At 43.1% G+C, this 124,044-nt stretch overlaps 3 protein-coding genes across 3 annotated transcripts; all 3 read right to left on the minus strand.

Moving 5' to 3' along the window:
• Positions 1-286: 286 nt before the first annotated feature.
• LOC309406715 (regucalcin) lies at positions 287-13,791 on the minus strand. Its single transcript, XM_082002022.1, has 6 exons — positions 12,851-13,791; positions 9,671-9,853; positions 8,187-8,402; positions 6,053-6,184; positions 1,507-1,661; positions 287-761 (listed from the first exon to the last, which is right to left on the minus strand). Exons 1-6 carry the CDS (start codon positions 13,032-13,034, stop codon positions 711-713), a joined length of 921 nt encoding a protein of 306 aa, XP_081858148.1. The 5' UTR covers positions 13,035-13,791; the 3' UTR covers positions 287-710.
• A 12,507-nt stretch (positions 13,792-26,298) lies between these two features.
• On the minus strand, positions 26,299-60,354 carry JADE3 (jade family PHD finger 3; the record flags this gene model as incomplete). Its single annotated transcript, XM_081998343.1, has 10 exons — positions 60,124-60,354; positions 58,898-58,980; positions 48,696-48,853; positions 46,608-46,798; positions 44,116-44,327; positions 41,333-41,500; positions 33,831-33,947; positions 32,895-33,368; positions 28,709-28,826; positions 26,299-27,191 (listed from the first exon to the last, which is right to left on the minus strand). The coding sequence occupies exons 1-10, from the start codon at positions 60,170-60,172 to the stop codon at positions 26,299-26,301; spliced, it is 2,463 nt and encodes an 820-aa protein (XP_081854469.1). The 5' UTR covers positions 60,173-60,354.
• A 45,134-nt stretch (positions 60,355-105,488) lies between these two features.
• Positions 105,489-122,704, minus strand: RP2 (RP2 activator of ARL3 GTPase; the record flags this gene model as incomplete). The annotated part of the gene is made up of 5 exons (XM_082005354.1): positions 122,459-122,704; positions 111,808-112,473; positions 110,091-110,205; positions 108,830-108,915; positions 105,489-105,572 (listed from the first exon to the last, which is right to left on the minus strand). The coding sequence occupies exons 1-5, from the start codon at positions 122,612-122,614 to the stop codon at positions 105,489-105,491; spliced, it is 1,107 nt and encodes a 368-aa protein (XP_081861480.1). The 5' UTR covers positions 122,615-122,704.
• Between the last annotated feature and the right edge of the window lie 1,340 nt (positions 122,705-124,044).

The raw sequence follows: 124,044 nt of genomic DNA on the forward strand, positions 1-124,044 counted from the left end.
TGTCATCACAGATTTCCTCAAAACAGGTTGGGATCTTCGGAGGATGGATAAAGATATGGTTCTTGATCCCAAAAGTTTGGGTTTAAATTCAACAAAATGAGCAACACAATGACATGCACTGGGGAGAGATGATGATGATGATTGGCTCCAGCCGATCAGAACGCAACCACAGCTGAGGCCTTAAAAATGTAATGTAAAAAGGAACCCACAGAGCCACAGTAATCAGCATTAATATTTCAGTTGTTGAGAAAATCATGGGACAAATGAAGTTCCAGTTAAAGCAGCAGCAAGACCACAAATGGATATTTTTTGAAGAACTTTGAAAATACGCAAAAGAGACAGTAGTTTAATCAATAAATCAATATAGCATAAGTTGAAAATGAGACGGGAGAATAAAAAATAAAAAGATACTAAAATATTATTTGATCATAAAGGGAAGTTACAATATTTAGTAGTTTATTAAGATGAGAATCTTTTTAGCACAACAGAAAAAGCACCATCATATATTCAAAGTAATAGAGTTTAAAGGGGGAAAAAAGATCAGTTTTAAAATATTCCATCTATTTCAGCAGCTTTTTATCCTTTCCTGATGAGATACTACAATTGTATTATGGTTTCAATTCAGCAGAAGGTGCTGAACACCAGAATACGACCTTCTGACTTGTCTTGCTTATGTCAGTCCTCTCTAATCCATTCCGAAGAGTGTATATTTAACCTGCAAATGGATTCGGGGGGACTCCTTTCACCCCTAGCCCTGTTATCTATTAAAACAGAGAAAAAAAGAAAAAAAAAGATTAGTGCAATAATTCACCACCACCAGACACTTGCTTTTCTTTCACAACTAGACATGCTTTAATTTAGGAAAGGACTCTGTCTTCCAACCTGACATCCTACTATATTGTGCACACAGCAGCTCACCACAGCCAGGAACTTCAGCCTGGGCTCCTTCTCTGACGCTCAGTAATCGCAGGCCAGAGTCCATTCCCCAAAAGCCTCCTCTCAGATACTACTAAGCCTTAATTCTGCAGTTCACAATGTAACCTTTGGTATGCACAGATATGGAAGAGCAAGGCTTTAAAACGAATCCCAAGGTGATAAATTCTTAAAGAGATAATTTAGTTATAACTAACTAGGAAGTAAAGAAAAGCAGATGCTTTTATCTGCCCTTGATTAAGACACAAGTATTTACACATTCTTTCCGTAATAAATAGAAGACTCAAACTGTGTTGGGAGGGGGAGAAGTAGAAAGAGGTGATGGCATAGAAAAATGTGCAGTATCAACACTGTTACAAATTTTAAACCCGAAAGTATTTTAAAATCTCTAAATACATTTAACTTTCTCGTCCTGCAACAGGAACCAAAAATACAACAACAGCTTAACATATATGACTGATGTTCTAACAATCCCCCTCATCCTGCTTCCCACCATTCCAACTGGTTTGCCACCTGAAAAATGCAGGAGGGGAAAAATGGCCTTCTAAAGTAACAGGAAAAAGTATCATTCACCTTGAAAACCCCGCCAGCCTGCGGTTGCCGTGCAAGCCACTCTTTATCCATCCCATCGCTGGCAGAAGTCACATACATCTCTGAATAATCCTTTCCTCCGAAACAGCAGGAAGTTGTCTTGTCAACAGGAAGTTTCACAGTCTGGAGTCTTTTTCCTGGAGAAAAACCGTGCATGCCATTTCCTTTTTGTCTACTTACAACAAGAAATTTAAACAAATCATTGCGAATAACCGGCATAGAGCCAGGTGTTCCACAAAAGTGGGTTACCAGGGCAGGGGAGGTCTCACGCTGAGTTTCAGCATGCTGATGAGCACCGTAACAGGGAGAAACCAGACTTCTGTAAACCGCGTCATTGACGATGCATCATTTGACAAGTTTCAGTCTCAGTTATCACAAACAAATCCCACCCACCCCCAGTGCCAACCTGTCCTCTAATTAAATGCTAACATCCACAGCACAGACATCTGTATCTGAGCTCATCATCTAGGCTGCCCATGCAGCCAATGGAAATGGGCTGTAATTCCTCCCTAAAATAGGTCACATGAATCACGCCCTAGACCTGCTGACTTTTCTACTTTTAACTACAAAGGAAGCCTGGAGCAAGCAGACCTCGTGCAGCTCTACAGAGGCGTAACTCGTGCTACACCTCTACTGCCTGCAGTTAAGGAAGATTAATTCCTAGAAGTTTTTCCTGAAATTTCAATAGCCTTTCAAATCAAGCTTGCATAAAATAGGGATCATGGGACATGTCTGAAGTTTACAAGAAACTTGCGCTACCATAAATAATATTATGCATTTATTACACCAACAAATAGCTACCGTCCTGATGACAGTAGTACACAGATTGCCTCCAGCCTTAACCAGAAGGCTGTCAAGATGCCGTACAGCAGATATTTCTAAAATTCCTCCTAATTTTGGGCAATAAATGCTTATACCCATCATGCCTACTTTATTTACCTACAATTGAATTTCTTTTTCTAGAAAAACAGGTACAAAATATGTAATTTCCCTTGCCCCTCACTTGCGTGTGCAAAGGGCTTGGTCCCCTTACAGTAACTGTTTAGCCATGAAATAGCAGGAGAGTAACTTTGATGTTGAGACCCTTACAAGGAGAAAGAAAAAGTGCAAAGTTTGGCCCACTTAACACCTATGAGAAGTTTCAACTTCAGAGTGGGGCACCATTTCCCAGGAGGTGCATATCAAAGCAAGCACCAATCTTCCTTTTTACATGCTCTGAAACCTTTTCCCCCACCCAACAATCTGTGCCTTGGTCCCTTGCAGCACTGCAATGAGCCGACAACAGCACAGACCAAATGGCTCCACCTGTACCACAACACTAAGTGGGGCACAGGCACAAGCAGAGCCACATTGGTGCAGGCCTGGCACAATTTTGGCCCACCTAGTTGGGTATGCTGCTCCCCAGAGACAGTTTGGGCTCTGTTTCAGTGTAGGAAGACATCCTGGCTGTGTAAAAGAAGCTATGATATGCCATATGGTGCAGGACGAAAGGACATTTGCCGATCCATTTTACCTGCTAGTATGGCTAGTATTGTTTTATCAAGAACCCTGACATGAGGGCTGGATACTTTTAAACTGTCTTTTAATCTGAAAATAAGTAAATGAAAACAGCAAGTGAGCAGTGGTGAGAGAGGTGCTCGTATGCAATAGCCTGGGAAGTTTCAGCACTCATGCTGTATAATAAGCTGATTTGACACACACTTTGACCCACAATGGCCAAGGTAAAAATCAAAATCAAAGTAAAAAAAAAAAATCAAAATCAATGTAATGGTATTTAGATTGTCAGAGATTATTTGCATGTCTTGTTACCTTGTATTTCCCTGAGAAGAGTACATTTTTCAAAATATCTAGAGATTTGGGAGAGAAGAAGTCCTGTCTGTTGCCTCAGAGTGACAAGGACCAATATGAGTCCAAGACAACGCTCCTGCCAACTGGCTCTAGCAGCACTTTGTGGTTATCCAGTCAGCTAGAAGTGGAAGTATTACATGGCAGCTTATAAAACACTCCAGAGGCCACCCTAGAAATTGGCTGACACCACGTCTCGGAGAAAATGAGTGGGGAGGGCATTCAAAGGGAGAAAACATGCACTGCAGAAGAGGCACGAGCCCCAGAGACAAGGGAAGAGACCCTTACTGCATTTGCAAGAGTGGACTCGGCAGATAATGACCCAGAAGATGCTGTTCATAAAGCTCAAGGATGAGCAACGTCTTTCTGGAGATGCAAGAAAACCTGCACCTGGATGCTCTGAAATCCACCTGAAGTATTCATCTATGCTTGGTTTCTGTAGAAGAAGCTTAGCAAATCTTTTAGACCCCATGCAATCAAAGGATATAAAATACATTCATTAGGAAGAACTGGAAAATATTTAATTCCTAATTAAAAGACATGATTGCATAAAACTAGCAGGTCACTAAGTGACCAGAAGGCAAGACGAGACTTGGCAACATACAAGTTAGACATCCTTTTCGAGCCCTTTGCAAACCCGGTGGGATCAGTCATCGCAGTCCTTCCCTATAGCACAACCTGAATCTAAAGGCAGCAGCTACCTAAGCTAAAGGAGCCTAGACCTAAAAAGCCACTTCACCCTGAACCTCAAAATCTTCACTGAGAAAAGATGGCAAACAAACAAGTTTCCTTGTCCATTCCCCTAAAAACGCAGTCCAAGCGAAACCTGAAAATCCCTCACGTGCTTTAGATGAGCTCTTTATCAATGGATGTATCTGCAACCGGCTGACAGTTGTTCAAGCCACACTTATGCATTAAAAGAGAAGCTTTCATGGAGTTCTCCTCCAACCTGCCTGGGTTATCTCCCTAAATAGTTACAATTCACTCAGAATTCAGCAAATTGCAGGTTTTAGATATTACTTTAAAATGATAGCGCAGAGCGGGCAGATAAGCACGCGATACTCATAAAGAAGGTGGCTCTATTTGACATGGACATTTAACCTGTGAAAATTCCTGCTACTGTTCGCTGCGGGTGCTGGGAGTTTTACATGGGTGAGGGGAGACAGAACAAGTTCACAGAAACTTGAAAATCCACTGGCAGTTACCAATACATCAAAATCACATCTAGCTCTGAAAGACTCTGAGCCAAGCGTAGTTGAAAGCTGGGAATGCATTAGGGCTACGTACTCCGCTTTCTCTACTCTTACGGTCTCCCTGTGCACCTGCTTATGGACACTATTCCCATTAGCCTTCCCTTAAGAAAACATCTCCAAAAGGGAGGAGGAAAGGGAAAACAAGTGAAAAAAGGAAGAAGGTGAAGGCCAGGGAGGAAAAAGGTAGAAACTGAACCAGAAAGGAAAAATGGCAGAGTCCACTGCTCCAGGAGAGTATTCAAAGGGCCGACGGAGGTCACCAAGGAGTGCTCTGCCCACCAAAGGGGCAGGATTTGGAACCAGAAACAGGTCCCAGAACTGCTGGGATCTCCTGGCTGCAGCTTCTTCCTCCTAGCGCTGGGGTGCAGACTCCGCAGGACAGGAGGAAGTCCCACAGGTTGACAAGACCTTGGATGGATACAAATCAAGAGGTGGGGGGAAAAGCACAGCCTGAGCCTCAAGTAAGAGGTTTCAGTGCCATCGGAAGAGAGGCTGCAGCCTGACCCGCGTGGTGCACCGTGTGCCAGGGTCGGCTGCACGCTGCAGAGGCGGCATATGTCAAGGGACACTGACATCCCTGACTCTGCAGCCCCACAAAACCCCAAGACTTCTGTTAGGGCTGGACCTGGGTTCAAGAGATCGCAGATGCCGCCCAGGGCAGTTGCTCCTATCCTACATTATGCAAACCTGTGCTGTCTGGGATGTGTCAAAATCACACTCCCATTCTCACCCACGAGCCCCTGGCAGACAGTGTGGTTCAGTCTCTCTGAAGTGCTTCACAAATGTTTTTTGCCCAGACTAAACCATGCCTGGCAGACCACCAAAGTCCAAATGAATGACAGGCTCAGACAATGGGCACACCCATGATGTTACTGTGGGAATGATAAAATGCTGTGAAATTCATTTTTCTTTTAATTATTGCAATTTCAAAATTTATTATGTAAATAAATTTCAACAATTAAAAAAAGTTGCTGGCATCAGTGTCATGTGGGACTTGTATTAACCTCAGCAGCCTGCCCAAAATAACACACTATGCTGAAGAAACAAGACAAAAAAATGGCTTAAGTAATCTCTGCCATTTCATGGCTTATTCATTTTCTTCCACATCATTTACCAGTAAGGTAAACGCTGATCTTAAGTTTGGAGGATGTAAGAGGATGACAACTCAAACACTTTGCAAGTATAACGATAACCCCCTCTGCAACTTTACCTTTTCCAACACAACAGAGGCTGGGAACAAAGGAGACTTATTTACAAAGCTAACTTTTGAGAGCAGGGACATCTAATTGCTTTAAAAAAAAAAAAGTGATGTTTTAAAAAGAGCAGACATACCATTTCTGTGAGGGGGCAAAAAAGCACCTCTCATTCTTTGCTTTTGCTGTTTTTTTTTTTAAACACAGAATTCCAGTCCACTCTGTGCAAGGACTTACCTGTCTCAGGGTCAAGACGAATCACTCTCCCACCATCATAACAAGCTACCCAGAGTTTGCCTTCTGTATCAATGCACATCCCATCAGGAATGCTTTCCTCTTTTTCCAGTCTGTATATGCTCCTACGGTTGCCTGCAGGGTAGAAAAACACACCAAAACTAAGTGAGATAGTTGTTAAAAGTTTTATCATCAGTCACAGCCCAGCAGAGTTATTCGTACTATTATTTCCAAAAGCTGTGCTGAAGTCTAGCACAGTTCTTTGGTATGAAAGAAAGAGATCGCATCTGCTGCCCTGCTTGTTCCCCGACACAGTTGTTTCTCAGCATGGAAGCCTGCAGATCAGTTTCTATCCATTGCAAGTATAATCCTTTTTTCTGGCGTTCTTTTCTAGTGCACGACTCATGCTCCTTACTTACAATATTAAATCAATAACTGAATAAATTAATATTCTATATATATTCAGAATATTAATTACTTGTTCTAAAGGCAGTTTGGATCATTTCACGTACGGGTTGCTTCCAGTCAGACAACTGGAGACTTTTCAAACAAATTGCTGGAACTTGCCAATAATCACTGTTCCAACACAAAACTGACCTTCAGATATATAAACTGAGAGTTTAGATAAACACAGAGTTAGGAAAAGCATCAACTTCAAAGGCATACTGTCAACCTAAAAACAAACAACTCTATCTGAACTTTTATCCACTGTTATTAAAGAAAATTAAAACCAACTTTCCAACATTGTTTATTTTATGATCTGACAACTTCAATGTTTCTCATATGTAGCAATATTTTTAATGTCTTTCCTTTGTGCTCCTGGGGATTGTCAGATTGCCCACAGAAAGAGAGAGCGAGCGAGCATGGGTGAGAGAGGGAGAAGAGCCACCCTATTTCCTAAAGAAAAAGTAAATCGTAAGCCATAGCAGAGAGACATTGGGCCAAGATACTACACCTAAAAAGACTTTTAAATTCACAGTTTTAAAACTAAATATCAAATCAACTGGGTTCTTTTAAAGCAAAATACTGCAGTCCATGTACTCAAAAGCAAATTATTAGTCCAAGTCACTGGAATTTTTCTTTTGCCCAAGCTTGTAGAAGCCCTTAAGGGGTTGTTTTGTTTTAAATAAATGAAGGAAGAAGAGTTTTGAGTTACTGCTTTCCAGTTGTTGCAGAATCTTCATCTAAGAGCTTATATTTTAAAAAACAAAACAAGGTGAAGAAAAACCTAGAGGAGCTAGCAGAGGTTTTACACAAGACTACAAGCTTTTCTGTTACTTTGCCTGTGCTGGCAGGAATAAGAAACACACAGCCACAGAAATCTAGCCATACAAGAAACATTTAAGCCTTTTTTACACAGGAAGATCAAATATGCCTTGTGTTTAGTAAGAGTAATCCAGATTACCACTCAAACTCCACCACGCGTTTTAAATACTTCATGGTATTACCAGCAGCCTTTGACTAGTTTGAGCTAGAAGCCTGCCAGGTGCAGAAGAATCTTAATATGGCTTCTGTTGTTTTGTTCTAAAGAGGTTTCTGAAGAAGCACTCTGCCCTGGTTTCAGTTGGGATACAGTTAATTTTCTTCGCAGAAGCGAGCATGAGGCTGTGTTTTGGATGCAGGATGAAAAAAATGCTGATAGCACACTGATGTTTTGAGTTGTTGCTGAGCAGTCAAGGATGGTCCAGCTTCCCACACTCTGCCCTGCCAGCAAGGAGGTGCACGGGGAGCTGGGAGGGGACATAGCCAGGACAGCTGATCCAGGCTGGCCAAAGGGATGTTCCAAACCATATGTCATGCTCAGCATATAAACTGGAGGAGTTGGCCGGGAAAGGGCCACGGCTCGGAAACAAACTGGGCATCGGTCAGCAGGTAGTGAGCAATTGTGCTGTGCCTCACTTGTTTTGTAGATTCTTTTATCATTAGTATTATCATTATTATTATTCTTTTATTTTCCCTGTCTTATTAAACTGTCTTTATCTCAACCCACAAGTTCTATCCTTTTTCTTTTCTGATTCTCTCCCCCATCCCACTGGGGGATGTGGCAGATCATCTCCACATAATAACCATCAACATTGGAAACAAACATCACAATCTTTAGGCACAAACGATTACTTTACAACACAACAATTCATACCAATTTTTCCAGTTTGGAGGTCATAATCAAAGGCATCCACTGAGTAGGACAGGCTGTCAATGTAAAAGAAGGTTTTGTGATCCAGCGACCAGTCCAGCCCATTAGAAATGTCCACCTGATCAAAGTGCTTCACCACTGAGAGGTCGGAGAAGAGCGTGTACAGAGAGCCCTGGTGTCTTTCCAGCACAGCAGGTCGAATCTCCTCAGCCATTGTACCTGTGCAGAGCCAAAGAGGAGAAAGCAGGTTCAGAGCGAGCGGGCTCTCCTCCAGGTTTGGTGACAGCCCCTCGCTATGATGATGACTACACTGCCAAAACAGAAGGGAGCAGTGCAGGGGCTTCAGAAATCTGGGGAAGAAACTGAGTTAGAAGCAAAAGATTTCGAAAGTGTTTGCTTTTAGCAGAAGATGACAAAACATAGCCTTTGTTTTTTTGTTGAACTGTGGCAGAAATGGTGTGCAGTGTGATTTCTGCAGAACGTTTTATTCAGCCATTCAAATATTAAGAAAGGTGTGGTCAGCATTTAACTTCCCACAAATCTTAACATCTTATATAGCAGCGAGACTGGAAAAAAATTTCCTCATCCCTCAGAACAAGTCTTACTAAAGCCTCTTGAAAGGAAATCTCATCTTTGCAGCTCAAAGTTGGCAGCTGAGACTGGCTCCCGAGAGGCTGGGTAAAAGCAAGGCAAGGTAAGCCTGGGCACCCAACTATAGGGCAGATGCACAGAACAGTGTTTTAAAAAACAGGTCGGCTGAGGCTGTAGGACATTTCTGAAGATCATCTGGGCCACCCCCTGCTCAAAGCAACTGCAGGTTGCTCAGGGCAGTGTTGTGTCTTGAAGATCTCCACAGATGGAGACTCCACAGCCTCTCCAGACAACCTGTTCCACTGTTTCATCATCCTCAGTGAGTGAGTTTTCTTACATTTGCACAGAATTTCCTGAATTTCAGTTTATGCCCATTGCCTCTGGTCCTGTCACTGGGCACCACTGAGCAGAGCCTGGCTCCCTCTTCTTTACTCCTGCCCCCTCAGGTACTTATACACATGGAAAAGAGACCTCCTAAGCCATCTCTTCTCCAGGCTAAACAGTCACATAGTTTTTAGAAATACCATCTATAAATTCTGATTTATGATGAACAAACCCCACAATATCATATATTTCTCACTGGAAGAGTGCCAATAAGCACTCTGCCAGCATTCAAAATAAGCATGCCAACAGGGAAGAGGCAAGGCCAGTGTCTTAAATCAGGCAGGCTCAGAATAGTGGGCCTCTTTTTTAAAAAATAGTCCTGATGATGAGATGGTGTCCAGGTGGTACGAACAGATTTGTAAAAGGGATTAAACTCTGCTTGAAGACAACAAAAAGAAAAATAACCACACCATTTAACTATGAATGAACACTTGTTGCATTACAACTGATCACTGCATGTTGTCACCAAAACTTAACGGAGCAGCAGAAGGAAGGAACCGCCTGCAGCATACCTGCGAAATACCTCCCTGCAGGATCCACTTTCCCATCATTGAATCGGTTGTTTGGTTTATTCTTGTCCACGTGAGTAATGGTGGTTACCAGCTGCTCTTTCCATTTCAAAGCAGCAAACCTGGTTCCCAGGGTGATGACGTAATCTCCAGATTTCCGGAGAGCCACAGAGCTCACGGGAGCATCTAAAAACAGGGTGAAATGGAAAAGAGGTATGTGCTATGAAGACATGTTTCTTTTCTGCCCACTTCAGACACAGAAGCAGTCATGCCAAACTCAGTGAGACCACAAGCAGCAGAAACAACTTTATTTCCTATTAAAAAGATGTTTAAATACATAGAAATAGATCTTTTCAGGCGAAGAGAGCATACTTAATGCATACAGAAAGTGGCTACAAAGAGAATCACCGGCTTGGGAACTTGAGTATCGCCACCATTCCCAGGAGTGATAATCATTACCAGCACCTGGTTCTGCTAGAGGCTTTAAAAAACATAAAAAGGAGGACAGATACAGGCACGTGTATTTTTTACAACAGGTTACTGTGTGGATTCCCCCCTCCCCAGGGGAAAACCTGATTGCCACACGAGCTCTGGAGCAACTGTGTTTGTTTAGCCCAACTCCTGGGTAAATCAGCCCAGCACGGCCGTTTAGTCATAACTCGTGGAGACAGAGAGTATCTCTGCACTGGGACAGGTCACGCTGAGCAGGAGAGTCAGCCCTCTGCACCACACTCTGCCCTGCAGTTCTGACATGCCTCCAGCAGCACCAAACACATGCCAAAGAGTGGCAGAGCTTTCCAAGAGTTAAAGCAAAACATAAAATTAGTAAATACTACCTGGTTGGTTTACACTCATTCGAGCTGTTACGCAGTAAAACCTCAATTGCAGGTTATTACAAAGGAATTAGTAAAAAAAAAAAAAACCAGAGAAATGAGTGTGAAGATTACATCTGAGTAAAAGCCTACAATGAGACGCGATGTAAGGAACTAAACAGGGCAATAAAGTCCAGGATAATATTTAATATGCATGGGACTAATCACCAACTTTCTAATTTAAAAATAAAACATTTCTTGTATTTATAGCTTTGCATAGGTAACAGTTTCACGCACGCTTATAACTGCCACCAGCCGCCACTGTTGCCCGAGAGGAGCTGCTCCTTTTTGGCTGCTTGCTCTTGGCTCAGGACGCCCTTTCCCTTTGCAGCCCCGGCAGCGGTACCACCATTCCAGAAACCCGAATGCCATTAGCCCCCAGCACCTGAGCTGCACACCTTAGTGCAAGCTCAATTCTAGCAACCCCTTCACCCGGAGGCGTGCGACTGCACTGCTGAGGCTTGCTGGTGGTCTGGGATCGTATATGCCGGGCCAGTGGGTGCCACTTCTCCCTCCTGTGCCAGCAGAGAGGTCGGCAAAGTCCCCTCAGCCCCGCGTGGCACCTGCCAAAGGAAGCCATCATTTTGCTGCTCTTCCGACTGCCAGTAGCCACGCCAAGAAAAGCGCTGTCCTGCCTGTGCCACGGGCAGGGGCTTTGCCCGCAGCGTGGGAACGCAACTCTCCCCGCAAAACTCCTGGGGTCATGGCCAACAGGAGCCCTTCCACCCAGGCAGCCCCCAGGGCCTCCCTCCCACCCTGGGTGGGGAGCAGCCCCCAGGCACAGCAGCCTGTGTACCCCTGCCTGCCTGTCCCTGGAGGCATCGGCCCCCCGGGTGCCCCTACAGCCACAAGAACGGCCCATACCTTCCCCACGAAGCGCCTCGGGAGAAAGGGGTGTACCAGGCTAGCCAGACGGACACTGTTCACTGTACAAATACAGCACAGGCTGCATTAGCCCTTGCACCCACCCGGCTCAGCCCGTGGCTGCCTCAGGGGGCTCTGTTAAGCAGCACCCAACAGGACTTGGATTTATTTGCAACAGAAAACTGACCATGAAGTCTCCCAGGCCCCAGGCATGGTTATGCATGTAGTGGTGTTTTCTCTGTGGAGTTGAAAAGGGCATCTGAAGTTGTCGCTAAGTGTGGGGTTGTTGTAATTCTCTATAAAGTTCAGTAATTGAGAGAATTCTCTCTCAATTTCCACTTTGGACATCAATGCGCTATTTTAATCACATGTCACTCTTTGGCTCTTTGGGGGTTTTTTGGTCTTTTAATCATGGTATTCCCAAAGGCAGAGCTATGAATTGCAACTATTATATTACTATGCAGAGGAAACAGAAGGAAGTAAAAAAAAAAAAAAAGTCGCTACTTCAGCTACTGTCCCATCTACATGTCCTCCAGAGAGGCCGTATGTAAAGGATTACACCTTTGAGAGTAGATCCAAGTTGGGGAGGGTGGAGGCTGGGAGAAGCACACTCCTTCAGCTAAGATAAGAGGAAGTAAGTTTGAGAAGCAATGTTTTCAAAATTAGTATCAGGCCTTCCCTCATCTTAAAACTGGTAACCACGGTAATTTGAAAGGCAGACAAGTCCAGATCAATTTATTGTGAATAATGTGAACAGCTTATGGGTGGGCAAAAGCAAGTGATTTTCACGAAGTGTTACTGAACGTGAGAAAGTAATAAATCTGAGTACTTAGACCATTCAATGAGTTGTCTTCAGAAAAAATAAATATTTATGTTAGCACATCCAAGAGTAAATCTACAACTCTTTATGAGAGTTACCACACCTCTTTCTTCCTGAAATAAATACTTAAACTATTGAGACCCTGGCAACACTGTTACCTTAAAAATATCATCTTCTTAAATCGTTACGGGAAATTCTCTTCTAATAAAGAAAATGCTACGGGCACTGCTCATTCAAATCAGTAACAAAACTCCCACAGACATCAGCACCAGAGAAGGAGAGTCTTGGTGACCCTTACCTCTGGGACAAAGGGGGAGCAGAAGAGAGCAGGCTGTGAACAATTTATAGGAAAGAGAAGTGGATCAAATGTAATCCAAAAATCATAAGAAAAGTCCTTAGGACTAAGTCTGGCCAGTCACTGTATTTAGTTTCTGCACACAGCACAAGCCCCAGCATCCTCTTTGGCCTAGCAAGGTCAGGTTTTAGGGGAGGGTCTCCTTGCACCAGAAGACGAGCACCATCCAGCATCACCCACAGGAGTCCTGCCCGTGTTCGGCAGGGAGGCAGTGCCAAGTCAGAACGCACAACTCCGACGTTCGGCAGAAGGTTTTTCGAGCCGTTCCTTACCCACAGAGATGGCCTGCACTCGCTGGGTGACCGAGCTCCAGCGGCACACCTTTCTACCCGTGATGTCCACGCAGAGCAGCGCGCTTTCCTTCTCGTCCCAGACCGGCGACTCCCCAATCCTGTAGCCCTCGTTGGCCACGCACTCGATCTTAACCGATGACATGCCTGCGGGGAAAAACAGCATTCCTGGTTTACGTCCGTCTGTCAAGAGCGAGCGCGCACACCACCAGCCGCCGGGGCCGAGCGCCGCCGGCCCGCCTTGTGCCTGCGGTGGCCGCCGGCAGCCGCAGCTGCCCCCGGAGGGGTTTACCTGTGCGCGGCGCGCAGCAGCGGAGCTTATTTGGGCTGCTTGCCCCGATCGCCCGCTTCGTGCTGGTTAACGACGCTCTCACACGTCCAACAACGCCTCTGTCTGTGTGTGTGTGTGTGTCCGTGCCCCCCACGCCGCCGGCGGGGAGCGCGGCCCGGCCCGGCGCGGAGGCGGGAGAGCGCCCGGGCGCCTCGCCGAGCACCACCCCGCGGGTCGGTGCGCAGCCCGGCCTGCCCTCCGGCAGAGGGGGGCATTTAAGAAAAAAAAACAAAAACAAAAAAAAGGGGGAAGGGGAATAATAAAAGGGAAAAAAAAATAAAATCTGGGAGTGCGGACGGGCGCCGGGAGGGAAAGGCCCGTCCGCCGGCGGGCCCGCCCCCGCACGCCCGGCTGCTCCGGCGCACCTCCGGCGGCGGCGGCGGCATTGCTGCCGTGCGTGGGACGGTATAGTTTAAACACGCATATCTACATATACATGTATATGAAAGAAAAGAGTAGTAATAAAGCACAGCCCCCGCCAGCCCTACCTGTTTCCAGCAGCGTAGCCAGAGGGGCCGGCCTGCCGCCGCCGCCCCTCTTATACCGGGGAGGGGAGAGGGGAGGCGGCCACGCTCCGCCGGGCTGAGGGGCTGGCGGCAGACGGGCCTCCGGTGCCCCGCCCGAGGCCCGCTGCTGGGCCCGAGCCCGGCCTGCGCGGCGGCGGGGGGCCGCCATCTCGCCCTGCCGGCCGCGGCCGGGCCGCCGGGGATCTGCCCCGCGTAGGGCTGTAGGCGAGAGTGGCGCGGCTCTCCCCTCCGAGAGCTGCGGAGAGGAAGATGAGGGAGAAGACATTTCTCCCGGCGGTGGCCAAGTTTCTCCTCTCCCCGGAGAGGTCTGTCTCTGAAAGGCCTGGTTTCTGCGTGCCTTCTCCTCGCTGTGGTCCAGGCGTCCGCCGGGCCTTGGCCCCCGCTCCCAGCGCCTGGCATCCTTCTCCACAGCTCCTGCAACATCTCCCCGGTTACCCAGAAACCCAGGGCCTTCAGCGTGCCATGCCCGCCGCTGCTGTGAAGCCTCGAAAACTCCCGCCGCCGCAAAGCGAACAGGTAACATCGCAATTCCCACGTGCGTGTCTCCATCGCGCCTGCCTGCCCCCGTGCTACGGCCGCTGCTGCTCCCGGGACTCAAGTCGTAACGCAAAAGGCACTTTGTCAATGCGAGCTCTCCTCTTTGGCATCCCATGACAAATCGCCTTTGGACTTGGATTCGGTCTGCCTGGTAGAGAGCTGCGATACAAAAATTACTTTGGTCTCTGTGTCTTCTCCTGGCAACTGGGGGTGCCGAAGGCAGGCGCAGTCCTCATCCACCAGCATTAACTGGGCTGCTCCAAATCCCACCTCTCTCCCCAGCAAGGCTCTTGTTTCCAGCTGGCGCTTTTTAGCAGCCCCTTTATTCAAGGGGCACAGCCCAGCGCTGCACACCGGTGATGGCACAGCACCCACCAGGGTCTTTCCGGTGATGGCACAGCACCCACCAGGGTCTTTTACCGGGCAGCCCCCTCACAATTCCTGTTACAGATTTTATCTGTTCCTTATTGTACACCTCCCTATTGGCAATTAGCTCCTGTCAAGCATTTTTACTGGGTTACCTTTACTCACACAGCAGGCGCTCATACCCCACACTTTGTTTGGTCATTTTTTTTGCTTTTACTGGTATATTTGGAAAGTTCATGGGCTACATGTCCTTACCAACACTTGTTTCATGCAGGCTTCCCTTGATGGACGACTAATGTGATATTTATTAATTTAACGTCACCTTACCCGAGCAGTTTAGGCTTTTATTTTACAGGCTACATAGCATTACTTCAGCGTTTAGCATTGAATTTTCTCTTTCTGCCCCCACTGTGGTGTCATACCATAAACAGCAGGATTTCACCTCAGACCTGAGGCAAGCAAATTATTAGTGACTGCCAACACAGAAAACAAACATCCAGGAAAAAAAAAGTACCACAGTAGCTCTGTTTCTTTCTTTCATACATTTTACAACAAAGAAAGAAGATCCAGAGGTTTAAAATTTGAAAGTATTTAAAGAAATCATTGAGACTTTGTAAGTACAGTGAAACGTAATTGTTGCTTTTTACAAAGTTCAGCCACAACTGCTGCTCTCCCACTGCCCTCACACACTGCAGGCTCATTTGGGATACACGGCCAGCACAACAGCTTATTGAATTCAGCAGCAGGAGATATTCACACGCTCAACCCACCTGGCCAGTCTCTCTGCTCCTTGCTGACTTAGGCATTTGCCAGCATGGTTTGGAGGCATCAAAACAAGCTGCGTGCTGGCACACACCTTGGGAGAAAATTAACAGCTGCTGCGAGCGCCAGGTTACAACACAAACTCTGGTCGACTTCTGATGTGCCAAGTATTTTGAACTTGGATCTCTAGTTACATGGGACAGTACCCCTGCTTTGTCTTTGCTGTAATGGCTAATCCAAGCTTGCTGAAAGGTAGAGCAGGGAGGAATTCCTGGGGGGGTGCTTTCACAGGGAGGATCAGCTGAGGTCTTCTGCCAGTACGAGTTCACCAGGGGATGAGAAGAGTGCAGGGGAGGCGGCTGCCAAAGGTGGTGCTGCCATGTGGCTTCCCTGCCGGGAACTTCCCGCTGACGCGTCGCAGCCACGACGTCTGCTCCACAGCCTCCAAATCCCAGTGACAGACAGCACACGCAGCACCTCCGTGGCTTCCAAAGGAAGTGGCTGGTGGCTCAGTGTTTATTCCACATGGTAGGGCACATTGCACACTTACTCCTCCTGCTTTGCAGGGAGCGGGGGATTATCACAACCACCAAGAGCAGAAGGAGTAGATCTGTGATGCAGGCGGTCCTGTGAAGTGAAGCTGCAGCCCTGGCCCAGCCTGTGGGTTCCCTGAGCCGCCACAATGCCCAGCCGTTCTGGAGAATGGTCCAGTACGCCACAGAGCTGGAAAAATCCCCCCACTCGTAAGGACTGCAGGCAGGAAGGGGTGCCGGATGATTTCGGGGCTTATAAATAGAAATCGGTTTTTGCTTATGCTTGTTGCTGGAAGGTTGCAGTTGTTGATCTCTCCGTTGTATGAACCTGATCCTGTTATTTCTTCATCTTTACAGCCATCTTCTTTTTTTTTTTTTTTTTTCACCTCTAGTCTTCTTGGTTTACTTCTATGTTAGTCCTCCTCCCTGCTTGAGGGTGGGAGGGTTGTAGGCCTTATCGATGGCTGGTACAAAGCGCAAATGCCATATATCCAATGTCCGTACCTTACAGCTGTCCACACCTTCGAGCACCGCACGAAGAGGGTCTGTCAGGCCTCCTCCGCAGCTGGGCAAGGTGCGGCCGAGAGCAGGGACTGCGCCAAGGGCACTGCAGCCCGAAAAGCCACTACCTCAGTGTAAGGCTGCCCTGTTGTTACACCCATGAGGGTGACCATAGCGAGCATGTGGGAATTTACCACTACCAGATCATACTGGGGGCAGAGGGAATAAACCAAAACAAAAAAGCCAACACCAAGCAAGAGCAGAGGTGAAAATATAAGATCAGTCACTGCCATCAGTTGGCCAGAAAGCCAGAGGTGGCACTGCCATGCGCTTGTTTTCAGCCAAGTATAGCTCTTGGAATTGACCTGTGTGTCTGGATCAAACTTCTATTTGTTAGTAAGTAACAAATAGGTCCTGGAGAGATTGAACTGCTGAGAAGTCTCAACTGTTTACTAGTCTGGGTGATCACAGTCGTGTATTTAAATACTCGTAAGTTCAAACATTTGCCAAAGTACACCATTTTCCTGCTCTGCAAACATCTCCTTCAGAGAAGGTGGCACAAGGGTGTTAAGCAGCAGACCCGTGCACATTGATTAATTTATATGTTACCTGAAGTCTAACATTGCTGTCACATTCTCACCAAACTTAATGCAGAATGGATTAAGAATCTCAAACAGGGAATCTTTTCTAAAAAGGATTGCACCAAATTACCATGAAGTCATATTGAAGCATTTAGCCTTAAAAATCCAGTTTCTTTCACAGAACTGGTGATGGTACCCGCTACTTATTACAGTTTATTACGTAGACATCTTTCAGCACTATTTCTTATATACTGGCCACAGTCTCATGACAAAGCATCACACGCCTAAGAACGCAACACTATAAGCAAACGTGTGACCCTTCCAGTGCAGCCAGCTTCTCAAGCACTTCAAGAACACCTCTCACTCCATCACAAGTGGGCCTCCAACTTCTTTGTTACGGGAGCACCTGCAAGTCCTAGTTCCTGCCACCTTAAGCTGCCACACAAAGCTGGCGTGTGCAGCCTGTGCCTTTCCAGCCCTCTGCTCTGCCCTCGGAGCAGCCGGACAACAGGGCGCTTCAGAAAGGGCAAGCATTCTTCAGTGGAGCACTGCCAAGACATTTTTCATTAATGCTTTACTTTTCTGCTCTTTGTACTCCACGTGACCCGAATTTGCATTTTGCTTGCCTCAGGATAATAATAATAATAAAATTTTAAAAAATGAGCATTGATAGGTGCTACGGGGCCTGTGCAAGGGAGCCAGGACTTCAGGGAAAGGCAGCATCTTTCATTCAAGTAACTGATTTAGCAACAGTGCTTTCAGGCACATAAGCCCTTCTTCGGGCCCAAACTTCAAATTAACTGCAGGTTTGGGGTGACTGCTCTGAGCTTAATTTAGCATGTTCAACAAGACAATTTGAGAGAAGTCTGTTTTCTGTATTAGCCATTTGTAACGAGGGTAAAAAATGACTTGCTTATGAATATTCTGCATCACCTGGCTCATCCAGCTTTTGGCCTCTGAGCTTCCTTAAGCCAGGAGAGACAGCTGGCTTGTAGTAGGAGGAATCATCAGAATGGTGATGGTAAGGCGATGTCCCTACTCCATTTTAGAGATAACAGAACAACGGTTGATTCATCAGTTTTGAAAGAGAGGTAACTACTTTGGTCTGGCTCCATTCAACCAGATGCAAATGGAGACTAAAATGCCAGTGATGCCAGGGCAGGGATTCCCAAACTACTCAGCACCACCTTTCCGAGATAAGAGCAATAAATTACAGAGGAATGCAGCCAGACATCCTGGTTTCAGGTGAAGCGCATAGGCCAGTTTAGGGATTTCCCCCTCAGATGCCTCATTCTCTCACTAGGGCCTGCACTTCCAAAGGTATAGCCAGAGCCATTTTCCCAAATGGCATGCAACGCATTTTCTTTTTATAGGTACTACACCAGTGGACTCCTTGTTGTTGCTGAGGCCACAAAAAATAAGGAGAGTGGCATATCTCAATGCCTGTGACAAGCTCCAGGGCTCTCAGATAGAATAGTTTGGGTTGGAAAGGACTTTAAAGATCATTCCACCCCTCTGCCATGGGCAGGGACACCTTCCACTAGACCAGGTTGCTTAGAGCCCCATTCTACCTGGCCTTGAACACTTCCAGGGATGGGGCATGCAGAACTTTTCTGGGCAACTTGTTCCAGTGCCTCACCACCCTCATTGTGAAGAATTTCTTCCGTGTATCTAGTCTAAATCTACCCTCTTTTAGTTTCAAACTGTTACCTGTTGTTCTATCACTACAGGCCCTGCTAAAAGGTCTGTCCCCATTTTTTGTATAAGCTCCCTTTAAGTACTGCAAGGCTGCAATAAGGTCTCCCTGGAGCCTTCTCTTCTCCAGGCTGAACAACCCCAACTCTCTCAGGCTGCCTTCATAGCAGAGGTGCTCCAGCCCTCTCAGCATCTTTGTGGCCCTCCTCTGGAGATGACCAGGAAGTTTCTTGAAGGCATCTTCTTTTATCTGTGACTGTTGTGTTAGGTTTGAAATTCTTCCTCAGGACACTGGCCCACCAATTTGGCCAGCAGAACACCTCCAGAGCTCTTACAGCATCCTGTCAAAATATCACAGAATCACTAAAGTTGGAAAGGACCTTCAAGATCATCAAGTCCAACCATTAATCCAGCGCCACCATGTCCCCTAAACCATGTCCTGAAGTGCCACATCCACACGTTTTTTGAACACTTCCAGAGATGGTGACTCCACCACCTCCCTGGGCAGCCTGTTCCAATGCTTGACCACCCTCTCGGTGAAGAAATTTTTCCTAATATCCAATCTAAACCTCCCCTGGCGCAACTTGAGGCCATTTCCTCTCGTCCTATCGCTGGTTACTTGGGAGAAGAGACCAACACCCACGTTGCCACCACACCCTTTCAGGTAGTTGTAGAGAGACACGCTCCAGCACCTCAGCATCCTTCTTGCAGTGAGGGGCCCAAAACTGAACACAGGATTCAAGGTGCAGCCTCACCAGGGCTGAGTACAGGGGCACAATCACTTCCCTACTCCTGCTGGCCACACTATTTCTAATACAGGCCAGGACACTGTTGGCCTTCTTGGCCACCTGGGCACACTGCTGGCTCATGTTCAGCCGGCTGTCAACCAGCACCCCCAGGTCCTTTTCCGCCAGGCAGCTCTCCAGCCACTCTTCCCCAAGCCTGTAGCGTTGCATGGGGTTGTTGTGGCCAAAGTGCAGGACCCTGCACTTGGCCTTATTAAACCTCACACAGTTGGCCTCTGCCCATCGATCCAGCCTGTCCAGATCCCTCTGCAGAGCCCTCCTACCCTCCAGCAGATCAACACTCCCACCCAACTTGGTGTCATCTGCAAACTTCCTGAGGGAACACTCAATCCCCTCATCCAGATCACCAATGAAGATATTGAACAAGACCGGCCCCAGAACCAAGCCCTGGGGAACACCACTTGTGACCAGCTGCCAGCCGGATTTAATGCCATTCACCACAACTCTCTGGGTTCGGCCATCCAGACAGCTCTTTATCCAGCAAGAGTAAACCCGTCCAAGCCACGAGCCGCCAGTTTCTCCAGGAGAATGCTGTGGGAGATGCTGTCAAAGGCTTTACTAAAGTCCAGGTAGACAACGTCCACAGCCTTTCCCTCATCCACTAGGCGGGTCACCTGGTCATAGAAGGAGATCAAGTTGGTCAAGCAGGACCTGCCTTTCATGAACCCATGCTGGCTGGGCCTGATCCCTTGGTTGTCCTGCAAGTGCCCTGTGAGCACTCTCAAGACGAACCGCTCCATGATCTTCCCCGGTACGGAGGTCAGGCTGACAGGCCTGTAGTTCCCAGGATCCTCCTTGGGGCCTTTCTTGTAGATGGGTGTCACACTGGCAAGCCTCCAGCCTTCTGGGACCTCCCCTGTTAACCAGGACTGCTGATAAACGATGGAGAGTGGCTTGGCAAGCTCCTCCGCCAGCTCTCTCAGTACTCTCGGGTGGATCCCATCACGCCCCATAGACTTGTGGGTGTCCAGGTGGTTTAACAGGTCCTTAACTGCTCCCTCCTGGATTACGAGCAGGTTATTGTGCCCTCCATCCCCATCTTCCATCTCAGGGGGCTGAATACCCTGCAGATACCTGGACTGGCTATTAAAGACTGAGGCAAAGAAGGCATTAAGTACCTCAGCCTTGTCCTCGTCCTTGGAGACAATGATCCCCACCATATCCAGTAAGGGATGGAGATTCTCCTTGCCTCTCTTTTTCCTGTTAATATATTTGTAGGACCATTTTTTATTATCCTTTACAACTGTGGCCAGACTGAGCTCCAGCTGGGCTTTTGCCTTTCTAATTTTGTCCCTGCATGACCTAATGAGATCCTTGTACTCTTTGTGAGTTGCCTTCCCATTCTTCCAGAGGTGATAAACTCTCCTCCTTTCCCTGAGTCGCAGCAAAATCTCCCTGTTCAGCCAGGCCAGTAGCCTTCCCCGCCAGCTCTTCTTACGGCACATGGGGACCGTCTGCTCCTGCGCCTTTAAGATTTCCTTCTTGAAGAATGTCCAGCCTTCCTGGACCCCTTTGTCCTTCAGGACTGTCTCCCAAGGGACTCTCTCAACCAGTGACGTGAACAGGCCAAAGTTGTCCTTGCCTTGCCCAGTGCTCTTCCCTGGGGTGGGGCAGCATCTGGGGAAAACCAACAGAAACCAGAAAAAATGTCTTGAGGAGGGTTAAGTCAAAAGAAACCATAAAGGTGTCATTACAGAGCCTAACTGGAGATCTAAAACAATGTCTCAGATAAGGCAGCCTAGGCGAGGCAGGCATCCAGCTTCAGGGCTGCTGAGGAAGCAATGGGAAGGCAGGGAGGGTCTGCCTAGCCTGAAACAAAAGACAGAGTCCCAGAGAAAGGGCAGGGCAAGGTGGATCCAGGAGGTTGTCCCAGCCAAAAGAAGCCTACTTGAGAAAGAGAAAGATTACCTGGAAGCTGTACTCAGAGAGGCAGAGAAACCAATGGGCCAATATCCGAGGCTGCTGCTTCTTACACAACCAAGTAGCGACGCAAACTTAGCCAAGCTATCTGCGGAGGGGTTATTGGGGAACTGAAATAGGTACGCACATCTGCTGCTTTCAAACAACTGATCCAACTGCCGTTTCAGAAAGCTGTACTTGCAGTCACCTTAATCCACTTTTGTCGCATTGCTCCAGAAGATTCCAGTGGTTGTCAGATGCGCTGACTGGGTAAGGAGTGGAACCCAGGAGCGGTTATCCCAGGACAGTCTCTGCAAGAGGGGCGTGTTGCACAATTCCACCCCAGGAAGAGCAAAAGCCTGTTCAGCCATGAAGCTGGCAAAAAGGAAGATTCAGAAGCAGCAGCAGACAGGCATCTCTCTTGGAACCAGAACCCAGCAGTTTGCGAGTCTTCGCTTCTTCCTAAAGCAGCAGCATGGAGGCACACCATTGTTTTCTATCCCTGCCCTTCCCCAGTATTTTTCCCTTGCGTGCCAAGCTCCCAGGTTGTGCAAGCAGCTTCCTCTCGCTCATTAATTCACATCAAAAGCGTGTTTTCCCAATAGATGTGTCAATTCCCTGCAGTGCTAAACCTTCGCAAGTACTGGGATCATCAAAATTCACAAAGATCAAAATGACTGGTTTTGCTGGATTACCTTTGCAGCTCACAGAGGCAGGCTTTGAACACTTGCTAACGCTCAGTCCCTCCCAGGAATCAGACACACATCATGTGTCTGCCGTACAGGCTGTATATGCCTAGGCCTAGTCATCAGTGAGGTACCACATGCAAATCAAGGGAATGTTTCAGGCTTATTTTTAATAGTTAAACATTTGTAATTCCTCTTTCTGTGGTTTGGGATTCGTGGTGCAAAGAAAACAGCCTGTAAATGACATACGCAAGTTATAACTGAGAAACGTTTCTCTTCGAACAAAGGCATAACTGCAGAAATGATGGTGCTGAGAATCACCGCATAGACCCTATTTAGTGCTTGTGAGGTCTTGGCCCCAGCTACCATCAACAAGTAATCACGCTTACTTATTTGTAAAGATGCTACAAACCAATAGCAGCTGTTTCCAAAATAACGGGGATACCGATTTCCTTCCTTGGCCCCATCTTTCCCACACCCCAGCCACAAGCAGACTATTTGCAAAGGGAATGGGAGGCTGCCAGCCAGAAAGTCACAAAAAGGAAGTCTGTTGCTGGAATTTGTTGCAAGAACATCTTTAGGGAAGGAGAAGACCTGCTCCTGAAAAACAGCTGACAATCCAACACTTACTGCTTCTTCCTAGTTATGATTTTTCCTCTCTTCTGTATGCACCTTTACTGCCCCCCCCCCCCCTTTTTTACTTCCCCCCTTCCATTTTCTGTTCAGCCGATGGACTCGTTGCTCCATCTCACCCAAGCCACCTCCAGCTCTGCCACCTGCTCAGCCTGGGGCCACCTGCTCAGCCGCTCCTGCCCGCACGCGGGCCGCAGGCAGGTTGGCCGCTCAGCACACGGCTCGCGCTGCCGCAGGCGGGAGGGTCACTGCTGCCTCCAACCTGCGGATTGCAAATCCCCAGTCCCTCTTGAACACTGCCAGCTACCGGGCCGACGGGAGCGGGAGGGATGCTGTCGGATCGGAGCGGGAGTGGATCGGCTGTGTGCAGCTACACCTGGTCCTTTCTTTCCATCTTCCTCCTCTTTTTTTTGCCTTCTCCCTGGCTCTGGCACAGGGAGCAGCTCCGCTCTGCCAGCAAGATATATCACAGCACCGGCCTGTGGGAGCAGGGGGAACTACAGCAACAGGTCACGCAAAACCGACATAAAACATCGACCCGGGAAACTTGCTTGCACCGATTCGTCCTTTGCGCGCACACAGCGAGAGCTGGCTGGGAAGTGTTCCTCTGTGGGTGTGCGCGAGCGTAGGAGAAGAGGGACGACACAGAAGGCCCGGCTACGGCTCTTCCTCTATAACTTCATTTGTCCAACCAGGGAAGAACAGTCACACTAAGGCATAAGCAAATGTTTTAAAAAGTGAGACCAGGGCAGCAAATGGCCTGTCACATTTGCTCAGCTAGGCAGAAACAAAAGCCAGGCTTGGACTATTTGCTATACACAGCAAATTAGTGTTCACTGACTCTTTTTTGGGAGTCCGAAGGGGAAAGGTTTTCCTTGACGCTTCAACGTGTTAAGGTATTGCCAACTCTGCAGAAATAATTTACTCCTGATGGACAGAGTACTGCTGTTAAGACTGATGAGTTTAATAACTTGCCAGACATGGAGGGTAAAGCCCTGAATAAATCACAACAACTGAAAATACTGTTAGCAGTTTCATAATTTAATGAAAAAGTACTTGTAAAAAGGGGACATCTGAAAAAGACTGAGTCCATCTTGGAAAATTGAATATATATATTTATATATATAAAACAAAATGCAAAACAAAAAAAAAATTACAAATAAGGTTAAGAGGTAATACTTCAAACAGTTAGCCACCGAACACACAATAAAAACTAGCAAATGCACTTTGGGGACAATACTTGAGAACTACATAACCAAGGGCTCCTTCATATATCTATTAAAATCATGTAAAAATTAGCAAAACTGTTGCCCAGACTGGAAACAACTGAATTAATAACCCCAGAAGAGCAGAAACACTGAGTTTTGCTGAAGCACCATTTTCCCTCCCTTCTGTCACAGGCTTCCGGCCACAAAATAAAACGAGCGCTTTGCTGGCCTCCCAGGTAAGTGTTCCCAATACAAGCTTCATAAAATTTCATGACCAGCGAGAGAGGATTACTAATAAATATTGAAGGAGAACCAAGAGAATCAGATCTGGAATACAAATGAACAGACATTTGTTTACTTATTCTGAATGACCCATGGCTTAGAACACAAAGCATTTCCCGTTAAAATAAAATATGTGGAAACCTAAAATGCTACTGCATATTTACACCAAAAGAAATAATTCTGAAGATACAGCTCTAGAAAGATCAATTACACAAATATACATAAAATTAAGAAGTAAAAAAAATAAAAATTAAGATGCATGAAGGAAACAGAGCAGAATTGCCAAGTATACTTTTTTTTATTTCATTACTGAGAAGTCCTCCAGCCCCTGACCTGCTAGTCCTATTGCAACTAGGGAGATTTCAAAGCTTAAAACCAATCTTAAAATGTCGTTGCCATTTCCCAAGCTAAAAGCAATAAATTAAGATTATGAAGAAAAACAGGTGGTTGTTTGGATTCTGCATAGTCATCTTCACGCTGGGTGGGGAACACCTTTTATTTCTAGACAAAATGAACCCTCACCAGAAAGGAGCCATATGACGTGCCCTATACAACCTATGGCCCATTTCAGCCAGTGATGTGCGGACAGAGAATGTTGCATATTTACGAAATGTACAGCATTTCAGAGAAAAACAGTGCAGTTACTTTGTTGATCAACACAACACCATCTGGAAAACAAGAAGTTTGCATTCAAACAGAAATCCCCTGTCACTGAAGTGAACAGAAGAAGATTCCCTTTCCCTTCTCGCTTCCACAGCACTGGCTGAAATTTAATCACTACTTAACAATTGCTAATTTTAAAGGACATACAAAGAAGTGTTAGCTTGGGAAACAGCAACTGATCCAGAGGTTGAGAAGCAGCTTAATAAAATAACAGATTTTCAGCAATTAAAAAAAAAAAACATACTCCAAATGATGACTGGCTAAAATTTTACAGACCTAGATGCCAGAAGTAAGGCTCCTATGCCTCTATTCAGGCAACTAGGGTTGAAAATTTGTGCCTGCATAGAAATAATTTTGTCTGAACTTTTACATTCAGCTTATTTTAAAAATACCAGGTACAAACACCTCTGGACATGAAATCTCAATTTCAAGAGGAGCCTGGCATCACCGGTGATTGCCTAAATTTAAGTGTCAAATAGCATTTTTCTTTGAAGTAGTACATCTACTTTTGTAAACACTATCCACAAAATTAGCCATCTGTACTTGTTAGCTGGGCAAAATATTTACAAGTGCATCCCACAACAAGCAACTATGTACAGAGATTAAAAAAACTGAAGTACTAGAAGTTGTATATTTACAAAATAAGCGAATTATTGTGAAGAGAAACACAACCTTCAGCAAGAGCAGGGAAGGGGGGGGGGGGGGGGGCACGTCTAGAGGTCAGCGAGTTTGGCAGCGCCAGCGACGCCTGCTTCCACCCTCCGCAAGGAGCCTGCAAATGCCACTGCAGTTCAAAGACTCCTGCAGGAGAGGACCGTCACTTAGTAGTCACTTTGGGCCTGATCCAGCAGAGCACACCAGCATGTGCTTGGAGATCAGAGCGCAAGCCTTCCGGGGGGGGAAACCATCAGGACTTTTCACATGCTTAACTTCCTAACACAGCCGCAAGTGCGTTGCTGGATCAAAGCCATACTGCAGGTGCCCTAAGAATGCAGCTGCAGTGCCTCCGTTTGCAGTCTCTTGCAACACGTTAGAGCAATGCAAGGACTTCTTTAACACCTGTCCACCATGACAAGATTGACATAACATGAACACGCTGGCTCGCACATAAGCTGGCAAAGGGGAAGCAGTTTCCTGAATTTACGCAAAGATTAACCGCTTCGTGATCTCCCAGATGTTGCCCTCTAATAAAACGCATTGACTTCCACATGACTTTGCAACAACGCAGGTAACCTTGCGAAGACTGCAAGCCTATTCACAGTTGAACAAAACTACTCTGATTTCTCTCCCCTCTCCCCATCCCCTACTGCAACTCTTCCTAATGGAGGTCCTGGACTATTTGCTGGAACCTTTTGATGCTGAGCTTTGCACTGGTACACTGGAATACATAAAGGCTGAGTTACCCCGTGGGGGCTTCTAATCACCTTTGTACCGAACTGTGAGAAATCATATTCTTTTTGTTTCTATTGTGACAATCTCTTCCAAAGTCCTTACTTGGGCTTTCTCTCTCTGAGCTACTTCGTCTTAACCTCACTTGCTCTTTGTTTTCATCACTTTCTGCTTCGGAGTCACTCAGCTCTAAGTCAGGACAGTACCCGTCATTGTCCTGGTACGGAGCACCTTCAAGTGCCTGCTTGCTCCACAAGCGGTCTTTTGTTGCAAGTCTTCTCATTGGCTTTTCACAGCACCGGAGATCTTCCGTGGTCCTCACCAGACTGTTGGTAGCCTCTTTAAAGGACCGGCTAAAATGCTCTATGGTAGATTTTCTGAAACCACTCTGGCTGGCCAAGTGAGCCGTGAGCACGGACTCTTGTTCATAGGGCGTCTGGCTGGAGCTGTCTCTCTGGCTCACGTCTCCAGCCCTGCCCATCAGACCGTTGGACTTGGCTGCCAGCCTCAAGTTCTCCTGCTGCACCCGCCCATTGCCAATGGAAGACTGTCCGTGCAAAGCAGCCTGGAGCGCCAAGGGCTTCCCAGAGGGCTGGCCCCGGTGAAACTCCGGCATCTGCATGGGGCCAGAATCCTTGCCTTCGCTCCGAGGCTTACCAATCCCTGCCAGCAACCCGTTACTTCTGCTGTCATGCTGGTACCTGGAGTAAGATTTTGCTTTCATTTCAAATGACTCCTTTGACATCGGCACGCTCCGTTTGCTGTAAACAGTGCTGCTGTTGTCAGGAGAAAGCGGTCTGTTGCCAGGCTTCAGCGAGTTATTTTTGCAATCTCCCAGTGCTGATTTGGGCATTTTTAACTTCAGGGTGATCCTGGGAGGTGGGTAGAACAGTGTGTTCTCTAGTGCACTTGTCAGGGTATGGCCTATGGGAGAAAGAGACAAGGGGTAGAAGAAAAAAAAGCTTTTTAAAAAGCAGGTAATCATTTTGTTATCTGTAAGAAGTTTTATAGTCCATTAGAAGGTCATTCAACAGTAAGAAGCATCTGCAAACAATTAGCGTGAAATTATTTTAGGACATTAAAGAGAAGTTGGGATAAAGAACACTGTTCCAAATTATCCACCGTTTCAGAATTTAGGTAAGCATTTTAGCATTTCCATTAAAAACAACAACGTTGTTGCCCTTTTTATAGAGCTTTAAGCCAGTGAATTGAACCAGTTTTGAGATATGACTGAAGTAGTTCCAAAGCAGCTATAAAAAAAGTTCATATTCAGTTTTGGATGGAGAAAAAACAATGCTTCAAATTGAGTTTCAATGTGGACTTAGTTCAACTCTCTGCTTTGTATTATAAAATTCTCTGTGCTTTAGAAGTCTTTTCACCCAAATATATTGGTCTTTATGATACCTACCCATACAGCACCATTGCAAAGTAGCTATCAAGCTATTCTAATAAGCATTAAAAAAGCACTTGTATTTGTAAAGACATAAATTTAGTGGATGTTTCTAACAAAATGCATTTACACAAAACCAAAGTGCTTTAGAGTACTGCTGCTTCCACAAAGCACTAGTCTGATCTAAAGCAGTTTAAAAAAAACAGCTTGTCAGTACTAACGAAACCTATTCATGTTTCAAGGGTAGAGAAAAAAAAACACAAAGACTTCACTCTAAATTCATCATGAAAAACATAGTATGCATCTTGAAAGAACAGAGATATCTTAATTTCACATTGAAGAAATAGCTGCCTTCCGTATTAAAAAAAAAGTAATTACACTGTAATATATACTCTTCCTCTTTCCAAACGCTGTGTTCCTTATTTCAAGATGGTTGCTATAAAAATGAAGGGCAGAGTGGGTTTTGGTACGTCAGCATTCCTAAGCAGTTACTATTCACTATTAAAAACCAGAGTACTCAAAGTCTTCTTGAAGGAAGGAGAGTAACTGCAGATGGTAGGCTAAGAAATGCCTCTTTGCGCTGTTCGTCAAGCATGCAAGGCAACATGAGAACAACAGCAATTCCTATCCGTCGCTCTTCCCTTTTGCCTGAAGGGACCAACTACTGACAGCAAGCAAAAAATCTGCTCAGCTGGAGAACCAAGCAGTGGCGCAGAGCTTGCTGTGGGGAAACAGCACCATAAAACCGCAGCCAAGGAAGCGAAAACCTAGAGATCACCATCTGCTCATTTCTGCTATCTGGATGCCATAGCGATTGATAAGTAATAAGCATATTCCAGAAACGGCCATAAAATAAAGAAATATCCAAGTAAATATTTTAAGAGATTAAAGCATTTTGTGTATGTTGCTACTTTCGTTGACTGTGTACTTGGGGAAAATTTTTAAAGGCATATTTACAACGTTAAAAAGACTAAGCAGGAACATAAAGAGAACACATTTTTCTGTCTAAATACACACAGAATTTGTAAATATTTTACATTCATATGATTACCTGCCGCAATTTCCTGATTAATGAGCTGGACTTGCAAATTGAAGACCTGTTCATGTACTTTACTGTGAGACAACTTCAGTTTCTCCCTCCTGCTTACCATGTAGCAGAGATTTCTTACCTACAGAGGAATAACAGGAGACTTAATAGGCAATAAGAAAATAAATCCTGACATCATTTTAATAAGTGCATCAACAACAGAATTAAAACAACATTATGTGCCAAATCCCTTGGCAAAGTTCCTGTGAATATTACTGAAAATACACAATTATGAATTAAAAAAACAACCCTGGAATTTCTTTAATTGGCAATTTAATGAATGCATTGAATATGTACAGCAAGACAGCAGAGTATCTTTTCATCTATAGGAGTAGTAAGCAAACACAAAATTCCAGTCAAAAGAAAAGTAAGTAATTTCTAAGACTTGCTTGTCTGTAAGCCTGCTTCCACTATGAACGATGCCGAGGATGTTACTGCAGGCAATACTGGATTCTCCCAGAATTTCCCTGCAAAAGGTTTCATAGGGTGATTTTTAACAGCTGAACTATAATGTTGCAGTAATTTTAGGGGAAACAAAAAGTAATACTTTTTACAAAGGTACCCAAGAGAGCCGGCCTGTTTGGACCAAAACTAACATGTAGATCACCTGTAAAAGAACACTAGCTTCTTGTGCAATGTACACATTTTGGCTGACCCATTTAGCAGTTTATTTTTCAACTCCAGTACATTGACTCATGAAGTTGAACAAGGCCAAGTGTAGGGTCCTGCACCCGGGTCAGGGCAATCCCCAGGATGGATACAGACTTGGGGGTGAATAGACTGAGAGCAGCCCTGCCAAGAAGGACTTGGGGGTACTGGTGGATGAAAAGCTGGACAGGATCTGGCAATGTGCACTCACAGCCCAGAAGGCCAACTGCATCCTGGGCGGCATCCAAAGCAGCGTGGCTAGCAGGTCGAGGGAGGGGATTCTGCCCCTCTACTCCGCTCTGGTGAGACCCCACCTGGAGACCTGCGTCCAGCTCCAGAGCCCTCAGCACAGGAAAGACATGGATCTGTTGGAGCGGGTCCAGAGGAGGCCACCAAAATGATCAGAGGGATGGAACATCTCTCCTGGGAGGACAGGCTGAGAGAGTTGGGGTTGTTCAGCCTGGAGAAGAGAAGGCTCCAGGGAGACCTTACTGCAGCCTTTCATTTTATGAAAGGTGCTTATAAGAAAGACAGAGAGACAGACCAGGGCCTGTAGTCACAGGACAAGGGGCAACGGTTTTAAACTGAAAGAGGGTAGGTTTAGATCTCTTCCTTGGTGGTCTCTTCCTTGGGCATAAGGAAGACATTTTTTACAATAAGGGTTGTGAAACACTGGAACAGGCTGCCCAGAAAAGTCTCCAGATGCCCCATGCCTGGAAGTGTTCAAGGTCAGGTTGGACAGGGCTCTGAGCAACCTGATCAAATGAAGTATGTCCCTGCCCAAGGCACGGGGGTTGGACTAGATGTTCTCTGAAGGTCCCTTCCAACCCAAACCATTCTGTGACTCTATGGTTCTATGATTCAGTTCCACATAATTCTGTTTTCACTATTCGAGTTAACAGTTTCCACCTAATCTAACAAGAACAGGAAGAAGCATTGAAAGTTCTTGATAAACACTTAAAAGAGCTTTCAGAACACAGAAGCAGCATAGGGGCTGGTTGAAAGATATTTGACATACTACCCCCAGCATGCAACTCCATTTGTTCAGAACTGGAATCTCTCTCCCCAAAACAGAAATTCCAAGATTCCCAAATTTATTTTCATCCCGTGACATAACTGACCAGAAAAATCTTGTGGCACAGGAAGTTCAGAAACTTTGAGGCAGCTGTTTCAAAGTACAAAGTATGGAACATAGAAGGAATCATAGAATCGTTTGGGTTGGAAAACACCATCAAGTCCAACCGCTAACCTAGCACTGTCAAGTCCACACCACATCTACACATCTCTTAAATACCTCCAGGGATGGTGACTCCACCACTTCCATGGGCAGCCTGTTCCAGTGCTTGACAACCCCTTCGGTGAAGACATTTTTCCTAATATCCAATCTAAAACTGCCCTGGTACAACTTGAATCCATTTCCTCTCATCCCATCACTAGTTACTTGGGAGAAGAGACCAACACCCACCTCACTACAACCTCCTTTCAGGTAGTTGTAGAGAGCCATAAGGTTCCCCCTGAGCCTCCTTTTCTCCAGGATGAACAAGCCCAGTTCCCTCAGCTGCTACTCATAAGACTTGTGCTCTAAACCCTTCACCAGCTTCATTGCCCTTCTCTGGACACACTCCAGTACCTCAATGTCCTTCTTGTAGTGAGGGGCTCAAAACCTTATATCTAATCTAAATTGCAACAGGCTGCCCAGGGAGGTGGTGGAGTCACCATCACTGGAAATGTTCAAAAAACATGTGGACATGCCACTTCAGGACATGGTTTAGTGGGCATGGTGGTGTTGGGTTGACGGTTGGACTTGATGATCTTAAAAGGTCTTTTCCAACCCTAATGATTCAGTGATTCATTAAGCAAAATGTCTTGAAATGGTTTCTTGAAAAAAAACCCAAACAAAACAAGAAACCCCACACCAAACCAAAAAACCAGCCACCAAAATCTCAACCCTCCATTCAAGCAGTGTTATGGATTTTTTTTTTTAAATAAGGACTCATATCCAAGTAGTCCTGGAAAAAGAGATCTGAGCTCGATTATGATAGATTCAAGACAACAGTTAGACTGACAAATGCAAATCTCAGCTCTGACACTCATTTCCTTGCACATTCAGGCTCTTCCCTCTCCAATATTGTTTCCCCTTTTCTTATAACACTATTTTCTCTCTTCTGCTTTTCCTTCCCCTCTTCTCCAATGTCTTGTCTCCATATCACATTTAGCACACCTACTTTGCTTTGTTACCTTTTTTTACATTCACTACCTACCTCTAAGCATTTGAAAACTGCAGGTGATCACTAGCTAACAGGCCAACCTAATGTGCAGCCTCCAAATGGAAACAAGCCTGGCTTCCTCCCCCATCAGCTCCTGGAAAAAGGTACTACATATGCCTTCCTAATAAATTCCTGCTCTGAATTTTGCTTAAGGACTCCATCTTTTCAAACTACCAGCTAGCTGACAATCTGATAAGAGCCCAGCTAGCTACTGATAAAAAGATAATTTCCTTTTCCTGCTTCTCAGTAAAGCCACAAGCAGCGGTAGACTCTGTGGATTATTTTCAGACCGCTAACCAGCCGTGGCACCTAAGGCAGCTACGTGCAGTGAAAGCATCTAGGTCAAGAGAGCGATGAGTGATTCAGCCTACCTGCTACCTGGGACTAGCTGCCACCAGTGTGCTGGCAAGGAAAAGAGGCGAGTAAGACTCTGAATTGGAAGTCAAGGGAAGTGGCATGAGTACAGGCCAGCATTATTCTTCTGTGTGCACAGAGCCAAAAACTCACCACGGAAGTTAACCATCTAGGACTTCACCTATTTGCCTTCAAATAATGCAGGTGGGAAGCTCTGCTTTAATATATTTTTAGGATTCTCCAAAAGTTTAATGCAGACTCACCAAAGAACACATAACCACCTTACCTATGCAAATTGATTTTTCCAAACCCAGGATTAGCTACTATTTACAATTCTATTATAACCATTACAAAACACCTTTTTAAGTACAAACCAAGAATCCTCCATCCCAAAACAGAAGGTGGAAGATCAGAATTTTTTAAGCCTGCCCCATTCCTTTGCTGTTTGCCCTTACTTTCATTTAATAAAAGTAACATTTTTTGTTATTGAATCTGTATCACTAGCAACTACTACTACAGCTGGGTCAAAGAAATCTACTCTTTTTTTTTAAAAACATTTTACTCAATTGAAGCTGAAATCAAAGAATCAATTAGCAAGTATGTCCACTGTGCATAGAAATGCATCTTAACACATATAAAGGAATAACCTCTAAGCAAGTCAGAAAGCACTCCTTTCACACTGCATCCCTCACTGAAAGTTCCTGGAAGGCTCTACAGCAGGCAATGCAGCATACCAGAAGATTAGAGTTGAAGGTCTTACTTTTTTTTAAATTATTATTTTAAAAGTCACCTCTCTGTGCTTCCCCCATTCCCACTTTTGTCCACAAAGACCTTGCTCATCTGCACATAGTTTTTCAAAACTTTACCAGTTAAACTCTTACCCTCTCTAGGTCCTGCCTCAAATGCATGAACATCCTCATGCGAGTATGAATGCTATCTTCTTTTGGCTGCACCAAGCCATTTTCTTCATCCTCCTTGGGAGGAAACAATGGTTTGTTAAAGTTACTTTTTCGCTTTAATTTCCAGTAATTGTAGATGAAGTCTACAGCAAGTTTAGGAAGGCCTAGCTCTGCTGCAACATCCTCCACTTTAACTAGTGAGTAAAACTCTTCTTCCAGCTCTCGGAGTTTCTGGGCTCGCAAACTGGTTTTCTCGCTCTCCGTTTGCTTCTGGTCTGACACGCTCTTGGGGTGTTCATCAACATCAGGCAGTGAATTCTGTTTGTTCTTGCTGTGCTTTAGACAATATGACTTGAACTTGACCTCATCCCCATCATCCAAGATAGTCTTCATCTCTAAGCTATGCTCAAAGGCACAGGTGACATGAAAGGCAGTGATACAGCTTTTCACAGAGCACTACAGACAAAATAAAACAAAATACCTCAATCACTAACAGAAGCAACAAACTAGAAAAAAAGACAGAAATTATCTTAATTACATGGAAGTGCATCCCTGCAAAAACATATTTCTAAAGCACTCTTAAAAATATCTGTTGATCTCTCTGAAGTTGGTATCACCCGACTTATTATCTTCTCATTTGTGAACAGTGTTCAACAAAAGGACCTTTCTATCCATCTCTGACCCACACAGTACCAGTCCTGACACATCTCAGCCTTATTCAAAAGAACAGAACTCAGACTAACTCCTAAATCTCTGTGCTGCTCAACTAATTTTATAGCAAACAAGTACGAAGAAACAGGCATCTATCCAATGGCCATCTGCATTGTAAAGCATCTCTGAACACAGGAAGAACAAAATGCAAAACTGAAATTGCCCTTCTCATGTAGACTCAAGAGGTACCACAGGACAAGCACATACCTGAATGCAAGCACCAGTTTTCAGTTTGCATAAACTACACACTAGAGCCCATCGACTTGGTGGAATATGAGACACCTTTGTGATTGGCTCCATCCTTTCTGGGCAAGCAATACTAACCTGTAAACAAAAAAACCAGCATGGAAAGCAGTTATCAAGGCAATAAAAACAAGCTCTCCGTTACTACCAGAAGAAATACCATCACACATTTATCTCACTGCGAGATCTCAATGTTCTCATGCTTCTTCGCAAGGGACCCTAAAAGATCCCACATGAAAACAACGTTGTGGAATACTTCTAGTTTAACCTGGTGGATAGAAGTTGCAATTCTTCAAAACATTTGAAGCATCTACAGCATGCCTTGTTATGAACCAGTTAAGAGACTGTAGTAAGCGATGCTTAAGTTTATTTCCTTTCCACTCTGGTTTTTTGTTCTGTGCTGCTTCAACAGGTCTAACTTAAAAAGTATCAAAATACAAGCTACTCGGAACAAAACAGGAACACTTACTCATACTTACCTGAAAAGTTCCTTCTGTAAGATCCACAGATCTGTTACAATAGTTACTTCTGCCAGCTTACAAGTTTGGGCAGAACCAGATCTATCAGTCAGCAGCCAGGGAAAGCCTCACCTCCCAGCTCTGCCTCTCCACTGAGTGCTCCCAACGCCAAGAGGTAATTCTATTACACTCTCCTAACTACAAGTTGTTATGAAGCATAATTTGAGAAAGAATACAACAAATTTCTCTTACTGCAAAGCACGTCATATTCTCTTGTGCCAGTTTTCACATATTTAGTCTGGATGATCCATTTGTCTCTGATAGACCAGATTATGGATATTAATACTAAAAGAAAGAAAAAAATTCAGATAAACACAGGATACCTTTTCCTATTCTTTGATATACTGATGTCCACATATCCATTGTGATAGAGATTTCTCAGCTGCCTGTTGTCCATTCTGGTAAACAAGGACTGTCCTCCATAATTTGGACACCAAAATAGACATAAGTTATCTCCATAGGCACCCCTGAACCACTCCTGACAGACAGGATTTATCCAAGTGCAGAAACAAAAAGTTGGCCAGATCTGAATGACCAACATGCAGAACTGGGCCACTGTGAGAATGGCACATGGCAAAAGATTTCAGTGAGATAACTGTTCTGGCCCAAGAATGCCAATCTCCAAAAGCTTGGATTTTGATGCTTACGCAGCACTCTGAATTTAACAGTTGAGTGCTCTGGAGGGCTACCTTCCTGAAGCAGAAATACAATGCTGATTCTAGCTAGGAAGATCTCCACACTTTCTATGAACAATTCACCTGAACAGAGCAGACCTGTCTTTCCAGCGGCGGGATAGGGGCCTCTTCTCAAAGGGGTCAGATCTAAGAATTGAAAGAAAGGAGGTTCCTAGGTCATGCTCTGTGGCACTGTGAGGCCAGAATAAAGCTGGTTCCTTAAGAAATCAGTTAAGGCTGAGATTGAACAGCATTTTTTTTTCTCTAGAAAACTTAAAGACCATTATGCTACAGTAGTTTTCATAGATTACCTCCGTAATAAGATTCTCCTAGGGAAATCCAGGTTACATGAATTAGTTTAACACATTATAATTAAACCATTGACTTTACAAGAGCTAGTAGCCTAAGCTGAATTTCCTAGCTTCCCTTTTGGGGTACATCAACCATCACTCGATGCATATATTAATTCTAAAGTCTGCTTAGTCTGTGAGGAGGAAGGGCTTTGCTTCAGCAGACCTCCTCAATGAGGTAGACTTATCCAAAGATAGCAGTGCTAGGCTGATCAAGTCTGAGAGTCATACTCGCTGTGCTTAAACCAAGTATTTTTGCTACTCTGTCCTTATCATTGCATTGCTCTAAGTAGGTGGAAAAGACAGATTTGCAAGAGATTACTTAGTTCATCATTTGCACATGTAAAAAAAGTTGATCAGCAGTTCATGAATTAATGACATAAATTGACTCTAATAAGATTGATATTTGTTACAGTAAGTACTTGTCCTGGTTTCAGCTCAGATACAGTTAATTTTCTTCATAGAAGCTACTGTGAGGCTGTGTTTTGGATTTGGGGTGAAAAAATGTTGATAACATGCTGATGTTTTCAGTTGTTGCTAAGCGGTCAAGGACTGTTCAGCTTTTCATGCTGGTCTGCCAGCAAGAGGGCTGGGGGTGCACACGGAGCTGTGAGGGGACACAGCCAGGACCAAGGCTGGCCAAAGGGCTATTCCATACCATATGATGTCATACTCGGTATATAAAGCTGGGAGGAAGAAAAAGGAAGGACTGGGGGGATGTTCAGAGTTATGGCATCTGTCTTCCCAAATAACCACTACATGTGACAGAGCCCTGCTTCCCTGGAGATGGCTGAACACCTGCCTGCCCATGGGAAGTGGTGAATGAATTCCTTGTTTTGCTTGACTGATTAAACTGTCTTTATCTCAACCCATGAGTTTTCTCACTTTAACTCTCATGATTCTCTCCCCCATCCCACCATGGGGGAGTGAGCAAGCAGCTGCGTGGTGCTTCGTTGCTGTTGGGGGTTAAACCACAACCTTCACCCTCTGGTCCCTCAACTGCAAGCCACATCATCTGGAATATACTAAGGTCAACATGCTGCATGGCATTTCCTGAACTCTTTGTTAGGAAGTTAGTGAGATACTTCAGAGAGGGTCCAGGTTTTACCAGACGAGAGGGAGAACAAGCAGGCAGTATGTGATGCCCTCATCAGGTAGCGATGACAAACAATTTAATCTGTTGTGGCCTTCCTATAAATTGATGGGAAAGTGACAAAGCTGTCCCTGAAATGCTTGAATGGTTCCACAAAATCATGTCCAGCACTCTCAAACGTAATCAAATCTATCTTTTTTGCTTCCAAAATGAAAGAGCTTTTCATCAACCTAACTCGACCTTGCTCAAAACAGAGCTGGTTACAAATTGCACAGCTGTTTCTGAAACAATATTGTACAAGGATTGACGGCGATTCTCATCCCAGTTACCACTACACTAAGAGGGAAGACTTGCTTTGGTAATTAAGGGATTATATCAATTTGTCAGGTTGTCTATATTCCTTTCCAAAAGAAACCAGAATCTTCAGTGAATTTTTCCTGGCGACTGAGTAATACCAGCTTTCCACTGTGCTTCCCAGCGGGCATTGACACAGACCTTCTCCCTATCCCACTCTGCCCCTTTTAATGCTCTCCCTGCTCCTTCCCCAGAGGGGACTCAAAGTCAGGAAACATTTATGTTGGAAATACTGTCCATTCAAGCTGGTAACACTGCCTGTTTATATTACCCCACTTTGTACAAGCACAAAGAGGCACTTACAGAGTCAGGTGCAATTTATTTGTACTGGCTTTATGCCACCTGCATGTTTCTGATATTCAAGGAGAGGAGTCAAGGCTAAGTCTGTTTGAACTGCTCATGAGGGATCCAGAGAGCAGAGGCCAACCTTTTCATTCCCCAAAACCTCCCATCCTAAGTCAGAAATGATCCATCTGCCATAACATGTAGCTGTTTTCTCTGTTATTCCTTCACCTTGTATCAGGTTACATTTTGACTGCTGTACTCTGAAAAGTTTTAAGCATGAGAGAGCGAAGACAGTGGGACATTGAAGCCTCCTCTCTGCGACTGTTACACACATGAGCTGCCACTTCAATCATCACCCTGCTGTCCTCTGCTCCTCTGCTCACCTGCCACCAGCAGCTGTGGGAGTGCACAATGGTACACCGCATTGGTGGCTGTGAAGGGCAGGAGCACGGCCACTCACAACAGCAGCTGAGGATAGTCAATTTGACACCCTTCCAGTTGTAGCAAGAAAAAAATAACTTTCTGCTTCAGCTAACACCACACTGATTGAGGGAGGATGTAACTGTAATAAGTTATCTAAGGCAGAGAAGGATATTGAATTTCAAAACATTTGGTATAAGCCTTCTGGTCTCAGTGTTTCTTTTTTTTCTTTTTTAAAAGAATGCCTTTTAAGAAAACATGAAACAGACTACCTATTTACAGTAAAAGATAAAGGCAGAAGAATAAAAGGATATAAACCAACAATGAGTACACTTTGGAAATTAAAAACCTTCAAACACCCAATCAAGTGGGGGTCAAGAAAGCCTTTCAACAGTGTTAGCTCACATAGAAGGGAGGGAAGAAAAAACATTTTAAGACAGTGCTGAATGAGTTAATGAAGGAAAATATCTGGTGCAATTGCCTGCAACAATGATAGCCTATACTTGGTGACTCATGAAGTCCGTCTTTGAACCTTTTACCACAAGGCACAGGCATGTTTATGGCCCATTTCTCTCTGCATTCTGCCTTGCTCCATTTTATTAGGGCCACAAGAGGAAATGGCAGTGACTTTATAATTCACCTGTTTCTTTTGGGGGAGTTCCACTGTGCTACTATCTTAGAGAGACGAAAAATAGGTGTATGAGAATAGAATCACAGAATGTTTGGGTTGGAAAGGACCTTAAAGGTCATCTAGTCCAACCCCCCTGCCATGAGCAGGGACATCTGCAACTAGATCAGGTTGCTCAGAGCCCCGTCCAACCTGACCTTGAGTGTTGCCAGGGATGGGGCATCTACCACCTCTGTGGGCAACCTGGGCCAGGGTTTCACCAACCCCATTGTGAAAAACTTCTCCCTTAGATCTAGTTGAAATCTACCCTCTTTTAGTTTAAAACAATTACCCCTTGTCCTATCGCTACAGGCCCTGCTAAGATGTCTGTCTCCATCTTTCTTAGAAGCCCCCTTGAAGTACTGAAAGGTTGCAATAAGGTCTCCCCAGAGCCTTCTCTTCTCCATGATGAACACCATCAACTTTCTCAGCCTGTCTTTATCAGAGAGGTGTTCCATCCCTCTGATCATTTTGGTGGCCCTCCTCTGGACACACTCAAACAGGTCCGTGTCTTTCCTGTGCTGAGGGCTCCAGAGCTGGATGCAGGACTCCAGGTGGGGTCTCACAGAGCGGAGGAGAAGAGCAGAATCACCTCCCTCGACCTGCTGGACACACTCCTTTGGATGCAGCCCAGGATACAGCTGCCCTTCTGGGCTGTGAGTGCACATTGCTGACTCACGTCCAGCTTTTCATCCACCAGTATCCCCAAGTCCTTCTTGGCATGGCTGCTCTCGATCCCTCCATCCCCCCGCCTGCACTGATACCGGGGGTTGCCCTGACCCAGGTGCAGGACCCTGCACTTGGCCTTGTTGAACCTCATGAGTTTCACATGGGTCCATTCCTCGAGCTTGTCCAGGTCCCTCTGGATGGCACCCCACCCCTCAGGCATGTCAACTGCACCACTCAGCTTGGTGTTGTCTGCAGACTTGCTACGGGTGCACTCGATCCCACTGTCTATGTCATTGATGAAGATATTAAAGAATACTGGTCCCAATACGCACCCCTGAGGGACACTGCTCATCACCAGTCTCCATCTGGACATTGAGCCATTGACCACTACCCTCTGGATGTGACTATCCTACCAATTCCTCATCCACTCAACAATCCCTGTCTCTCCAACTGAGAGAGAAGAATGTTGTGGGGGACCGTGTCAAAGGCCTTACAGAAGTCCAGAGACATGACATGGGTAGCTCTTCCCTTGCCCACTGATGTGGCCACTCCATCCTAGAAGGCCACTAGGTTGGTCAGGCAGGATTTGCCCTTGGTGAAGCCATGCTGGCTGTCTAAAATCACCTCCCTGGCCTCCATGTGCCTTAGCATAGCTTCTAGGAGGATCTGCTCCATGACCTTCCCAGGCACAGAGGTGAGGCTGACGGGTCGGTAGTTCCCAGGGTCCTTCTTCCTACCCTTTTGATAAATGGGTGCAATGTTTCCCTTTTTCCAGCCTCTAGGGACTTCACCTGATGACATATTCTCCTCTAAAGTATCTGTTCCCAGGTCTTCAAACTCTGGGTCTTTCTTGTCCCTTGCAGCAGGTTAAGGCCACAGTGACTCTCCTGACCGGAACTGACCTGCCATTTTAGCAGAGATTCTCAAAGGTTTCTCTGGCTTCTCCAGTCACTGAATTGTTTTACAAGTGACAACGCAGGAGACAGAGAGAGAATAGATCCAAAAGGCATTTCTGCCCCTACTGGTAGGTGTCACCTCCTTGCTATGCCTGACACACTTAGGTGTTGGTGTGGAGGGGAGGAGATGCCTGGAGCTGCCAAACGGGCTGTGGGAGCAGTCGGGTTCAAGCTCTCCCACCTGGGTGCTCCCCTCAGCCAGAGGGAGTTGGGCAGGCGGGAAGGCAGCATGTGCTCCCTGCCCAGCCATCACCTGCTTCCCAAACCTGCCGGTTCCTCTTCTGCTGGCGAAAGCATCAAGGCAACCACATGCAGAAAGGATCTCTTAGGAAAACCAGACTGCTCAGAGCGAGGAGAGCTTCCAGCCAAGACGCTTCGTAAGTACAGGAGGAAAAGTCTGGATATGTTTGGGTTTTTTAATGTTAAAATAAATCTTTTGCCTTTTTTTTCCCCTCATCGACTCCTCTCTTCTTAAAAGTGGAAGAGATGCCAGGAACTACAAATGGGCCTGAAAAGAAAGTGCAACTGCAAAGATAACCTCTTTGAAAAGCAGATATATGCCTGAGATAGAGCTAGGAATTACATGTTGCATCCAGCTTCTATGTTAAAAAAATATCTAGAATCTTAACATCTTCCTAGAAGTTTAGCAAATGTGAGCCCTGGCTGCACTTGGGAGCAGAAGGTTCAGAAAATAAGGCATCCATCCCCCTGATGTCATGGTCCCAACAGATCCGGCTACTGCCTCGCATTAAACCACCCACCATAATGGATCTGTGGATCTTACCAGAAAGAAAACAGAAATATTCCAAGTACGAAATTAAACACAAACCCCACCTGTACACGAGTGAACATTCTGATTTATAGAATCAGAACAGGGTGATGCTAAGCTTGATTCAAAATTGAGGAAGAAGTGTAAAGCTTCATTATTAAACTCTCCACATATGCATGCATAGATACAAGCCTTCACTTGTAAAATATAACATAGACGATAAAAAGCCTAATCTCCCCACCATTCAGAAAAAAAATCAGTTCAAAAATAACCTTAACTACAAATCTTAAGAGTCCATCCTACAGAAATAATAAAAAAATAAAAGGGAGGGGGTGTCTTTAAAAAAAAAAAAAGAGAGGATGTATGCATGCAAATTATACACCTAACTGAGCACACAAATTCATCAGAAAGTAAGACAGTCAATGAAGTACAGTGAACACTAGCTTACATCAATAACTCTTTCTAGCAGGTAACTCAGATACCATAATGACACCAAGAAGTGACTGCTTAGTAAATGGAGGGGACAAAGTGATTAATTAATGGAACTTAAGCTGGACTCTTTCCCAGTCCTCACAGACTGTGCAGACTCATCACACGTAAGTCCAATATTAGGCCAGACAGATACCTTAAGTCATGAGAACACAAAAAGGCAGAGGGAGGACAGAGAGGAGTCTACGATACAAAAGTAAGAGGTAGAAATCCCAGCTTTACCTCTGGAATCCAGAGAGCACAGCTCACATGTGCCCACTTGGTCCCCGTCCTGGTAGCCTTCATGGCTCCTCCTCTTTTGGGACACAGGAGGCACTGAGGATGTATTCCCAGGACACAGGTGCGACACAGCCAGCTCCCTTCGGGTACTTTTAAGATTCCATAGCATGCCTTGAGGGAAAACAGGTATTGAGATCATTGCACTGATATGATTTCACACACAAGTATTAATACTCACATGGACCAAAGCTTTCAAATTCTAAAGGCACAGTTTGGCCTTTGTTTAATCCTTGCCTAATTTCTCTACCTTAAAATAAATCAAGTATCAAAGAAATAAACAGCTTCTAAAGCAAAGTCTTTTTATGTGGTTTCTTTTTAAAATGTGTGCTGGTATTATTTGTTTATAGTGTAAAACATACCCATTGTGACTGCACAACACCACTGGTGTTAGGAACTTTCATCTTTCCTTTTAGTAACTTCTAAATTTCTAAAGCAAAACATGCAGACATTTCTTTAAATTACCTTCTGCATCTAATCCTTTTTAAAAATCACAATTTTCTACCACTAATAACTTTACCCTCTAATATAATTCTATTTAGATGCGAAGGGATATGAGCTGTTTGACTGAAGACCATTTCCTGCAACATTAAATTACCTTTGTGGTTACAGTTCTGTGAATCGTTTGTTACTTTAAATATTTATATGACATTGCAACAAAAATTATGACATATACTGAAATTATAAGGTGCTGGGTTTTATGCCTGTTTCTTGAGTATTGCACTTAACCCCTCAGAAAATGAGAAATTTCTTATGTTTTGCTAGGTTTGAGAATTAAAAAGAAAAAAGAAAAGAAGTAATTAGTCTGCTTTCTGATTCAAATTCCTAGCAGTTCTTAATGGCTAACTATACGTGTATCTAGATATAACCTGCTGTACATACATACACGCATATTAAAGCTGAGCATATATGAAATCTTTGGCTGCCACCAAGGTCTTATTCCATCAATTGCTCCAAATAAAAGCTTTTTCAAAAGGGTGGCTTTCAGAGGAAATCCCACCATTCCTAACACTGTCTCTGGGAACCATAACATTGAAAGCCTTAACAGAACAGGATCACTAGCTGTAATTCAAACCTAGTATAAAATTCCCACACTTGCCTTCCCACTCTTCTTATTATAAGATCTCAGTATTTAATATGAAATGATATCATAAAACATTGCACATGTCAGGCCTTTCTTTCAGGGACTTTCTGAATTAAATCCTGCATTATGGAACCAACAAGACTAACCTAAATGCTACTTTGATGTGACAACTGTTGTAAAAACCCAACAGGGGGAGCTGTAATCTAAATTTTACAAGTGATTTTTTTTTTTTTCTCTCTTATGTGGCACATTCCCACCAGCATTCTTTCTATTATTACTAATGCAGAAGAGACATTACACTTAAGATTACCTTTAGGTGGCTGGACATGGACTAAAACTATTGTCTAATTTAATCCAACTAATGAGCGGAGGAGTCCTATACTACTAAACCAGTAATTTCACTATGTGTTTGAGCTGGCACGAGAGGGCACTGTGAAAGAGGAAATCTCTCCCACTCCTCATCTCTGCCACCTCCAAACTGTGTGATGACAACTAGCCCTGAGGCTACATGGTGAACCAGTGCTGATTCAGGTTTAAAACAGGATGATTTTGTTGTTGTTGTTGTTAGGATTAGCTCTAGCCCAGACACGCTCCTCAGTTTGTTTCAGGCAGGTCCAGCATGGTGAAGGGTCAGGAGGAAAGAGGCAGCAGGCCATCAGCTCAACCTCAGCTGTCAGCAGGCAACCGCGAGCCTCTGACTGCAATTTCATCATTAACTTTCGAACAGGTACAAAGCAGGGGCTGAAGCAGGCAGCCCAGCTGCCGGCCGTATTCCTGTCACTGGCTGTGTTACTGGCACTCAGGCTTACACGGCTGCTTCACACGGTGAATCAGATCAGGAAAGCGGCTGGACGCCAGCCCACTGTGAGCAGGGAGATGACATGCCCTTTTTCAGCCAGATACGTCTTCTGAGTATTACTTGCAGTCGGTACAAAAATACATTTAAAAAAAAAAAATCCTCTTAGTGTGTCTTCAACTTATAGCAAAAACCCCCTTCCAGAGCAGGCCTCACAGAAACCACAGGATTCATATTCCCTTTTTTGATTACAAGGATACCTCTGCCTGACTACGCTGAGCTCAGTCGGTGTAAAGTCTTGGCTACATCTGAAATGCTATAAATGTGAGCAGCATTCAGACTGAGAGCATGGTTATTGCAGGTGCTTATGCCTTCTAAAAAAGATCAGTCTGTTAAAGTGCCTACATGTGGTTTCAGATGGCTAAACTTGGACAGCCTGCATCTGGCCAATTAGCTAGTCAGTAAAGGAGAAAAAACCCCAGCTCTGAAACAAATGGTCTTTAGATTCTTCACATATAGGGCAAGCCAGCACTTCCTGCCCTGTTTGTCTTCAAAAGCAGGTTTAATAATAGGGGAAAAATTGTTTACAGTCACAGAGGAAGTACTGGTAAGTCCCAAGAACACACTTTGTGTTCCTATTAGACTGTAGATGTCCACATATTTACCATGCCAGGCCACTTAATCTACTCTAACTGTCAGGGTACAAAGATTCAACTTAGTATTGTACCACCCTTCCTACCTAGCAAACCACAAAGCCCTCCAATTAACATTTAATATTATTTCAAATTCCACACCAGTCAAGGTAAACGAAGACCACAGGACAGTGTCAGCATTTCTGCAGGCACTAACCTGATGGACACAGATATTACACTTGTCACAAAACACCATGTCATTGCCATCTTCACTGTCAGGGGATCGGCACACATCACAGATGACGTCTTCATCATATTCAATACCCAATCCTTCTTCAGTCTCAATAGCATGATTCATGTTCTCATGACAGTGCCGTTCCAGCACTTCAATTGTCTTTTCCATTGTGTTTTCATCCAGGGGTCCACATCCTGCAATAAAGAATAGGGAAGGGGAATTAGAGGACAGTCAGGTGCCTCTGACTGAGTCCAAGACGCAGGATGAGAGAAGGACAACTTCTAGCAACTAAAGCAATAGATGTAGCGTCTTCTCTCTCATCATGCATACTAAAAAAAAGAAATAAAAACAGTAAACCTTTTTCACTCACTGGCTACCTGTAGCATTATCTTATAAATACAAGTAGAACTACTTCTGGAGTAAAAGTTTAAGTTGTACACAGAACACAAGACTGCACCTTGAAGAAAACACTACAGCATGAAAGACAGCAGTTTCTGAAACTGCCAGCTGCTCCCATACAACCCTCCCTCCACCTCCATCACTTTAAGAAACACTAGTGACATCCAAAAATCACACACAATGTTCTTTCAAAATTACACACAATGTTCTTCTGAAGACTAACTCCCTAGGAAATAAAACTTATCAAGAACACTTCAGATCTTATAAAGATACAGAAGTTGCCACCATCCAGTACACTACTTGAGTGATCAGCCTGATGGATATGAAGAGTACTTTTATTGTTTTGTTGGGTTTTTTTAAAATGAAACAGTTGATAAATATACTGTTGGCTATCCATACTGTCTGTTCACTTGAACACTACACATGCTATATACACTTACCACTAATCAAACTTAGCGCAAGTAGAACTACTCAAAAAAGGATTTGCTATGACACTGGTGCTCTGCTTCCAGCTTCAGGACATACATTGCATAAGAAACCCTACAATGTTCACTGCTACAGGAAATCTCCAAACTGCATCCTCTGAAAATCCTCAGTCAAAATGATGCTGCTGCCCATAGTTCACTAATTTACTCAGATCTTCAAAGGGTGAGGTATTCATGTAACATTAATATCAGAGGCTAACATTTTAACTGCTGGACTATGCACAAGAATATGGCTACTAATTTTGATTCCTTGTTGCAACTGATAAACAAGGAGATGGAAAATATAAATGACTGCTGATACAAAGTGTCTTCTGCTATTAAATTGTTATCTCCAATGCTTGGATATTTTCTCACTCCCTGAATTAAAAGAACTACAGAATCATTCCGGTGGAAAGGTACCTTCAGAGGGTTCCAGCCTAATCGCTGGCTCCAAGCAGAGTCAACAGTGAATCCAGACAAGGTTGTTGCTCAAGAGATATGTCTAGTCAGATCTTGAAAAAGTCCATGGATGGAGATCTGCGCCCCAGAAACACTTCTGTTTTGCTAACAACATCCCTGTATCCCTGGGAAGCTTGTCCTTGCTTCTACCTCTTACATACACATCCTTTGTCACTGGAGCTCAGTCATGAGTTCCCTCCTTCATCAAAAGCCACTCTCCTGACACATTCACTTGTTTTCCCGAATGTCTAGATGGATCTTTCTTGTGCTTGGAGGGGACTGTTCTTAAAGTCCCGCTAGCTCTCTTCAGCGGTTCCACTCTTCAGACCTGCCTCTGAGATCCCACCTACCAGTTACCCAAATAAGTGGAAACCTGCTCTCCTGAAATCCAGGACCACAAGGCTACCTCCTTTCCTCACTCCTCTCAGGATCCCAGACACCACTATTTCATAGCTAGTACAGACAATACCGCCATCCATTATCACACCCCTACAGGTTCTTCCTTGTTTGTGAACAGCAAATCCAGGAGATGCCAAATATCTCCCTCTTTTGCCCACCTGTCCTTCCTAAAGGACCTGCAATCATCCATGGAAGAATGCCAGCCACACAGGCTATCCCAAGACAACTTAAGTTATTTCAGTGATAATTCCAAGATTATTTTCCATAGCTCACTCCCCCTCATAGCCCTCTATACCCACAACTTGCATGGAAAAAAGAAAGTTTACTTAGCTGATTTTAAATGGGCTAACATGTGCAAAGCTTAATTACTCTGTTAAGAACCCAGCATGCAAGCTCCTCAGAACTCTGAATTTGTAGCAATAATATGTTCAAGTTTAAGAAATGGAAACATCTGTTTTTCCTACACAAAATTTTTAACTTTTTAAGTCTTAAAATTAATTCCCCCCGGTGTGGGCTCTTCCTCTCCTGCCACAGTGTGCAGAAATTGCACATGATTTTGGATATGAAGAACATTTTAGGCATAATAGGTAAAACATAAAACATTAACAGATCGAGCAGGTCATTATTTTTAAGCATTTTTACCTCCTGTTTTTCTTAGCATTTCCATTCAATTCTCATTCAGTGATCTTTAAGAGATCTCACACAGCCGACATTAACTGCTGCTTTTAAGTTTAGAACATGTTGTGAAATTACCCATTTCTGTAAGCTCTTCATTTAGCTCCTGAAGCCAAAAGATGTCCATGTCATCCAAGTCATAGCGACACATAGATTCTGCCAGTTCCAGAATGTTGATGTAACCTGGTTCTGTGGGTTCTTGGCTGGAACAGTGGATGTATTTCCTGGGTCGTGTATACAGTACTTCTTTCACCTTTTCTGCTACAACCCTAAGGTAAAAGTAAAAAAAAAGAAATAGAGTATTACAGCTTTTTAAGACACATCCTTGACAGACATGAAATATTTTCCGTAAGTGCAAAGAAACCTAGTGTTTCACAGACTTTAAACTAGCCAATAAGAGTAGCCAGGCTAGGGAAACAGGATTCTGTAAATGTCATTTCTTCACAAAAAATGTGCTAAGGTTTGCTACGTATACAGAATCTTTTTTAAAATGTAAGCCTGTGCATATATGATTTTCAATTTAACAAATGCTACTAGTGTAATAATGCAAGTGTTTCTGAAACCCACAGAAAGTATTATGCACAAAACCCACTACAATCTTTGTTCTATATTCTTCTTAAATGATAGAAGGAAATCTTGACAACCGATTTCTTGAAAGTACCAGCTTTTTCACGGAAGCTTAATTTATTCTACTGCAGTGTGTGTGTGCGCGCATGTGTGTGTGAGAGAGAGAGAAATGCTTGCTCTTCATTTGGGATAAACAGTCTACCCTTATTTTGTAAATGACACTTTATCCACGTTACAAATGTATTATTTTTGTTATATAAGAACCATTCTGATGCCAAGCAAAAATGTACAGGTTAAAAAACAGCTAAAAATCATCCAGGAAGCAAGGGAGAAAAATATTGGTGTTTTCAATGTTTCAGTTATTTTAAGAGCTAAAACCCAGCATTTGATTAGTAAACTAGCCTATGGGAATGGAAAGACTGACCTTAGCTAGATAAAGTCAGTCTTTCTCTGAATTCAAGGCAAGAGGCCCTACATGTGAAAGGAAGACAGGGAGATACTGAATGGAACGGTGCCATGCGTGAGCAGCTCTGCATACTTTCTGGGGCTAACCCTCCACAGAACAAGGAGAAAAGAAAAGCTGTGGGAAATAAGGCAAGACGGGTAAAGAAGGAGCAGGCAGCAGGCAAGCACCACCCTACATAATTCTAACTGGACAATGTGGGTTGTCAATGTTAGCACAATGTTCTTCTGCCATTCTTCCTCCCCCTTCACCTTGCTCATGTTTTCCTCTCATTCTCTTGTGAGCTTTTCTTTTCTCTGGTCCAGCCAAATCTATAGCAATGTTTTCCTCTAATGTAATACTGCTGGTATGAGATGCAATATATTTATTTTTAATAACATGGTACTGACAATAGCCCCAGTGGAAATTAAATTATGCTGGCATCAGCGCTTTCACTGGACAATTCATTTATCTTCATCTCGAAGACCACGTTGGCAATAACATTTCTATGTTGAAACACACTCTGTTTCCACCAGAAAGGGTTGCAGGCCTATAGTGTTGTGTTTTCCTAGCCTAAGCACAGTGTAAGAAAACAAAAGGTTATTTATCTATCTCCTGAAACTGAGATCACTGAACTTCTATAATGTTAAGCAGTTATTTGTGGTGAGAGAAGGCAGAAAGTTTTAAAGCTTTAGCAACAATAACCAAAATTAAATTACATGAATGAATAGCTTTATCGGACATTGGTAACTACGGCATGCTTACTGCTCTGTATCATCATGCTTTACAGGAATACCTTTCAAGTAACATGTGTAAGATTTGGGTTTATTCCTAATTTATTAACTCACCATACTCAAATGAGAAAACGGGTTTTAATCCACAGCACCGTGTGACTCAAGAAAAAAGTTCCCCTTTTTAAACTCACAATGTAGATACTGTAACAGTGCACAGACAGAACCAGATCTGGACTGAAGTGCCACAGAAATGTTTTCCAAATTGATACTTGTTTGGTTTAAGAACACGCCTGAAGGCTCTTGCATTGGAGATTTAAATATAATAACACAGAAAAGCTGACTGCATTTAGACAACCTATTTTTGTGAGACCACCATCTTTAAGTTGAAGTTTTGTGCATGTGATCTGGTCTGATCACCATTACCTGAGAGAAGGCTGTGGAATAGTTTCTGGACTGGCTGGAACTTGAACCCCTTTCTCCCATTCTTGTTTCCATGTGTCCGCAAAGATATAATATTCATCAGGGTTGACATGGTGAGAATCTGGTAGTTTCATGGCACTAATGAGATCCTTGCGGAACACCTGCAAGAAACACCAGAGAAAAGAGTAGCTTGAGAAAAAGCATTGTGCTAAAGGAAGTGGTAGGTATTTTTCTTACTCTACACTGAAACAATGCATATACCTTGATAATGCTTTTTTTAAAGAGTACCAACACACAAATAAGTCAATTTGAAATGTTATTAACCCTCAGTGTATCAGGCACAGTATAACAAGAAGTTTATGCTAACTCAAAACCATGCTGTTGCCCAAAGGCTAATCAGAAGATAACTGTTACAGGTGACCAGGGAGAGGGGAAAGGAGGCCTCCATCTGATTTAATATCACTTTCAAACAGCTTATTTTGCTTGCCAGTCCATAGGCTTTACCCCAAAGTAGATACAAGGTAGCATATCCTCTTCTTTCACTCAGTTTAGCTACTTCAAACTGTCATATTCATCATGGGCTATGAACAGTTGCCATGGCAAAACTGATATATAGGCACTTGTTCATTTATAAAAACCACTTGAAGTTTTACTGGTCAGGGTCTCTGGATCAAAGACAAACAGCTGCCTTTGCTGAAACGCGAGACCTGTGTTGCTCTGTGCCTGAACCTCAGCGATGCAGGCAGTGACACAATCTAGCCTCAGCATTCTTTAGCAAACCTAGACCATTTTGAAACAAAGCAAACACATCAGTGACAAACCTCCAGCCATAACATTCAACTCTTGGCTCAAGAGGATTAAGTTTTTATGAGCATATAAACATGATTATCAGTCATCTCAAGGCTTACTTAAGGTCAGTGTCTGTCAAATACAGATGCATATAATTTAAATAAAGGGCATACACATCGTTTGTGGGTTTTTTTCTCCACTGCTACACTGCACCAGTTTAACATTCATAAAAGCAAAACAGTGACTGAGGCTTGGTGTTAGGGAGACATCACAACTAATTAACTGTATTATCATAACGAGAAATCAAATCCTCAAAGGGCAATAAAATGAAACGGAAAATATCCCTGCAATAAGCTGTGGCAGGTTGAACTCTCTTCTTACTAATTCAGTTTTATAGCCAGAAGAGTAATAAAATATCTCAGAGCCAAGTATCTTCATGTACCCTTTTCAATTTGACAGCACCAGACCGGTTATGCCTACTGCAAAAATTCTCAGCTGTTCTTGGAAATCATCAAGTAAACATTATTTAAAAAGGCTTTATGCTAAAACCAGGTATTTGCTGGTGACCTGGAACATCAGTGTTACTTCACTGTGTCCTACAACCACATCTCACATGGGCTGCCAGGAGAGCAAGCTGACTGAGGGAACTCAAAACCACAGACTCAAGGCTCTCTTATTTGCTACTGATGTGTTATCTGCTTTGGTTCAAACCAGACTGTTCACTGTTGTCTTCTGTATAAAACTCTTCAGATACCTAACAGGCCTGTATTAAAATCTGAATGCCAAGAGTGAAAGCATTAAGACTGTAAGCATCCATTTTTTCCAAGCACTATGTGTACACACCAAAAGTAAAATATAAAATTATTTATGCCACTTAAAAGGCATTTTCATTTTCTGTGTTACAGGTACAGAACCAGGATTATGAGAAACACTAACATGGCACAATTCCAAAGAACTCCAGAAGGAAAAAATAATCCAGTAAATGAGAAGTGCAATGACTGGTTTAATTATCAGAAAAGATATTCCTCAGACCGTATCTGAGGTAAGTGCTTTACAAACTACCTTTTGAGCCACTGACAGAATATAGAAATAGAGTGCTTCATATCAAGCCTGCTATTTTTTAAACACTAGATGAAAAATGTTGTTAAAGGCATCAGTATTCTAACGACATTGCTTAGCAGCAAATTAATCTTCTGATCATCCATTATGTACGTGAACTATATATCTATTTTTAGAGCACAAATCCCCTGGAGCATGGACTTTTTTGTTGTTTTTTTGACTGTTGTACAGTACTGACCACACTATCTCCACGCCACAACATTAAGTTCTCTACTTCAGATTTCTAAAACTGACCACTGAAGGTCAAAGATTTAACAGATATAAATGTAACTGTTGAAACCTTAAGAAACCCCAAACCTGACCAAGACTTCCTAAGAATTGCCTATTCATACTTGTAATAACAGTGCAATTGAGTATTTCCTGCAGACGTTTGGAATCATTACAATCTCTAGCTCTCATCATTCTTCATTCCGTCACGTGTGGCCAAGCAGGATCTTCCAACAGTAAGATACTCTCAGAGGACAACGTATGAGAACACTCACTCAATATTCCTTTGTTGTGGAAGTAAACCAAAACACCCAGGGGACTCACAGAGTTTTCTGACAAATCGAGTAAATTTTACTTCAGCAGTCAGCCTTAAGGCTATGAACTAAGCCAACTCAATGAACAGCAGATACATGCTTTCAGGATGTAGATAGCCAGCTTTTCTTCACGATTGTTTCTGTTTGGACACTTGCTTCAAACACAATGCATCTCCTTTACTAACTGTATCCATAAAGCAACAGCTAGTTCACTCCACAGCACATACCCTCCCCTTGGCAAGGACCATCTTCATGTCCATGGTTAGCCCATGAAGTGCAGTGGTCATCTTTCAGTCACCCAAAAGCAGTTCTATTTCTTACCATACATAAATCACAGCCCTTCAACGCTATTTTAATATCATCTGTAACATCATACATATTGAGAAGATCTGAAAAATGAGCATACCAGGTCAAGGCTAATAAGGCATTCCATCTGGACACATCACTCCTCAAAAGTGGACTCAGCAAGGGCTGCATGTCTTTCCCACAATAGAGAAGGGCTTTGCAGAGCTGAGCTACAAATGACCACAGCTAGCAGAGCCAGGTCTGCACACACAGAAATGGGAAACTCCCCACTGCTGTAAGCATTCACAGAAGTTACTGTGTGACAGTGGGATTTTTAAAGAAGTATTTTTAGCAATTGAAAGCATGAAAGAAGAGATGAGCTTTAGCCCTGCTTACCGACAAGACAGCTTGGTCTGAACTTGCCCTTTCATTTTGCTGCCAGGAATTTTTAGTTTCAGCTGAAAACAGTGCAGCACTTTGAGTGAATGACGTCAGTGAAAATGTGTTTGTTTATGTAATAATAATAATAAAAAAATAATTACTATAATCTTAAACATTTCATTGAGAAACTCTAATAATTATTTCATGCTTTAGAGCTGGGTCTTAAATCTAGGAGAGGAGACCTTGTTCTTTGGTCAAGATCAGCTTTTTGCTCTGCAGTACGTCTGCCTGGATTTGCTGAGGCAATGAAAACTTCCTAGTCACCTCTGCAGACATGCGCTGCCGTCTCTAAAGTCTTTAAAAGCAAAATTCTACAAAAACTCTCCAGAAATAAGGATGCTCTGCTCCCCCATGGCACTAACACACCAAGCAATAATGATATCATGGAGCTGTGGAAGGAAAAATACAGTTTATATGTTTTGTTTTTCAGACTTCTGAGTCCTATTTGGAAATTATGTTAGAAGAGTATGTCCAAGGAAATTAACTTCTTAAAATCCATTTATAATGCTTCACCAAAAGCTGTCTATGACTTTAACCCAAACTCCTTCTGGAAGCAGTCTATGAAAATTCTATATATAATCTTCCTCACAAGACCCTCCTGTGCTTACTCTGTGAATAAATCAAGCCTGTGAAACAAAGAACACTATTTTGTGTGAAGTATCCTTATCCACTAAAGACGTCAGGAAGGATACAAGTAATGCTATAGAGAATTACAGTAAAATATTATCAAAGACAGAGAGTGGGTCTTGACAATACAACAGCCTTCTACAAATCCCATCTTCGTTGAACAACTCAAACATCAGATCTGCACAGACTGTCAGGCACCTTTTGTTCATGACCATTGCAAACCTAAAACCACATTAAAAAAAAGTCACATACATTTTCCAATACCCCTCTGCAAGCTAATAAAGTTGACTGATGCCATTGCTCATTCACTCACCTTGTCTTGCCCAAATGCATGTGTGAAGGAAAACAAATGGACTGTGCCATCTCTTAAAAATGGAAAGAAAACCGGTATTTCTTCTTGTGACACCCTCTGAGCTTTCAGGTACTTTGACCACCTGCTTACAAACCCCCAAGAAGAGTAAGCCACTTGTCACAGGCACCTAGGCAGCGACTGGGAACCACACCTCAAAGGTTTAAGGAAATTGTGGGTTAACTGCTCTATTGTTACAATCAAAGCAGGATTTCTGCTGGATTGCATCTTCAGTGCTAAGGGCTCCCCAGCCCCCAGCAGAGCCCCAAGCGAGTCAGCAACACACGTTTGTGTTCCTGGTGCCCAGTGCTTCGGGAGTCAGAAGACCCGCTGCTCCAGAAACACAGAGCCATGATTTTTAAAAGGCAGGAACTACTATGTCCAGTCCCGTCCCTCCACAAGAGTATACTCTCAAACATCTTTTATGGAAAACAGTGTGGAATGAGGGCCAATATCCTCTCTAACCAGAGAGAGATCAAACAGCTAGTATTTTCCTGACTTTTTGGTCTCCTTCACAACCCACCTCAAAGGCCAACTTTGAAATTACAACGGCCAAACATTCAAACTACAGTGGGCACTTTCTGTAAAGTGTAAAGTAAATAACACAAGAATTTTTCATCATGTTTGCAGTCAAATGATCTTTTTTTATTCACCTTTGAAAGGGTCTAGTAACTTTTTTAGTTCCACAAGCACTTAAAGCTTACTCTACTATTGTAGCTCTCAAGGAAAACACCCTCAGCAAAATTTAAACACACTGATAAAGCAGTAGTTTACACCTAAAATAACCTCATAAATAATATAACAAAAGCCAAATTGTAATATCACAGAATCATAGAATAGTTTGGGTTAGAATGGATCTTTCATGGTCATCTAGTCCAATCCCCAATATGACATATTACAAGTGTAATATAGCTATATAGTATCTAAGCATAGTTTAATCTTTGTATAGATGTTTCACAGTATGTGCAAAAGACTGCCCATTTACGAAGGAGAAAGCTCTAGGGACAAAACTTGGTGGGCTCATCCTGGAGAGGTAGAATTTTTCTTGTTAATACATTGCAATCTGGGCATGAAGTTTCTGAATTAAGGCACCTTATTATAGAGGAATCTGGAGACTCAAGACAGGGTGTTTTTTTTGTTTGGTTAGGGTTTTTTGGTAGCAAAGTAAATAAAAGGCAACATAATTTTAAAATGGAAATGAAGCTACAGTTCCAGGCATGTATGCTGACTGGACTGAAAAACTTAAGATGTTAAAAAAGCTGGGGCAGACAGGAATAAGTGTAGCATTAAATTTGTAGTTCTCAAATCTCCACACAATTTGGACATGCATTGCAGTAAATCTTAATGTTCAAAATCCTACTCCCTAAAACGATTTTTATGGATTATTCAGGACTCAAGCAAATGAAATACTGTACTTTTCTTTTTAGTAGCCATGAATCTTCCTAGCCTCCTTTACAAGCATGTATAGGAAAAGCCAGGAAATCCAATACTAAATCAAACCTACCTAACATCATGTCTCTGACAGTATCTCATGAGCCAGAAGAATGTGCAAGAACACGTCAAGTTTCCTTCTGGTTGCTAATCAGACATAAGCTTCGGATTTTGGGATTAATCCTAACAATCATTTTTTTAAATGGTATTAATTTATACAGATATTTAGAAAAATCTGTACTCATTATCATCTGTCCAACTTCTTTTTTAATCTTGTTTAATTCTCAGTCTCAACAACTTCCTGTAGCAGATGAGCTTCACAGTCTAATTACATGATGCATGGAAAGGATATCCTTTTAATTGCTACAGATTTCCTAACTTTTGGCCTCATTCATCAGCCCCCCGCCTTTCCTCCACAATTCTTCCATCACAAGGACAGGCAGGACAGAAGCTTAGCTCTGTCGTTTCCAGACCATTTATACTTTACTGTTACACCTGCTTATTCAATTCCAAAGGTAAAACAGCTCAGCCTTTTCAGAAGCATGTTTTTCCATGCATTTGGGTCACCTCTTGCTAAAGAGTTCAAATAGCCTGAGACTGTATCTCAAAGCAAAACAAGATCATAAAAACAACCAGTGAGGCTGCACATCTAAGTTACATAAAAGTGTTGTAATTCTTTTCTTTTAAATCAACTAACCCAAGCAGGCTAAAAAGCAGCTCATTGAAACACGTAAGGCCCGTTCGCCAGAAACCTGTACAGAGATCCAAGTTAATTCAGACTTTTCTATGGTAAGCATGCGCATACAGGTAAGGGTTTCCTACTCTATTATGCATGGTACATGAAAAGCAATATGATTTAACCATGTTCCCCATTCATTCACAGAACAAAATCAACTATTTTCAAACTGAAAAAAAAAGTAATTTTCTGCCAAGAGTCTAGTCTTACAGGGTGCTCCTCAGGATCAAGACCTACGATTTATGTGGCAGTTAAATGCCATTAAAAAAAGTTTCACATACCCAAGGAATGAAAGCAGACCATTTACTTGTAGAAGACGAGCTACATTTCACATAACACAACTGTCACTATCAGCAATGATACTATTGCTGCGAGATTCAAAACCCTATTTGCAAAGAGAGGTAAAACACTGCCATCTTTATATGGGAAGGGTTAAAAAAAGGCACAATGCTAACTTAACTCCCTTACAGTTTCAAGAGGGAGCGAGGACTGAAAAAACAATATATATACAATATATATAATATAATATAGGCTCTTTTGTGACCCCACTAGCTTAAGGGAAAAGGAACAGTCACTCAGGACAGTGCAGCTGGTTGGTTTTCCCTACAAAAATGATTCCAACTACCCTGCCACCATTTTGTGCTGCAGCTTCCACAGAGACACGGAACTGCAAAGTACAGGCTTCGTGCTGAGACAGATATCCAAATGCCTCCTACCTCGCTACTCCCACACAGCCTACTGCTTAGGCCTGCGAGCCCCTCCTGTCTACATTTAAATCCATGAGGAGCAACACCACAAATGGCATGTGGCCAACATCATCATAAAGGTCTGGAAAACTGTTATGACTTATACTACTGGTGTGCCTGTAACCTTGACACAATTTATTTATTCAAAGTAAATGCTAAAGCTAATCAGATAGCAGAATTTTTGTCTCCATTTCAGTAGTTTGTGATAGATTGTATCCAGAAGAGGAGGACCAAGAGAGCGCCACAGTCTTGCTTTTGCAATTACGTAGAGAAACACCATAGTCTGGACAAGTTACAGGCTTGCCTTCTTCTCACCTTCTTCTCCAAGGAGGATACCTGGTAACAACCCTTCTGCACCAATGTAAACCCCTGGCGTAAGTCAGGCCTTGGGAATGGGCTTTGACATTTGCACTCTGACACTGAACCCCTCTGTCCCGCAGTAAAAACAGACGACCCCGCCCCACTGAGGCCAACCCCAAACCCGCCTCGATTCTGAAGCACCTGGGAGGCACTTCAAGAGCAGTCCTCAACTGCAGCCACTCATCATTTTTTATAAGTAGCCACAGAGGACCATGGTGCATACAGACAAGTCCTGTGAAGCAACCAACAGATACACTAACTTGCTTGTTAGTCACAGCACCAAAATCGAGCTTTTATTTGGAGAGAGAACCGAGGTACTTGGGTTGGGCTGGAGATGGTTGGGGAAGTGGAAAAAAGCGTATGTATTCACATACAACTTAATTGAGAAAGCCAGGCTTACTGGCATGAAAGAAAAATTAATGTATGAAGACCATGAGCAAAAATATTCCCAAACAGCTATTTATAGCTTTGACCTTTTAGATTTTCTGCATCACTAACTCAAGAAACAGCCTGCTGCCTGGCAAGCAGAGGTGAATGAAAGGAGAGCAATGCCAACTTGTTAAAGAGAGCCCTTGTGAAAGGCATGCTGTCAGCCTGAAATTTTAAATTTCTATCTAATAGATATTAGACAACATTACTACAAAAAACTTGTGGAATTACATGATTTTTGGAAGGGTGTGTGGTGGAGTCCCTTTTCAGTCTTTGCTTTACACCCTTGTCACCACTTGGTACATAAATAATCAATTTCAATGCTCTGCTGACAACAGCATTTCATGTAATACACTCTCCAGCATATGCTTTTCAAGGGGTTGGAAGGAGTGCTCGCTTCTAGCAGAAGGAAAGGAAAAACTGGAAGGATAGCCAAGAGTCTTCTGTACAAGTGGTAGAAATTATTACTGCCATCCTCCCTTCCATTCCCTTTACCAGAGGGCTTTATTTTTTTTTTTTCCAGGGTTCTTTTAAATATTGTACTTGGGATACTCCTCCAGGAGAGGACATATTCTAAGGTTTGAAATTTCCTTCTTTCTTTTTTTTTCCCCCCCTCCTTTTTTTCCAGGAGGCAGATCTTAAATGAAAGATGACAAAAAGGTGTTAGTACTAACTGAAAGGATGATGTTATGAAATAACTTTTTAAATTCCAAGTGTAGATTCCAGATTTTGTTCTTCAAAGTTTCCTATCTTCAATCATTAAAAGGCTCAAGATTTTGTCTTGGAACAGGTAGAAAGCAACAAAGAAGATCTCAAGAGGAGGAACTGAAAACACTGCTCGTTTTAATTCCTAGAATTTACATAAACAGAACACTTGTATGCTATATACATGGAACCGCACCTTCATAATTATTTTTTATAATGTACATATGCACATAAAGACAGCATGCAGCAAAGGCAAAGAAAACAGTAACAGGACAATCCCTAAGAAGAAGAGATACAAGAAGAAAGCTGGATGGCTGGGCAGAAAGAAGGGATTGGTAAGGGACTAACACTGAATGTGTATTTGAAACAGCAACAAGTCTGGCAGTGTATGTGTTTCAGCTTCTGCCTAGGCAAACTCGAGCCACAATTACAAGACCCCAGTAGCCACAAGCTGTTTTAAGATTACAATTCATACAGAACCATAACCCTCCGACCAATATTTTAAAGGTAAAAAGCAGGCTTTTCTTAACCTTCTTGGTGGCTGTAAATAAAACACTATGTAGCCAGTTCTGGCAATTTTGCTTTTACCAAAACATTCATAGAAGATGAGTTTTCTTCAATTAACTTGTGATAAATAAGCTTCCAAAGAAAGGACGTGTTCTGTAACATTTACCTTGTTCTTACCAAACCAAATTCATTTAGTTAGCAGCATTTAGAAAAGAAGCATGAAGTATATTTGCTGAATAGCTTTTGCTGTATAAGCACAATCTATATAGTTTATGCAACATTTGACAGTGTCTAAGCAGGTAAAAAGCTGCTGGTATAGTATACAAAATTACTTCTGGGACATAACTCTCAGCTTTAAATTCTAGAGAAGCAAAGTGAGTTTTGACAGTCTTTTCTTCAATAACCTCAGACATCAACAGGCATACTAGCATGCTAAGGACTCATTTGGGGGGAATGTGATAACAAGTAAGGGGAATTAGCTAAAAGGAACATTTCTCCCATTTGCGTTCATGATCTGACTTTGGCCCTTAAGAAAGCAAGCATCAGATCTGGAGAAAGCAGCCAACAAATCCTCCCCAAAAAGGGCTACCAGCGTAACGGCTGATAGGATGGATTTGAGCACTGGATTGTACATAAATGCCAATTTAATCAACTGGCGAATACAGAGCCAGTGACAGTGGTGATAGGTGTAGAGGTCCTAACAGGTGGGGATGGCAGAGTAAAAAAGCCAAGAGTGAGAAAGTGGCAGAAGATGAGTAAGCACTGTTCATACATATCCTGCCCACTTAAGTGTCCCACTGTTTATACTAAAGTAGAAGGAAAGTATCCTTCCATACACATACACATGAACCACTTCTTTCTTTGGCATGCCCTCAAATTATAAGACCATCCCAGCTTTTTCAATTTCAAAATGAGACTAAATTTCAGGGGAAGAAAGAACTACATGTTACTGTCTGCAAATGCCTTAAGTCACTTTGGGACGTCAAACACTAGAGCTCTTATAATACTCGCACAGTGGGGAAAACAGTTTCACAGAGAATTTGACAGGTGACAAAAGGACTCACTGGCACTGGTTCAAAGCTCACAATTTCAAGGCTTAGAAACATGAAAACTACGTTACAAAAAACTACCAGCAACCAATCTTTAACCCTGGTTCTTACCTCAGCAGGTTTCTTTTGTTCATTTGATGGTGTTTTTGACTTGCTTCTGTATTTAGAACAAGAAGAAAAGGAAGTGGAAGGACCTGTCAAAGGAAGAAAAAAAAAAAATAAATAAGAAGGACCATTATAGCTTGTTTCAATTCATTTAATTTCAGTCAAACACAAGGCACTCCAATCTCCTGAATTATCATAACTTTGACAAGACGTGGGCAAAAAAGCTCTTAGGCAGTCTGTAGGCTTGATTACAGCTCCTCCTGTTCCACTCACTCTTCGTAAAACCACAGCACATTGAGTTTATGGGTACATTCTGCTCTACCCAATACAAGCATGAGTAAACAGAAACAAGCAAGCAGACCACTTTCCTTCACTTCCTTTCTAACAAAGTGGAAGGAAGGGCAAAACCGAGGACAGAGTTTGCAAGTGCTAAAAAATCCAAAACAGCGATAATACTAAAGCATGCTGATGAAAGATGCAAAAAATCATAGTGCAATGTCTAGATATTTCTGGGCAAAAGGTTATTTCGGCACAGGATACATCAATGACTCTCAACAAATATGACAATGAACCATCATTATGTATAGAGTTATTAGATAGTCATAGGTTTATAAGCAACAAAGACAACCCTGCCATACAGGGATTTTTTTGCAGATAAAACTGGAAGATGCAACCTCAAGCAGATGTGTGCCAAGGAACATTTAAAATACGATTTTACTAAACTGTATAACAGACCAAGGTGGAATAGATCAAGAACCAGTATAATAAGGTATAACAATCAATATAGTGGTTATAACTCTATCTTAGAGATAACTCAAACATAGCAATGCTCAAGTAGCTTTCCACCCCCAGTAATTTTAAAGTTGATGCTCTGCACAACAAAAGACAACAGGACTCCTTTAAAAAAAAAAAAAATTACAGAATAGGACCCTGAACAGTAAAATTTCTCTTGAATTACATGTTTCTTTTTCCCAACTCTGAAAGGGAAAGACATACAAGTTTCTCTTCAAACTCTAAGTAGACTCAAAAGTCCCCCCAGGTTTACAGGATCCTTCACCTCATTTTCCTCCTGTAACAGGATTCAGAACACCAAAGACCACAAAACACAAAAAGAAATCAAGCAAGAAACATTTTTTTTTTAATTATGAGAGGTGAAACGGTTTGCCCTCAAACCGCAGAAGGAAACCACAAGGGGGTGATAGACCAAAGAAAAACTCGTAGGTATTACTTACTCTCATTGTCTGAACTGTCACTGGTGCTTAGATGCCTGTGGCGTTTCATCCTGACGCATCCTAAAGAGAAAAAAAAAGTTGATGGCAACCATTCTACCAGAAAAGCACCGGCTGCTGGCTGACGCCAAGCTCTTCACGCTAAAGGCAAAGCTCCTCTGAAGAGCTTTCAGGCACAGAAATAATCCCAGTTCAGTCACTATGTTTTATTTCTGCAAGCAGCTATTAGACCACACTATCATTTGTGAAACTGAGCACCCTCAAAACCAGCATGCCTCTGCTGGGCAGAGCTTGCTCTAAATTTTGCAGAAAGGAGTGCAACCCGCCAGCTGATTCCTGGCAGGGCGTGAACGGTGCTCTGCTCTCGGAGGAGACTCAATGTCCCATCTGTTCAGCCAGAGGAAGAGTTGCCATGGTGGCAGTCGCTCACTGAGACACGGGTGGAGGCCAGGAAATAAGGTGGATGCACAGCAAGGCAAGGATTTAGAAATATAACTCCCCTTAAAAAAAAAAAAGGAGGGGGGGGGAACCCAAAGGTATCCATGCAAAAAAGGGGGCAGATTTTAAATACGGACAATCACAGAAAATGTTGACTGATGCCATTTAATTTAAATCATCTGATCACTGCTTAGTTCACAAGAAATGTGGTTTTCAGAAGTTTAAGAAGAGATCAAGGCTATCACTGAGAAATACTTCTGTGGCGCTACACCAGTTCCATTACAAAAAGGTACTGAGCTTTTTGAAAAATGTAACACATATAGAGAACCGGGAAGAAGAATATTCTGCAATTCTGCACTGCTACTTAATAAAAAAAAGATCCTAATATTGGTCAGCTGTATACTCTAAACAAGTGCCAACAGAAATACACATACGTTCTTACAAGTCCTGCCATTCTATAATATTCAATGTTACATTTATTAACAAAGAACCAACAACAGTTTCCAGTTAATAACAGTAAATGAAAATCACCTCTATCTTTTTAATGGAATGAATGAACAAATCATTAGAGAAAAGAAGTAAAAAATGTTTCTGCAAGACTAGATGACAATTTTTTTTTTTTTTTTTTAAAGCAGAAGATAGGCACAAGCAAGTTACAGACAGCTGAAATGCCTGTGGTATTAGAAGTGCCAGTCTGGTCACACCTGAAATGTGAGCAGCTTCATTTCTTAAACAAAACCACATACCATTCAAAAAAAGCAACACAGCTAAATATCCCATTTGATAAACCCTCCACATTAGTTACTGTACAATGGATCTTGAGATTATCCAAAGACCATGGAATAAACAAAATTTCCATATAAGAGAAGCCTGTTCAAAGGCTTTGAAGAGATTGCAATTGAATTTTTTGCAGCACATGTGTTTATCTTAGTGGAAATTTTCAGCAGCTTTATATTTAAGAGACTGAGTTTACTGAATCTAAATGCAATGATCACTCAAAGTTCAAACAACCCTTTTGACCTATCTGTTATAAAAACACATCACCCACACTCCTGGAAGCTGAAAAAGGAAGCGATGTGTGCAGTTTTCCGGCAGGTAGATACTGAACTTCTCAGTCAGGTATTTAACCTGGGGGGAGGACAGATGGACACAGTGGTCAACAGCATGGGACGTCAAAAGGTGTCAAACAGCATGGACATCAAAAGGTGTCATTTGTGTCACTTAAGCAAGCTGTAAGCTCCCATTACCTAACCCATTTCACATTAATTCACTTTCTCACAGCTCAAGCAACCTTTGGGTATACGGAGACCAGTCTCCAACAGAAGAGTGACATCAGAAACAATACCCAAAACACCGCAGGACTTCACTTCTGGCTAGCAATGTAAGTTACTGGTCAGATGAAGAAAATTCCTTGAATCTCTTAGGCAAAAGCTGTTTGACAGGTAGAAGGCACTTGGGCCAGAAGGGCTTGTCTTTGTGCACGTTTTGGGGGCAACAGACTTGAAGTTAACTGCTGGGTGGCAAGGGGAGGACTACAAGACTACTTTCACCTTGCCAACTCATTAGTTTAAAGGCATGGACTTTAAATCAAGACCAAATAGGCAATACTATTTTAGTGTATTTTATGTGAGAGCTTGTACTCCAGCAGCCAAACCCAGTACCCAAGAGCATACAACCCTCCCTAAAAAAGCGCAGGTGCTGCCCATGGCAACACCTCCTCTGCTGGCAATCTTCAGTTCCAAACAGCCCTGGCTTACAGACCATCAGGCATGTTACAAGACCTTGGGAGATGATGAAAAGATCCATCTAGGTGTGCCGAGCAGTACTCCTTCCTTCCATTTCTTCGCAAGTAATGCGAGTGCTTGCTGCTTGTTTTTTTTTTTATGTTCAGATGAATTTTTGAGCAGTTGTTAAAAGGTGCTGAAAGCTTATGGCAGGCGATTCTCATCTCTTACAGTCTATATAAACATGCAGCAATAAAACCTTTTCACTCCATACAAAAGAGAGCTATCTGCAGAGCCAACGCGAACATTCAATTAAAGTAGGGTCAAACACGAGGTTGAGAGAAGCAACTGCAGGAGAGAATGCCCAGGAAACCTGGACTTCTGCCTGAACAACTGGGAAAGCAAGAGGAGATGGCTACTTCAAAGACAGCTTACACAGAAATGGCAAGTGCAACAAAAACTTCAGAACAGAAAGCACACCTCTGCCAACAACTCCATAGGAGAAAAAAAACCCAACCAAACCAAAACTAAAAAAAAAAAAAAAAAAAAAAATTAGAAAGTTGTATTTGAGAAGTGGATTTGCAGCAGCACAGCCAAGAGATTTATACCTCCATCACAGCAGACACAAACAGAAAAAGCAGTCACTCGGTGTAAAAGCCCCAAATAGTAGTAACACTGGATTCCTGCCTGATTTTTGGCAGCAGTGTTAACCACAACAGTGAATAGGATCCCACAGAGCTACAACAAATCACAGGTGTGTTGGGTTCAGTAAGACAGGTTATTGAAGTTACCCTGTTATTACAAGTTCACCATATGTCCCCACGTGATGCAGTGTCATTCAACAGGACCCCCTCCGCAGGAGGCTTCAGTTCTGTTTTTAATAGGAGACTCCTTTGCTGTACCCTGCGTGCACTGGGACTGCCGCACAAGTTCCAGCTCACTTCCACCCCGAAGCGTGAGGGCGCATCAGAAAGGATCACTAATGATGTTTCCACTCCCTAGCCATTACAGACGGATCCCAAAGTAACACCCATTTTGTGGTAGAGCTCAGATCTCACCCTTTCACCTGCCTTTGCAGAATGCAGAAGAATCAGCAGCCACTCAGTTCAGAAAGACCGGAGATGCAAAGCCAGAACCACAACATGATGTCAACCCTTCCCAGCTCCAGTCCAATTCCCCCAAAGCAGTCCAGCACCCTCCAGTTTGTCCCTCAGCTTCAGACGATACTATTAGCCAGGCGATATGGTCCAGAGGAAGGCTGCAAGCAACCCTGTGCCTCGGTTCTTGCTTCTTCCATCACATTCATGCTTTACTGCTTGCAAAGCACTGTGAAGAAGTTAAAATAAAAAATAGATATACACATGCATATAATATCCCTAAAAGGGCTAAATGTAGAACACATCAAAAACCCAAACCAAACAAGCAGAATTAAAAATCCCACAGAAGTGGGTACAATCAGTCATATACCCTAGCTTTGCCTCTTTTCTGACTTTACTGTCACCATAGTTTTCAGGGGTAAAGCCTTGAATAAACGAGCAAAATTTATTCTCTTTAAACATGTGCATAAAAACTTAATGAAAAGCTGAGAAATAACTTAATGAGATTGCCGGTGCTCTTTTCCTATCTCAGAGTTATCACTTATAATGAATGGCATGTGGCAACACCAAGAGAATCAAGTACATAGTATTATTTTCACAAACAACATGAAAAATTTAGTAAATATTTGTAACAGGTAAGAAATACTTTTTTCCACAGAATAGTTCAAAAAGAAATTTAGAAAACATCCTCAAATAGATACTATTTATAAAGAAAAAAAAAGATATTAAGAAAAGATGAGCCATCATTAGGAGCATGATGGCAACGCCATACACCGAGAAGCTAAAACCATCAGTCTCCTTCCACCTCCTTTATCTTCATCCAGACATTTTGCGAATGTGCACATTGAACTTTTTGTTTGAATTTTGAGAACTTAGTTTTAGCAGTTTAGAAAGGTTAAACTTTCTAGCAGTTCCAATGTACAAGCTAAGAAAAACAAGGAGTGTAAAGTAACTCAACACTGAAATGTTGCAGATCAAAAGAGGTAAGTGCCTCCACCCACCCCAAAAAGCCCTACGGAAACTCTTATTTGCCAGCCACTGAGAAATGATTCTCACTAGCTTGAAAGGTAAGTAGGAGCACCTTGGCTGTGGATTCAAAATGTGCTCAAGGCTTACGGTCAAGCACAAATGACCTTAAAAATAAGAACATAACATGCCTTGATCTAAAGCTTTTTTTGCCCCCCCCTTTTTTTTTGTTAAATCCACAGGACTAACATCTGATCGATCACTTGTATGACAACATATACAAATTCCAAAGATGCTCACCTTCAGGGATCTTTCAAATGATTTCAGAGAAATCACCATGTTGCAAGCAAAAACATACTCAACTCTCCAGGCAATTATTGCAATGGAACATTTTCTGACATAATTTTTAATATCAATTATCAGAGCAGTTCCTAAGCTTGAACCATACCCCACACCTGTCACATTTCCAACTTGTCATGCCACAGCTGTGTGTGTATCCCTGATTTGCTTCACAACAGCTTAAGACAAGAACTGCAACTTAAAGAGAAATCTGCCTTATTCCCTGCCATCACCTAAACACCTGAACACAGGTCAAGATGCCCCAAATCCTTTGGGTGTTCAACCAAAAATAACCCCAGGAAATGCACTCTCCTCAGCCACTGGCAGCAATATCAGGCTGCCAGCATTTCCCCTGGCTTCCTGAATGCTGCAGCCCATATTGGGAATTTTGCCCTGGAGCCAAAGCCGATGCGGGATCCAGCACATCACTGCACTTTCAAGGAAGGTCAGGAAAAAGCCACTCTGCACTCACCTGGCTGAGATTAAACATGGATCCAAGCTAAGAGTAATTAACACATCAGCCAGTATGTGCAAGAATCTGACTAAAAGCATAACACTATTTCCAAAAATCTAGGGGAGATGTTTTATAGTTAATGATTTCTAAATTATGTTTGCTCCTTTTTGCTTATTCACAAATATCTGCACTACTGAAGTGAACAAGAAACAGCCACTTGTCTCTACCACCGTTCTCTCCTCTCCTCGAGGAAAATCAATGTTGCACTGACTTAAGGCACTTCCCATTTCTGAAGAGCTAGTTACCATGTATTACTCAAAAAAAAGAAAAAAAATCAGTCAAGCAGCATACGTAAACAGCAGAGAGTTAACAAAATTTCAGAGCCTTATTCAAAGCAAAAACCCATTTCAAATATCTGCAGAAACAACAGCAATAAACATTTTTCCCTTTTCAGTTTGTGTCAGAGTAAACAACTAAATTTACCAAATAAACTATTAAGTTTATCCTCTTGTTCTGACATTCCTCAACATAGTTCATCAGTAACAGACTTAGCAGAAAGAAGGATAAGGTATCTCGGAGTCTGAATTCGCACAGCATATTAGGCAAGACATCAGTGACAAGTGTACAAAATGAATCCTTAAATCCAGCCAAGATTTTGGAACAAAATAGTATCTCCAAGGACTAGCAGTCCTTCTTTCCTGGCTTCAGTTTGTTGCAGAGAAAGGTTAAACATATCCATACGCTACTCAGTACCTGTTAAGACCTATACAGAAGGAAACAGCAACCAAGAAATTCAAAGAACTGTAATGCAAATATATCCTAGACCTGCGATATTTTATTTCTTCACATTTTAAAATAAATTTGACAAAAATGGAATTGGCCATAGCCCTAAGGAAACTTTCAAGTGGGACAAAACATAAACTACTTACTTTATCTTATTAAAAAGAAAAACAGCATCTACGTAGGAAAAACAAATGACAAGCTACATGCAAATCTCAGATTAAAATTCTGTACTTACATTCTTACAATATGGCTTGTCTACAAAAAAAAAAAAAGGCAGAGGCAGTAGGTAGAAATTTCCAAGTCTCCAAAATGTGGTTTATGTAACTGTTAAATTTAGATTAGGAAGCAAATTATCTTGAAAGGTCTCCAGGAAATGTAGTACAGTAAAACCATTTAAATAGGTCAAATTTCATAGTCAACTGCCAGGTAAATTACGAAATATGAGTAGCGTTAATACAACCTTTCAAATAACTAGAGGAAGAAAGATCACTCATGTTTGGGTTTTTTATTATTATTTTTTAATATCCTATCCAATCTCACAAAAAAGCTATATAAACTGGAAAAAACAGCCAGTCGGAACTTGGGTTAGCAATATTTGCAGCACTGAAAAGGTTTGAAAGGTTAAACAATTCACAGAAAAGTAGTACAGCAAAAAGAGTAACATTGTTTCTTTATTTCACTCTAACCAAAAAATCAGTAAGGCACACCTACACTACTTAAGAACCCCCTAACAGAGTGACCACACCTATACAAGCCTCCCCTCACCCCCAAAATAAAATCTTTAGTTACGTCTCTGAACACTGTACTGAGCCTACCACAAAATTAAACTTTTCTTGCTACTATTTCATGCTAAGTCTTGGTTAACATAATGATCTGTAATTTAGCAAAGGAGGAATATGGCAGGTTTTAGAAGTGGCACTTCCAGTGACAGCCGATTCCTTTGTTCACTAGGTAAATAATTTTAGTAGACAAGGAACTACGTGCTACAGAAATCTAGCTAGTAACATTGCTCTGTATGAAGTGCAATAGCAACTAGACATAGTCTCAAGCTCTGTTTTCCTTATCTGCTACCATTTTATATAAGGTAATTTGGCAGCTGCCACAAGGATACCATGGGTTTAACTATGAAAGGAAAAAAAAAGTCAAGTCCAACATATCTCCAGCATGACTTATCCCCTGAAATAGTTAAATACTGGACTGAACTCAGCTGACAGATCATAAAACTAGGATGAAGAAATCCCAAATACAATATCCCCCTCCCCTTCATTTGTGGTTTATGGGCCAAAAGAGCATAATATTTGTCGGACATCATTTCACGTGCCTTTCTATGACAATGATTCATCATTTGGTCTAGTGCGAAGCACTTAATGTCCATCACTTTGCTTTGCGAGTATAAAAGGAGCATAAGTGATGCTACTTCACATTTATAACATGCTTTGACAATACAGTGAAACACAGCACACCCCAAGTACAATTGCCTTTCCTACCTTGAAAACAGAAGTGCAGTTTTTAATTTTCAGTGCCGCATCCATGCGTCGACCCACTGCGAGGGCGGGGGGACACACACGCACAGATTTCCATCAGAGGCCTTCAGCTAAATGGCCTCATGCCAAGCAGCTTGTTAAAAATCAGAAACCCTTCTCGGAAGAGCAAGTCACCAGCAACATGGGCAGAGCCACCGTTACCTCAACAGAAACTCTCCGAGAGGCCAGAAAGAAATTAAATCATGCTCTCTTCCTTGTGCTTCCTCAACACCCGGCAGTGACTGAGCAGCCTTATTTTTGTCTTTGAAGCAAGCTGCGTGTGTTGGCCTGTACACAGAGCAGCCAGGTGGGCCAGGTTGACATGGAAATATTTTTGCCCATTGAACAGTGCATCTTGAAGAAGATACCAATCTAGGGAGAATCAATTTAAAAAAAAGAAACAACATCAGACTGTCATTAATTCAAGCAAATACACCAATGCATACATGGTTCTCCTCCTCTCTATTTCAGTCCTTGTAATTACTTTCCCCTCCTGAACACCACACTGTTTTTATACCAGCTGTTTATTAACAGAACTATTGTTTTCCTAAAACAGCAGTAGAAATTTGGAAACACACAAAAAAATTATTTCCTTCAAAATACCATATTGAGTTTGAGTAAAAGGCTGCTTTTAAAATAAAAAAAAAAAAAAAAAGCATTTCCTCTCCTGAAACCACAACCGGCCCAGCGCTGCCTGGCACTGCCACGCTCGCACGCCTGAGGTGCATCTGCCCGGCCGCAGCCCGGTGAACACCCCTCACCCACCTCCCGGCTCCTCGCCCACCTTCCCAGCGTTGCTCACGGTCAAGGGAAACACTAAAAAGCGGGCACGGCCGCCCTCAGCAAGGTACCGCGCTCAGTATCGCTGCCTGCGCACAGTTGATGGGGCACGACAGCCCGCCGGCACTCCCATTCTGCCCGCGCCGGCAGAGCCCGCCCCGCAGCCAGGAGAGGCCTCCCTGGGGGAGCCACAAAGCCCCCAGCGCGATGAAGCGAGGAACAAGCTCCCAGCAGGAATGCCACAGCAGCGTTAAACCCAGGGGCAGCCCGTGCAGCGCCACCACCTCGGCCACCATGCAGCAGGTCAATGCCGGAGGTCGAGGTGGCTGGCAGGGCAGGTGGGCCCACAGGGCGGAGAGGAGCACAGTGTCGCCGGAGGGAAGCCATCACAGCTCTCGCTGCCTCAGGCCAGTGTCACACAAACCAACCACCACTTGTCAGGCTGCTGGAAACTCCACAGTGGCTAATTGATCCCTAAAGGAAACCCCCAAGAGGCAGGGGCTGGCATGCGTACAGCCCTCTAACTACACGCATGCACCAAGCACTGTGGAAAAGCGCCTACACCCCAGCTACGCACGCTCGGGGAGTTCGTCCGCTCCAAAGAGTGCTCCTCAGCAGGGGAGACGCCATCACTGATCGTGTGCTGTCTGTTTTACAGGGCTCCCTCAGAAGAACGCTTGTACCTGATATTAACACTGAGGCATTCAATAACCAAGGGGCAAAAGAAAAAAACAAAACCCCACAAGCCCATGTGTACTTACTCAACAAAGGCGAAGCTAAGGACAACGTCCGCTTTGACGAAAGACTGGTGTGGATGTAGTGCTACTAAAAATGGACCAGTACCAGGTCATCACACCCAGTGCTAAACAGGGTAAACAAGGAGCTGGCTGCCCAGGAGCTCCCCCAGTGGGTTTGACACCCAAAGATGGCCACGTGCACTTTATCTGCAAGGAGACTGCAGTCAGGGGCACGCCAAGCGCTGGCGAGAAACAGGAGCAGCACGCACACGCTTCACCAATATGACTGAGCAGAAAAACCTCAGAGAGCGTTTAGCTGGGCTTTCTATTTTAAGAACCGGTATGATTCACATTACCTTGGCTCTAAGTGTTCTGCAGTCTTCACTGTATCTACCCTCACGATAAGCTCGTGTGAAGCAAGCACTGAAAGCCCTGACATTTCAGAGCTGTGGCGCAGAGCGGCCATACATCACGCAGGGAGCCTCCGGCAAAGCAGGCAGCTGCATCCAGGTCTCCCAAGCACGTATCCTGTGACCTCGCCACTTGCTGCCCTTCCTGCTGATGCATACACAGAGTCCAGCAGAAGAAAAATCCCTGTGATGTGCTAAGTCACTAAGTACTGTCATGCTGTTGTACAGTGATGAAATTGTACCACAGAAGGGGGGAAGGAAAGGGGAGATATTAAAAAAAAAAATCACCAACAACACAGAAGCGTCACTACTTAATTGAAAATTAGGCAATAACCAGTATTACACTAGTTCAAGTGAAGCTACCACTTCGTCCTATCTGCCCGGTGCTGCCAGCAGTTGCCCTGTACCCTGCACACTTGGACCTGCTTCTCTGCACTCCAGCTGCACTAGTGCGTGCTTTTGTGACAGAACACAGGTAAGGAGGTAGTATCACACGAAGAAACACAGGCAGGAAATACTATCAAACAAGGAAGGATCTAGAAATGTATGCACTATTTGGGATGAAGAAAAACAACTTTTCTATTAATAGCATAGGCAACAGTTCTCATATCCTGCAAGATCCTAGCTTAAAATAATCAGCTAATTTTTTGGTACTTGCTAATAAATAAAGTAGGTTTCACTGTTCTTGTTTGGTTTTTGGTAAATCTCAAATAATAAAAGAATCAACAGCAGCAGCCTGCATTGAATATTTTATCTGTTTTGACTCATTTATTTCTTGCCTATAATGCTTTGAAGAGGCTAACTGTTTTGCTGCAAAGCTTTGCATCACTAACAAAACCTAAAGGAGTGCAAAAGGCAGAAGACATCAAGTTGTGTCTTTATATTCTAACTCAAAGGGTAAAAGAAAGCAAGAAGACAAATATTTTCCTATAGGAAACATTAAGTTGATAATTTCTTTCCTCATCTGCCAAGAAATGGTTTTCATTTACAAGTTGAAAATAAACAATCTGGATGCTAAATTTTTCCTCAAGTAAAAAAAGGCAGAGGAGATCATTGCATAGGAACAATTAAAGGGAATGTATTGTCACATCCAGAACTCAAAATAATATCTGAAATATGCTAAATCATTAGTTGAATACTGACCTCCTACTATATTTTCTAGCATTTCACACATGACACATTTATATGCAGTTGCACTATTATCTTAGTTCTCCATGTCAAACCATTAGAAAGTGAGCAAAAATTTAATGGAAGATTTGTTAATGCCCTTCATTTTAGTTCAAAAAACTTCTTAAAAAGACAACATAATTTGTCTTCATAACTAATGAATTTGAAGTAATTTTAGTGGCCAGCCAATTCATTTAATGTTCTGTGCTACAATCTGTAATCTACAACACACCAAAGACATTGAGGGGTCTTTCAGTCAGATAGATTTAAAACATATTTGTAAAGCCATAAATAGCATTCCAAGTTTCTCTAAATTACCAAATGGAGGTGGGGGAAGACAACGTGAAAGAGATACTGTGACCAACTGACGTTTGTCCATTTTTATGTACAGAGGAGACGCAGAAAGAAGAGTACTTTTTTTTTTCTGTCGTAACACAAGATGCAGCAATCACAAAATACATAGCAAAGTTGCCCACTGAGGCTGACACTGCCCTGGAAATGGAGGCCAAAGGACGATTGTACCTGCCCAAGGATTCCGAAATGCCACATCATGTTTGAAAAAGCAGTCAAGAGATACATCCTAAAGACCACATAAGGTACAACTTGTCATCAGACAGCCAAGTTGAAGTCAAAGTACTTTTATATTTTTTTGAATGAGGGGACACACTGATCAGGACTGACCATTAACACTCCTCTGAATTCCTCCTTCCTCTTCCTCCCTGTTGACTAAACAAACAACATAAAAATGAGTAAGACTAGACCACCACACTTCTACTGTTTCTAGCAGAAAGCACGTCCTACTCAAGCTGTGCTAAAGCTGAGTGAGTGGACAGGGGTAGCTTTTTTTGGCTCCGGAAGAAAGGTGCTGCCCCCCAGGGTGGATCACAAACAGCACTGGTACTGGAATAGGTGGGAGTCAGGAAGTACAGGAAAATACCATCCTTTCCAACCTATGAGGATAAGGAACTATCACAGCTGACCTTCCAAAGCCGCAGGGCTGTGCGATAACAACTCTGACTCCAAAGCAGGTCCCTTTGTCCACTCTCCGCTCCTGTACTGGGATGACTGGAATTGCCTACAAGCCGTGGAAGTAGGGAGGTATTTCACCACATCTTTATCAATAGGTAAGAGCCCACAACATGCTGCAGGTGCTGCACCTGAATCCCATACTGTCAAGAGCAGCAATAAGATCCCTACTGAGAAACAGGGAGAGAAAAGGAGAGGTTACAACTAGAAATGGAACAGTAAAATTGAACAAACAAAACAAATTTCAGGGGGGAAAACAACAAAAACCCAGAATTAGGATCTGCCCTAGCAGGCCCACCTTTACAGCAGACTCACTCTTAAGACTCCACTATGCAATGCAAAACCTGTACAGTCAATGTTTTGTATATGCAACTCCAGTTGGTTGAGGAGATTTCTGTAAACCTGTAAAGAAGTCTCCTGCTCTGCAGGCTCTTACCCTGTGCAGCTGCAGGGCACAGGGTGAGCTGCAGAACAAATCCACCTTGAGATTCTCCTTCCACCATCCACCTCCCCAGCTCTGCAACAGCAAAAGTGACTGGTTGTTCACACTGAAGCTGTGACCCAGGAGCAGCTCAGGCATAGTCCATCTGCTCCCTTGGACATGCCTGCCAGGGAGGCTGAGGGCTCCTGCCTACCCCAAAACCAACTGTGGCTCCCAGTTAATACATGCACAGCCACGCCACAGTGCCTGCAGGACACTTCTGAAAGGTCTTAAGTAGATGAAAATAGATGAAACACACGTATTAATTCAACAGCTTTAAAAATTTCTTGAAAGCTGGAGAAGGACTTTTTACACGGGCATGTAGTGATAGGACAAGCAGTAATAGGACAAGAAAGAATGTAGATTTACAGAATCACACAGAATCATTACAGTTGGAAAAGACCTTTAAGATCATCAGGTCCAACTGTCAACCCAAGACCACCATGCCCACTACACCACGTCCTGAAGTGCCACATCTACACATTTTTTGAACACTTCCAGTGATGGTGACTCCACCACCTCCCTGGGCAATTTAGATTAGATATAAGGAAGAAATTCTTCACGATGAGGGTGGTGAGGCACTGGAACAGGTTGCCCAGAGGAGTTGTGGACGCCCCATCCCTGGAAGTGTTCAAGGCCAGGTTGGATGGGGTTTTGAGCAACCCAGTCTAGTGGAAGGTGTCCCTCCCCAGGCAGATCTTTGAAGGTCCCTTCCAAGCCAAACCATTCTATAATTCTATGAAAAACGGGGTCCTTGGGTACTCCAAAATCAGCTGTATCAGAAACTATTTTATGAGCAGAACACCGTAGAGAGCTGCACAAGAAAGCAAATGGATAGAGATACAAGAAATATAAGAAAGGCATCCTTCTGGCAAGGACCAAGAGCAGTGGCAACAAGCACTGATATGAGCCTGTCAGGTTTCATTTGCTACACGTGCTGAGCCACACAGACAAAGCTTTATCGATGAGCAACACTAGTAGATCACTCATTTGGGTTAAGAGCAAGGGAGTATCTTCTCTCTCCCTCCGGCACCACTGGAGCAAAAATATTTACAGAACATGAACCTCCCACTACAGTGTAAAGGGAGCATGCCACAGCTTTAGGGTACGAGCTTAAAAAGACTGAGACTACCCAACTGAAAAAGGAGGATGCAAAATAAGAGAGATCTGCCACAAGTGGTAAAAAGAAGTGAACAGGATGAAGAGACTACTCACTGCTGTTCACGGCCCAGAAGGCAAGGGACACAAAAACTTATGGAACAAACTTCAAAGGAAAGTCATTAAAAAGGAGGAAAAAAAAAAGTAGTCATTTTTACAAAATTATTTAGACCAACTCAATGCTACAGGATGTTGCAGAGGTTGAAAAGTAAACAGATTGAAGAGAATTAGGCAAATAGAGAGCAAGGGCTATTAAACACAATATGTCATGTCAATCTGCTGGAAATCCCAAAGTCAAAATTTTACAAGAAAGAGTCTCTATAAGCCTTATAATGCTTTCTTTCCCTAGGTGTCCATTGTTGACCATTATCAGAGACAGTAATTGGCCTAATTCAGTAAGGGAGCTCGTCTGAAACCAGACTTACTCATAACAATTCACCTCTGAGCAATGGATTTTATTTTCTTAATGTATCAGTTCCCAACCTGACCTCTGTGGATTACAGATCAGATAGGTCATCTATAGGGCCATGGTAAATACTGAAAGGAGTATGTTTATCAGACAAGATCCTGATTATGATGAGCACAACAACAAGAGATTCTGACAGTTGACATACTGTTGCCCTCAAGAGTTTGTTAATCACTGTTCACTGTAGAGAGCTATTTTGGTCCAAATGATTAAATAGAAGATTAGAATATTCCCAGTGTGTAAAAGTTTTTGCCTTTTTTTCTTTTTTAAAGACAAATTAAATAAACATGCTGTGCAAATATATACTACATGCACCTTAGGGCGATTTTCTTTTGGAGAACGAAAAAGAAGAGAAACAAAAAGCATCCTGGAACAATCTGAAATGTTTGAGCGTGCACACACACACAGACACACACACGTATATATATAAAAACACTACTGTTGTACCTCACAAATCTGTGCAAAGGAAAGAGCAGTTTCTGCCTTACCTTACTGCCTCTGGAGGTACAGGTATGCCTTCTATACATTAAGCACTTAATGGTGATTTTAAGACTAGTTAAATTCACTGCTAAAACCTCCTTGAGTTTCCAATAGTTACTAAGGAACTGTTTTACAAAAACAACTGCTTTGAAATCTGTTACTCTGTTCTTTTTTTTTCTTGACATTTTTATTATCTACCACAAAGTAGCAGAGACACAACTATTTATATCTAGTCCCAACTCCTGTATGTCATGTCTACAATCTGACATGAATATCTATCAACATACATAGCTGCAAACAAACACTTAATTCCATTTTCTAGGTATTGCAGTCAAGCTTACACAAAGCTAAGAGAATACTAAAGAGAATGTGCTGTAAGGACTTAAAACTGGCTAGATCAACTTTAAGCTAAGGAAATTAAAGAAACAAGAACAAAATGAAAAACACCAAAATCAAAACCCCACCACAAAACCAAACAGGCTGTGAGAATTTCTCAAGACCCAAAACCTTTTAAAGTATCCAAAATCAGAATATATAATAGCTTGATGGTTAGCACTTTTACAGAGAAGGAATAACTTGAATTATAGCTTTCCTGAAGCTGACCAGTAAGACGTTCTTGTGACATGTTAGTAAGCAGACAGATATTTAATACAGAAACATACACAGAAGTTTGTGCCTATTTAATTATTCCTTTTTTGGGGTTGTTTTTGGGGTTGTTTTTTTTTTAACTCCAAGGCTTTTACTCTGCAGAGATTCAACCCCTTTAATAACTAGGCTTTCAATTCCATGTCTGAAGTTTAAGAATCCACTACATTTCCATTTTTCCAAATCTGGATAACTATCACGGTGTTCTCATGCGAATCCTTACAAGTTTATTATCTCAAAGCTTTCCAAGATAAACATCTGAAGTTACTCTCTCTCTCTCTCTCCCCCCCCTCACTCACAGGGACACAACCCAAAACCTGCAGCCTGCATTGTGTTGTTGCATGCTTGAATTCTGTAAGCTAAACTCTTAAAAACCTACTTAACTACTTAGAAAAAAGTAACTGGGCTTAAACTTTTGCCTGTAAAGCCCAAACATGATAGTGATCCACCTCACCCAGGCCATTAACTTTATTAGTCAAATCTGTCTGAGGTATTTTCCAACTGCAACGGCTAAATGCATTGCATTGTAGCCCTGCTAACAGTACAGAACCAGGTGGGAGGAGAGACTGATGCTGTTTTTGTGTAGAAAGGAATTGCCAAGCCCTGACCCCTCAAAGACAAAGGGATGGTGCAAGAGTAGTCAAGGCCAAAGCTCTATTTGCAGAAAATCAAAGGGTTATGCACAATAGCAACTCCACTCAGATGTTCAGAGCCCAGCTGGAATTTGTAGATCTGGTCTCTAGATTCAGAGTATCTGACACTGAAAACTAGGAAAAAAACCCCAACACTCTTCCTCTGGCTTTTTTTTTTTTTTAAATTTATTTAAACAGTCAAAGCAGAAGCAAGCTTTGAATTAGAAGTCTTGAAATTGAGATGACTGCATCTCTTCTCTTTGCCACTCCTTATGATCTTTGGTAGCCGGCCAAGTGGCTCAACTTAGCTTTACTTTTCCACATCAGTCCAAAAGTTGAATAAGTAAGAAAACTTGCATCAGGAGAGGGCTTTATAATCACATTAGAGACATGCAACAGAGACTGGCCACCTCGGTTCACTGGACAGCTTCAACGAAGCTTCATAATGAGGTACAGGTGTTGGCACTAATTAGGAATACCCAGCTCACTGCTGACATCAGCCCCTCAAAGCAATGACTGCACTTTAATCCTTTAAGCCACATAAAAGAAAAGCAGAGAGCGGGCGGACAAAAAAAAAAAATCTCTGAAAACGCCTCTGCAGAGGATTGAAATATTTTTGCTTACTTAAGGAGAAAAAAAATAGAAGTGTCACAAAACTGCAGGGAGTTTACTGTGAAGTTTCCAAGTATGTAAAAGAAGCTAAACCTTGTGTACAACCAGAGTTTTTAATTTTAGGAAGGGTATCACCGTGTATGGAATGTATTCATCACAAACATCAAATTTGTATCCAGAAGAGAAGCACAGAATAAAAAGGAGTAGAAGCAGCACATGTAAATATTGTGGTAGGATGAAATTATTCCATCTATGCCTACCAGCCTTGCAAGCATTATGGTGTATGTCAAGATAGATTTTAACTGCAATTATTACAAGGAGTTCTGCAGGCTGGAACCTCATTGTTAACAGCTTCTTTTATGACTTCCTCTCCTTTAAAAGACTTTATATTCCTTTAAAAATCCACAAAGCTTTCATTTAAAAGGTGATATCTGAATGCTGAAGGTATATAGGTTCAATTTACACATTGTAAACACCAACATACACATTTTCTTTTTTTAACTATCAGTTCCTCCTTCACTTACATGCCAGGTCATGAGGTAGATGTTTTCGCTTCAGCTGATGACATCACAAGCTCCTAAAAAAATGAAAGGAGTGCTATTTAGGTAGTAGGAGTGACATCAGGCATTTCATGTTTGAGCTACAATTTAAATTTTGGCAAGTAAGTGAAGGATATAATGTATTTTTACCACAATTTTCCCAAGAAAATGATACATCCATAAATATAAAGCCTTAAATTCCACAATTCTCACTTAACATATGGAAAAATTAAATGCATCAGCTGTAGGTATACATACAACAACATAAATACATGAAGTACTACAATTAAAAGTAAATTCATAAGAATAATCTCAAAGTTAACTTTGCCATTCTCTTAACATGAATGGGAACCAACTTCAGTAATACCAACAAAACAAAATTTTAATTAGTATCTTCTCTATCCTGTTTTGGAAATACAAAAACAAACCACAACATTCAGGTAGCTGGACACTTACTCAGCTGACTTAAGGCGCTGATTTCTCCAAACACACTGATGCTTTCTTCCTTCTAAAGGGTCCTCTATAAACCAAGCATGCTTATAAATTCATAGGAAGGCAATTAAAAAATAAGTATAGAGGGAAAGCTCCGTGTGGCTCCTGCCTTAATTCCTCAAGACATTCCTTCAGACCTCTCCTTGACAATTCTGGATAACTCAGCTTCCCTGGCAGGGATTCTGCTTACTCACCCTTTTTAATCTAGTCCCGAGCCTTAAGCAATATTAAGTATGGGAATAGAAGGAATTTTTCCCTCCACCAACTGCCCGCAGTCCCCTCCTGCGGGATCATGCACATGTATGTTTTGTGTCCCATTGTAATGGACATGGCAAAAGCATTAAAGTCGTTACACCCAACAGATTAGTTGCAGCACTCCTCGGAGATGTCAGCAGTTAGACCAGGGTCTGTCCTGGCAGGCAGTCCACCCCATGCCTTAGAGTAAAAAGCTAACAAAAACAGGACTGCTACGAGCTGGGGAACAAAGTATTAGAGAGCAGAAGAAATTCAAGTAGAAACCAAGGAACTGATAACTGCATACCCTGCCAGAAGAAAAAGAATGAAAAGGCAGAGGGGAGGATGGCAATGTCTTTCTAACTGAAATAAGGCAGTTTCTGGCCAAAGTGTCAGCACCATGCTGTAACATTTCTGCTTCTCCACCCATCTGCAGCATAAGAAAACGATACCACCACCCATCCACCAAGGAGTGGCACAGATCCTATTACTTAAGAACTATTGTTGCTCAACTTGGGCTGTGGCATCAAAGGAAAACGTTTCCTTACAATCAGGGGGTGGGGAAAACACACATTATAGCTCCTGTATGTTGACCTTACAAAACTTTAAAGTTTGGGCTATGTTAATTTTTTTTGATTTAAGGTTTTGTCTTTGGGGCTTTTGTGTGTTTTTGTGTTTGTTTTTTGTTTGGTTGTTTGTTTTTTTGTGTTGGGTTTGGGTTTTTTTTAATTCTCCCAGTTTCCTCTTCCCATCTCCTTGAACAGTCTCTGGCTATACCCCACATTAAGCAATTAATTTTGAGCAACACGAGAAGACCTGTAGATCAAAGCAGTACCAGAGCCAAGGTCACGGAAACATGAATCACACTACGTGGGTTGGGTTTTTAACTTGAGATAAGCAGATACACTCCGCCACCGCTGCCACACACGTGGCCTGAAGTGATCCATGGGGTCCATGAGCAGGAGACAAAGCACACATGGCAGAAGCATCCACAGGAGCCTCCAGTCCCCATCTAGAGGGACCTAGCTCGTGCACAGCAGAAACACAGCATGCCGAGCTGACACGCAGCAAGTTGGGGTGACCGGAGGGACTCGCTTGAAAAGCCCACTGCTGCTCTGCCCCAAAACCTGGGTATTAACGCTGCCTCTACCCTCCGGCTAAGAAATGCCGAGAGCCTCACCCACAAAACGCACTGGGGGAGGGAGGGCAAGGGAAGAGACAAAGTAAATAATTAATAAATGCCTGGATCAATTTTTAAAACATGACTTCGAACAAGTTTTTCTTATGAGATGTTTCGTTATGCGATAATTCTCCAGTCTCCCGATTGAACCCCTTTAATGTAAGTTTGCCATAGAAAGACAAGCAAAGCCCTGGTCGTGGCAGCTCAAATGGCATCATTAAAATGCAACACAGCCTACAACTTTTAAGTGTGAACAAAACCACAGCTTTTGCCTCCCAGCTGAACCACAAAACTAATATATTTTTGAACCCTTCATTAAAAACACATTTGTTTGCTCAGTTAAATGCCAGGATGAACTCTGAAATACCAAAAGGTTCAACTAAAAATCTTTTCTTTCTCTAACCCTTACATTATACAGTCATAATCTTCAGTCCCAACTTTACTTATTTCACAACCATATACAAATATATAAAATAGCATGAGAGTTATAGCTGACCCCACAAAATACCACTCCCTCTTTTTTTTTTTTTTTTTTGAAAGCCGGTCCTAACCTACCGATTCAGAAACATTAAACTAATCCACCTCAAATTAATGAGCAGGAGGCTCTTCACGAGGAGGTAGGGAAAAAAAAAAAAAAAAAAATCAGAAGAGTGCTCCTCAGCCTGGAAGGTTGCCAACCCCCAACCTCCCCATCAGCAGCAAGTTCAGGAGCAGGGTAACAAACGCACAGGAGATGCTTGCCCTCCTCTGCGTGCACACTGTGCCAACAGACTCTGTATTTCTACTCCCTGGGTGCATTTGAAAAAGCAACAGGGCAGCAACAAAAACTGTGGCACAGAAAAACAGGAAAGAAGAAGAAAAAAAAAATAGGAATGAAAGGAAAATGTAGACACAGAAAACAAAACTCAGAAATGCACAGTAGCTTTTTATAAGTACCGCCTGTGAAACCAAGCGTCACCAGGGGAAAAAGCATCAGGAAGATTTATTTCTTAAAACACAACTTTTAACAACAGAAAGCCATTTGGAACAAAGACCTATTTTTGCAGTTATCACTACTGTTATACTATCATTCCCTCTGTAATTTACCATAGTACTTACCAACAGCCAAGACTCCAAAACAAGAATTGCGCTGGCTGAAAGCAGTGCTTCGTTCTTCTCTCCTTAACAGTCCCACACACTGCACTGCCATTTTCAAAAATAGATGGTCGCAGAAAAAAAGATGTGCCAGGGTCCTGGAAAAGGCCACCGAGACAGGACCAAGAGCTCAGACTGTGCGTAGCAGAGGCTCTGCAGCCTCTCCAGGCGAGCCCCTTCCACGCTGCGCGACTTACTGCCAGAAAGCTGGTCCCGGTGCTTAGGGCACACATCTCCCTCGATGCAGCTCAAGCCCTGTACGAGGTCTCTCTCTGCACTGGACCCTGAAGAGATCATCCCTTTCTTCTTTACACAGTTAGCTTCATGTTTGAACACTACATTTAACTCTTTTGTAAGTACATCCCAGTCTTTTCTCCAGACTAAATAAAACCCAGTTCTTTTGCCTTCTACTCATAGGCCACGTTTTTTGCATTTCTGATCCTTCTAGTTGCTGTTCTCAACCACCCTTTCTAAGGCTGGTGCACAAAACTGCTATGAGGTTGCGATGCCCAAATCTGGGTGAAGTCTTCCAGCTGAACCTTTCGCTACATGGAAAATACTCTTCTTGTTACAGAAAAATGTCCTTTACTGTCATCTGAGTGGCAGATAGTAATTCTACATACAACCTCCAGTGCATTTGCTTTTGCAACAGCATAACCCTGTTGCCTCACGTGCTGGCCGTGAGCAGCGATTGCTGCTGGGCCATGGCTCCCGCCCTGCAGGCGTGCAGCCGAACCCTCCCACCGCCCAGCGCAGAGCTGCTCCTCAGCCTGCTCAGCCCCATCCAACTCCTCCTTCCAGACTCCTGCTCCAATCTGTCAAGATAACAAAGTTCAAAGCATAGTCTCAAACAGACATGCAGCTCCACCCAGTTTCACCCGGGTATTTAATGAGCAGAGTCTTCATTCCTTCATCCACATCATTAATGGCAAAAATTAATTAATACCGGACCTAGGAGACACCACTGAAATCTCACCAAATTCACCTGTCTTGTTTGAAACTAATTGGTAACTATCCTCTCAGCTTGCTAAGCAGCTTGCAAACATTCCTGTGAGCATTTCACCTAAGTGACATTTCCTTAGCTTGCTTCTGATAACATGCATTGTCTGATAACTTGCATCATCTACTGTGCAATTCCCACCTCACAAATGACTTTCAATACTGAATTAGAAAGCTGGTCTTGTGACGCTTCACATCTCCTTCACAATAAATAATCCCACAGATATAACAATTGCTTACATGGGAAAGGTATTAGAAAATCATTTTATTATTTCCAATTTGTTACAGACTGTTTCACATAGCTTATGCATGTGGCCAGCTCCCCATGGACTACCAGCAACGTTACACAGACCTCTAACAAAAGGCAGATCAAGATTTTAATACTATCAAGACAGCATAGGAAATAAAGCAGGTAGTTTTCAAGATTATATATAAATTATAGTATGAAGCAGAAAGGTAATGGTACTCTTCCCCTCACAGTTCTGGAAAAATCGTAATAGGAACAAGTATCTAAATTCCAAAGCAGTATCCATCGTATTTAGCTGAAGAGATGCTTCCAGCCAATACTTATCCTGTGGGGACTTGAAGTAGAAAAGAAAAAGTCACTAAGCTTTAAGAAAAATCTTCTAAAATCCATACTAAGTATTCATAACAAACAGGATTGGATTTTTGCTTATAACAAACTGTGATCTCATGCTGCTTCTTCACAAGCTTCTAGTAGCACTAACTATTCAGTTATTCAGTGAGTATTCAGCAGCTTCTCGATTTTTACCTCTCTTCCACATTGGCTTAGCCAAAAAAGGTAATTCAGTACAAATTCATGACTCATTGCAAAAATCTAAAGATAGTCCATCTCACCTTATGGTAGGCCCGAGACACAGAAAGCATCTAGCAAAGCCTGCAACTCTCTAGCACCTTCACTTCCTTACAAAGTCAAAAAAACATTTCATTACACCTTTACCCAGCGACAAGCCTATTCTTAATAATAACCAGTGACTTAGTAATTCCCAGCAACCAATTAGAATTTGCTGGGAAAACAATTTCCCACAGCAGCTTATCCCATTTTCAGACAAACAATGCAGCAGGATGTCTAGAAGGATAGGTTTCATAAGGCAACTAACAAGTAACATCACGCCATTTTATGAAATGCTCTGAAGTCCTGAGCCCCTAGGCACTCGGATGGTGACCCAATGCAGCAGTTATTTAGCGCGTGTGCAGTGCCAGCCATTCTGCAAAATACTCAAAACTTCTTATTCGGTGCTTGAAATTACTTGTTACACAATATAATTAACATATACATGCAGAAAAGTGAGTCGGGGGATGAAACAACTGCCCTTACAGGGAGAAGCTACCAAGACCGACATACTCGCAGGATTTAACTTAAATACCCAACCTAAGGTGCATGCAAAGTTGTTTATATTCTTCATATGCCAACATGAGTCTGTATTAGGTAATGGGATAAATTTAAGGGGGGGGGGGAAAAGTTTGGGCTTAGCATTAAGGAAGCATCCTGACAGTCAGAACTGCTGGTCCATGTCCCCGGGTAAGGATCGGAGACTGCAGCTCTTGACATTTAAACAAAGATTGGAAAACAGTCCTGGTAGCTGCTCTGCCAAGATAACATGCTCCGGCTCAGCGTTTCTCAAACTGGCCCGAGGGCAAGGCAACAACAAATGGGACCCGAGTATAAAGAGGACTGCACAAAGCGGTTTGTTCAGCCTGTCTGCACTGAGGACTGCACATAGCCTCAGAGACACGTTGCTTTGGAGCCGCAAGTCCTGTGCATCAGCTACTCCACAGTACATGTGCATATCGCTATGTGTTGGTGAGAGCAAAGTAATCCCACATACCTCTCTTCCCTCCATCACAGAGACTGAGACAAAATACTTTGCATGTGCCAAGGGATGCTACGCTGCACAGCTGCATACAAGGACAGTTACCGCGCAGCAGCTCAGGTACGTCTCCTCTTTTTCAGGACAAAATGTTATGGAGATGCATTACTTCAGCCTGCTGCTGAAGAGGATGCTCCTCTCTCAGAATAGTGGCTATTCCCCGCGGCAGATCGCACTGCAGTGCAGAGGGGCATAGCAGGAAAGAGACCACAAACGCACGTCGCAGAATCTTGCAGCGGAAGAGCTAAATTGGGATAAAAGTATTGGGAACAAGGAGGATGCTTCCTGAATCCATGAAGCCTGGAACGGAGTACAGGCAGAAGTAACAAATACATCTTGGTGCTACCTACTACCAGGAGCTGGAGAAAGGGGCTGTGAGCCACAGACCAGCAAAACCAGGCTATTTGTGAGAATCTGGAGACAAAAAAAGTAAATCCAGTTCTTGAGGAAAGGGAACACATGTCTTGCTGGTAGCCACAGCCACATGTTGGGCAGTCGGATTTTAACTGTCAACCCATCTCATTTGACTTGTACAACCTGTCCTAAACAGATGTGCTTGCGTGCGTTTCCTAAAGCTGACTGATGGCAGTACTATTTTACGCTATGTTCCAAAGGGAGGTTCAAGTGAACATTTCAGAAGCAATAATCTAGATGACCTAGAAGCATCTTTTCCCATAGCTAATTTCCATTATTTAATGCAACTATATTTGTGCATAGTTATGGATATCTTTAGTGAAGATCTTAAAATAAAAAATGAAGCGGTTAACCAAGTGTGAGAACTTCTAAAGTATGGTAACAGATGTTATGTTTCTGATGGCACAGCCATGCCATTCTCATACACTCTGCAGCAAGTCCCATGACCCCACCACACACACACGAGAGTCACAAATGCTAAAACCAGCATCACTGTTCCTTGCTGAATCCTCCACACACTGACAGCATAAAAGATGAAGGGCCAGATTTAGACTTCGGACTGAAGTAATACTGAACTGTGCACTTCGATGCCTTCATGTTAGATCTCTGGCTCCAGAAAAACACCAAGAAGAAATAAACCCCGTGAGGCTTTATGTCCCCTTGCAGCAAATGAAAAGGTCTTTACAGTGGGACTCAAAGTGCCCAGTGCGTTCAGGACGGCCAGCCCACACACCAAAGACGGAACAACGCCAGAAATCTGTCCTCTCTCACAGATTCAGCTGCTGATTTGCAGCCCTGTAAACAGACACCTCCGGAATCAGATCTACGCTTGGACCTCTCTTCCTCCTCACCTCACACGCACTCTTCAGGCATCCAGTTCAGCATCGCATAAGGCCTCAGTGGTTGCCACACCTGCAAAGGCCGTCCCTCATTCTGCACCTCACCCTCCCAGCCCTCCTCCCCATCTACTGACTCAGCCCCAGATGCCTCCTCCCTCCCAACCCCAGCTACCGAACCCCAGTCCCCTTCTCTCAACCCCTTTCCCCCGCAGGACTCTGTACCTGGAGCACACAAGCACCCATGGCCATACCCATCCCTCTGCTGGAAGACCAATCTGTGCAAGCTTTTCCTAATCTATGTCGTGCCATTTAGCTTCAACCACTTAATCTCAGGATGGCCACCAATTGCTGGGTAGTATCAGGAGGAGCTTGTGCCTCAAACCACCACCAGCTTCTACAAAACAAATGAGCCTGCTGAGCCTCTGTTCCTATTGTGGTCAATGCGAATAGAAAAAAAACCTACCCAAAAACACCCACCCACAATTGATTGACATCAGTTAGTTTAAAGAAAAGATTAAGAATAATTTACATCTGGATTACAGGAGGAAAGCCATCTCACAGTTGGATGACAGTAGTCAAGAAAAGATCATGTCTCCTTTTATGGGTACATGAAATTGTAATGCCTATCAACGTACAACGCAGGGGTTCATACAGGCTACAGAACACACACTTGCTTTTGAGTTTCTTCAGTTGCTCTGGGTACAAGGAATCTGAGGACTTACAGTAGTGTGGATATACTGAATATTCCTGGCCTTGAAGGTGGTCTCATCACCCACAGAAAAATCACCCTCATAAACCGCTCACCTCATATCAAGACATTTACTCAGCATTTAACTGAATGATAGTCCGCAGAGAAAAAAAGTAGTGCAAGAGAAAAGTAACAGAGTGTTAACTTCACTTGCTAATCACAGAGATGTAAAGTACTTTCGACAAACTTCAAACTCAGGACATTGGTATTTGTGAGATTTCGTAAGGAAAGGCCCCCTGTTCTTTCTTGGTCAGGCATCTGATCATCACACCAGCATTCAAACTCTCACCTCCCCCTGAAAAGAAACCCCATAAATAAATAAAGCACCCAAGTTTTGCACTTAGACCGCAAAACACAAGGCTTGGAACACAATCAAATGACAATTAATGAAGCAGCAGACACAAAAGCACAGTAAATGAGACTTCATCAACTTCATCCTTTGTGGCTGCAAATTCCATAGCAGCAACCAAAAAATGAATTCTTCCTTGAAGATGATCTTAAATGGTCAGAAAGGGTTGGGTTTTTTATTACTGCTATGAAAGAGAAACCTATGTCAACTAACTAATCTTTTTCCAAAGCTATTCCCACTCAGTCAGACAAAACACATGACAAACTCTGAGAAACAAGCAGGGAAATTTTGGCCTCGGTGGAGTCAATAGGAATTAAAGTCAGTGCCAAAACGAAGCCAGAAATTAGCAAGGCATTTATCTGATGAATTTGTGAGCAGAACTCCTAAGCTATAAAACTGAGTTTATTTCTTTTTAAAATTTCCCGATACAGATATGTTGGGGGGTGGGAGGGTGTTGCAAGATCAAGTTGTAACGCAAGAAAACTATTCCTTTAAAGCACCCGCTGCCAGAAGAGCTTACTGTCAAAAGGAAAAATGTGACCTTTAATAAAATTGTCTATAAATATACAGATTTTATGATTTCTTGTAGTTTATTAAAGTAAGACTTCCACTAAATAAAGCTTTTACGGAGGCAAAGCTTTTAACATTCTTTAGCATGGGGTTAAACTAGACATACAGAGACTGCCACTCATGTCACTATGGATGGGCTTCCACCAGTCCTGAGCAGGACAGCAGGTAACGCTGCCCCTTGCAACATGCTGGTATTTCTGCGCTTGGGGCACACAAACAGCACCAAAGTCCCCTGTGCTACACTTGCCAAACCCCATCAGTGACCCAAACGGGGGGGAAAGAAAAGACGATAACGTGCTTTTAATATGTTTGCTCCCTGAGAGTTTTACATCACTTCTGTTTACCTGAAGCACAAAAACTTCTATAATCCTGTCAGTCCTGGAACACTCAGCAAAGAAAGTAAACACAGGAGCTGAGCTTCTCCTCCTTTCAGAATTGCCATCATACAGTTAAACTAGCTCACAATTCTGACTGATGAAAGCACTGCAAGCCCATAAGAGACCATGAACAGGCAGAGCTGCTACAGAGTACCCTAACGTGGCACTAAAAACTCTAAAAGATAGATGTAAAGATGCTTTGTCATGGCCAAAGAAGTCTGGTACGGGAGCGAAGCCAGCTTAACCTCCATAGTCCTTGTGCAAGGCTAACACCGTTTCTTCAGAATTAAACGTGTATGTTCAGGCTGATCACTATAACATGGTTTCACTAGTGCTACACCTTCGAATTGTTAGAAAAGCTAGTTTCTTTGATAGATTGAGCTTAATATAGATTCCCTAAAATCATTTTGAGGAAAGAAAAAAGCATTTTGGAAAAAAAAAAAAACAAAACAATTATCATGGGGTAGAAAATGTTCAGAAAGTTATTTCTGAACAAGTGCATCCTGGTTACTTTTAAGTGTTTTGAAAGTCACTCCACCAAACCAATGCTTTGCCACTGTCTTGTGTTTCCAGTTCCTCTTGACACCTAAAAGTAAGTTTGCTTTTGAAACATACTGATTATCAGTACAAAACACAGCAGCAATTGTATTTACTTTAAGTCAAACACACAGATTCAACTTGCTTAACCAATCACAACTTACATGTGGGCAGACAGAGCAGCACAGGAGTTTTTGCTAAATACACAAGAAAAATACACATTACATCAATACAAGTGTTCACTAAAAACAGTGTTATCATTAATTTTTTTCTATTGAATATTAAAAAATACAATTTGATTTTTCAGTGGATGATGCTTTTACATATACACATATGTAAACCCACACAAATGTACTAGCCACAAAAAAAATAACACCTCACATAAAAACATTGATGAGGGAAAAGCCCCTCCATCAGACCTAGCAAAACCAACACAAATCCTGTTAAAAAAAAAAAAAATCCCAAAAGGTCTGCCAAAATTTTTTCAGGCCAACTGCAAATAATCTGAAAGTCCATACTGTCTGGAGTCTGGTAGAGGAAACAAATTTAATTTGACCTAGCTGATTTATAGGGTCCCGAGAAGACTGTGAGACACTCTCTAGAAACACTGTTTTCTCCAATAACAAGGAAAAAGTTGGGAAGTCAAGGGAAAAAGAGGGAACAGCTAACGGGAGACTACAAAGGCATCAAAGACATGGCTGGGAGAGATAAGTAGGAACTATAAATCATGTTCAAGTTGTTGTGTGCACTTGAGGCTTCACCCCCCCCCTTTTTAATTTATGTTAGACATTTTTTCCAACTCTTAACCCATTCATACCTCAAAAGCGTACTGTTTGAAATGTAGAAATCAAGCATGCAGAAGCGAATGCGTAGAAAACAAATTTATTTCAATAATCTTAAAAAGAGAATGAAATGGCACCTGCAAAAGCTATTAGACTTCAGCAACCTAAATGAATGCATATCACTGTTTGCTGTTACATATAGAGGCTCCTGAAAATCTAGAACAAGTACAGAGAAAATGCCAAACAAAGGTTCTCAGAAAGCACTTAAGCCAGATTAATCCACCTAATGGGAGTCATGGGGCTGACTGATACTGAGCTGATTGTCAGGGGTGCAAGCTTTCTAATAACTTATGTCCCACCTTCTGGAGTTTTATGACATTTATAGAGGAAAAAAAATGAAAACACCACACATCAGATCCAGCAGAGAACCATATATACTCAGTTTTAAGAAACAGAGGAAAGACAGAATACACTAAATACTGATACATGAAGTAGTTTTTAACTTCCTCCTCTCATTGAGCTCAGGCAGAGTCTTTATATTTGACAACAGTTGTACAACGGTTATTTCACCTCTGTATAGGCATATAGATGTGACGAGAGCAACTCAGATATCCATCAATATTACAGAAGCATACATGGATGTAACCTAGTCACCAGCAGTCTCGTTCACTTGCCACTATAAGTATACTCTTTGTACCCTAGCTGTATAAAAATTTATTTTGATCAAAAATATGCTTACTACCAACTTCAACATAATTAAACATCTGAAAAATACCTGAATAAAGAAAAACGTTTCAAATTTTCAAAAAATGCCACTGGGAAACTACAGTAGGAGATCTTAAAAAATACAAAAACAACAAAAAACAAAACCACCTAAATTGATGGACACCACTTGCAAAGAGTACACAAAACCATCTTGCATTATTTCTATTTATGTAAAAATTTGGACTTATTTCATCCCACAGATTTTTTCACTTTTTTTTCTTTTTTTGTCCAAAAAAGTGAAGAAGCACTAAGCAAAGAAAGTGCAGAAAATTAATTTGTGTAACGCAAAGTATTTTGTGAAAATAATTTCCATAGAAGAATCAATACCATTAAGCTGGAGTGAATTTTACTTCCTATGTATGCCAACAGCCATTACAATATTGTTGCTCGTAAACAAGCACCCTGTATTAAGATGAACCTTTTAGTTCATCCCTCATTCTTAGCACATTCTGTTGCAGAGCTGCAAGTTCAAAGTTGTCAGGCAAAATGCTTCACTTACTCCTTAAGATTGCTCATTTCATGCTACGCTGGAAATGATTATGTTGTTAACGTAAGGAAGAGTGCAACTTCATTATCCAGTTTAAGTATCTGCCTTTCAGTTGCTTAAATGACAGTCAATTTGATTTTTGTAAAAGAACACAACTGCTCTCAAATTAGGCAGAAGTTGGAGAGTGGCTAGAACTCCCCCAAACACGGTTAATGCTATCAAAGTGTAGTAACGTGACGACCGGTGACCTCTATCTTTCCCTTGCAAGACCAGCAGTCAGCGGTCTGCTCTTGAAAAAAAAAAAACCACACAGAAAACTATTTTCTGTGCTTAAAATGAGCATTTCTTCTCCTTCCTATCAAACAACACTTAACAAGGTTTACATTGCACTGCGGAGTAATCGCCTGCTATCACTACTTCAGGCAGTTACCTGCTGGGAAAAGAACCTACTTGCATGAAAGCAGGAACAGGAGCTTGTTACTCTTCTTTCCTTGCAAGAACTAATAAGAGTGGGAGAGGTACTGCTCCTACCTCTCCTGCTGAGGCTCCTCCTCACCAGGTAATTGCTGAGCCTACCGTTTTCTTGTGCGTCTCCATAACTTGCTCGCATACTGCATATTTTAATGAGGGTTTTGGTTTTGTCCTCCCTCTTCCCTTAAAGCCAAAACCTGGGTGGGATATGGCACTACTTCAAATGATGAGTCCTCTACGGCCACTTTGATATCAAAACCTGCAATTCGACACTGGAAGAATATTAAAGAAATACAAGTAGTTAAAAGCAGAACAATAAAGAGAATTAAAAACCACAAGTAATCCCACTAGGGACATTTTTTTCCTCCCCTTTCAGGATACACACTTCTCCTATACATTTTGTATATAGCGGTTCAAGTTGTAACATAAAGAAAATCCTGCCATTTTATTCTGCTATACCTGATACATAGAGAAGATTTAAATATTTGTGCATTAAAAACAGTATTTTTCTCAATATCTTCATACTCTTTAAAGCAAGTATTATTTTAAAATTGTCTGGTCTGTTAAACCAATACTTATATTTTTAAAGTGGTATGAATGAAAACTCAGAGTTTAGTTACGATTTTAAAGTGCTTGTGAATACCCATGTTGCTGTATCAACCCAGCAGTTTATCAACCTCACAGCCAAACTGCATCAATCTAACAACCAAATTATCTTCAGCAAAAAGCTTTTGTCTAACATTCGTAGCAGATATGTCATTTATTTGCATATTTAAAGAATTTCAGTCATCCAGTATTACACGATAAACTATATATTACAATTAAAAGCTACGTAGCACACAGACATGTCCTATACAGAACTCTTCCTCCCACTACTTGATCATCTACCCAACAACATACTCCGAAACAAGAACTACCTGTAAATTTACAACACAGCCCGGAAAACGCTTTGTAGCGCAGCTGGCGCAGAATCGACTATTTGCACTAAACGCTCCCTCCCGGTCAAGTCGTTGTGGCTCCGCGCAGCCTGGTGAGCGGGGTACCACCCCTGGCTTCGGAGGGTCCCGGGCACCCCAGCGTCTACTCACCCTCGGCACAGCGCTAACCCTTGGAAGCTGTTGGACTTGCTGTGCATCAAAACGCTCACGCAGGCGTGAAACTGCTCTCTAGGGCATGGAGGAGAGCCTGAGCCTTTCACCAGCGAAGGCTACCACAGTCAGGAGCCTTCAGCAGATATGACAGACCCTCAGAAAACATTCAAGCAAGATTTTTTTTTTTTAGAGTGGGGAAGGGAAAAGGAAAAAGAAAAGAAAGGCAGGAGGGGGGGAAGCCCTGGACAGTAGATTAGCCAAATACTACACAATTCCCTCTAGACCGTGTGACAAGCATATTCATTTTAGCAACCAGTCAGGCATGTGTATAAACCTGTTTTTTAACATCTCCCTACAGCTCTAATTAAAACACAAGGAGGCATTAACGACACGATATGTTATGTTCAGCATTCAATTCAATAAGCAAGAAACACAGCTCTGTAATCTAATGCTGTAACAGGTGTACTTTAAAGGAGGAAAGCACTCCAAAGTTTTCAAACAAAGTTTAACAAGCTAAGGCAAGCATGCCAGTATTTAATCCAGGAGAAAGTTATAACAAATAGCATCAGCAGTCATGAGCTTATCCTCCCACCTTCTCCTGCTCCTCTGAACAGGGCGACTTAACAGCTGCCAGTGGAGCCTCCGCAGCCACGCTCGCAGCTCAGGGTCTCTTCCACTTCTTTAAATTCAAGTAAAGCTTGTATTATAGCTCTACAAATGCAGGAACTTTCATTAGGCCCAAGATCACACGCCCCAGTCTGCTCTAATCCCCAAATTCTTGGTATCCTACACACTGAAATAAGATCTTCAATGCTCGAAAAGTTCCAATGCCATCTAGAGAAGGGTGACTTGGAAGTAAATCAATATGAAAGAGTGAACAGCCCAGGGAAACAGGGAGGTGGTTAGTAATTACACAGATGTGGAAAGGCAGAGCCAGCAACCTGTGGGTCTGACATCTCTCCATAGAAGTCAATATCAGGGCCGTCACATTCCCCTGCTACAACTTCTTTGCCAGATAACATCTTACAGCTGAAGTCAGTTGAAGTATCAATAAAAATAGTATCTATAACCACACTTCCTAGGGGTTCTGAACATCAGATGTGCAATTGTAGTTAGATGATAGTATAAAGAAAAGTCATTTAAAAGTGACAGTGTAATTGATCATTTAACATGAATAAATATAAAAAGAAATCACCTCTCCCCCTCTTTTTATTTTAATTAGCAGCATTAAGTTAAAATCAACTGTGTGCTAAAATGCAAAATTCCATCTAGTTATCTCACTTTTCAGAGGTGCCATCAAGCCCTACAGATCTCTGGCATCTCCCACTCCCACCTGACCCAGCCTCTGCCAGCACAAAACCTGCCAGGGCCCTGACATAACATTTTATACATCAGCTCTTCAAGATGCAAATAGCATCTGTTGGCTTCCATTACATAAATATCCCCTATAAGAGCTATTATTAACTTGTTGGTTTCCATTTTAAGTAAAGTATGTCAAAATTGCATTTATGTCTCCAATTACGTGAACCTCAAGTGTTATAAGTACTTCAAATCTTCAGAAAAAAGAAATGCCACACAATTTCAGAGGAAGGGTTCCCCTCTCCAGAAATTCAAAAGCCCCCCCGAGTCCTCTCAGCTGTAGCACCCCCAAAAACTGTGGGAGTAGGGAAGAGATTAAGCTGGTACAACCCAATGGCAAGTTCTGGCTAAGTCCATTTCTGTCCATAATGCAAGAATTCACCAGCCAGAAAGCAACAACACCCCTGATCTAGCAGCAAGTTTTTGGCTATAAAGCACATTGAGAGAATGATACCCACACTTAACAAAACATTAACTTTTAAAATTCAGTTCAATACAACATTCTTTGTTATTTAATTGCCCTATGTTTTCTGAAGAGCATGCATAATGCTACACTACCAAACCTGTTCAGGTAAGAGCCACCCAAACCACATGTTTTAATCCCCCAGGCCAGCTTCTGAAAGAGACTTCTAGGGACTAAAGGAGAAAGACACACCACAGAAACAGACGTTTATGTAACATTTTCATCCACGGATCATAAAAGATCACTACAACTTGGTTACATGTTCCTACTCCTGATATATCGCAGGTCTCGCTCAGCTAACTGAAAATGTACAGACACCATGCCATGCCCCTTAGCCTCTGGGGCCTCTGGTCAGACATTAATTGCAAAGATTGAAATAAGCTACCTAAATAGACCACAGGCAACATTGCAGGGGTACTGATTTCGAACTCCAACTCAAGGCAGCTCGTACAGCTTTTAACTTCACTTCCCACCAGCAGGTTTTACAAATCCAGCTGTTTTCGGCCATGGCCTCGGACACCTGCTGTCACGCGAGCCAGGAGTTCAGGTCACCAGTCAAGACACCCCACAGGCCAGCCACCGCAAGCTCTTTGGGATAAATGCCCTATAGCACTTTGCACATGGTAGCTACTTCAGTGACCATACGCATGTGTGCCTGCCTATGTATACATATATAAAGCTGTACAGGTAAAAATAATACTTAATTGTAGCCAAGCAGCCTTTGTAAATTCTCCTCCGTAAGCGAACCACCCAGCTCTATAAAAACTGTGCATATTTTAAAACACAAAACAAAAAGACCACAACAATCTCAGGTATCCCAATAAATCCCAGACACAAACTTCCTGATTTTCTGCCCTGGAGAGGAAGTCCACAGAACCACAGAGAAGGAAAAAGCTGGCTTTATTCTAACACTACAGTGAGATCCCTTAGTTCAGACTTTCAGATTCACAGTGGATTTTCATGATTTTAACAAGATCCCAAACGAATGTGCATCCTTGCCAATAAATGCCACTGCACATGTTCCTGCATCAGCTCGCTAGCAAGTCTCTGCAGGTACCTACTACACATACATAACGCAAATAAAACAAACAAAAAAACCCACCCACAATTGTGCTGACTGACCCAACTCAGGGGTATTTTTCCTGCTGGGGGAGGGAGGGAGGACTGTTCTGTAGAAGGAACCTAGAAAGAGGAAACATCAAATCAAGGACAGGTAATAGAAACAGCTCTCATTATTTTGATGACTTTTACAGCATCCAAGGCCCAACTTTTGCAGAAGAGAGCTTTCTTCTGCTCCTCTTCGGCATGAAAAATAGGGCATGTCACATCTAGCCTGGAAAGAGGTCAGTAGTTCAGTTAAAAAAAACCCACAAAACTTTGGATCCTAAAAGCACTAACTAGCTTTTAATTTGAAAAGGCACTTTTTTAACTAAAGCAACTTCAAATTGCCTTTTCTCGCTTCAGGAAGTGCAGGTGAAGGCTTTTCTGATGTCCTGCTAAGGAACTCCGTGGCAGGCTTGATGGTTACCCTAACGTGCCTTCATCCAGGTCACCCTCTCCTCTCTAGACCCATCCGGCTCTTGCATTTTCAGGTTAGCTCTAACCATCGCTAAGATATGGTCTCGCTTTGGAGTGATTAGCAGGTGTGCTCGAGATGCTCTACAGAACAGCCCACAACAAGCACCAACATGACGTAGAAAGTTGGCAGCAGATAAAACATTTCACATGCACCAAGACAAGATACAGTTCTCTTCATCTTTCAATTTTAGTGCAAAGGCTCTTTTACGTTAACAGCAAGGCACAATAGCTTTCAAGTTCCCAGTGTATTTCAATCACAGGATTTCTAATCACAAACAGGTACAGTCTCCAGCACCCCCATCTCCTGAACATGAAAAAAAAAAATACCCCTTTAAAGTACAGTGCTAATCTAGTGATATTTTAATTAGAGCATGTAGACAGTCATTAAAACAAATTGTGAACAATAGCTAAATTCTTCAAATAACTATAAATGCTTTTATGAAAAGAACTGTAGTTAAAAAACAGAAAAAAGTAGCACTTGTTCTTCCCATTAAGATGTATTTTAAAACACCTTGCACCCAATTCTCCCACTAACCATGGCAGAATTTTCTCCAAGTGCTACTTTTGCTACATCCCCGGCCACTAACCGCGCCGGTGGCTTCATAAAATCAAGCCGTGCCTCTGCAGAAAGACGAGCAACGTTAAAGCCAACACCGTGCGACGGAGGAAGGTTCGATGTGGGGACGGGGAGGCGGGACCCTCCCGCTCGCACCCCCTCAAGCGCAGGGGCTCTAGGGCGCGACCCGCGCCCGCTGCCCAGGCTAAAACTTACCTCGGGGCCGGGCCGGGGGGACTGCGCTAGCGCTTCATTGTCAAACTCAGTTCTAGCAAGTTCCTCGACATACTGGCGGAGCGGTGCTCGGCGGCGGAAAAGCCCGGCTGTCTGTCTGTCTGCCCGGCTGTCCGTCCGCCCGCCCTGCCGCCACGCCCAGCCGCGCTCCGCAGGGCCCCGCCGGCTCGGGGACCGGCGGGTCGCCGGCGCCGCTGCCTCTCCGGGCTGCGGCGAACAAAAGGGCGCTTCGCCGGGGGCCGCCGCCGCGGCCCCGCCGCCCCCCGCGGGCACAGCCCGGCGAGCGCGGGGGCGGAGCGGCGGCCCGACTCCGGCGGGGCGGGGGAACCGCCGCAACTTTTCCCTCCGGACGCGGGCCGGGGTCGCAGCGCCCACGCCGGAGAGGCGGCCCGCCGGAGCTCCCGGGGGACGCTGTCCGGCCCGGCCCGGCACACACTGCTCGCCCAACACGACACGGCCGCCACCCCCGGCCCGGCTCGGCGCCCCACGTACCCGCCGCCTCCCCTGCTGCTGCTTCCTCCTCCTCCTGCCCGGCCTTGGCGCCAAACGCCAACGCCGCCGCCACCGCCTCCCGCCCGCCGCAGGCCCGGCGCCTCCCCCGCGCACAGGCCCGGCGCGGCAGCCCTGGCGGCCCGGCGCCCGCCCCCCGCCCCGCCTCCATGCGGGCAGCCCGGGCCGCGCTCACCTCCCGCCGCCGGCGCGGCACGGCCCGGCGCGCCGCCGCCGCCTCCTCCGCCTCCTCCTCCCCTGCTCGCCGGCGTGGGCGGCCGCGGCCGTCAGGGCTGGCAGTGGCGCTCCCGCCGCGGCGGCGGCTGCGGCTGCTCCTGCTGCGGCTGGTGCCGTCCCGCGCCGGCGCGCATCGCCTCCGCCCGCCCGCCCGGGCCCGTGGCCGGCGGCGGCTCCCGCCCTGCGTGCCGGTTGCTCGGCGCGCCCGCAGCCAGGCCCCGGCCCCGCGCCCGCCCCGCTCCTCCTCCAGCGGCGGCGGCGGCGGCCGTACAAGAGCCCTATTGTATCGTTGACACTGCTGGGCTCCAGGCCCCGCCTCTTCCCCTTCCCTTCCCTCCCTGCCCGCGCCGCGCCGGCCGGGCCTTCCTGCCGGCTGCGCCGGCCCGCCCCGGCCAGCGGGCGGGAAAGGGCCTGGGGAGAAGGCAGGCGCCTGAGGCGGGCGACGGGGCTGAGGGGAGCGAACCGCCCCCGCAGCCGGGTGAGGGGCAGGAGGTGGCTCCTGCCGCATTCGGGCGTTACGCCTCCGTTGGTGGTGCCCCAGAGCGGGTGACAAGCGAACGGCGGCGCCCGGCGCGCCTCCCCACAGCCGGCGGCCACCGAGACCCAGCTTCGGGCTGGGCGACCGGCGGCGGGGGCGAGGCGGCCGGGCGCCTGGCCGGATCCCGTGGCTTTCACGGGCACCGCGCACCCGGCCCCGCGCTAGGCTGGGAACACTCCACACAAGCGGCAGGACTTGTAAAACGACGAGCGTGAAGTCTGGCTTAGGGCAGCTTTTAGCCAGCTAGCGGTGTTGATAGTTTGGCCCGTGATGGAGTTCCCCGTCGAAATAACATTTGATAACGCAGTAGGCAGCATCAGTTAAATAAAGGAATCAGCGGCAAAAATTTGGCAAATGTCCTCTGCTATTAGGCCCTACGCCCACATGCATTTCCCATACTGCTACTACCAAGCAGCGCTTGCATCAAACACACCGCAAACCCTTTTTGCCTTCCTTATGAAACAAGGATCTAAAACAATTATAAGGTTTCAACATGTGTCACAACATGTCATCAAGTTTAAGTTTTGCAAATTTCTTAATATATGGAAGGTTATTGATTACATGATTAGTTTGACTTTAATAGAGAATTCTTTAGCCTAATAACTGTGTGATTATGTTTAACGGCCTACTCTCATAGTCCTTAGGCTGTATTTGCCTCAATGCTAACATTGTAACTACGTGTAAACGGTTTATCACGACTAAAGCAGGCCTCATGAAAAATAAAACAAAGAAGAGTTAAGAGCAAGGACTGAGAGATTAAAGAGAACAGAGAAGATATCTTAACCTTGAGCGTAGGGACAGACTGGCAGGAATGCTCTAACAAGGATGATAAGAAGGAACGGCTTGGCTGGGCAACAGAAGGGGCAAACATCCAAGGAGAAGAAATTATCCTCAAGAGACCCATGACCATAAAGGGGAAAAAGGAGTAGGGGGCTGCCTCCCCAAACGACCACCGACAACCACCCGAGACCCCCGCGCATGCGTAGTGTAGTTTGCAACGCCAAATGTGTAAATGCAATAGATAAGCAAGGAGACAGTGATTTCTTGGAAAACGTGAATATTCATGTCTTTGAGGTATATAAAGGATGAACTTCTGTTTCAGCGCATGCATGTTAAGAGGAGATATCCCGCATGCGTCCAGCGCTGCAATAAAAATGTCTGCTTAATAACACTTTGATGTTATTGAGTTTAAATTTCTTAAGTTTGAATTTCTTTGAATCACTTACCAGAAGGACTGCTGCAAAGATATTCATCCGGAGAACACCCTCCGGCTGCTGCAGCCCCTTTCTGTGTGCACACAGAAACTGAGGCACAGAAAGGCTACGGAAACTCCTCAGAGAAGGAAATTGGACCTGAGGTCTCAAATCTGGGATATGGCCCTTCTCTCTAGGCCAGGCACTGAGAAAAAACAGCAAGAATATAATAATGAGGAGTACAAAGGAAAAGGAATGAAGAGATGAGCATCAAGCACGGCAGGGATAGTCTGGCATACCTGAGCTGGACTTCTACAGTGTTTCCATACAGCAGCTGAAAGATGAGGTGAAACGTGTCGTAAGAAAGGAGGCCCTGTTTCGGGCTAAATGGTCCATCTAGCTCAACAACCTCCTGCCTGCTCTACCAAATCACAGCCCCTCTATATCGACTTCTTCCTGGCCCAAGTGGCCATGCACAGTAAGATACTTCCCCCAAGTACTCTGCAAGCCTCCAACTACTTCTTACTCAGATTTCCCAAGCAGGATGTGGTGCATCTATTTAGTAACCCTCAACAGATCACTTCTCCAACACTGGTCCAAGTCAGCTTTCACTGAATCCATGTAGGCTGTAAATCACTGCTGGCATGGACTTCCATGGATCCACTATCTGCTGCATAAAAAATACAATTTTTTTTTTTATAGTTGGTTAATATTCCTGTGTGTAACATGAAGTGTAGCTTTCTACAAATGCAGTTAGACCGCAACCAAACAGCGATGCTGACACATATGACTCCTGTCACGCACCAGCAATCACCTCATTTGCCTTCTGTTCATTAATATATACTTGCCAGGAAAACACTCTGAGCAGCTTCAGAAAACCACAATGTCAAGTAAAATGCCAAGAATGCTCCCACCACCACTTGTGGAATTCTCTATATCAAACCAGGTGGTCCAGGCAGCAGGGCAGGCAATACTGATTTTTAGAAAAAAGATTTGAAGTCCAAAATGAAGATAATTCTCAGTGATAAAGCCAAGTCCATGTGCTGTAGAAAAAGACCTGTTTTCTAGTCATAAAAGGAATTTAAAGTCCAGTTGAGTTAAATTAATCAGAAACCATTTTCAAGTACCAATATCTTCATTTGGCTTTTAAAACAATTCCTATTTTTTGTGAGCCCACGAAACCTGCTTAGTAGTGTATGTGTATAGATAAAGTGTTTAAAGCATCCATCATTCTGAAGGGCAACGAAGGATGTATATTCCCATAAGAAAACGTTCTTATGAGACATTTCCTGCCAGGTTATACATGAATGACTTCATCAGAAGCAGACGCAGCCCAAGCCGGCAAAGGTGTTGCACAGCTATCTTCATTTCCCATGCCTGGGATCACACAACTCCCTGCACTGGCTCACACATGTCAGGAGGAGATGACATCCAAACCTCTAGCTCTACAGTAAATCCACGGCTGTACACGGTGGGCCCAGGGCCAAAAGACAGCTGCCACGGGAAAACCCGTGGCAGAAAGTTAATGGGGCTACTAATTTCAATAAATGCTTTTATGTGCAAATAATTTTTTCATTATCTCATCCTGTGTAACTTCTAGCAGACTATTTACTGTTTGATAAGGATCTACACAGAATTGCATTTACATTCGCTATGCATTTCTATAGGAACACGGAGCAAGATGAATAAATAGGAAGCAGATTGTACACTGTTGTTCTTTCTAAGGACATATGCAACACAGTTTCCCCATTTTCTCAAGAAAGGATGAACTACAGATGCTTTTATGCACCTAAAGAACATGAGGAATTTACAAAGCCAGATGTTAACCTGTTGATAAAATGTAGCAAAAACATTAAGTCTTCCCAAGGGAGGACTGCTCTGGAAACTAGAAGTATAACAGATATGGTTGGGATAAAATAACATATACATATATACCATGCTTAAGTTGAACCGAGTCATTATTCAGCCATACAAAGGCTGCCCATGGTATATTAGTGTATTAAGAAAGTTACACTGAGAAGTAGGGTCATGCAGAGTTTGACATGGACTGGAGCCACAAAAGAAGCATCTGTAATTGAAATACCTAGAAGTATTTCAATGAATTTCAACAGAAAAGTATTTTTTTCTCCAAAATCTGCTCTCCCTGATCAGATGCCAGAGAAATAAAAGACAACAAACATGCCATGTTTGGAGGAGTAGTGGGGGGAAATAAGAATTGGAAAGGCCTGGGAGGTTAATTCATACCCCTTACCTCCACATCTTTGCAGCATTCCCAGCCTGCATGTAGAAGTCTCCATGGGCAGCAATTCTAGTTGACTCTGATAAGAAAAGAAATACACAGATACTAAAGCCTGCTATATCACCTTTCTTTGAAACGTGTAGGCGCTGCATAAAACTCACTTCTTTGGTAGATCAGACACTGTTGATGAAACCTTGATGCAACGTCCTTGAAACCAGAGCGAGCATTTGCAGCTGCTGGTGAGAGACAGAAAAGCTTAGAATCATAGAATGGTTTGGGTTGGAAGGGACCTTTAAAGGTCATCTAGTCCAACCCCCCTGCAACAAGCAGAGGCATCTTCAACTACATCAGCTTAACTCTCTTATTTTCTTGTCACAAGTGAGCAAAATTATTGAAGTGTGACCATAAAGCACAAACACCCACTTGCAAATCAGAGAGTTAATTATCACTGTGGAGTAACTTTCATTCTTCTGTGGAAAAAAATGCAAAGCAGAATCTCATCTAAGGATGTCTAGCTGTCTTTAAACCTTCTCGTGACTAAAAAGGTTTCTGATACTCACTATTAGAAACAGAAGCAAAGAGCACTCAGAGCTTCAAAAGATTGTCTTTACCTCTACCGCTGAAACCAATCCTTTAGCACCTGTTGGGGCAGCTATCAAAAGATGCCCTCAGGTCATAGCACAGCCCTTCCATTTAATCTCCAGAACCCTTTAAAAAAAAAAAAAAAAAGCCCCTGAAGTGTTTTTTATGGAGGGACTTCAGAAACAGGAGGAAGGTCTCCCCTCATAAAGAGATCAGCACATTCAGACAAAAAAAGAAGTACTTCCACAATCATGAAGCATTTACTCTCTTTAGAGCAAAACGTGCCAGCTTCACTTCCCAGGATCTGACAAGTTCAAAGTTTTGTGCTTGGGGAGATCTTCGATTTATCTTTCTCCTTCTAAGACAGTAACACAGAGTGGAGAGGACTGCCGGCAGCTTTCACAACCTATCAATATTATGTCTCTGTACCTTAAAGGCATGCAAGTAAGTACCTAGCAAAAAAGAATCAAAAAATACCTCTTATGCTTCTATTAGTGAGGAAACAAATTGTGTATCTTGCCTAAAAGAGTTGGAAAGTTAGCTGCCTCTACATTGCTGTATGTGCAGTTTGGGGGAAATCTTCCCTACGGCAGTCAGCATCCATGTAAGCAGGGGGAAGTAAGGCTGCTGCTCCCTTCAGAAATCACAAGTCAACAGTCACTCCACCCTTCCCCACCCCCCCAAAAGTTTGTTTCAATTTTTTTTTTTTGAGACACAGAAGTTTAATGGCTCAAACAGCAAAAAAACTTCAAGTTTTCCTCACTATGACAAGAACAAACATACCTAAAACTGAAAGTGGAGATTCTCACATGACACTATGAAGTGGGACTTCATCACAATACTTGTGATAAAATGAAGTTGGAAAAGCAGCGAGATACATACCGCTGTCACCCAGAGTCCTTTGAGCTCCCAGTACTGCAGAGGGGCCTAGCCTTAAATTTAGCCTCATCATTTGGGTAGAATCTGTAACAGCACGTCGCTTTTAGCCTTTGCAGTTTGGGAACATCAGGTAAACACTCATGTAAACACTTTTCAAGAGCCTCTTCACATCCCCATAATTTCCTCTCTACCAACTTTACCTGATGCTTTTAAGGACAAACTTTCTATAGCAGTTTTAACAGAAGAATGTGAGGGAAATCCACATGTATTTGGAAGATCTCTTAGACCCTTGACAACACCACTGGCAATTTTAAAGCCTTGGGCAACTGGAAAGAGGATGACTCGTACTTGACAGATGCTGGTCACGTTGCTTAACACATTCTGAGAAGGTATGCAGATACTCTAGCCATGAAGCTGTAAATAGCTGGGGATTGTCTACTAGATGCATAAAAAAAAATAAAGCAGTGAGCACACTTGCACATTTTTCTCTGTGTACTCCGAAAACTTCAGAGCTTTTTTTACAAGCTTCTCTCACTTCCCCCTCCTTTTCTTCTCTCTTACTCAGAACCAGTGATGACTGCACATGCATCAGGAAGACTGCATGACCACAAACATTACCAGCAACAGTCTTATGGCAACCAGGCATTCTGAAGAAATGAAAGCAGTAAAAAGCACTCTTCTATCAAACTGGACACCAAGATATTAGCGTCTGGCCTGGTAACACACCATGACTCCCAACCATTCAGTGAAACCTCCTGTACATCCTGCTTTTCCCAGATTCAGTACTTGTAAGTTTTTCCCATACATAGATGGTTGTGTTGAGAAACAGAACTCTGACTACATAGCTTTAAGAAAAGCTTCCAGGCTGGCAATATGGCAAGTTATTATTTTTCAGCAATTGTTATCCTCAGCAAATTGCTATAGCTCATACTGCAAGCTCTACAATGTCCAGGGAGCGGGATGGACTGCCACAGAGCTACCTTCCAATGTATACTGCAGCAAGAATGCAGTACTACAGCCCACTTGTACCATCTCACTCAAATCCATGCATAAGAGACAATACTTACAATCGGTGCTTATTCATAGCTTTTAATGCTGTTGGACTAGAATTTAGATGATTTAGATCAGGTTTAAACATGCCTTGGAAGAGCTGTTCCTGTGGACCTCCAAAGACCTATGTCATCCTTACGGATTCAGAAGGCTTAGTCATTAATTAAAAAAAAAAAAAAAAAAAAGGCACAAAAGAGTGCCATTGACTCCAAAGGAGTCACCAAGGAACTTAATAAGCAAAAATCTTCGCGTTTAGGAACTGCTCAGGCAGGCACTTGGGCTGCTACTGGGTCTTAAAAGATTCATTTCACAGCAGCTTTTATTAAATCTTTAGGAAAAAAGCCTGGGGAATCAACACGTTCTAGAAGATATTATCAGCAAAACTAATTTGAATACATCCTGAAAGCTGAATGCTGTAAGAATAAAGACTAAACACTTAAAACCCAGCATTTAAGAGAAGAAGATACTCAGCTGCAGAGTTCTTGCTCATGCTTAAGTCAGTAAAGCCCTATTAGTCAGAATGACTGAAGCACGTATTTTGTAATAAAAAGTTTCAGGCTGCTTTTTGGAACCGAAAAAAAAAAATCTGTCCCAGTTATGTAAGTGCAACCTGGTATGTGGATTACTTTTAAATCCATGCATGACTATTTAGATATGACAAAAGAAAGTGGGTGACTTCCTAGCAACTAGGGCACAGATACAAAGCTTCTGCATGTTAGCACTGGAGGATGTGATTGGTAAAAATTGTGAAAATACTTAAGGACAGCTTTGCTATGACTTAGATACCACGTAAAAAAGACTACTAGGCAACTCAGATCCAATTGGGGTACAATACTTTTCTTTAAACTGTAAAATTGTACAATAATAGCTAAATGTAAAACCAAAAGCTTTGATTCTTTAAAGCTTCACAATTTAACTCAATACATTGAACAGAAAATTATATTGACACGGTAATTCATGTTCTTAGCAAACCTTTATGCTTCATGAAAGTTACCCTAGACCATCTCTAGTTGGAAGATTCTAATTTCTGACCAGTTTAAAGCTGAGTTTGGAAATTTATTAAATGTTTACCTGTTTTCGGATGTCAAATGGAATATACAAAGGAATTGCTTTCTAAATGAACAATTCTACTAGTATAACCACCACAATATGCCTTTGCTGTGAGCATGTCACTAGCATGCATCTAGAACCCAAAGAGGTAAGCACAATTACAAAGCACAAAACCCTTTACAAGTTAAAAAAAACTAAACAAACAGAGACAACCACAGGCACACACAGATCAGGGAGAAATGTTTTAACAGTTTCCATCCAGGAATCTCTGTACCTGTATCTCTACAGCTTGATATATGAATACCTTCTTCCATATTTTACAAGGAAGACTGCAGTGTCAAGTTAATCACATCCTCAGTGACTTCAGGGAAAAATCCCTGCTGCCAAAAATTCACCTTTTTTGGAGGATGGATGACTGCAGAGTTAATGCTTATTTTCAATTAGCTGTGAGTATCTATTTAAAGTTCCTGCTTGTACACAGAATCCAGTTTTTATACTTAATATAATGTAGTTATGTTTAGCAATATTTTATAATTTTAAAAAGTCTTCCAGAATCCAGAGTTTATATTTTTGATGTTTATTATGAATCACATTCACAGTCCAATACAAATGACAGGAAAAGCTATGCAACAAACATACAAAGACTGCATGAAGCACGTACCATTCTATAACGCATACAATACCTGATGCTTAGGCTAGAATTGTTCTTAACACCTATTAGCAAGAAATTGAAGTCAAAAGATAAATAATTGGATTGAGAAACTCCTTCATTGTTTAGTTGGGGTTTTTTTATTAAAAATCCTTTATGTTGGTAAGCAGGCTTTCAATGTAAAATTTACAAAAAAAAACCCCACACAACACTCTGGTCTTTCCGAGCACATAGAAAAGTTTTTCCACTCTTTTAAGCCTAGATTACTTTCGATTAATCATCCTGCCCTCCAACAAAAGTAGTCACAAAAATCAGTTCAGCACTTTGTTTCCAGAGCAGGTTGATGATACCAAAAATAAACTATAAACATACATATAATCACATGTCAGCATGTAAGTTTGGAAATACATGTAAAAGTTTAGGGACCAAGATGGTCCAATATATGCACTGCTTAGATAAATTACACAACGACAGTTCTGAAGCACATTACAGAATTTTAATGTACTGTTCATACCAGAAAAATACATTTGCAGTACGTGTCTAGAATAATTCCTGCAAATGTTCATTGATGAGTTGCACTAGTACTTTGGAGACAGAGTTAAGATTTTTAGCTGTTTTCACATCATCTCCTCACACATACAAAAAAAAAATCCTGGCTGGCTAAGTGCAAGTAAGTGGTCATTTCCACAACCAGTCAGATTCTGGTGGCAGACTGATTTTATTTCACTTTGTCAAATAAAAATATTTCACAAAAGTGACTTTTTTTTTTACCTTCAGTACACTAATGGTTTAGTGACTTCAGAAGATAGTCTTCCTTATTTAAAGTTATTCTATGCATAACTTTAACAAGAGGCCCTAAGGACATATTCTTGATATATAGTTGAATCTAAGGGCAAGCATTTGCCTACTAGCCAAAAAATGACAGCTCAGAACATCTCTCAGGCATGACAGAATTATGAATTTCAGGAGAACAGATTCTTTCTGTGCTTATTCTAAAAAATCAGAGATGTGTTTTTAGCCACCCACTTTTGTTGCTCCAGAGCTGTGAAGCTGATGAGTCGAGACTCATTTTCAGTTAAGATGCACAAGATCTTCCCTTTTGACAGATGACCATAATGAGGAAATTACTGCTTTAACACCTCAGCACAGCCCCAGTGCGTTCAATGGATTGTAAAGGCTACATGAACTGGTAAGCCACAATTTTAATTAAGAAATTTGGTTTTGTGCGTCTGCACGCACCATCTGTTCAAGTGTTACAGAGGGCTTGTAAACCTGGACATAAGCTTTAAGTTCCTGTAGAAAAATCAGTAAGGATGTAATATGCAAAAACAAATCAATCACATATTTAATATCCATATAGATTTGCATTCTAATATGCACTATATAGCAATAAGCATCCTTACTGATCACTATTCAAATGCATCTCCCAAAATGTTAGTAGCACATCTTCGGTCTGTTTTTAGAATTAATCCAAAACAAACCATACAGCAGTGTGTAGTACTTTACAGCCAAATTTTCAGTACTACTACTGAGTGTAAAACCCTTGTCCTGGGTTCTAGCAAGGAAAAGCTTTTTTAATGACATCAGAGCCCTCCTCTGAATCCTGGTTGCTGCGTGTCCGTTCTAGCAAACAACAACGGTGCCAGAGACTTATTGCTCCAAGTCCAAGGGAACCTCACGTATATCCCATACATGACGTGGGAATACCGGAGGTATTGCCAGAGACCCTGAGTGGACCTTGGAGCACCTTCAGCAGAGCACTCATGCTCAGGATCCACCTCAGTGCAGAAGAGCCTGGTGAGTGCTCGCTTACCAGACTGCTGTTACGACAACTCTCAGCATAAATGCTGCTGCAAACAACTTTATTCAAAAAAAGATGCTGCAACAGAATAAGCCAAATGTGTATTTTGTAAGTCACGCGCTGCCTCTGAAAGTATGCTGTAAGGAGAATTCATTTCAGACTAGGTTCAGAAAAAGTCAACGACTACAGCTTCCTCTCTGGCCCCCAATAAAGACAAATTTGCATGTGGGAAAGTCTTGAACAGCGAGTTTCACATAAATGCACTTTCTAAACAACGTGTCTGAGTTAAAGATAACAATTACTACTGCATCAAATTTAGATCAGCATTGCACTTTTCAAATATGTATTACCATCAGATGTTAACAAGAAATATTCAAGTGTCAATAAACGTTTAGAAATCACTCTAAAAAGTTAGTAGAAAACCTCCATTGTTTCTGGAGTTGAAACAGAAGTTTCAGACACAACACACGTGGGGAGCTATACCATTTACTCCTGTTCAGGTAATATGGTATTAAAACCACCAACAGCTTTATAAAAGGGATATATGAGAAATACAAATCCAAATAACAAAACTCAGATGCCACTGCAATATTCAAGCCGAGTGACATCCAAGTACCAAGACAAACCGTACATAAACACCTTCATGTTCAACTTCACATTCCCATCTGCATGTCAGCAAAGTTGTAGAAATTGTCTACATCTTGAGACGCTGATGCCTTGCTCTCCGATACAAAAACCTGTTTTATTAAACAAGGAAATAGTTATGCATCACTAATAAAGAAGTTCAAGTAGTCTTTGCTCATTCAGAGCCAGTAACGGTTATTTTTATTTTTACATTTCATGAGAGGCACAACTCTGTTAGTTTCCACTGTGTGACAGAATAGTCCTAGACTTCTCTCAGAGCTGATACACCCTTTGTTACCATCACCTGTTCCTAGGAGACATGCTAGTTGCAGTAACCCACTGATGGGAATTAAAAGTTTTGCACTTGATTATTCAGGGGTCACAGCTTCAGTTAGCATCTATTTAGATGTATTTTGCTTAGTAAAGTCAAACTCTGCCCAGGAGAGGTGAAAACAGAGACACATAAAACCTTACACTACCATTAAGCTTTCCTTTAACAGAAAGGCAGAGTTTGTAGTAAAGACCCCCTTGCACTATATTCCCCTCAAAAAACCTAGTTGCTTCTTCATCAGATGATTATTTTTTAAAGTAACTTCAATTACATTTGCATTTTGCAAAATTGATCAACACACATGAAAAGTCCAAGCTCTAGGACAGTCCTCTGAAAGCTCTCAGCAAATCAACTACAAATGCCTTAGGCAATGCTCAAATAGTTCAGTGTAACAGACAGTGTTGTGGCTGCTCATCAATCTCAGCATGCAAGTGATAGCCCCAATCAGAAACTTAAACTTGAATTTAAGTATAAATAACCTTAAACCTTATCTTGTATTTTCTACACCTCAAGCGGAAATCATCACTGTCTCAGCACATCAATGTTGCCACAGCCAAGGGAGCTATTCTGAAGTGCACTGGGACTGTAGGAATGGGTTATTCCAGATGACCGTGCTCCTACAGTCACTTTTCTGATTCAGCTCAGAATTCCACGTGAATGTAACCTATGACAGTTTCTTTAATTGGTTTACTTGAACTAGGTTAAACATTAATATCCTGTTGTCCAGTAAATTTCCAATTTAAAAAAACCCCAAAGATATTATCACAAAGCAAGTAGTTTCCTAGACTGCTGCTTAGACGCATGGTAGACTTCTGTTTGAAGGCACTTGAGAACATCTACTAATTATTTGGCAGTTGTTTGGTGCAACAGCAATTGGTACCACAGTCACAACAGCTGAATACCTTCTTTTAGCATCTTTCCCATCTAAACTGTAAATATAACAATTTACATTTTGCAGAGTATTTTATGAATAAGTGATGAAACAGAGGAACAGTACTAGAAAGCATGCCAAAAAAAGTGCAGAAGGTCACACCAGAAAGAATGTCAGAGGTAAAGAGTGCAGATGTACCTAGTCCACACAAACGGGAAGTCTGCTTAAGTGTATAGCATAGATCTCTCCTTATAACATGTTGTTTCTGCCAAACAGCTCAAAAAAAACTCTGGTAGTGCTATTGCTGAAGAACTTTTCTACCCTTACTAGAGTATCTAGAGTTGTTAATCAGATTTATTTCAGAAACAATAACCTTAATTTCACCAGGTTTTCAATGGCTTAATTTAATAATTTTTAACTGTGGTTTTCAAATGCAAATGTAGCCACCTGTTTAAAAGCAGATTAATATCCTCAAAGTCTTACAGGATACAGGCCTTCCTAAGAGCTTTTGTCATTGTTTCTTAATCAAGAATACCTATAATTCTTTCTGAGCACTATAACAACTCTCAAACACGATAAGAGCAGCCAACAATGAGGGGAAACCATTTTATGGAGTATTCCTGAACCTTCTGGTAGTAGTAAGTCTGAAGTTTGTTACTACCTGAATTACTTCTAAATTATGTCCCCAGAAAGAAATACATTTTCTAAAAAATGTATACTCTTGATATTCAGTTATCTAGGCATCTATGCACAAACCCAGTGTTTATCAGAAGTTTTGGAGTTACATTTTATCTAAATAAAGATATATACTTCTCAGGAAGTCCAAAGTTCTATTGCTTAATTCAGTGTAGCAAGTATTTAATAAGTGAGGTAGATTTTAATATGGAATCAGGCTGTAAACAGAAGTTTTAAATCCAGATGCAGTAAGAGTAATTTCACATTTGGAACTGAACTCAAACACTACAGATCACCTTCAAGAACAATCCTTACTTCACAGTATGAAGCGCAAAATTTGACACTTCTGGATGCATCTCAAATCAGGGCATTCATAGTATTATAACAACAGACACCAGTCATTTTAGTGAGAAAAATATAAAATTTTATTTATTCTAATTATTAATATCACTTCAGTCTTTGAATAGAGAAAAAGATCTAGAAGCAGTATCAGCTTTGACGATGCTAACTGCACTAAAAAAAGCCACTGTAAGGTCCTGTTTAAAGAGGCCATTTTTATGGTAAAGTTTGCAGTGATAACTTTTGGGTCACAAGAAAGAATCAGTAATATCACAACACTGCCCAGACTGTAGTTCTAGTTTTCTCCAGACTCAGAGAGCCAAATTAAGGCCCGCTACACATCAGGTTTTTGTTGGTGCAATAGCAAACACAAAAAAACAAACATTAGCTGCCTTTGAGATGACTTATTACAAGACGGCTGTTTTCCAGAAACTGGGCACTCTAGTTCCGAGTAACTTTTCGAAAGGAACTGAAAGACAGCAAGGAGCTGTATGGACACTATGCCTCACAGACATTCCAGTCTTCTTTGAACAGCTGCTTGGAAGCAAAGGGTTTGTCACTTTCTCGTTATCAGGAGTGCTCTAATTGTTTCCAGAAACTTTCTCAAAACCATTGCTTTTCAGAGAAACAGGGACAGAAAACAAAGAGGAGGTGTGGTGTAAAGAGGCTACAGCAAAACAAGCTGACAGAAGGAAAAAGAAAAATGCCTTTGAAGGAAGGCATTCTGCAATATCCTACACAGCAAACGTAAACCTTGACAAAAGTTGAAATCCCATCATATTATCTTTGTCAGGATTTAATAGACTAGGACATCATAAAGCAGACTTCAGTATAAGACAGGGAGCAGAGCTTTCCCTACTGTATTTATAGAAGTTGGTTTTATTACTATGTGAAGTAACAGTTTTAAGGGAAAAATCGTCTATTCTTTAATAGATATGGGGATTTAGTACTCTCTTTCCTAGGGCAGTTTTTCTTGTCTCTGATAAGCAACTTGAGTTTTGAGTACAAAAAAACACAACAACCAAATAAATTTCAAATTTTACTATTCAGAAACCTAAAAAGATTGTTCAGTACGTCAATGCTACAGCTTGACCATGCAGTATCCTAGATGTTCTGTTAATATTTTCTGCCAATAAAGCAATACACCAGCTTACCTTGGTCCCACTAAAGACATCATTTACAGTGCTTCGACATCTTTCCACAGCACCATCTCCATTGAACTCCAAAGCAACCACTGGACCTAGAATGTAGTTTCATCTAGAATCAATACTATTTTTAAGCTTGGCATTGAAACAGTAGATTTCTCAACCCATAGGGAATTGTGAATCTTGCAAGAAGCATTTTATGGTTTTTGCTTGAGCAGCCATAATGCAGGATAAAGAACTAAAAACCCTTAACCACAGCTTCAACGTACAGTGTTATCTGAGAAGAAAATATCTGCAGTTCCATGCTCAGTTTTGCAGAGACTCTGACAAGATTCCAATTTTGCTTCTCAAAAGGCAGCAATGGCACAAAAACGCGAAAGGAGCGCAGGGCATCATGGAAGTGAGTCAGACTATACTGCTCAAATAGTGAGCCATTTCACAGACATCTGGAGTAGGACTGAGTCATTCAGGCATTTTTGCCTCAGTCCCAAGATAGCAAACTGCCTGATTTTTAGACTTGTTCTCACCCACTATTTGCAGATCCCCTTTCTCTGGTTTCATTCTGAACATGTTATTTCTCCCCACACGGGTGCAAAATAGCCCTTAAACTAGACTGTCATATGATAAGTACAGTAACTTTTGTCCCATTCTTGCAATGAGCAGCATAGACCTCTTATGTTGCTATGAAAAAACCTGCATGTTGCTACTAAGTTTGGGAGCGTGTATTGAGCTTTAGCATATAACAGATGGCAAGATGTCAGTCCTTCTGCAGGAAGAGACAAAAAAACCAATTACAGTCAGATCAATAAAAAGGCTTTTGAAATACTCTGACAGTACACCAGTTATAAACAGGAATTTAACACTTGCCTGCTTTATACACATGTATATTGATTTGCTTAAATATGTATACAGAAACACTGAACATCTAAGTGGTTGAGCAGTGATGGTGTTAAGTTAGAAAGGGTTTAAAAGTATGAGCTTCTTTTGACTACCCCAGAAAGCTCTGTATGTGCCACTGCTTCTGAGCTATGCGGTTGGACCACTAGAGGGGGGGCAGAGCCACAAAATACATGTGGAATAGCTCATTTCTGATGCCTTCAGGAGCTTTGGCTGGTTTAGGGCCTGACTGAGACTTCCAAAACTCATCTCAACTGGCTTTACACTATGTCCTTGAAACACAAATTTCTTCTTCATTCCTCTCTTCTCCAGAACTCTCCAGTGACAGCTAGATTTCTATATGAAGAAGAGAAAGAAAACAACACAAACACACCTTTTTCAAGCAGTGGAATGAATTCTGGTGCACACTGCTGGAAAACTCTGTGAGCATCCTCTGCCTTCATTGAGACTTCTTTAGTCTGTACCAGCTGAAAGCCTTTGCCAGTCATCTGTTAACAGGGAAAGGATTCATGATAAAAATGCTTCTAAGGCAGAGAGTTCAGCTCGAGTATCCAGATTACACTGGAACAGACCCATTTTCCCCATACACATGAAGCCACAGAGCAGAGGGATCCTTTTTGCTCTTTTCAAAGACCATTTACTTTTTCTACATGTCTGTTTATTTTCATTCCATTGATCCAGATTTTCCTCCTCTGCCCTAGTGCACCTAGAGAAATGAATGCAAACATTTTTGTTTCATATTATGGCCCAGGGTTGTGCTTTTTCCCCCCCACAATCCCTCAAAAGCTGAAACTAACGGGAGTTAAAAGATTCAGCATCTGGAGTCAAGCAGTTAGTTCTTATTAGTCTGCAATAGTTCAGTCAAGCATTAGCTCAAACTCTCATCTATCCACTGCGGAAGTTTTCCCTTTCAGAAAAAAAAGTTAAACTTTCGAACAGCCACAGCTTTTTACTTCAAATCTAATATGAAGCTAAAAGCATGTGGAGAAGGAGCAACTGTATTTGTACTTCCAAAGCATCCATTAATCTACAGAGCAGTTAAGATTTCCACAGAATTTCACTAACTAGTCTTTTAGCATCTTCTTAACTGTAATTTCTAAAGAAAGAGAACACATCTCTTATTCTCTTTAATGTAGCTGTTCCTTCTGCAGAAAAAAATAATCTGTAAGTATCATTATCTCCCTTCACTCAAGTAGCTGTTAGTAACTCAGTTCCATAAAAATTCAGCTGGGTGGGGTAAGCATGGGAAAACCCTACAGCTTTCTTTCCTTGCTGTTAAAAACCCAAGGGAAGGAGCTCCACTGGTTTTGTTGATCATACAACACTGAGATCAGCAGCTTTTGGAGATGCTTCTCTCAGAAGCTGTAGCTCATGTTTACTGGCTCTGCTCTGTCATCCCTGGCACTCCAGGGTGCTAAAAGCAGCCAGCCACTCCCAGATTTTAGCCCCAGGAAAGCCCCAACTCAGCCAAACTTGGGAGCTGCTGCCTCACAGAAAAAAAGAAAGAAAAAGAAAAAAAAGGAAAAAAAGCAACAGCACCAGCTATTTAAATAATCAAAGACAGCTGAGAGCCGTGACAAACACTAACTGCCTCTTCCAGAATTCCAGTACTGGGTGGCAGGGGGCATACAATTTAACATGTTATTTTTTTAAAGTCTCCATTAGTACTGGAAAAACTTTCAGGACAGACTGTTTTGTAAGCTGTGACTTTCGTGGCAATAAACTAACAGTTAATTGGGTAAAGCCCTTTCACGAGCATTGCCAATCACTTACTCTACATTTGGCCAAGTTCATCAAATCAACTATGCATTTTCTTCAGAACGTAGTTTTGCTGTACTGTGGTGGAAAAATACACTGGAACTATTAGAGGATAGATGTGCCAGTCACAATATGTCAGCTGTAAAACAGCTGTCTGATCAGATGAGCTCCCGTCGCTTACCTTGCTTTGGGGTTTTAAACGGTGCAGTTGCTTGGTATGGTTAGTAGACAAGCAGAGCCTCTGCATTCCCCCTTCAGGGAGCACCAGAGGCTATCCAGAGGAAAGTTCAATTAGAAATTCAAAAAGCTGAATGCAGATGAAGGTCACTTACCTCATCAATTAACTTTCTGGCATTTGCAGTTGTGTAGTCACCAGCAAAAAACACAGTCAAACATGATTCATCGCTGCTTTTCTGTCTCCGTCCTCGAGTTATTGGTATTATACTCCTCGTAGCATCAGTAGAAATTCTGACAGCTTTTAGCTCCTCAGAGCTGGGCAGAGGAACATAATCTTGTACTACAGCATTCTCAGGCAAAAGGCCCCAGTTATTTTCTCCTGACGCAGGGGTGAAGTCATGGATATTGCTCCATGTGTTATTGAAGATACTCAGTCCAGCATCTTTAAATTGTAAAGCAAGCTCAGGATAATAGTACTGGAAACATCCAAATTTCATACCTGTGGAGGACTCAATAATGGGCTGGGTGGCACAGCACAAGAATACCTCCAGCTTTCTGCAGTCTCGAGTGCGAAACTGTTGGCAGGCCACTATGCATTTACAATCTTTGCAGTCACGGAAAAACACACTGCCTTTTATTGGTCCTAAAAAGATTTGGCAGTTTACACAGTCATCAATAGTGATTGTAGCAGAATGGTCAAATATGTAGATACTACAGTTCTCACAATCTTGAATGACGAATTGTTGCCCTGCTACTTTTCCAGGCAGTCGACCCACAGTTTCATCTTTAAGACCAGAAAAAGTGTAATCTTTGGGGTCAATCTGAAGGAGAAAGAAAAAAAATATAAAAAGAACATGACAGTCTTCACATATAGAGGATATTATAATGCTAAATGTCAATTGGCTTGCATTAACTGAGGTAGCACTGAGCTGTACAGGACAACCTGCCAGAAAACTCTTCAAAGAGTGATGGAAATCAGAAGCTCTTTTAGCTAAACTACTGGCGTGAAGAGTATTGCGAGAATTGAATCTACACTTTTAAGATGCTCCAAGAAAAAAAAAACTAACTCAAGTTTGTCCTCTAATAAAGAAAGGGGGTAGGGTGAGCTAGTTTTTGGCTGTGGACTCTAAACTGGTTCAACAAGGATGATGGTCCTGGGCATTATCGTAATAACTGTAATAAATGAATTGACCAACATACTTAAAGATTCACGAAGGTAGAGATATACAGTATTTCCTTTTCAAGTAGCCTTCTTGGTCATATTTTACCACACCTCAACATGTTGCAAGTAAACTGCTTGAAAGCAGCAAGGTATCTCCTTTATCATGCTTGCAAACTACAAAGAGCTTGCTTATCTGCAGCACAGCATTGTCTTGTGCTCACAGCTACAAGGTTTTTGTGCTAACAGTAGCTACATGACTGTTTTAGCTACGACCAACAAGCAAACATTGGCAGTGCTGGTGCTGAGGGCACATTCACAGACCTCTTCTCCTCCACATTCCAGCACCTCCCCACCAGGGAGGGACCCTTGAGAGAAGCTGTGGCTTTCCCTGGGACTCTCCGTTGGGGAGCGGTGACTGAATAGCCACACAGTGCCCAGGACAGCACGTGATGCAGGTGGACAGCACGTGATGCAGGTGGACAGCATGACTAATACAGCCGGTGCTGTTGTAACACCAAAGGAATCTGAGCTGGGTCATTTCTAGACGTACATGAGTCTCAGGACAATTATGCTTCCCGGAGCAAATTCTACTCTGCCCTCTTGTGAAAGCTTATTAAAATAACAAGTATACAAGCACCTGAACTAGTCTAACACAAGACCACTTCACAAACCTGCTATTTGATTATCAGCCCAAGGGCCCTAAAGCTCGTGGTACCATGTCAATGTTAATGCATTACAACCGTTTCTGTATAGCCCAATTTGTAAGAAACTACTCCCTTCAGCTTTTCAAATATTCACATGATAATTAGAGACCAGAAAAAGGCATAAACTAGGATGGGCTAGCACCAGACATTCACTAAACCAGCTCAGCCTAGATTTTGTCCAGAACAGCCAGTGGAAGCTAAAAGCCTCTACCAACCAATAAAATGTACTCCTTTACATACAACGTATCTTGACCTCCGGACAGGAAAGATGATTTCACAGAATCACAAGGTTGGAAAGGACCTTCAAGATCATCAAGTCCAACCATTAATCCAGCGCCACCATGTCCCCTAAACCATGTCCTGAAGCACCACATCCACACATTTTTTGAACGCTTCCAGAGATGGTGACTCCCTCACCTCCCTGGGCAGCCTGTTCCAATGCCTGACGACCCTCTCAGTCAAGAAATTTTTCCTAATATCCAATCTAAACCTCCCCCGGCGCAACTTGAGGCCATTTCCTCTCGTCCTATCACTAGTTACTTGGGAGAAGAGACCAACACCCACGTTGCCACCACCCCCTTTCAGGTAGTTGTAGAGAGCGAGAAGGTCTCCTCTCAGCCTCCTCTTCTCCAGACTAAACAACCCCAGTTCCCTCAGCCGCTCCTCATAAGACTTGTGCTCCAGACCCCTCACCAGCTTCGTTGCCCTTCTCTGGACACGCTCCAGCACCTCAACATCCTTCTTGTAGTGAGGGGCCCAAAACTGAACACAGGATCCAAGATGTGGCCTCAGCAGTGCCGAGTACAGGGGCACAATCACTTCCCTACTCCTGCTGGCCACACTATTCCTGATACAGGCCGGGATGCTGTTGGCCTTCTTGGCCACCTGGGCACACTGCCGGCTCATGTTCAGCCGGCTGTCAACCAGCACCCCCAGGTCCCTTTCCGCCGGGCTGCTCTCTAGCCACTCCTCCCCAAGCCTGTAGTGTTGCATGGGGTTGTTGTGGCCAAAGTGCAGGACCCTGCACTTGGCCTTATTAAACCTCATACAGTTGGCCGCTGCCCATCAATCCAGCCTGTCCAGATCCCTCTGCAGAGCCCTCCTACCCTCCAGCAGATCAACACTCCCACTCAGCTTGGTGTCATCTGCAAACTTCCTGAGGGAGCACTCAATTCCCTCATCCAGGTCATCAATAAAGATATTGAACAAGACCGGCACCAGAACCGAGCCCTGGGGAACACCGCTTATGACCGGCTGCCAGCCGGATTTAACATCATTCACCACAAGTCTCTGGGCTCAGCCGTCCAGCCAGTTCCTCACCCAGCAAAGAGTAAACCTGTCTCTTCATTTGCAGCTGATGAGCCTTCCAAATAAAATGCAAGCTGAGACAATGAAAATGGCTTCCTAGAAATTTACCCTCAACCATATTTAATACCACTAGCACACATCCAGGAAAGCTAGTTGGAAGAGTTACAAATAAAATTGGGAGGCTCCAATGGTAAGGGGCACAGCACAGGGACTCAGCCAGAGTGTCATTAGGATTCAAACCCTCTAAGGTCTTAAGTCTCATGTAATGTTACATATTTGATCCATACATAAAAGTTACTTATACTCATATTCTCTCATACTTGATGATATAAGTATCGAAATGGCTTTTGGACACATTCTTCCCAGGCATCTCCTAGAACATTTATGTATATATATGGTGGGGTTGTTTTTAATAACCTTGGGAGACAGGCTTACTGCCTTCAAAACAGGGTACAGAGCAACAGTTACTTCTCTTAGGAAGGAGAAGTTAAAAGTTTCCGGAACTTACAGCTTTTTTGAAAGTTGGCATCTAAGCATGTCGTTCTAACTTGCTCTGCTCTAAAAAGCCTCTGAAACAGCACTAGCTCGTCCTACACAGCAGCCTTTACAGAGATGTGTGAAACTTCAACTTCACCTTGCAATTTTATTTAGGCCTAGGTGAAAAACACTGGTTAGTCAGCTAACAGACAGTTCCAAATGAGAGCGCTTGAAAAAGAGTAGTAGTTGAGCTTAATGATTTAAAAAAAAAAAAAAAAAAAAAAAAAAAAAAAGAGAGTCAGCTTACTACCAGATTCGGGAGCTCAATTTTACTTCCCTGACATGAATTGAGTTCTGTACTTACACAACTCTTACTTCTCAGTGTGTTTACCACACTAAGGAGTTTGCCAATTTCCCTTAATTTTGGTCTGCAGTTTTTATTTTAAAGACCAAGAGTATTTATTGACTAACACTGCTGTACAGATTGGAGGGACTGAATGAAATAGATTTAACAATCTCTCCCCACATTGGGTTATTGCCCCTGTGTAACAGAGGGGGTAACCCAAGAGACTGTAGCAGATCTGAATGCTTCACTTCCCCTGGGTAAGAGAAACATGCCAGAGGAAGGAACATGAAGGCAGAACTACGATTCTGAGGATGCATCCAACAGCTGCTAATATGCTCGTTGCAGAGTTTCATGCTTACCAGCTCTGGAGTCTGCAGCTATCAACAGGTTAGTATTAAATCATTGTGTACACCTTCCTTCCCCTGTCAGTCACCACTAACTGCTTCTTAAGCTCTGTCTTGGCAACATAGCAAAAAAGCCGGCTAGGAAAACCAAAAGAAACTTTTGCTGTAAAATCTTAAGCATGTGGCAGGTCAGCAAAAACCAACTGTGTGATAACTCATCTATTCATCCTTTGCATTTGGATAAAGCTTCAAAGAATTTTCTCCAAATTCACCCATCTCACCCAGATAGATGCTTTACTTTCCATCCCTTAATACATTTTTAAGTGTCTTTTTTTTCCCCACAGGCTGGTGTAAGTCCAAATGATGACACTATCTACAGAGGCAACTTTTACTGCTTTCAGCTGAATTTAAAGAGTTTTTGGAGTAGATACGAATCATGCATTAATAGATATGGGCACGGCTCAAGAGTTGAAACCTTTGAACACAAGTGCTATGTGCAGGTTCAGGAATCACACCATAGAGTGACCTAAAATAACCAGATATGATGAAGAAAAAGTAATCTTTGCTTACACAGTATTCTGTACTCAACAGAGGTACAGAAGTCTCATCTTCAGTCATCAGTGATGACACTGGTGATAAGCATGTTACAAAGGACTGGAGGACAAATTGTAAGCAGGAATTTTAAAGAACAAAGAAAGGAGAGAAGTGAAGGCAAATAGCAGTTTGTCATGGGTTGCTTTGAACTCTAGGAAGTTCTACTGCAACAAGTACAAGGTGTTATTAAGCAACTTTCCTTCCTGCAAACACTTGTCTTGCAAGAAGGTCAGAGGCCAGACATGAAGGCTGCGAATAACTTACATCTCTTCAGCCGCCACTATCCAGTTTACTGGCACTAAGACAAGGCAGCTCCCATTTGGAAAAAGACTTAGAAGTACGAGACCCTCACAGTTTTTAGTGGTAACTGTGCCTAGAATCACCAACGATCCCAACAGCTTCTTGAACTCTTTCTGGTGTGAGTTCATGTCTTAACAAGACTTTTCCACCAGGTGCATCAGGAAAGGAGTTTTAGTCAGCAATCATATGCCACCACAAATATGAGTAGGTACTGTGGTTCTTCATGGATTACAGTTCTCCCCTAGTTACCTGGCCTGCTGAGCAAACAACAGTTAGTAAAGTCTTTCTAAACCACTTACACTAAGGTCTTCTCTTTTAAACATCATTCTCAAAAAATCTATCTCTCAATCACAACAGATGGTGGTTCAGCTATGGACTCATACACAGTTGATGACATGCAAAAGTTGGCTGCTGACCCAGTGACATCAAAAGCTGCAGTTATAGGGTAGGCATACAAACTTAAGCAGCTTTAATGTGCTATTTTTGCCAGTAGGAGAATTAACAGAAAGGAAATAGGTAAGAAAAGTGCATTCCCAGGCCTAGACACTTCTACATATTCATACTTGCATGGGATTGGTGCCCTTAAGCACTGAGTTACAACATCCTCTGGAGACTGTTGAAGTTACTCACCTCTGGCAGATTTCTAGATTCTTAGGCAACAAGAAAAGGTGGAAAGAGGGACAACACATACAGGCTCCAGTCACTAGCATACAATTTTTCATCTTGGAGCATCTGCTGTGCACCTGGACTTTAAATATGGCCAAAACAAGTCTGAATGCATGTTTCATCCTATTCTTTATAATCTTCTCGTTCTTCCAGAGTACCTGAAAAAAGACCTTGTACTTCAGACTATGTACTAGTATAAAGTGGTCATTCTCATACTTTTCTGAGCAAACCATTGCCAAATACTGCAGATAAGAGAAGAGGAACAAAAAAGGAAGCTACTACAAGCCTATATGTGACCTAACTGGAAATACTGTTTAATATGAACCTGCTGACTGTATCTCAGTTGATAGACTATTGTCCTGGTTTCAGCCAGGATAGAGTTAATTTTCTTCATAGAAGCTGGTGTGAGGCTATGTTTTGGATTTGGGATGAGAAACTGTTGATAAGATGCTGATGTTTTGAGTTGTTGCTGAGCGGTCAAGGACAGTCCAGCTTCTTGTGATGGCCTGCCAGCGAGTAGGCTGGGGGTGCACGAGGAGCTGGGAGAGGACACAGCCAGGACAGCTGACCCAGGCTGGCCAAAGGGGTATTCCATACCATATAACGTCATGCTCAGTATATAAAGCTGGGACGAAGAAGGAGGAAGGGGTAGAGGGACGTTCGGAGTGATGGTGTCTGTCTTCCCAAGAAACCATCATGCATGATGGAGCCCTGCTTCCCTGGAGATGGCTGAACACTTACCTGCCCATGGGGAGTGGTGAATGGATTCCTTGTTTTGCTTTGCTTGTGTGTGCAGCTTTTGCTTTACCTGTTAAACTGTCTTTATCTCAAACCATGACTTTCCTCATTTTTATTCTTCCAATTTTCTCCCCCGTCCCACCACAGGGGAGCGAGCGAGTGACTGCATGGGGCTTAGTTGCCAGCTGGGGCTAAACCATGAAAACTATGTTTTGAGAAATAAAGCAGTAGTTCTTCTGGTGCACTGGGAAGCATAGGAGAGGTGCGCTGGCTTTAAGGAGAAAATATTTCACTGTCTAGTTAGGAAAAAAAAAAAGAAAAAAGTTATTTTATTTATATTCCAAAATAAAATATAAACATAGATAGTTCAAGATGTCCACGTCAGTACAGACCATTCCAGCAGAATCCTCAAATGTAAGGTAACTAACAAAAGACTATCTATGATTTATGTAGAAAGTTACACCTCTGAGGTGTTTTGGGGTTTTTTTCCCCCAACTGTTTGAACACAGCCATCACAGCCCGATATAGGCACGATAACTGCATTAGTTGATAGGAAACACGTAGCTAAGTTTTGCAAGTCAACATAAACCAAAACCTTACTTGTTCCTTCTAAAAGCAAAAATTATCTGGGAAGGAAAGTCCCTCTAAGTTTTAAATGTCACTGCGATCATAATTAATCTAATCCTACTTCTTTAAGTGTGAGACAACAACAAAAAAGACAATGCAGATTTTTGTGTTTCTTCTCCTGCAGAGGTCACAGCACATGGGTATATCTGCCATCACAAGACACAAAACCCCCATTCCTGTCTATATTTAACCCACATTCAGTTACTGCTGTAGTCACCACTCTGGTCATGCACATAAATGACATTAGTCACACTGAAGGTAGTAAGGTAGGAAAGGAGAAGGGAGACCAGAGCAGAAATACAATCTTACATTCCATGTGGAAACCTCATTGAAGAAGGCTGAGGAGGGCCGAGCACCACCAAGTTCCTCTCCCACGCTTGGTCAGAAGGGGACTCTCATGACAGCCCAATGACATCAACACATGACAAGTACCCAGGATGCAGTGCAGTGCTAACAGACTCTGTAAATAAACTGTGCTCTACTTATTCTCCTGGACTAAGAATCCCAGAGCAGCAAGAAACTGAACACTCATCCTTTTCCCTTCCGTTTTCAAGATAAGCTGATCCTTTGATTCTTCTACTGTGCCATAAGCAATCGTCACATGGTTCTCCGAACCCAAGGGTCAGCAACCATTATAGAGATCCCAGCAGACTTCTGACACAATCTAAATTTGCTTAAATTTTGCGTACCTTAAAAACACAGACTTCTGTCCTCACTTAAATGAGGTCACATAGAAATCTGAAGCGGCCCTTCAAATTCATATACTTTCCTTAATTTCAATTTAACTATCAGCATCTTATAATATTTTGTATTTAGAGTTTTCTACCACATGGTCTGTTTTCAGAACTATTATACAAGAGTTAAATGGTCACTCAATAGGATACTGTCATATAACTCTTTGGCTAGGTCTACACTAGCAGACAGTACCAATGCTAATCATCTTTTGCCACCAGAACAGAATTAAAATAGACTACACTAATGATGTTGTCCTTCAGAAGCAGAAGAAATAGTTTCGCTGGAGGAACTCCTCCAGTTCAGAGCTTCTTTGAGCACAGGTGTCAGCTAGCAATCACTGCTTTTCACATCCCTAATCAGGCAAGCATGCACACGAGCATGCCTACATTTCTCTCCCTACAGTGAGAGTGTCAGCATGGCATTAGTTTACAGGAAGACAGCGGAGTGTCTGAGCAGCAAGACTTACCCACCTGTAAGAACATACAGAGGATAGCTTACAAGGACTGTAGGCAATTGCCAGACCTGCTTGCAGAACTGCACTATATAACCAAAACTGCATCACTGAGTAGGAGAGCCTAAAATTAGAAACACGACCCTAACCCAAATGGCGCATCGATACATTATTAAAAGTAACAGGAAATGAACATCAAAAGACCTAGTCTAGCACCTTAACAGAGTTGAGGTTTTCTAGGTTTGGAATACAATTCAATGCACTTGACAAACAACAAGGTGTCCGGATGCCACTTTTCCAACTAACTTCAATCTCACATCATGTACAAACACAAATTGTGAAATGAGCAAGTACAGCATATGTGATGCATAAGAAATGAGAAAGCAATAGACAACAGGGTAATGTATCAGAGACCATATGTAAAGCTACTACATTAAAAGTGACTTAGTATCACTTAATGCAAACTGGGATCAACAGGTTTTGCACACTAAGTGCTCAGTATTCCTTTACTTAAGACCAGGTGTCTCAGTACTGCTTTCCTGGTTTAGTGTACTGAGCATACACCCAAAAGCCCAATGAAAGATAAGGTTGCAAAGAGCAAGAGAAATAGGCTTAAACATTAAATAGCCATTTTTGAGCCCATACAGTAGAAAATTAAGCCGCTAATTTGATGGCTTCCACAGTTCAGTAGCACAGCCCAAACTCACCGATTCTTCTGGTTTCTAAGAGTCTTTTATAGAAAAGGAGGAAGTTGTAGTATACGCAATACATTACATGATTTTTTTTCTCCACATAGATAGATTGCCGGTGCTGTAATAGCCTCGTCTGTTAGCTTGAGCCTACTTCCAGCACGTTAACTACAGTCGTCTCCTCAGCAACAAGGCTGGCTGCTCTCTGAACCAAGTGTTTCTATGTCCTGACTTTCCTCCTGTTAATTTTAGAAGTTAACGTCACATAAGCAGATGGGGTAAAAAGTCTCCTACCAGTTGAGCTTTAGCTGATGAATTTGCTCTAAGATAAAATCATGTGATTTCAAATGCTCATTTAGTAATGTACATTTGCACAGAGATAAGATTTGTTCCGCTACTCTAAAATACGGTTTCAGTACAGCCCTCTCCCTGTGAGAACAGTCCCCGTACAACTAACAGGCTGCCATCCTCCCCTTCTCTCTCCAACGCTGCACTGCAAATACCCACTAGCAAGTCAGAGCAACAAGCCCGACACAGATCAACCGTCTTTATCCTCAAGGAACTGATTCCTCCAGGCCACGCCACGCTCTCTAGCTCATCTCCATCTGAGCTTGTCTTAATCTACTTGGAAGACTTAAGTGACACCCTGGAGCACCTGGCCAAGTTTAAAAAACAAGCAAGCTAAGCATCTAAATAAGTTCAGGCAGTTTCTTTTCTATACTTGTAAAATATGGCCTAAAGGTTTGGGGATTTTGTTTGTTAAAACCACATCAATTAAGTTTACAGCTTGCTCCGTTTTCTTCTCCCCCCACCCAAAGGCGGCTGGAGAGGAGGAGAGACCTAGCAGAGCTATGATGTCATGATGTATTTAGGAAGTGAAACTTGAAACGAGGGTGGGAAGAAATATATTTAATGCAGCACTTCAGCGCTTTCCTGCTTGAGATTTTGCGGGTCAGCAAACAGCACTGGGAAGGACTTGACTTCATCTGTCACTTTAGGGACTGATGGGCTAGTTCTAGTTCCTCTTAGCTTTAAAAAAAAAAAGAAAAAAAAAAAGAAAAAAAAAGAATCAAAAAGACAGGACTTCAACAAAAAAAAAAATCCAACAACCCAAACAGCCAAGCAGGAAGAAGAAGTATTACTGACAGCCCGGACACAAGATGCAAGTTTCACGCCTCCACGGAAACACCCGGCGCGGGGACTTCAGCGCACACCGGCACCAACAGCTATCCAGCCTTCCGCTGATTGCCCTTACGCTCATTTCCTCGGCCGAAGCGGGGACCCCGACGCCGGGCAAGCATAAACCCGCCGCCGCGGGGCCCCGCACAGCCAAGCTGATGGCCGCCGCCTGCTCGGGCGCGCGGTGCCGGGCTACCGCCTGCCCGGGGGCCGATGCCGCCCTCCCCGCTCGCACTATTTAAGACTGCCTGCGAAAATCCTTAGGCTAAATACTTTATTTACACAAACGCACTGAACTGCACGGGCCGAGCCGTAACAGCGGTACCCGGAGAAGGTGAGGTCCCCACCGGGGCGCCCCCGTGGGCCTGGCGCAGGGGCCCTGCCACGGCTGCACCCCCGCAAACCCCGGGCGGCAGAAAGGGGCGAGGCGCTGCCCGCGAAGGCAGCCGACACCCCCGTCCCGGCTGCCCGCGACCGGAGCGCTACCTTAGCTCGCTGGTCCCAGCTGTATTGCGGTGGCGCCTTCTCCTCGCCCCCCGCCGCCTCCTGCTGCTGCTGCTGCTGCTGCTGCTGCTGCTGCTGCTGCTGCTGCCGCCGGCCGCCCTGCTCCGGCTTCCCGCGGCGGGAGAAGCAGCAGCCCATGGCGCCGCCGCCGCCGCCCGGCCGGCCCGCGGGGAGCGCGCGCCAGCGTAGCGCCTAGCCGCCCCGCCCGCTTCCGGTTTCCCTCCGTCTCCCGTAGCGACCGCGACACTTCCCGCCCCGTCCCGCTCCAACCGTCACCGGGCGGCCCGGGCGAGGCGCCTGCCGCCGGCGGGCGGGACGGGGCCCTGTCTGACACGGGAGGGGGAGGCAAGGCAAGCCCCAGCGCTGAGGGAACCGGGGGGGAAGCGGGAAAATGTGGTTTTTCAGCGCTCCCCCCGTGAGTGTGCCCCCACGGCCGCCCCACAGGAGCGGGCCCCGGGCTGCCCCAGCCCCGGGCGCGACCCCTCCGCAGCGGGCCGGAGGAGACCGTAACTGCCCATGAACCGACACCCCTAACGGGGGTGGAACGGCTGCCACCCCTGTCCCACCTGCAGCCGCAGGCGGCCTGAGCTTGCGGCAGTCGGACGTAAAATGTCAGGTGCGGCGTGTAAATACACACTGGCTAATCGTACGTCACGTCATTTCCTCTCGACGCAACCTGCACTGTGGGCGAGGACGTGTGACAGGTGTCGATGCCGTGCTCGCACTGCTGAGGGGGCTGCCCCAGAAGACCCAGCTCCCTCGGCTTCTTGCAAGCGTCCCAAGGCGCCGGCAGCAAGTGGCAGCATGAGAACCCGGAGTGTCCTACTGCCTTGTGCCTTCCTGTGCAAAGAGTCTGGCTTTTCGTGTGGGTTGTGCTATGTTGTTTGTGTGGGGGTGGGTTTTTTTTCCCCCCCCAGAGAAAAAAAGTCACAATTTTTATCAGACTATCCAACTATTCAAAGACATTTCCCCCAAGATTTTACAGATTTGGTTCCTGGGGGTAGAAGGGGAAGGTTTCAGAATTGTCGCTGACACTTTCTTACCCAGCAGTGGGATGACCTTGGCCAGCTGCCGGCTGCTCACCCAGCTGCTTGCACACTGCCCCTCCTCAACAGGACAGGGGGAGAAAAGGTGGAAAAGCTCGTAGGTGGGGCTAAAGACAAAGAGATCACTTACAAATTACTGTCATGGGCAAAACAGGCTCAACTTGGGGAAAATTAATTTAATTTTTTGGCAATTAAAAATGTGCTGCTCCTTCCTCCTCACACTTCGCTCCCGTGTGGGTCCTTCCATGGGCTGCACTCCCTCAAGAACTACTCCGGCATGGGCTCTCCACAGGCCGCAATTCTTTCAGGGCATGTCCACCTTCTCCAGCATGGCGTCCTCCGTGGGCTGCAGTGTGGATATCTGCTCCACCGTGGTCCTCTCCATGGGCTGCAGGTAAATCCTTGCTCCAGCACCTGTAGCACCTCCATCTCCTCCTTCTTGTCTGACCTTGGTGTTCACACTGCTGTTTCTTACTTTTTCCCTCACTCCTCTCTCTCACACTGCTACACAGTGTTTTTGCC

Source organism: Phaethon aethereus, assembly GCF_964289735.1.
Source record: "Phaethon aethereus genome assembly, chromosome: 1".
Taxonomy (NCBI): domain Eukaryota; kingdom Metazoa; phylum Chordata; class Aves; order Phaethontiformes; family Phaethontidae; genus Phaethon; species Phaethon aethereus.

Coding starts and splice junctions, on each gene's coding strand:
- LOC309406715 (XM_082002022.1), bottom strand. CDS start 13,034: ATGCTGTTTTTCCCCGCAGGCATGTCATCGGTTAAGATCGAGTGCGTG. Junction 1,662..6,052: donor TCGTCTTGACCCTGAGACAG/GTAAGTCCTTGC, acceptor GTTTTTCTCCAG/GAAAAAGACTCCAGACTGTG. Junction 762..1,506: donor AGGCTGGCGGGGTTTTCAAG/GTGAATGATACT, acceptor CTGTTTTAATAG/ATAACAGGGCTAGGGGTGAA.